This window comes from Myxocyprinus asiaticus, chromosome 42 (assembly GCF_019703515.2).
Source record: "Myxocyprinus asiaticus isolate MX2 ecotype Aquarium Trade chromosome 42, UBuf_Myxa_2, whole genome shotgun sequence".
Lineage (NCBI taxonomy): Eukaryota > Metazoa > Chordata > Actinopteri > Cypriniformes > Catostomidae > Myxocyprinus > Myxocyprinus asiaticus.
In genome coordinates this window covers 23,807,760-23,951,938 of record NC_059385.1, presented here as the reverse complement: position 1 = coordinate 23,951,938, position 144,179 = coordinate 23,807,760, and the positions used below count along the sequence as shown (strand labels likewise).

Sequence of the window (144,179 nt, the reverse complement as noted above, 5' to 3'; positions counted from 1 at the left end):
TACGACCACTTTGGGTGAGATAGATCAATATTTCAGTCTTTATAAAACTTTACATCTGGCATGATTGGAACACAGTGCAGGCTTCAAGTTGATTTATTTTTTTATTTTTTTACACTGCAAGCGTTTTCCAGGTACTCAATCCTCGTATCATCATTATACATCAATAAGTTGTTGCATTGTATCCCTTCAGAAGACATGTATTAAACCACTCAAGTCATATGGATTACTTTTATACTGCCTTATATGTCTTTTTTGGAGCTTGAAGATTTTGGACCCCATTGAATTATACTGTTTGGACAAAAACACATAAAACATCCTTCAAAATATCTTTGTTTGTGTTCTGAAGAAGAAGCTAAGTAATACAAGTTTGAGACGGCATTAGGGTGAGTAATTGAGAGAATAATTATTTTTGGATGAAATATCCCTTTAAAAGGGTACCGCTTCACAGGTAACTTTTTAGGAGACATGGTGACCATAGCTTTCCAAACACTCCCTCCATCTGTCATTGGTTGGACAAAAATATAGTACAGCCTAAAACTCACACAACTGGTTGAGCCAGAGTTGCTATGCCAGGCTGGTCAGGATGCTTGAACAAACATTTACACTATTACACTATTAGTTTTACATTTGGAATATTTGGGTAAGTCCTTAAAGAAATGGTTAAATATGTAATGAATCTGTACAGATATTAGTGTTTTTTAAAGGATCAACATGAGGATACTCTTGTGTACAATAAAAACAATTTCAACAAACGAATACTTAATACACATGCAGAATAAACAAATGGTTAGCACATGTGCAAGCTCATCACAAACTCATGCAATTCCAACTCATCCAATTAACTTTATGTACACACAAAGTTGAGAAAAGTCAAGCTAAACACAATCAGACATGGTCATTAGCACAGCCAGCCTCTGTTAGCCACAATATACTTCACTACAATATACTTCACATTACACAATTCTGCTTCTCACATACACACACCTTTCACACTGGACTGGACAAGCACTGAGCAGATCTTCGTTTGCATCAAAAATCTAACCTTCTCCATCATAAACCTGTCCCACCATGGGCTCCCTTGTCACCTGCATCTTCCTGCAATCATAGATTTAGGTCAGCCAAGAAGGTGATCCACTGCACAAAGCTCACACACACGTTTGTTCTCTGACACACCAGCAGAGGCAGGCAGGGTGTAAAACGGAAACAGATGCAAGCTGAATGTCCTTCCCTGAAGCAAGAGATACCACCCCTTTTACTCTCCCTTTCCCTAAGCCTCCAACCACAAAGCTAACGGATAGCAGGTGGACTGTTTATTTACTGTCATGGTGGAAATAACTGACTCAGACCAGCAGGTGCTCTGATTCTGCACATTCCAATGCAAGGCCTGTGTCCAGTTGCAACAAACCCTTTAAGTTATAAAAACCCTTGATGATAATATTCCCTGTGTAACTGTAATGACTTTCTCGGTCTTTTCAATACAATGGCAGTGGATAATGCCTCACTGTAAAGCTTACAAAAAGACCAAAAAGTATCATAATAGGTCCATGCGATTCATGTGTCATATTCCAAGTCTTCTGAAGACATACAATAGGATTTGGTGAGAAACAACACAGAATTTAAGTAATTTTGGGTGAATATCTTGACATCCGTTCCACGTTCATGAGTGCAAGAGAGAAGCTTATACACAAGGGTACACACGTTCACACGAGACTTTGAGTTCTCCCTTACAAAAATCGAGAGTTTTGGCAAACTTATCTAAAATTTTCTGCAAATTCACCACTCATTTTCACATGCAACTGCGCTTTGCGGCAAACTCTTCATTGTCGCCAAAGGTTTGCTGCAGGTTCACCGCTACTGGTGAAGAGATGCAAACGTCTGACAAACATTTGCTAATTTGCATGTGAAAATAATGAATGGGAAATTTGAGGCAAGTTTGTCAGAACTTAAGATTTTTTGTAAGGGTGTTTTTAGCATCTTGGTTGTTTTAAGTTCTAGTATAGTCACATGAGCCACTGTGAACGAGCCTCTCTCATAGTGCATATGAGGATGAGTTATTTATGGCAATGGTAATTTATGACATTTTTGGAATTCATAAGGGATGCACCGATCCAATACTGACATTTTTAGATGGATCGGGTATGTCCGACGAGCAAACTTGCCGCAAATTCACAACTGATCATTTTCACATGCAAATGAGCATTGCGGCAAACTTGTGGCAAATTGTCCATTGTTGCCAAAGGTTTGCTGCAGGTTCACCACTACAAACTTCTGGCAAATATTTGCGGTGAATCACACGTGCTATTTTGCATGTGAAAATAATGAGTGGCAAATATGCAGCAAATTTGTGACATGTTTGCAGCTAGTTTGCCGGAACTCTAGATTTTTTGAAAGGGAAGCCACTTGCAGACATGTGATAGCTCTGTGAATCGCAAAAGGCTGTGTTTAATAAGTAAATATATAGTATAGATGTGCAGCGCATTAGTGAATGGTGCTGCTCTGTTGACACACATACATAGCACACCTAGCCGCAAATTTGCTGCTTGTTATTTTCACATGCAATTGAGCTTGTGATTCGCCGCAAATGTTTGCCAGAAGTTTGCAGCTCTTCACCGGTAGTAGTGAACCTCTGGCAAACCTTTGGCAACAATGGACAGTTTCCTGTAAAGCTCATTTGCATGTGAAAATTATCTCTCAATTTGTATAAGGGTGGTTGTGCTTGCTAGTATAACAACCTCTAACAACCATTGAGCTAACATGCTAACAACCATTCGAAACAGCTCAAAAATGACATAGCCCTAGTATAACAAGCAAGGCCATTAGCAAGGCCACTAAACAACCATTTAGATCACCCAAACAACCACAGAGCAACATCCTAGCAACAGAACAGCAACATGCTAACAACCACTCAGAAACACAGCACTTTTATTTTTGTTAAAAAATGTAAAAATCTACTTCATTATTAAAGCTCCAGATGCTGTGGGCTACAATTCAATCAAAGCTTTAGTCAAACCGTCACAGTTAAGCATGCCAAAAAACAAAAACAAAAACAAAAAAAAAACTACCAGCATGTCATTTTTGCACATCCTTGCATAATACCTTGTTCTACAGTCTGACAGCATTTTGAATGCATTATGATATCTATTATTAAAAGCATGCCAAACTATGTATTGGTAAAGGATATGACTCCCTCACTATGATGTGGGCCTGACACTACATTCATAATGAAATATGTACCTTCGAGTGGAGTAGATGAGCTCTAAAGGTGATGTGTTAGAACTGAAGTGAGTGCCTGAGGGACAGCATAATAAATGGATGCTCTTTGTGACAGGCTCTGTGCTATTGGCGGTGTAACAAATGTGAAATCACGCCATGGCCTAGTTTCAGCGGAGAGATTACATTTTCCTAGACCAGTCGCACAGAGAGAGACAACATCTCCAAGATATGTCACACACAGAAATCTGCTCTTAGAAAGATTATTGCAGAAATATGTGTGGCAGGATTTGACAGGCCAAAGTCAAAGCAAAATAAGACACATATAAAAGGAAGGTATGTGGAGGTCAAGGGCTTAGCCTCAATAGAAATGGATGGGCCAAGTTTTCGCACAATAAAAAAAAAAAAAAAAAAAAAAATACATTTTATAAACTTTTCCATAACAACAGAGAAGCAGCACATTCAAACAGCCCTCACACTTTCAGAAATCAGATTTCATGCATTTTTAAAACTCATTTATAAATTATATTTTTGAAGTAAAAAAAAATCTCTAACATTCTGGGTGGTATTATGTCTAATTTGGGTGGGCCCAGGCCAGCCCTGGGCTACACCACTGGTGGAGGTTTGTGAGTTTTTTGTTTTTTTCAGTTAGGGACAGTTCACCCAACCCAGACCGAAATTTATGTCATTGTTTACTGATAATCTCCACCCCAAGTGGGCTATTCAGTCGATGATTTGAACTGTAGAACTGGATCAGTCAGATTTGAAGTGGATGTGAAATGGATTCATCGATTCATAAATTTTGATTAGTTTGTGAATCAGACATAGCTACTTCGCTCATGAACACGCTAAGGGAGCTTGGGTAGATGAAGATGCTTCATCCTAGATGAATAACAACTTAACCACGGTCTGTTCCTCAAATAAAGCTATCTTATGGTTTATTCCCCCCCCTCCCCAAACTCTTTTTATTAGTGTTTTTTTCACATTGTAAACAGAGTTTGTTAAATTGTTTCAACATCTTTTTTGAACACACATACAGAAAATACAGAAATTATATTAAAAACAAAAACAGTAGTTACATACACATACACACAAGCACACACACACACACACACACACACACACACACACACACACAAATCGTACAAACAAGAAACATAGTCTTCATGATGAATTACAAAATAAATACTATTAGAGCTACCGATTGGTATTGAATAGTCAAAGGAGCAAGATTAAACAGAAAGAATAATAAAGATGATAAAAAATAAAAATAATCAGTGGCCAGCATCACTGAGGTACACTCTGGAACTGTAACGTATTTATATGATGAAAGAGGGGTTGCCATGTTTTAAAAAAATTTACCCGTAGACCCACGCAGTGTATGCTTAATCTTTTCTAATTTACTGAAATGAAGAACATCTTTGATCCAGGCCTCATAGGATGGAGGAGATGACTTCCAACGAATTAATATCAGTCGTCTAACCAATAGGGTCAAGAAAGCCACAAGGTCTGCATTACGTATGATCAGGACCACTGTATCCGGTAACACCCCAAAGAGTGCTGTTAATGCAACTGGATCTAAGGGCATATGAAGTACCCTTGATAACGTTTCAAAGATACTGGACCAGTAGTTATGGAGAGATGGGCAAGACCAGAACACACAAACTAGAGAGGCGGAGCTAGTCAACACCTGTCACAAACAGGATTAATATCAGATATCAGATTTGGCAGTGACTTGAACCCCCAAGTACGTGAAATTGTCCCGAACTATTCTGAATGGTATTGTGTGAAGAGGGTATTTGTGAGCTGCAGCATTTAAAGGGAAGAGTTCATTCTTATTAAGATTCAGCTTGTAGCCCGAAATAAGACCAAATGATTTAAGAACAGAAAGCACAGTAGGTATTGATATTTCAGGCCTGGAGATATAGATAAGTAGAGACCATTTCTAGACGCGTAGCCAGTAGCTTAGCTAATATTTTGTAGTCAACGTTATGTCATAAAATTGGGCGGTAGGAGCCACAGGAAAGGGGGTCTTTGTTCTTTTTTAGTATTAATGAAATAGAGTCCTGAGATAAGGATTGAGGGAGAGAGGCGGTGTTCAATGAATAGGTGAACATGTTGATCAGGATCTTAACCATGAACTTCTTGTAAAACTCGTCAGGAAACCCGTCTGGTCCGGGACATTTAGAACACTGCATTGCCCCCACCACTCGTGAAATCTCCTCAACTGTTATGGGCTCCTCTAATCGGAGCTTGGAATGTGTATCAATGGTGGGGACAGCAAGAGCACTAAAAAATGAGTTGAGGATTGAAGGGTCAGTTGACTGTTCGGAAGTATAGAGAATGGCATAGAAGCCCCTAAACTGATTATTAATTAGCTGAGGATCAGTCATTACACTCGTGATGGGTCAAGGATGTCTGGTGAAGCTAGTGGGAAAGTAAGTTACTTGCCTTATCCCCATACTCATAATGAGTATATCATGAATTGAGAAGCATGTCCTCAACCTGAGCAGTTGACAAACTATCAAACTCCACCTGTATTGAGAGGCGATCCTTGTATACCATTGGGAAAGATGAAATTGCATATATATATTGTCTAGCTTTGATATCTGAATCATCAGCTAAGACAGTCTCTTTTTCCTCTGTTTCCTATCAGAACTAGTATATGACACAACTTGTTCCCTGATGTAGACCTTAAAGGTCTCCCATAGAAGAGATGGTGAGACACCAGGTGTCTCATTTGTGGCACTAAAGAAATCAATCTGAGCAGTCAGGAATGAGACAAATTTGTCATCAGACAGCAAGCGTGGATTGAAATGCTAAGGTGCGCAGGACTCAGGTCCTCCTTCTACTGCTAAGTCTAAGGTCAGAGGGACATGATCCGATATGACAATGGAGTTGTGTGAACATGAGCGAACAGAGGGTATGAGTCTGTTGTCTAAAAAAAGTGATCAGTGCTGGTGTAAGTATGATGAACAAGGGAGAAATATGAATACTCCCCACCTGTTGGATTTAAAAAAACACCAGGAGTCTCTAACAGAGAATTCCTGAAGAAAAGTTTTAAAAACTTTTGGATGGATCACTAAGTTTACCGGAGGACCGGTCTAAAGGACCCAACCAACAGTTAAAGTCTCCCCCAAGGACAAGCAGGTGTGAGGTCATATCTGGGAGCCTAGAGAAAAAAGTGCGAAAAAAGATATCGTCATCCCAGTTTGCCGCATATATGTTGGCAAGAATCAACTGTTATAGATGCTTCCAGTGATGATAATATATCTACCATTGGCATCTGAGATGACATTGGAGGGAACAAAAGGTACAGATTTGTGTATTAGAATAGCAGCGCCTCTAGCCTTACTTTGATAAGCCGAATAGTTGGCCAACCCAACTCTTCTGCAACCTATAGTGGTCTGAGAGTGAGTCTCCTGCAAGAATGCAGTCTGAGCTTCCAAATGCAGGAGATGTTGGAGCACTCTACCACGCTTAATTGGTTTGTTTAATCCTTTGTATTTCCAACTAAAAAACTTAAGTATATTCCCAGCTGGCTGCCCTTTAAGGTTAGGTTGTTGAGTAATTCTTTGAAAAAAAAATGTGACCTAGAAGACCTAGTAGCCTACTAAAGCTCCTATCAAGTTGAGGTAGCGGCAGGAATAGAATAAAAGCACAGTTTACCAGTATTAACAAAATAAATAGGAGAAGCAGAGCCATTAAACTAAGCAGCATGACCGTTTGTGCCCTACGGTGTCTTTCATAGAAATCAAGTGGATTTAAAAAAAAAGGTTTTTTAACTTTGCCTTTTAAGAACATCCACTATGCTGCTGAGAGCAGCTCAAGGTCCTTTATTTAATTTAAGCTCCTCTTTTATTAAAGTCATTTCGGAACAGAGCATTTGGAAAATTAATACATTTTTATCAAAGTCCAGTTTATCATATATGTCCCATTTCAGTCCTTCAAGTGCTTTGGTGAACGTCCCATGGTTGAGTGGCATGCCCTGGCTTTCACCATTATCCTCCCCACTTGGCGAGTCGTTTTGCGGGTTTGGTTGCTTAGGCAAGGTCGCGGCTCCAGCGAGGCCGGCCTCCATAAGGATTTTTTTAGACCGAGTCTAGGAGGTTTCTTTCTTATCACCCATTATAGCGATCTATCAGGTGGCCAAGGTTTTGTTTATGTTTCTGATAATATAGACTGATAGAAATGTTTGGTTTACAGATCAGCCATTAAAGTCTGATATATATTATATATGACAATAGCTCCGTTAGCGGTAATGTTAGCTAGCGGACAATGTTAGCCGGGGTGCCAACAAGGAGGTAGCATCCTTATTTAACATTGCAGTTTACTCACTTCTTTGTTTCGGAGGGGGATATGATACAAGCTTCCTCCATGGCCAAAAGAGATTGCAGCGTGAGAAAGAGTATGGTCACGGGGGATGATTATGTCTGAATTTCCCAACAGTGTCAGGCTGCGATAGCTGGCTCAGGAAAATCCAAGGCTTTATCTGCTGCTTGTTTTGGTAGTCATACAAAGATGGTTTACGGCCATTAATTGTCCTTCGGAAGGGCAACGGGGATCAACAAATACTAATCATATATTTTAAAGTAGCAATTTCCATAAAATAAGGTGAAACTGTGCTTTAGATTAAATAACTTTTGCTGCTACCCGGCGGAGCTTTGGGAAACGTGACCTCACTCCATCATATCCAACCGCAATCCCCCATCTTATGGTTTCAGAAGTCTTGGAATATAGAACACAAGTCATTAGGGCCATATTTATTATAATTTCGTGATGCTTTTTTGTCATTTTGGAGCTTAACAACCCGGTCCTTCACTATTATTATATGGCAAAGTGTGGTCAGGATATTCTTCAAAAAATTACCTTTTCAGTCCCATGAAACAAAGAAACTCATATGGTTTGGAACAACATGAAAGTGAGTAAACAATGACAGAATTTTCATTTTGGGGTGAACTGCACAGAAAAAATTATTTTCTTACAGACTATTTTTGTCATATTTTCTTTTAGATATATCTAAACATCCTTAAAATGAAGTAGAATGGCAGAAGATATAAAAACAAGAATAATGTATTTGCCATGGGGTCAGAAAAATAAACTTGTTTTCCATTTGAATCCATTTTTTTTCTAACCTCATTGGCAAGTAGTTTTTTCTTGTTATAAGCATGGTTACAAAGATTTATCTGAAACAAGACAAAATATCTTATGTCATTTTGCTTCTCAAGTAAATTTATGTTGTTTTAAGAATTTTAAGAATATGTTTTAAGAAATATTTTTACTGGAAAACAAGACAAAAATAATAAGTAGATTTATTTATTTATTTATTTTTTTTTTTTTTTTTGAGCATGGTTCTTTAACTGCACAGTATGCTTTAACAAATGCTTCTCGTTCAGCTAGTTCTAGCAAGCAGAGCACAGTTTCTGTATGGCCATAAATATTCAATGCTTGCATAAGCTTATTTCTGCATTTCTTCCAGTTCAGCATTACATCAGTCTATGGTGATGCTTTTAGAGCTGATATCATTTTAGATAATTAGTTCAGAGGAAATCAGGTTATTCCAGTATATTTATGATTGTTGATTATTCTGCAACATTTCATGGCTGTCGTAGCCCTTGATAGCTGGAATTGCTGAGAAACACATTGTGCACCACACTAAGCCTTGTGCAACAATTTCTGCTGTAACATGACCCTTTCTGGGTTATTCTGACTAGTGTTGGTGAGTACCTAACTAAACGTTGTGATGCTACTTTCTTATTTTTTTAAGTACCATGACAGAAATGTAGCTCAGCTTTTTTCGAAACAGAATAGCTTTTCCAGTAACTAGCAACTCTTTTCAATGAACAGTAGTATTCAGCTGGTCTTGTGATCATAACATGGCTGCCCGCATGAGGGGATCCTCTCCATGTAGAATAAAACAGCTTTTATAAAGTTACTGATTTGACTGGAGACTTTATGTCATATGAGTGCTCAATTCATTACAAGAATTTTTTTTTTTTTGCTATCAAAACTTTGATAATGAAGAAAAAATGACTGAGTGCACCTTTAATTACTTTAAATTATGTGTAGCTTGTAGCTTGACAGGCAACAGTTGCAATGTAGCTTCCACAATATCGTTTTTGTCATGGCCTAAATGACCACTGTCCTTTGTTGTATTCAACACTACAATTCATACTGTAGTCAACACTACAATTCAACAAAACAATAACCTAAGAACCAAAATATTAAGCTAACAATTTTTGGTTCTGTTTATTGTAAATGTATTGGTTTGTGTCCTTAAGTTAGAGAATGAACTGTTGCATGAGTGAATGGAGTATGACAGTAGATTCACAGTTAAACCAGACTCTTTTTCTCTCATGAGCACTGAGGTAATCTGACCCCAGCGGCTGCCTCTCGCCTCCAGAGATCAGCTGCTGTCAGCCCCACATACTTCCTGTTTTTATTGCACCTATAATTATAATGATTTTTCATAAAGTTGTACTTGGGAGGGAGTCTCAGTGTGATACTCTTATTGTGATACAGTTGTTCAATATTATTGCTTGCTGATGCTGTAAAACAGCAGAATATTAAAGGTGCACTCAGTGATTTTTTGCTAATTGCTAAACTTTTATACAGAAATAAATGAATAGCCTGGTATTTTTGAAAAAATGTACACTCACATGAGATTAAGACTCTAGTCATATAAGTCTTTGATAAAAAAAAAAAAAAAAAAGTGTATAGCACGTTTAGTGTGATAGTATTAGCATTAGCACCATGAATGTAGAATGTAAACATGACAAATTACACATTAACTTCTGTATATATTACTTGAAATCATCACAGAGTGGTTAAAACAGTTTATTTTACTGACCTTGTGTAATCTACTGTATTCAAAGAATGAGGCATGTGATTGTTAAAATATTTAAATGTCACATTGGTTAATGTTTTACATGTAGTCTGTTCACAAGACAGCATGCATCTCATATTTAAATGCTCTTCTAAACATCAGTTCCAGTGGCATGGGCGGTGTCCAAATGTCCGCAAACAGTAAATAGTTTCTCAACTCTTTAAAACTTCTTTTTATCTTTGAACAAAAAAGAAAGAAATTCACTGTGAGTGTATTGGAGCCTTAAAGCTGAAGTGTGTAGCCTAATTTATGCACCACCGAGTGTAATTGCAAAAATAAACGTTTGTTTTTTAAATACGCCCCTCCCTCCAACTGCTGTTGATCGAACAAACCGATACCCTTACAAAAATTTAGATATCATGGCAAATTTGTTGCAAACTTGCCACAAATTCACCAGTGACTATTTTCACATGCAAATGAGCATTCGGCAAACTTGCAGTAAATTGTCCTTTGTTGCCAAAGGTTTGCTGTAGGTTCACCACTAAGAGCTGCAAACATCTGCGGCGAATCACAAGCTTATTTGCCTGTGAAAATAATGAATGGCAAATCTGCAGCAAATCTGTGGCAGGTTTGCAGCTAGTTTGCCAGAACTCTAGATTTTTTGTAAGGGTAGTCCTGCCCCCAACTCACGCCAATGGTTGATTAAGTGTTGTTGTGTCAGGCTGAATGGGTTGCTCAGAGACACAGTGTTTACAGTTTTCAAGAAAATAAACCTACAAATGGCTTACTTACAGTTGTCTCTGCATAGTAAGCTGGGATAAGATAAAATATTTGAACAGAAAAAATTACACACTTTAGCTTTAACTAAGAACTTTTTCTCTTACGTTATGCTGAATCTACGTTGCTTAAATGTAGAGTTCTGGCAAACTTGCATAAAATTTGCTACTCATTATTTTCACATGCAAATGAGCTTGTGATTTGCCGCAGGTGTTTGCCAGAAGTTTGCAGCTCTTCACTGGTAGTGGTGAACCAACAGTAAACCTTTGGCGACAATGAAGAGTTTGCTGCACAACATATTTGCAGGTATAAATAATGAGTGGCAAATTTGAAGCAAGTTTGCCAGAACTCTTACAGAGTGAAAAAAGTACAGAGTGCACCTTAAACACTAAAATAACTGAAAGATTGGCAAATTGGCATATATCAGAACTGATTTTAAAGGTGGTGTGTAACATTTATGATGCCAAAATACTTTCTCCTTTCCAATATTAATATGCAGAGTCAGCTAAGTAAATCAGTTGTAGGTTTATTCCACCGAAAAGTGTTACCACTGCCGCACTACAAAAACAGCTACGATAAGATACAGTGCATTTATGTCTCAGGTGGTTGGCTGAAAAACTAATTCTGAAACTTAGTGCCCATGAAATAAAGATGCTAGCATCCAGGTCATCATGGGATGAATGGGAATGCTAACAGATAGTGCTCTCCAGGTATAGTTGGTCCAACCCATTTTTGAATGATTTTAAGCTAATATTATCAGCTAAGCTGCTTTGTTGTTGATGATGTTAGTTAAATGAATATTGATGAATGAGTACAAATCCATTGGAGGCAGTTCTGAGGTTGCTCTATCAAACATTACTGACATTGCAAGAGCTGGTTTTGACTGATGGGTTAGATACTGGGGGACTGTGACAGTGGCCAACTTAGGTCAAACCTGGCTAGCACAGGCACAGCTACAGACTGTGGTGACATTAGGACAGTTTGTAAATAGCAATGACGGGAAACTTTAGAGAGTTTAGATCAGTGGTTCTCAACCTTTTTGACCCTCAGGTCCCCCACTGTCCAAGACAATATTTGAAGGCCCCCTCACCCGAAACTAGGCGTGTCTGATTAAAATAATTAATCATGGATAATTTTTGATTCTAAAACTTTCAGAAACAGTCTGTTCATAATTTGTGGGCATACATATTAAAGTATTTTTAGCATTTTAATTAAGTTGGATTATTTTAATTATTTTAATATTTCTTATTTTAAATTAATTTTAAGTCATCTTGAGGCCCCCTTGGAAGTGTGCTGAAGCCCTCTAGTGGGTCCCGGCCCACTGATTGAGAACCACTGGTTTAGATATTGCAGGTCATAATTTACAGGGATAGTTCACCCTAAAATGAACTCCCATGTTGTCTTATGTGGAACACAAAGGGAGATGTTGGGCAGAATGTAAGCCTCAGTCACAACTCAGTCCTCAGTCACAACTTTTTCACATACAATGAAAGTGAATGGTGTTTGAGACTGTCATTCTGCTTAACATCATCTTTTTGTGTTCCACGGAAGAAAAAAAAGTCATACGGATTTGGAAGGATATATGGGTGAGCAAATGATAACAGATTTTTCATTTTGGGGTGAACTATCTCTTTACGTACCTGCAGGTGAATGTATTTTGAAAGACATTGAGGTCATATTTTCAATGAGTTGGTCACTCATGTGACCCTGGCCACTACTGAGTACTCCCCTTGACCAGAACAACCCAGCTTTGTGCAGTAAATAGATTGTTATATAACATGCAGTGGCATCTCTGCCTTATTGATGAATACTTGTGTTATATAAGGCTGCCTGCCTGTTGTAACTCTCTGGGATAAATTCTTGCCCCACCTTATTTATGTCACATACATCGTACAGAGTGGAAAACCTGTGCCTAATAAATGAGTTATCACCAATGCATTGAACGCATAGTAGGGTTATGATGGTGCACAGATTTGAAAGAGCCTCTTAGTATCCCTCTGTACTTGTTTATTAGAACTGAATATGGTTCATTATTTATGTGCATCTAATTTCCTTAACAGGATAGTTCACCCAAAAATGAAAATTCTCTCATCATTTACTCACCCTAGTGCCATCTCAGATGTGTATGACTTGCAGAACACAAATTAAGATTTTTAGAAGAATATTTCAGCTCTGTAGGTCCATACAATGCAAGTGAATGGGTGCCAAAATTTTAACGCTCCAAAATGAAATTAAGGCAGCATAAACGTAATCTATGGGACTCCAGTGTTTTAATCCATATCTTCAAAAGTGATATAATAAGTGTGGGTGAGAAACTGATCAATATTTAAGTCATTTTTTTTGCTAGAAATTCTTCTCCCTGCCCAGTAGGGGGCAATATGCATGAGGAATATGAATCACCAAAAACATTAGAGGAAGAGTGTGAAAGTGGAGATTGACTGAGCAGAGAGGAGAATTTATAGGAAAAAAGGACTTAAATATTGATCTGTTTCTCACCCACACCTATCATATCACTTCTGAAGACACTGATTTGACCACTGGAGTCATATGGATTACCTTTGCTGACTTTTTGGAGCTTCAAAATTTTGGCACCCATTCACTTGCATCGGATGGACCTACAGAGCATTCTTCTAAAAATCTTCATTTGAGTTCATCAGATGAAAGAAAGTCATACACATGTGGGATGGCATAAGGGTGAGTAAATGATGAGAGAATTTTCATTTTTGGGTGAACTATTCCTTTAACACTGTTACATTTAATCCTGAATGCAATGCAGTTATACTATTGGAGAAATTTGCACATTAAGATTTGTTTTTAATTCTTAAGCAATGCAAATTACTTTAATAAAATTTATTTAAGTATTCACACTTGCACTCTCAAATCATGATAAGGATTAATGCATGAAAACGGTCTGTTATATTTCTCCTCAAAATCTAAAGGAAAAAGAAATGAAAAGAAGCTTATTTTGCTTTATTTTATTACAATTAATAATATAAGAACTATTATTAATTTATTAATTATAATAGCTAAAAATATATATTTAATATTAATCTATTTAATTTCATATATTTATGCTGATTAACATATTATTAATTTTGAAATTATAAACTTCATTTATAAAGTACAATTGTAAGTAGGATATAAATGGTAATATTTCTTGTCCTGAATGTAATTTATGCTCATTTTAATAAAATAAAAATATTGTTCCGGAATTTACTGTAATGCAAATTTTATTGCATTACGGTAATCAGAATAGGATTTTTTTCCCCACATAGTGCAAATTTGGAAGGAAAATGTGTTTAATTTTTTTTTTTTTTTATGTCTTGGATGTTTCTTTGTAAGATTCACTCAAAAACTCCCTGTAAACCAAATATACAATATTGATACACACAAACCATCAGTATATATGAACTTTTGAACCATTTCCTTAACTGTCTAATTAAAATGACCCAGAGACTTAAGAGTTCAGTCTGCCTGCTGTTTTACGTGGGCCTTGACGTCAATCCCCCACACACCTACCCTTTAGTATTCTGGCACATTATTGAGGGAGGGTTCCTCTCAATGTCATACCGCTGTATTTCCCCCACCAACCCACCCCCTTTTGACTCATGCTCCAGTTACAGACACTAATTGATTACAGTGCAGAATAATTGAAAGCCATTAAACAGACACTATACTGTATCCCAGCTCAATCAAACAGGCTCATAAATCGTAGTTCATCTAATATCTCTGTATTATTAATGAGGCATCATAGAAATGGAAGCCGCAGTAATGTAAACCATGAATCCCGGGATTCACATGAGAGCTGAAGTGGATGAAAATTTCTTAAGGCAAATGAGTGCTGATATATAATTTGCTGTCATCAAATTTAGAAGCGGGGTCCCAAATTAACAATCACCATTCATGAAAATGTGAAATAAATTGGTGAGTAAATAAAACGTTACTCACTAGTTTGCCGGTAACTTTATTAGGAACTGCAAAATACCACATGATTTAAACTGAATTGTAAGAATGGTAATCTGACCCTTGCTGAGGTAACAGATACAAGCAATTCAAAGCAAAGACATAGGCCTACAAACTGTCAACTAAAGAAAACATCCTGGTTACTTGAGTAACCTCCATTCCCTAATGGAGGGAACGAGACGTTGTGTCGATGTAGTGACACTAGGGGTCACTCTTGGGAGCCCGAATCAATTCTGGTCTTTGATAAAAGGCCAATGAAAATTGGCGAGTGGTAATTGCATACCACTCCCCCGGATATACGGGTATAAAAGGAGCTGGTATGCAACCACTCATTCAGGTCTTGTCTGAAGTGCCGAGACAAGGTCCCGGCCATTTCAGCGGGTAGTTCATCATTGTGGCAGGAGGGACACAACGTCTCGTTCCCTCCATCAGGGAACAGAGGTTACGCAAGTAACCAGGACGTTCCCTATCTGTCACTCACTCGACGTTGTGTCGAAGTAGTGACACTAGGAAACCCTATACGAAACGCCGCAACTGGCTGAACTGTGTTACGTGAACTGGCAGTGTGTGACGGGCAGACCACTGTGTGCCCCGTAGCCAGCGCACCAGGCCATCACGTAACCTCCCCCAATGCTTTTATGAGTGTCGAACGGCCCTTTGGGGATAAGTCGACTGCCCAAAAGATAGAGACAGGCTAGCCCAGTCGTGCCCTCTTATCCTCTTTTTTTTCCTCTCCCCCAAAAAAAAGGAATTAACCGACTGGGGCCACCAGGTCTACGTCGGGGGGGTCCTCCCAAGGGGAAGACACTGCGGAGACCACACCCCGCCCAGAAAGGGGGGGGGGGGGTTATTTTGAGTGGAAATACATCACATGGTCTTGCCGAACTTTGTCGGAAGTATGCTATGTGGAGAAGTCCCATGGTAGGTTCTACCCAACGGGGGAGGAGTTTCTACAAACATGGTGACTGGGGCAGAGGGGCCTCTGCCCAAGGAAGACGCAGTTTACCAACAGGGAAATGAATTAGTGGAAGATATACGTCGCATGGGGTTACCTATGGGGAACCACCACATGCGGAGCACTTACCCCAGTACAGGGCTTAGTTAGCACATGTACTGAGCCGGCAGCGAGTTTCTCCGTGAACTTATCTGCCACAGGGCTCGGAGGAAATCATCCAGGGAACACAGTTTGTGAACACTACTGGGAGTCAACAGCGCACGTCTTCAGCTAAGGGGAGGTGAAAGGCGCTATGCGCAAGTGATACACCCGGCCAGCTGTCCCAGACTTACCTGCTTGTGCGTGCCACTACACGGGACGAAACCGGTTCCACCCGGAGATTGTAGAACCTTGCAAAGGTGTTGGGTGTTGCCCAGCCCGCTGCTCTGCAAATGTCTGTTAGAGAGGCGCCACTGGTCAAGGCCCAGGTGTTTCCGCTGTCCACCAAAGCAGACAAAGAGCTGCTCAGAGACTCTAAAGCTCTGCATGCAATCCAAATAGATGCGTAAAGCACGCACTGGACACAGCAAGGTCAGGGCTGGGTCTGCCTCCTCCTGGGGCAGCGCTTGCAGGTTCACCACCTGGTCCCTAAAAGGGGTCATGGGAACCTTGGGCACATAGCCCGGTCATGGTCTAAAGATCACGTGTGAGTAGCCCGGACTGAACTCCAGGCACATTTCGCTGACAGAGAACACTTGCAGGTCTCCTACCCTCTTGATGGAAGTGAGCGCAGTCAGGAGGGCAGTCTTCAAAGAGAGTGCCTTAAGCTCAGCTGACTGCAAGGGCTCAAAGGGGGCTCTCTGTAGACCCTGAAGAACTACAGAGAGGTCCCATGAGGGAACGAGGCATGGTCTGAAGGGATTCAACCTCCTGGCGCCTCTCAGGAACCTGATGGTCAGGTCGTGCTTCCCTAAGGACTTACCATCCACTGTGTCGTGGTGTGCCGCTACAGCGGCTACATACACCTTCAAGGTGGAGGGGGACAGCCGCCCTTCCAACCTCTCCTGCAGGAAGAAATGCACCAATACGACTGCGCATCTTTGGGGGTCTTCGCATCGGGAAGAACACCACTTAGCGAACAAATGCCACTTAAAGGCATACAGGCGCCTCATAGAGGGGGCCCTAACCTGAGTGATCGTGTCTACCACCACGGGTGGTAGGCCGCTTAAGTCTTCCACGTCCTGTCCAGGGGCCTGACATGGAGATTCCAGAGGTCTGGTCGCGGGTGCCAGATGGTGCCCCATCTTTGAGAAAGAAGGTCCTTCCTCAGGGGAATTCGCCAGGGGGGGCTATCGCGAGGAGCGTGAGGTCCGAGAACCATGTCTGGGTGGGACAGTGGGGTGCAACTGGGACGACCTGCTCCTCATCCTCCCTGACCTTGCACAGGGTCTGTGCAAGTAGGCTCACTGGGGGAAACACATATTTGCGAAGTCCAGGGGGCCAGCTGTGTGCCAGCGCGTCTATACCGAGTGGTGCCTCGGTCAGGGCGTACCAGAGCGGTCAATGGGAGGATTCTTGGGAGGCGAACAGGTCTACTTGTGCCTGCCCCAATCGAATCCAAATCAGCTGGACCACCTGAAGGTGGAGTCTCCACTCTCCCCTGAGGGAAACCTGCCGTGACAGCGCGTCCACTGCAGTGTTGAGGTCGCCCGGGATGTGAGTGGCTCGCAACGACTTGAGGTGCTGCTGACTCCAGAGGAGGAGACGGCGGGCGAGTTGTGACATAAAACAGGAATGCAAACTGCCTTGACGGTTGACATATGCTACTGTTGCTGTGTTGTCTGTCCGAACTAACACACGCTTGCCCTGGATCAACGGCCGAAACCGCCGCAGGGCGAGCAGAATTGCCAGCAACTCGGGCCCATCGATGAGCCGGTGGCTGCGTGCCCATTGCATACAGCACCCCAGCCCATTTTGGAGGTGTCTGTCGTAACCACAACGCGCCTGGAGACCTGCTCTAGGGGAATGCCTGCCCGTAGAAACATGAGGTCGGTCCAAGGGCTGAATAGGCGGTGACAGATCGGCGTGATGGCCACGCGATGTGTCCCGCAGCGCCATGCCCATCTCTGGACTCAAGTCTGAAGCCAGTGCTGAAGCGGTTTCATATGCATCAACCCGAGCGGAGTGGCCACCGCTGAGGAGGCCATATGCCCCAGGAGCCTCTGAAACAGTTTCAGTGGAACCGCTGTCTTCTATCTGAACGCCTTCAAACAGGTCAGCACTGACTGTGCGCACGTTCGTGAGGTGCGCCGTCAATGAGACTCCAACTCCAAACTCCGTCAACTCCAAGCCGAGAAAAGAAATGCTCTGAACCGGGAAGAGCTTGCTCTTTTTCCAGTTGACCCGAAGCCCTAGTCGCTGAGGTGCGAGAGCACAAGGCCCCAGGAACACATCCCGAGAATGAGCTAGGATTAGCCAATCGTCGAGATAGTTGAGGATGCGAATGCCCACTTCCCTTAGCGGGGCAAAGGCTGCCTCTGCGACCTTTGTGAAGACGCGAGGGGACAAGGACAGGCCGAAAGGGAGGACCTTGTACTGATACGCCCGACCCTCGAATGCAAACCACAGGAAGGGTCTGTGTCCAGGTAGAATCGAGATGTGGAAGTACGTGTCCTTCAGCTCTACCGCCGCGAACAAATCTTGATGCTGGACGCTCGTTAGAATGCGTTTTTGCGTCAGCATCTTGAACAGGAGTCTGTGTAAAGCCCGGTTCAGTACTCACAGGTCCAAGATTGGCCGCAACCCACCGCCTTTTCTCGGTACAATGAAGTAGGGGCTGTAAAACCCCTTTTTCATCTCGGCCGGAGGGACAGGCTTTATCGCATCCTTCCGTAGGAGGGTAGCCGAGTCGGACGGTCCGGACCAGCCATCGCGACGGGTTGGATAGCGCAAGCCATGCGTCCAAGCTCCAGGCAAGGGGGACCAAGGGGACAATCTCGTCGGACGTACTGGCGGGTGGGGCCACCCCACCATCGAGGGTAGTGAGGGTGGGGAGCTGAAAGATCGGGACCGGGCAGTAAAAGGTGCCTCCCACGACCTTGTCAGCTCCTCGTGCACTTCCGGGAAGAAAGGAACTGGGGCGTGGCTGTGAGCCCAGGAACAAATCATCGAGCCGCGAGGGTTCAGGGGAGAGCGGAGGGTTCCATTCTAGCCCGACGCTCGCGGCTGCCCGGGAAAGCATGTCCGTCATTTCCGCGTCAGCCTGTGACTGGGCGACCGTACCCAAGGGGGGGATCCCAGCTGAGGCTTCCGCATCCGACTGGACGAGCCCACTCTCCAATGCTGCACTCGAGAGCTCATCACCTTCGCGGGCTCCGAACAAGAGGTCGAACTCGCCGTGAGATGAGTCGGCGGACTCATCCGGAAGCCCAGTCGGGACAGATGAATGGGAGGTCCGTGGGGGGATACCCAGCGGAGGTGGTCCCATTGGGGTCCCCAAATCGTCCCCAGTGCTAGCCACACTGGCCTCATACCCGTAGGCAGAAGGACCGAGGCAGGGAGCCACTGGGGTGGCTTGCTTTCTTATGAAGGCAAGCCGCGACCTCAACATTGCCACGGTCATGTTCTCACAATGAGTACATGATCCATCCACGAATGCTGTCTCCGCGTGGGTCACACCAGACACGAAAGACAGTGATCATGACCATCAGAAGTTGAGAGATAATGAACGCAACCAGGAATAACACACAAACGGAAAGGCATTTTTAAAAAGACGCATCTTTAAAAAGACGTTCCGTGTGTGCCGCTCTTTTAGAGAAATATACTCTTTTATTTCTGCCGAAGCGCCCAGGGGCGTTCTCTGCAGTGCACCAGTGCAGAGGAGGGAGAAGCCGCTGAAATGCACCATCAGATCCAGCAGAGGTGAATGAACATCGACCGTTCGGCTCCGATTACTCTGAATGAGTGGTTGCATACCAGCTCCTTTTATACCCGTATGTCCGGGAGAGTGGTATGCAAATACCACTCACCAATTTTCATTGGCCTTTTATCAAAGACCAGAGGTGTTTCGGGCTCCCAAGAGTGACCCCTAGTGTCTCTACATCGACACAACGTCGAGTGAGTGACAGATAGGGAACATCTGTCACAACTCGCACGTCTTTTACCTTAAAGGAATATTCCAGGTTCAATACAAGTTAAGCTCAGTCGACAGCATTTGTGGCATAATGTTGATTATCACAAAAATTTATTTCGACTCGTTCCTTCTTTTCTTTAAAAAAAGCAAAAATTCTGGGTTACAGTGAGGAACTTACAATGAAAGTGGATGTGTCCAACTTTTGGAGGGCTTAAACAGAAATGTGAAGCTTATAATTTTATAAAAGCACTTACATTAAATTTGCTGTTAAAACTAGTGTATTATTTGAGCTGTAATGTTGTTTAAATTGTTATTTTTACTGTTGTTTTAGGGTTTGTTGACATTATATTGTGATGGTAAAATTGGCTATAACTTTACACAGAAAACGTTAGTAGTGATTTTATCACAATAAAATCATGTTAACACACATATCCTTTATGTCTTGTGGCTGTACTTCTGAAACATTTAACGTTTAAAAATTCCCTCCATTCACTTCCATTGTAAGTGCCTCACTGTGACCTTGATTTTAGATTTTTTTCAAGAGGGATGAGTCATCTTTTTCTTTTCTTTTTTTTTGTTGTAATCAACATTATGCCATATATGCTGTCGATTGAGCTTAATTGTATTGAACCCGGAATATTCCTTTAATTTTAATTTAATATCAGAATTTTAACCAGGATGCCTAGATACTTTTTCTTTTTCTCATAAGTTTTCTAACTCCACGTGGTGATAATTTTGGACTATTCATCACATTAGGCCATCAAAACTAAAATAGTTGGAAATTGAAAATTGTTTTTGCACCACTTCACACACAACTCTACTGCAAGAGAAAGTGATACTGGTTTGGAACAACATGAGTGTGAATAAATTATGACAGAATTTTCATTTTTGGCTGAGCTATTGCTTTAATCCACTATGTTTTAAGCAAGTTCCCAAATCAAGTATCAAAGGGTGTATTTTTGTCTGTTGATCTGCAGTGGGCTTATGAGAAGAGCCCTTGGTTACTGTGTCAGTAGGCAGTTGAGACCACATACCAACCAGAACAGACACGGTCTTTGATCATACTGACGACAGTGAACAATCATACAATTCACAGAATGATGTTACAATCAGATATCATTTCCCTTAATTTGCCTTGGTTTCAACTATTCTTCACAGAAACAATCATTGTTTCAGGAGATATGTATCAGAGGGGAATTTGCAATGCTTCAAAACCACTGTAACGATCGGTTCCAAGTGCCGCTGGGGAGAATTTCCTGTTTTATTGCTACAGTGTAATTATTTGTTTCTTGACTTTTTCGTTTGAGTATTGAAGACATGGGGTTTCAATTTGGCTGGCGGAAAGCTACGTCCCCTAGAGTTGCATTGTGACGTCAGAGAGTTTGATGGAACACGCATGACTCAAATCAGCCATTTAATTGTTCTTGTGAATTCCAGCACAAAGTGTCCAGAGTCCACTAGGCAGAAAGGACATGGGAAAGCAGATAGAGAGGAGTTTGAAGAAACACATGCTTATATTACATCTGATCCTTTCTCAAAATTAATGTATAAAGTAGGCTTTTCGCCAGATTTCTACTAGCACTAGCTCTGTAACCAGTGGAATCTCAAACTCAAAATGTTTACAGCAGAATGCTACCATAGAGGACTTACAGGTTCCTGTCTGGTCCCTCACCACAGATAATCAACACAAAAGTGCATATTCATGTCTGGAGCACAAACGGTGCAGGCCTGCAGGGCAAGTTATGTGCAAAATGTATTACTTTGGGTTAGGGGTCTGAAAAACTTAAATTGCAAACAATTACGTCAATGTCAAGGACAGCTCATAATTTTGAACAAATAAACAGTCACAATATGAACTCAGCACACAGAGTACAGGAAACTGAACGCCCCAGAAAAGGCACACACCCAGCAAGTGTTGTCAGCGTTTAAAGATTTCCACAGTTACGACAACAAATACAGCTACAGAAACAATTCTTATGCAACAGATGCAGCCCTGTACTAGTGCCAGCAATTTGAATTAATAATGGAAAATAATAGCTTTTATTAATAATGTGTAGATAATACACCAATAAATCAATTAGATTAACAACTAGGTAGGTCATATTTGTTTGAAGCCACAAATGCAATCATGGAACTCCACTACATTTTTGCTACATTATCATCCACACTGGAACAGCGTTTTCCTCTACTGAAGATTTTTGAAAAGGCTCTTTAGTATCATATACAGTACTTTTACAACAATGGCATTAGAAAATGGAAAACAGAGTTTTAAACCAAACATATTAGTGAGGCCTACATGTGGAACTTGCATCAAGCCCAATGTCTTTTTTCCAATAATGGATGAGTATTAAATGTTGCTTCATTAAAGCCTATAAAAAGACTGTTGATAAATAGGTTAACGGTGTGTTTTCTTTATTTGTTAAACTGAGTTCAGCATGCCACATGCTGCAAAAAAAAAGGTTCAGTGCCAAAACTCTACTTGCACCTATGCTCCTGCTACGCAGCACAACACTGCTGACATGTGCAGTATGAATACCGTAAGCTATTAATATGGGAAATAAATTCACACTGCTTATGTCTGCGATGTTAAACAGGTTATACACTGCATATTGACTCATTAATACCATTATGGTCAATAAATCACAATGTATGGTTGTACCAGAGACATTATAGGACGAAATGGGTCACTAGTATACTATTATATAATTAGTGATGGGTCATTCATGAATGATTCTTTCATTTTGAACAAATCTTTTATATGACTCGAAAGAACGAGCAGACTCAGAGAGTGATTCATTCATTTTGTCGTGGCCGCGTATGTGCAAAATCTGTGCACATGTTTTGTTCATTTGATGTGGGACAGACTCATAGGCTCTGTACAGGAAACAGAAATTATTAGTTCACCTTACGAGTCTTCGGGTATGAGTCTTTTGTTCATTTGACACGTGACGGCCGCATAGGTACCCATAAGATTGGTACAGGAAACAGAAATGATTACAGTAGTTAACCTCCAGATTCGGTCTTCGAATCTGAGTCTTTCCTTCATTTAACATGTGGCAGCTGCATAGACTCTATTGGAAACAGAAATTAGTTTATACTCCCAACCTTCTTTAAATACAAGTGGTTAGTTTGATTGATTTTTGCCTTTACAGTTTTACGAAGTGTTTCTAGTCTCAAATTTTGGCTTCTTTATTACTTGCAAGGGATAACTTTGTGAATGTTTCTGTCATGATGGTTCTTTTCCATAACATTGAATCTGGTAATAAAGTGTTAGTTGAAGCTTTAAACTTTATGAATGATGGGGAAATAACATTTATAAAGCAAGATACCTTAAATTCAAGCCCAGTTCCAAACTTTACAACTTTTATCTTTTCTTCATAAAATATTATAGACTATAAAGCTATTAAAAACCCCATATTATTGGGGTACTGAATTGATTTTGAATAAATTGTCATTTATTTTTCCCTCATGATGCATCCTCTTGTTGTATTATTGATGTCCTTATTGTGAACTGTAGACCCAAATCAAGTATGCCTTAAAGAATTTCCCTTTGATTTTACTGATAGTCATCTAAGGCCATTTTACTTTAATTTTATACTTGGCAGAAAATATCTTGTAAATACTTCCTGCATTAAATACATGAGAATAGCTCATCATGGCAATTCTTATGATTTTAAAATGTATTTTATGGTCACACTACATGTATTTATCTCGATCAGTGTTGGATAAGTTACTTTTTTTAAAGTAATCCACTACTGATTACTTCTCTAAAATTGATATAGGATTACTTGATGGGGAAAGTAATCAGATTACTATTACTTTACTACCAATCAAACCTGCAAAAAATACAAACATGACACTAATAGCTCTTTTAGTACTTTAATACTGACTGAAAAAAATGTCAAGTTGCTGTAATTTTGTTAAAGAAAGAAACTTGGCTAAAGAGATCCAATGCATTTCTAAAAATGCAAATTAACTTTCTTATCTCAAAAATGCTGTAGTAGTATCTTCAAGTGTGTGTGTGGGTGTGTGTGTGTGTGTCCGCTATCTACAACCTTTTTAGCTGTGTGTGGCATGTATGTGTACATTACGCTTGTTTACCTGTGTTTGTGTTGGTATGAAAGACAGAAAAAGAATACTAATGAACTGAAAACATTTCTGAGAACACATTTGCAAACAGCTTTGCATGTTATCATATGATGATAGTAAAACCATTTTGTATTTGAATGCTTGTTTCTTTTCGATGTGAATTTACAGGTTTGCTTGTGTGTTGCATCATGCATGTGTATGTGTACAGGGCCATTTCAGACCATTCTGGCGCCCTTGGCGAGATCCCTATTGGCACCACCATTGGGGGGTGGTATGGCAGAGGCCTCCTTTTTGGCACCCTCTCAGCAGGTGGCACCCTAGGCGACCACCTTGTTCGCCTGTGCCTAGAAATGGCCCTGTATGTGTGCATGTACAGTAGGGCTGTGTCTCATTTCGAAGGCTGCATGCTAGGTAGGACGTGTCCTTTGAAGGCTGCAGGATACCGAGTGTCCTCCTTTAAACAAATCTCATTTAAACGAGACGGCCTTCGTAGGACAAATGGAAACGGAACGTAACATGGTTGCTGTGACAGCATGCCACTCTTTAACAAGCACGAGGGATTCGAGTGAGAAGGGAACAAAAAGATCCTTTAGTAGGGAATGTGTGAGGTAAATTTAGGAGAGTTATAAAGATGTAAAGAGAAAAGAAAATAGATTTTACAGGTGTACTTTTAGTCTAATACTTTATTTTAATTATATATTAATATAATTATACATATTATATACTCTGCACCCATCTACTGTGGTACTTCAACGTGGGAATTAACATTACTTGCGTCTGAACATCATATTTACGGGCAAATTGGCGTTATTTGTTTTTAGACATTTCCACTGAAGCAAAGAATTGTGGGTTGTGAGTGCCCACAAAGGATACACCTCATGCATCCTCCGAATTCCCATGAAAGAAGGTCACATTCAAAGTGTCCTACTCTCTTTTCTGAAACGAGACAGCCTCGATGATGTATGCGGCCGAGAAATGCGACCTCCAGAGGATGCAGCCTTCCAAACGAGACACAGCCAATGTCTGTTTGTGTGTGTACATGTGCAGCATGTGTATGTTTACACAACTTTACAGCTAGTTGTTTATTTCTACCTCCCTACTTGTGCTCGGACGAATTGATTATCCTTTATCACTTGTGCATCTGTAACGCTATTGCATTGTGTACAGTACATAAAGAAGCTGATCCCCTCTCCAGCTGCAGAGGGACACACGAGGGAGGCGCGCGAGGATGGGGTAGAGCGCGAAGATTTGAGGAGGATTTGTTGGTGGCCCAGCCTTGCGTGCCTCTCTCCTCCAGCCAGGGCTGGGAGTATGCTGACAAAGCGTTCACTGAGATTGATTTTGAGCACATGAAAACTTTAAATGCTTTACTTTCGTTTTCAATGTGAACAAAAAACTACACTCCGCTGCGTCCATAGTAATGGCGCTCACTCGTCTGCCGTTGCCTCGATACATGTCCTCTATGCCACGGTAGTTTGTTAGAGCACATGCTCATTAGCTAACATAGCAACACACATAAAAGTGCTAACACAGGAACGTAATACCTTTTAAAATGCATTCTACTTAATTAATATTATTGCCTTAGCAATAAATGTGTAATCCAAGTAACTTAATTTTATTCATGTCTGTAACTGTAATCAGATTATATAATTTTAAAAGTAACGCATTACCTTGTTAATGCGAAATGTAATTACATTAGCGTTACACCCAACACTGATCTCAATACAAACAACTGCAACACAATGAACTGTTAAGAGAAAAAATTAACATTGTTTGTCTTCTACGCGGAGCCTAGTAGCGGTCACGTGAAAAATTAACGAAAGACTCGGATCCGAAGACCGAGTCAGGAGGTGAACTAATCAGTTCTGTTTTCTGTAGAACCTATGTGGCTCTCATGTGACTAATGAACGAAATGATTTTAATAAAGATTTGTTAATTTTGCTAAAAGAGATTCAAAGATCCAAGTCAGTAAAATGATCCGATCTTCCCATCACTAATAAAAATGAATGTGAAAAATCATGACACTAAATATGGCGGTTGTAGAACTAAAATTCCCACAGTTAAAAGAGCCAATCACCTTTTTACTAGTGACATCATTTGTCTGTTTATTCGAGAATGCACATGTGCATTAGCTGGAGCAGCCTGAAAAATAGTGCTTCTTTGCATGATTTGAGCTAACTAAGCATAATTTATGAAACCATTGCCATATTTTTGAAATATGTTATTTAATTGTAATCTTGACCAACTGTTTTTGGAGATTTCAGTCTTTCCCCATACAAGTAGATACAGTAGAAGCTGTACTTGAGTGACAAGAAAATAGCTGCCAAGAGGCATTGGCTGTCAAGCATGGCTGGATAAAAGAGGGGGCAAGGGTGGGCATTGCCCCCCTAGATTTTCTGTGTGCCCCTCGGAAAATTCTGATGTCCACAAACCACGGTCAGATGGTGAATCGATCAGGCCCCTCCTTCCCTGGTCGGCTGGCAAAATGAGGGAAACTGTTGCCCACCCTTAAGGTCAAAATGCCCCTACAAAGATCTCATCTTAGTACCGGCCTTGTGAATCTCATCCTAGTACTGGCTGCCAAGTGACCTGACCTGCCTTACCAGTACTTTGGTTGTACCTACTCAGATATAACTGCTTGATAACGTGCCGGTCTGATAAATCTCAGAATGGTTCAGATCCTCACAGTATTCCTGGAAAGTTATCCTTGGTCTCATCTCTGGTGACTTTTTATTTGCAGTACTGACAATTGTCTCATTTGCTTCCTGTATGCTAATAATCTCTGTTTTGAATACCTCGGAAACTGTTAACTGTGCATTTATACTAGAGATATCAATGGCCGAAAAAGGATGATAAATTCAACCTGCAGCAAAGACTTTGCACAGAAACTCACATGACAAAAAATTTCAACAACAAAAACTGGAAGTGACACATAACGGTCTTTGGGTTTTTCTGAGAACTTTTTCTGAGATTTGAGACACCGATTGTGGGAACATTTTCATATCATCTCAAGACTTCAAACTAAAAACACACTCATTGAGCAACCACCCTAAACCTTGCCTTAGTAAACACAAAAATTACAGACAGGATGAAGTGAAGGCACAGCGATACATCAGCATTCTCTTTCTGGTCTTCTGACTCATTGGTGGTGTACCAGAACCTACCTACTTCAGAAAAAAGTCAGATGTATGTCGCAGACTGAGAGATATCCAGCACTCTGCATGTAAACCTTTACATTATGCAAGACATCCGACGTGACAAAGAGAGCATCATTTAAATATGTTAAAGGAATAGTTCACCAAAAACTAACAATTATGTCATCATTTAATCACCCTCATGTTATTCCAAATGTTTATGACTTACTTTTTTTTCATTGAACACAAAAGGTGAATTTGTAAGAATGCTCAAAGTCTAGTGTGACTACTCCTTAATTCATAAAATTACACTTAAAGATAAAACATTTGGAAAAAAGCTTATTGGTTATTATCTGACTTCAAAAGACTTAGAATATAGCGACTACTTTTATGATGCCTTATGGTGCTTTTGCATGGATTTTTTAAGCTTAAAAGCCTCAGTGTCCATTCATTGTAATTGCATGGGGGGGACGGGGGGGACGACCAGTAAGATTTATCAAAATTTCTCATTTTGTGTTCCACAGAAGTAAGAAGCGGTCATACTGCGAGAGACATAAGACTGAGTAAATGATGGCAGATTTTCAGTTTTGGGGTGAACTGAAGTCCTGGCCTGCTGGGTGACCAGTACAATCTTTTATTAAGATTCTTTTTAGATTTTCTATTATATGCGTCTACTTAATTACCTTTCTTTTTTCACTGTGACAAGATATTAGGCATACCAAGCGCAATGTGTCTAGGCCTGGATGAGAGGCCTGGATTAAGAGGCAGAGAGACAGATGAGATATTGAGACCCTTTACTTTAAGTAATAGTGGTTAAAAGATTTTAATCTGTAGAGATTTCCAAAGAGCATAAGGCAAGGAACTAAGGACATTAAAAATGAATGGATGGGAAGAGAGAGCATCAGCTTATCAGGATGAATTCATTTGGCATTGTGACTAATTGCCCCCCTAGATTTGCCTTTGAACCCTTTGAACTTCTGATAACCCCGCCCTAATTGACAGTGAAACAATCAAGGGGCACTCCACTCCCCTGTCTGACGGCGAAAAGGTCAACATTGCTGCCCCCCGGGGGCCTGGGTAGCTCAGTGGTAAAATACGCTGGCTACCACCCCTGGAGTTCGCTAGCTTGCTAGTTCGAATCCCAGGGCGGGCTGAGTGACTCCAGCCAGTTCTCCTAAGCAACCAAATTGGCCCGGATGCTAGGGAGGGTAGAGTCACATGGGGTAAACTCCTCTTGGTCACTATAATGTGATTCGTTCTCGGTGGGGCACGTGGTGAGTTGTGTGTGGATGCTGTGGTGGATGGCGTGAAGCCTCCACACGCGCTATGTCTCCGTGGCAACGCGCTCAACAAGCCACGTGGTAAGATGCGCGGGTTGACGGTCTCAGACGCGGAGGCAACTGGGATTCGTCCTCCGCCACCCGGACTGAGGCAAATCACTACGTGACACGAGGACTTAAAAGCACATTGGGAATTGGGCATTCCAAATTAGGAGAAAAGAAAAAAAAAAAAAAACCTTGCTGCCCCCCCAAACATACAAGTGCCCTACCAAAGATCACATCCTTGTCCCAGCCCTGATAGAAAGTAACTTCCCTGTTGAAAAGACAAGCTTATGCTTAACTAGCAAGACATCATTGGTAAACTAGCTTCACTCAAAAGACAGTGCAGGTTAACCAGCATTTTTTTTTTTTTTTTTTGCTGGTGAAAAGCATGGCTATGCTGGTCTAAGTTGGCCATTTCAGCAGAGTTGTGCCAAAATATGTTGGAAGCAGCAATGTGAAGATATTAATGAAGTTCAGAGTGTTCCAGGCTTATGCATGTCATCACATCCAGATGAAGGGATTGTACATATTGGAAATGAGTGTCAGGGCATCACATGATGAGCTTCAAACAATCACATTTGTCCAAGGTTTTGTACGCTCATGGCCCAAAACCGACCCTACATGTCTCACTCAAAGGACACTGCTTTGTTACACCATGGTCCTAACATCAGGCGAAACAATGAGTGGCAGTGTTTCGTTCGGCATCAGCTCCAAAACAGAGGACTTTTGAGTTGGTTAGGGCTGCCATAGATGGTGGGCAACTGCAAAGTAGATCTGTTTTTGTCATAAAGGGTCCCATGAGAGGGGCATGGCCTGCACCCCATTAAATGTGTCATTTTCAGTCACATGGTCTGCTTGTCCTGACAATGGCATGTCTATGTGCACTCGTGTGCATGAATGTTTCCAGATATATGTTAGAGGAAAGATGCTAATGGGTGAGTAAAAACACTAAAGTGGGTGAATGTTATTGGCTGTGTGAGTGGGGTTGGGAATCAACATCGGCTGATGTGCAGAGCAGGTTCCGTTGTTTAAAAAATAATTGAAATCGTAATTTGAACCAAAATCATTAAATTCCTTAAATCGATTGCCATTCCTATTATTTGTGAGTACTGTATGTGAGTACTATTGGCCGGTCTGAGCTACATCTAGTCCATAAGCTCTTAACTGCTGTCGCTGTCAAATAAAAGAATACAAAAGAGGTCTGATCAAGCTTAAATGCGACGTGTTGCTAATCTGTGTAGCACTGCTACGGTTGTGTGTAATGTTCAAATTCACTCTGATAAGATATGAGCCGTTTTGGGCCTCAGCAGGTTTGTGAAGGGAGGGGCCAGTTTATCTCTGCGCTAAGGCTAGCTGCTGCACTTAGCTGGGGTGTGATTTCACTATTCATGGGGGAGTATCAGTGCAAAACTGGCCAGTATAGATGCTTATGAGGGGTAGTCAGACAAGAAAGTAATGTTAAAGGAATGTTTCGGATTCAATACAAGTAAAGCTGTATCACCAGTATTTGTGGCATAATGTTGATAACAGACCCAGATAGCACACATACATCTCAGAGATGTCTATTTAAAAGCGATTAATCTGGAAAGCATCACATGCTAATTAATGTTGTTACCAAATTAATTATTTGAGCCTCATAAAAATAAATTTAGTTTTTATAAAAAAAATAAAAATAAATAATGGTTACAGTAAGGCACTCTTAATGAAACCCATTTCGAAATGTAAAGATATGTGAAGCTTGTATTTTTTTAAACCTCTTACATTAATAGTTTGTCAAAAACAATTGTAATTTGAGGTAATTTTTGTGGTAGGGCTACTATTGTAGGCTTATAAACTCACGGTGCAAATTACGGGGACCCCCATAAGGAACCGGAGACCCCCTGTACAGCTATTTTGCAAATAACTTGATTGGAATCTTTGTCGATGCAGATCTGAACAGATCCCATCCTGTTCGCAGTAACTCTGCTCGGCGCGCACTTCAAGCACCATAACTTCACCCTTCAAGCCCTCATAAAACCGCATTAGTGTCATCAAATCCAATTGCTAAGAAGGTAGTTGCATGCCAAAATTGCACACTTCTGCACTATTCTACACAATCCCTTACAAAAAATATAAAGTTGCCGTAAAATTGCTGCAAATTCGCTACTCATTATTTTGACATGCAAATGAGCTTGTATTTTGCCGCAAATGTTTGCCAGAAGTTTGAACTACCGAAACTTTTGTGAAGACAGCACCTTACAAATGAATGCTTTACCATCACGCCACACTGTGTAAATATGTACATTATTTGAGATAAAATTGTTGGACTGAGGTTGGCTAATGCACTAAAGTTAGCAGAAACACACTGAAACGTCACTTCCTTCAGTGGAAAAATGACGAATGCTTCTGTGCTGTTAAAAAAATGTTTAAATTATTTGCAGTGGTAATCAACATTATGCTACAAATGCTGTCAATAGAGCTTAACTTGTATTGAATTTCTATAGCGACCATATGACTGAGGGAGAACTCATGGGGTGGTGGAACCCCTCCACATCCTCTCAGTCATATGACCACTGTTATGGGCATACTGTTGAAAACAATGATGCTCTGTGCGTAATGAGAACAGAAAAGAGGAACCTCTTAGCTCATCCATGCTCGGTCATGCACACAAACACACATCCACAAATACTGTGGCATGGTTACTGTAGCAGTTCCAGAAGAAAATTGAATTGCTCAAAGGTCACTCTAATTGTATGGGAGACTTAATGGAGATCTCAATTACTGTGTGATTAATTTAAGTGTCAATTTTGTCTCTGATTTTTCTCCTTAGGCAAAATAAAAACATACACAAATGAGACAATTCTTTACCTACTGTCAGAATATAGAGCTATAACATTAGATTTGGTAGCATAATCAAGGTGTTAAGGAGCATAGCTTTGTTTTTGCATCCGTCTCTGCTGTTTTTGAGAAGTAATAATAATAGTATGAGATGGCTTGTACAAAAACATATGACTTTTACTTCCATAAAGAAAAATAAATTGACGAACAAACAAAGATATTGAGATTTTTCCTAAGTAACCCCTAAACCAAACCTTAAACTCACTATAAAGTATATGAAAGGAATATCACTGTTGTGCACCTCGGAAGAAAGAAAACATTGGGGTTTGGAACAAGACAAGGGAAGTGTGTTCCAGGTTATTGAAATACATTCGTAATTTGTATTGCATAAATAAATATTAACAGTTTCCTATCTTAAAACAAAGTGTTGGAGCTCAAATTTGATGCCTGTCTTGTATTGATTTGCAATTCTGTTTGTTAATTGGTTGGTATTTATGGGATTAGAAATTGTAAATATCTTACAATTTCACCATCTTGTCCAAATTATTACAAGTTGTCATGAGACTGTGTGGTTTTCAGTTGATTTTTTTTTTAAACATGCACTAGGCAGACATCTTTAATCGTCGCGCCACCTCTAGTTGCCGCATTGATTAGATGGTGTCAAGTTCAAAAGAACTTAAACTTTTAAAAAGCATCTTGAGACAACTGCGTAGCTCGCAACATGTTTTTGGAACCCCTCAGTGGAGCTCGCATGCTCATACACCCAACAGCACTTACTGCTTTGGCCACTGGGGGCAGTTTTTCGAATTTCGGTAAGCACAGACTGATTTTATGTAAAGAAAATCAACCTACTGTTTGAAAATTCATTGTGATATCAGTCTGGACCCCTAACAATGAAAAAAAAAAATTAAATAAAATCAACTGGTTTCAAGGTTCCAACCTGTAGTGTTAAGTTGATTGGACTATTTTTTAATACTGATGGAGTTTGAGTTGAAACTCTGAAAACTCATAAAACTGACAAAATTGTAACATGTTAAATGGATGGAAACAAAGATGTTTTTGGAACATAATGAAAGATTAGAAGAAGAATAAAAAAAATAAAAAAATTCATATTGAGTTAATCAAACATCAGATGTTTGATTTCAGACTTTGATGTCTTGGCAGATCTGAGCACAGTTTCAAATTGTTGAGACCACTTCTGAAACTCTAGAGGAGACTCATGTGAGATTACTGGGGTCTTTTCTTTGGGAAGCAAAGACTTAAGCAAACGCCTCCATTGGATCTCCATTTAATCACATTGCTGTCTAGGGGAAACAACTGAGATATTAAAGAGATCTCATTTATCTTTCTTGCCTATGAGGTTTCACATAGATTGGTGTAATGGCAATATTTTCGAAAATATTGCCATAATCCCAAACTGTATAATCTGTATGAAAATACCTCTCTGCTCATCAAACTCTGTCTGATACATCTAAATCTGCTTTATGTCATTATTAAAGTTGGTTGTGTTTTAATGCCAGCGGAATATGATTAAATGAATACATGCCTATAACGTCAGCTAAATAAAAATAGGGAATGAGCTATTTGATATGCTGGATGATGCATTACATTATTATGTGATGAAACCATTATGATTTTTTTTTCCAGGTATTGTAAAAGCTCCTAAATCCACTTCCCCTGGTGGTGCATGTACACCACTCCCATACCTGCTGACCTAGATAAAACACTCTTTCTCCCTTCTTGGCAAGCACCATTTGTGAGTGATAGAGGCAGACGTCGCACACAGCCATGCTTGACCAATGAATGCGATGAATGCCAACTTGTTCACCTTTACATCTTTAGTTAAACACATGATGCATGCAGTTTATATTTTAACTAAAGTACATGTAATTCCCACTAAATTATATGGGTAGTTGACAATAACAGGAATTTTGTTGCTGTCACTAATTGAAATTTCATGTCAACTACCCATATTAATTGAAAATAAAATACCTGCATATCCTCTATCAGTGCTGGAACAAAGTTTACGTTGTTCCCCACAGAAAAAAAAAAAAAAAAAAAAAAAGCCAAAATAGAACCTCTAATGTCAGTTCTCAAAGCTTAAACCTGCCTCCTTGATCTGTGTACCTCAACACAATATTAGACCATTCTCTTTCATATGCAAAGCTTCACATTGCAAAAACTCTGCTGATAACAATGACTGTACACAAAGGCTGATGTTGAGCTGGCCCAACAGGAGAAATGTGATCCAGACTACTGTTTTAACAGTCAGATCCTTTTCATCCTACTGATGTCACGACAACAGTGCTTTTATGCCGAATCACTTTGCTTTGTAAATGGACATACGTACTGTAAATGTGTAGTAAACAAAACTGTATAGGTGAAATAGACACAAACTTGGCATGATAAGTAGAGACTGATGCCATTTAAATGTTCAGTTAATATAGTTCTGTTAAGACCAAGATGTTGGTTTGTAGGTAGTGTGAATCCAACCTCAGAGGCCGTTCAATAAAAATGAGTTCTTAAGCTAAAACAAGCTAGATGCTAGTGAAGTCAGTCGCTATTGAATTAGATTTTTTAGTTGGTCAAAGAATTGTTTCTCAAATAATTCCTTGAGTCTTTAGCTTATATCCTCTCTGGATGTCAGATGGAAATACTATTGTAATACCAATGGTCAGACATAGTATTGTCTCTAAGTAAAGGCCTGTTTGTTTGTTTTTAGCTCACAGTAACAAAAGTCAACCCTACTCACTGTATGGCAACGCTATAGGCAAAATTTAGCAGCATGTTTTTTTACTAAACATCTCCATCCTCAACTTTTGAATGGGGGCCAATTGTTGCACGTTAAAATAATCACTTTTTCAAAAGTATAGCCACAAGACATAAACAATATGTGTGTAAACATGATTTTAATGTGATAAAATCTCTTTCTAGCCTTTTCTGTGAAAATTATGGCCAATTTTACAACTTCATTACCATGACGATGTAATGTCAACAAACCCTGAAACCCTAAAATGACCATAAAAACAATTTAAACAACTTTACAGCTTAAAAAATACATGAGTTTTAACAGAGGAATTAATGTGCTTTTATAAAATTATAAGCATCACATTTCTGCCCTTTAAACCCTCCAAAAATTGGCCACATTCACTTATTGTATATGTCTCACTGTAACCTCGATTTTAGCTTTTTTTAAAAGAGAAAGTGGGATGATTCAAAATACATTTTTGTTGTAATCATTTATTGAGCTTAACTTGTATTGAACCCAGAATATTCCTTTAATATAAACTAACCACTTGGTTATATAGCTAATGATTTGTTTCAACTCAACAAAGGGCTTCCCTCACATGTGTTTCCACAAAAACTCATGACCCTCATGACCCCAAACTTGTCAGGATTTTCCATGCGTTTGCTCAGAAAAAGCTCTTTTCAGTTGACTTCACCCAGTACTCTAATTTCAGCCATTCTATATCAGGAAAGTCTTGCACAGTACGCATGCTGCATTTTTTCATTATGACATCACTTAAAGGGAAACTCCAGCTTAAACTAGTGATTATTAATCATCATTTTGGGGATTCCAGAAATCAGTCAGATTTCCTTGTTATTCAATGTAATTTTCAACATAATTGTCCAGTAATCTGAATGTGTCATACAAGAATTTCACTCTACATTTGAATCATCTAAAGGTACTAATGTTGTTAATTCTCCTTGTTTCTAGGGTGGGCAGACATGGTAGAAGTAGGAACAAGATTGTTTATTGTTCTATGTAAAATTCCATGTCCAGTTATGGGTGTTTCTTCAATACAGCCACTATTATGTTGCAGAGATTGATTTTTATTAAAGCTAACATATTTATTTTCTTTATTCAAACTAACAGAACTTTCTTCTTTTTGTTATATGAAAGTCACATTAAAGGGATAGTTCACCCAACAATGAAAAATTACATACTGACGATAATTGCAAAAAGGCCGCAACAGTCCTTGATTTAATGACTTTCTAAACAGGGTTTTAATAAAAAAATGTATAACACGTAGAAAGTTTGTTACTTGAGCTGTAGAAAGTTTTCCTTATTAGCAATATTAAGAGATATGACTGGTGCATAAACCTTTATAAAGTACCATACTGGTTCCTTCAAAATAGTCAGGAACCATAAACAATATGCATATAATCAAATTAATTTCTGTTTTAATACTATTACCTTGTCACTATACAATTGAATGTAGAAACTGTATTCTCACTGGCAGATGTGTGATTTATCATGTGCATTAAGGAACAGCTGGCTATCAGTGCATGTAAGTTCACCAGCTAGATGTTTTGCCAAACCATTCTGTGCGAAATACAAAAAACAAAAAAGCAGATCAGATTGTTATTATTATTCAAGTATTCACTCTGAAAGTTGCATGTGTAGGCTATGTTTTGTCATTTCATTTTTAAGAATGTTCTTATCTGTGTTAAACAGTGTCTAAAATTTCACTCCCTAAATTATTTTCTGGTATAAAAATGTGTTTGGTTTTTAACAAGGTGTCCGAAATTTTACGCATACTCTCGATAACATAAATAGAAATACTTTGTCAAGCCTCCCATAACAGCCATCATATCAGACGACAGCACAGGATGCACAAATATTAACTGGTACTCAGCTGATGTTGCACAACCATCCTGCAGTTTGGTCAGTTTGTGGCTGTGGGGGGAGGGGAGCGCTGGCGTCTTCACATATTCTGTTTTACTGTCTTTGTGAGTACAACAGCATCTTTACTGTATTAGTGCTCTATTGAGTATTACTATGGGCCTCTGTTTCAAAAGAAGTTTGCAAGCATAACTATTCATAAGCCTGACAACTTTGCCAATCCTCCCCAGAGAAAATCATATTGCTCAATGGTTGCTCTTTTATAGCTTGTTTAAGTATCTTTGTAGTAAATATCATTTAAATAACTTTGTCTCATATATTTCTCTTAACATTCTATAGGAGAAATAAAAATAAACAAAAATGAGACCATTGTTGACATACAGTATGAGTATAGAGCTATAAAATGAATGTGGATGCACTATTCAAAGTGGATACGTGTTGTTGTTACCTTAAACTTGAGTTATTTCTATTTATTCTAATGCTTAAAAATTACTTATGTTGGTGTAACCTAATGAATTTAAGTTGATTCAGTCATAATAAATTATATATATATATATATATATATATATATATATATATATATATATATATATATATATATATTAACTTCAAAACCAGTTAATTTAGATGTTTTCACATGAAAGAAAAAAGAAAAAAGAAAAAAAACATTTTTCAGTGAGGTATAGCTCAGATTATTTGGTCTTGGAAGGATTTAATTGGAAGTGTTTGAGTTGAAATCTCAGACTTTTAATTGCAGACTTTGAAAATTCTGCAAATCTAAGAACAGTTTGAGACATGGCTGAGATCTCTTCTAAAATTAGAGGACATACATGTAAGATTACTAGAGTCTTTTCTCATATCTAAGAAGCAAAAATCTCCATTTGTTTCCATTGCCATTGCTGTCTAGGAGAAACAATTTGTGATTGTTCTTCCCTATGGGTGCGCAGGACTGCATCCATTCTCTTGATTATGGCAAGTTCTTACAAAGCCCTCTTTGGATGTATTTCATCTTTCTCTCCTTTTTTCATTCTTTGTAACGTTTCAACCTCCGCCCCTCTGCCCTACTATCTCTCCACCATTATACCCCCCACCCCAGCCACCTATCCCCTCCCTGTGCAGGTTTCCTCTCACACATGGACACGCAAACCTGTCACCAGGCTACACCGTCTTCTGCTGCCATTTCAACAATCCCAAGGAATTTTATTTGCAAAAATGTCTTCATAAACATTTTCAGCAAAAATGGGGAGGGGGAGCATAGCACAATCCACAAATCCGTGCACGCCACTCACACACATACACTCGGGTCGACGGAGATCGATGGAGAGTGAACGTGTCATTGGTTAATGTGGAGCGGTGGGAGTCAAAGCTCAGCAGGTGTAGGGCCTTAGGGAGAATATTGATGTGGGGCGTTTGGTACACCACATGCAGAAACAGCAGCAGGGTGTGCACCTCATTCAGATCCTTCCATATTCACCAGCCAGTAGAGCGTGGCGTGTACACACTACACCTAGTACACTACTCCAGATGACATTTAATAATGTGTGTTCGTTAAGTGTTGCAAAAGCCACCATATCTTGAGATGTGGTAAGTGGGCAAGAAATGTAATATGTTCAGTCCTCAAACATACAGTCGCTATCCACTTCAGGGCTTAAGAGAACCGGTTTAGCATCATCCCTCAATATCGCCTAACCGAGATGGAGGAAAATGCCATTCTGCTACTCCAAGATGCTGAATGGCATTGAACAAATGCTTTGGTTCACCTATCTCAACAAAAAACAAACCCAAGGGCACTAACAGGCAAGCTAGCCTTGGTGTGAAAGCCAGAATAAGGTGTGTGTGCAAAGAGGATTGCAAAAAATGAGAAAGGGCTGCCTCACCGTTTCACTGTTTACCGTCCATTGACAAGCAATGCTGCAGACAAACATTCGCTTGGGATGCAGAGGCAGCGCACAATCCGTCCCTTTAGTCCTGAATCACCACCTTCCTTGGATCTGCCCGAATCTTCTAAAATACATGCACTCATTCACTCGTTTTGTCGCTCTCTCTCCTCTAATAATTGTCGGTGTGCTATTTCCCCTCTTGTTAGCTCCAAGGCAGTTCTGAGACACTGCAGCGATGGGGGAGGAGGGCGTGTGAGTGTGTGTGTGCGTATGTTCTATGTGTGCTTGTATTCGAGTGTGTCCGTCCGTGAGTGAGGGAGCATGAGAGAAACAGAGGGAGGAGTCTGTGGGGATACAGCAGAGGAGAGAGGAAAACAGCTAGGATTAAATGCTGAAGAAAAAGAGAAAGCAGAAAGGGTTGTAGAAAGGCTCTGAGGGAAACATACACAAGCTGTACAGGAAAGAAAAGAAATAGGAATTAAGAATACAGAGGGTTATCTGTGTCAATAAGAGATATGACAATGTAAACAGATGTTCTGCAGCCCTGCTGTTGCAATCGCCCAGCTGCAAGAGTTGGTCTACAGCAGGGTTGGTTGCAATTTCACTGATGGCTGAAAGAGCTTGCAGGAAAGCGATATAGAGGGAAAGCAAAAAGAGGGAACAGATGACGGCAAGCGACCGTGAGGGGGTTGGATAATGCTGTAATATGTTGCTTCTGTGCCAACAGTTTCTGTGACAGAAAAGCCCCTTCCTCTGCAGCCATTGGTCCCCTTCTTGTACAGATGGATGTGCGGACAAATAAAATATCCTGCAATAGCTTGTGGGTGATTGGAGCATGCATCCCCCAGCCCAACCCACCTCTCACCTCCTGCCCCCCTTTTGAGGCAATGAGATGCTGCCTCACCCAAGGCAGCTAAGGACAACATCCAGTGCATTTGTGCCTAGCATCCCAAACATTACTTAACACTAAAGGTGCATCCCAAAGAGCACACTTCTGCACTTTTCTACAGAATTTTGTATTGTAGTGTTAGTGCGAATAGTATGTTTACACTGAAAATGCAACAAAAAGAAGTATACTACGAGTACCCAGATGATGCACTTTTTCAACCATCAAAATGGAGTATACTCAATGTTAACGGCTTGCCGTACAAAGTGGAAGGGGCGGAGTTACCACATTGATGCTAGTTCAGCAAAACAATTGTAAAAAATGGAGAATATGGCAACTAGCAAAACTTCGGTGAAGACAGCACCTTACAAAAGTGAGTTAAATACTCTACCATCATACTATACTGTGTGACTATGTATATTATTGAGCTAACATTGTTGAACTGAGGGTGGCTAGAGAGCTAAAACTAGCGGGAACACAATGCTTGCATTTGAAACATCACTTCCGTCAGCTATCTAATGGCAAGCGCTTCCGTGTACTAAAACACAGTTAAGTGTTCCATTTGGGACGATACTACACTTCATACACTACATGGCTGAGTGCGTAGTATATTTTGTAAGTGCATAGTTTATAGTGTGTTGTTTGGGACACAGCTTCACAAACACCTGCACTTTTAGGTGTGTAGACCAGGTCTATTCCATTCCATTCCAGGAGGGCCACCATCCTGCAGAATTCAGCTTCAACCCTAATCAAAAACACCTGAACCAGTTATTTAAGGTCCTCAGGATTACTTGAAAATTACAGGCAGGATTGGAAGTTAATTTTGCAGGATGTGGCCCTCCAGTGGATTTCCAAAATGTAGGATGTTAGGGAAAGAGTGATTCATAAATATGAGCAAAGCACTACCTGATTGGTTAGGGTTAGGTTTAGGGGTAAGTTTAGGATCGGGTTATAGGTTTTCTGACCAATCAGGTAGTTCTTTCCTGAGGAATATTATTGAATTGTTCAATCAGTTATGCCTTTCCTCATGAAAATAAATGCCTATTCCCCTCCCATCCTACATTTCAGAAATTCACAGCCTTGCACAAATGGGTGTTTAAAAAAAGCTATTTAAAATCCACTTCTAGTGAGCAACCATCCAAAATCCAGAATAAGCTCCAACCTTAATCCAATACACCTGGGACATCTGATCAGGAAGTTAACTTTGCATAATGTGACCATCCAGCAGAGTCATTTATATTGTACCAAACACACCTGAGCCATCTAATCAGGGTATTCAGGATTACTTGAAAATTATAGACAGGTGTAAGAGCATGGTTGGAATTTAAAGGAGACCGATTTAAGACCGAAGTAAGCGATTTTTTTTCATGGAAAACTATGCAAAAAAAATTTCTACTCCCTTAAAGATATTCATGAAATAAGTGTCCTGAGATATCTCACCGGTCTCTGTGACAGTTGTAGACTTAGTAAACAGCAACAAAATGTGTCCGTGAACTGCAGACATTGACGCTTTTCTCCTGTCCATCATTTTGCTCATTCTCATGGTGTTGTCTTTGAAGCGGATCATTGAAGCTATGATTCATAATATTTGTCAGTTGAGGGCGCTACTGTGCCACTGTTGAATTTGACAGCCACAGGAACAAACAGTGCTGCTCTTTTGCTTGGTTTTGGTCTCAAAATTATCTTTAGAAGGTGGGGTTTTGGAATGAGGAGGCGTGGCTAATTCAATGGCTCAGTCACGTGAAAGCTTCAGAACACTAAAATCGTTTACAACACCTTTAACTTTACAGGACATGACACTCCACAAATGGAATTAAATAGCTACGCACTATACCATAGTTCTTTAAATCCACTCCTGGAGGGCCACCATCCTGCAGAATTTGGTTCCAGTCTGCTCTTACACACCGGCCGGTGGTAATTTTCAAGGAATCCTGAAGACCGAGGAGTCATGTTGTGCCATGCAAGGGTCGGACGTGTGAACAGCGAGCTCTGCGCACTTTGCTAGTTTTAATAATTTTTATGTCATAAACTGGTGAGATTCGATACACTCATATTCTTGACTGTACTAGGGAGACAATATGTCAAAGAATTCAAAATTCTCAGGCTCTGGAGACATTAAAAGACACTAACATGCTCAAGCTGAAGCCCCTGAGGAGGCCATAAGCCCGGGACTCAATTTGGACAGTGCGGTAAAAAAGATTCAGGGTCAACTGTTGAACATGTTGGCAATGATGGCGAAGGTTGTTGCTGACTTGGAGGATCTTGCTCTAATATGTCGATCGATCACTGCCATCGAGACGAAATTCACTGAGATGGTTACAAGAGTGTCTGATGTTGAGAATCTGGAGTCATCGGAGAGGGAATTAGCTGCTAATCTGCTAGTGACCAAGATAGACTTGGAGCGTAGGAAACGTTGGAAGACTTAGAGAATTGTAGCTGGTGAAACAACGTCCAAACTGTTGGAATTCCTGAAGATGAAGAAGATCGAGATATGGCGAAAGTTCTGGATGGGCTCTTCCCAAGTCTGCTTGACATAACAGGCCATAAGCTGGAAATCGAGCGAGCTCACAGAGTTCTGGCTCGGAGATCCGCTGAGGGAGACAGGCCCCAATCAATTCTGGCCACATTTCTGAGATCATCCGATAAAGATCTCATGTTACGCGAGGCAAGGAGTAAAGAAAGGCTTTCTTGGAAGAACCACAACATTTTCTTTTTCCCAGACATTGCGAACTCGACGAGAGAAAAGTGATCGATTCAAGGAATGCAAGAAACTCTTACATCAACGGTAGGTCGCTTTTGCACTGATGTTCCCGGCCAAATTGAGAATAGATACTAAGGATGGCCGCAAAATATTTACATGCCCACAGCAAGCAATGTCGTTCATAAAGCCAAAGGAGTGAGTAGGTCATTGTGTGATACTTTCTTTGCAGCCGAGTAGGCCTGATGGTTCCGCCTAGCGGCTGGGTTTGTTCTGTGGAGGAACACACCTTCGGAGCAGCTATGTGGATGAATCTTCACATTCTTTGTGTTTCTGCTTCCTATTGGCTGGAGTTTGTTTTATAGATTATTTTCTGTTGTGTAATTCTGTCTCACAAAATTTGTATAGAAGCACCAGACTTGAGCAATCCAACGGCAAAGTTGTCGCAGTGGCTCTTGTAGGCCTACATGGATTATTTGAGTTTAGAGGGATGGACGCCGGTTGGCACTGTCGTGCGCGGGGTTAATGCGCACATTTTTCTTTTTTCTGTGTTTTTTGTTCGGGGGGAAGATCGGGGTTTGATTATTGCACTAATGTTGGAATGTTGTCGTTATCATTTTATTTTTGACACACAATCTATTTTTTATAATATGTCAAAATGTCAAATGTTAATATGAGTGGATTGTCTCTTTCCATGAGGTTGGGGCACCCCATAAAAAGAAGGAAGGTTATTTCTTTTCTTAAACGTAAGAAATATGATATAGTGTTTCTTCAAGAAACGCATTTTCTCCGCAGGAAGCAGAAAACTTTGGGAAGATATGGGGTGGACATGTTTTCTTAAGTGGTGGCTCATGTATGAGCAAGTGAGTCATTACACTGATAAGTAAACATCTACAATTAAAATGTCTCAAACAGATTAAAGAAAAATTAGGAAGAGTCATTATTGTTTTAGCAGAAATTCAGGGGCAAAGGTTGATTTTGGCTAATATTTACGCACATAACGCTGATGATCAGGGATTTTTTTATAGATCTTGAAGGGATGTTGCAAGCCGCCGGCACCCCTCATGATATAATATTGGGAGGAGACTTTAATCTTTTGATGGACCTTGATCATAGTGAAGCAAAAGTGTGTAAACTCCCTAGAGCAACACTGACGCTTCATAGGATGTGTAAAAATCTTGGTCTTACAGATATTTGGAGACTTTTGAACCCATCTGGTAGGGACTATGCATTTTTTTTCATCAGTCCTTAAGATTTATTCTAGAATAGATTTTTGTTTTTATATCCAAATCCCTAATTTCATCTGTTGTTGATTGCTCAATTGGAAACATTTTAGTCTCAGATCATGCCCTGGTGAGTTTAGAGGTGTTGCCACATATAGAGAAAAAGAAATCATATAGTTGGCGCCTTAATATGTCCCTTTTGCAAAATCCTGATTTCCAGCAAATGTTAAAGACTGAAATCAGTGTTTATATGGAGACCAACTGGTCCTCTGTATCCTCTGTGGGCGTGGCTTTGGAGACACTTAAGGTGGTTCTTAGGGGTCGGATCATACAGTATGCCTCATTCATCAAAAAAATCCAAAGCACGAGAACTCGTAGAATTGGAAGGAAATATTAAAAGTGCAGAGGCAGAGCTGAAGCACCGTATGTTATCTGATGGCCTCAGAGAATTGACCCGATTGAAATATAGATATAATACTATTTTGTCACAGAAAGTGGAGTTTTGGTTATACAGGGCAAGACAGTCATACTTTGAGTCGGGGGACAAAGCAGGGAAGCTTTTGGCTAGATATATAAAGTAGAGAGAGTCTCTTTCTATCATTCCGTCAGTGAAATCTGCTGGTGGTGAAATTTTTACCTCAGCCACTGATATTAATAATGCCTTTAAAGAATTATATCTTGATCTCTATAGTTCCACGTCTTCGTCTACTGATGAAGATATTAGAAACTTTGTGGAACCATTAGATCTTCCTAAACTGAAGACTGAGCAAAAAAACTATCTTGATTTTGAGATAACCTTGGAGGAGCTTGACGAGGTAATTAAGTCCCTACCTACTGGCAAGACTCCGGGGCCACACGGTTTTGCCGCAGAATTTTTTAGATCCTATGCTACAGAACTGGCTCCAATTTTGTTAGAAGTTTATACTGAATCATTAAAGAATGGAAAGCTTCCTCCAACCATGACACAAGCCCGGATCAGTCTGATTCTTAAAAAGGACAAAGATCCAAGCGAGTGTAAAAGTTACCATCCAATCTCCCTAATCCAACTAGATGTAAAAATGTTGTCAAAAATTTTGGCTAACTGATTAAGTAAGGTTATGACATCTCTTATACATATAGATCAGGTGGGGTTTATTCAGGGCCACAGCTCTTCTGATAACATCAGATGTCTCATCAATATCATGTGGTCAGTAGCGAATGATCAGTCTCCGCTCGCTGCCATCTCAATAGACGCCGAAAAGGTGTTTGATATGGTAGAATGGGATTATCTTTTTAAGATTTTGCAAATGTATGGGTTCGGGAGTACATTTATTGGTTGGATTAAGCTACTTTATAGACACCCTGTAGCAGTGGTACAAACAAATGGATTAATTTCAGATTATTTTATTCTGGATAGGGGCACTCGGCAGGGTGGCCCTCTTTCCACATTATTGTTCTGTCTTGCCCTGGAACCATTAGCAGCTGCGATAAGAAAGGAGGATGATTTCCCAGGGGTGGTGACAGGAGGTGTGGTGTATAAGCTTCTGCTTTATGCAGAATATATTTTATTATTTGTCTATGAACCTACTAGATCTATGCCTTGCCTCCACAAAATTATTAATTCCTTTTCCAAGTTCTCGGGATATAAAGTCAATTGGTCTAAATCCGAAGCTTTGGCACTGACAGCGTATTGCTCAGTAACAGCTTTTCAGCCGGGCGCTTTCCAGTGGCCCAAACAGGGCATTAAGTATTTGGGGATATTATTCCCAGCAAATTTGTCTGATTTGGTTAGTGCTAATTTTGACCCTTTAATAAATAGGTTTTCAAGCGATGTGGGCAGGTGGGCTTCATTACATTTATCGATTATTGGGAAGGTTAATGTTATTAAAATGAATTGTATTCCAAAATTTAACTACCTGCTACAATCTCTCCCTGTAGATGTCCACCTCTCTTATTTCAAGCAATTTAATAGTATAGCGAAGTCCTTCATTTGGAATGGTAAACGTCCTAGATTGCATTTTAAAAAGTTACATAGGCCGACAGACAAAGGTGAGCTAGGCCTACCCAAGATTTTGTTTTATTAATATGTGTTCGGTCTCAGACATTTGGCTCATTGGTAACTTCCACCTGAGAGAGCCCCTCCCTGGTTTGTTATTGAACAAGCAGTTCTTGCCCCTATTTCGCCATTACAAAGCATCTCTATCAAACTAATCGGAAAAGTTAAGTTACACCCTGTTATTTCGCATTTACACTCGGTATGGACGAAAGTGTCCAGATTGTTTAAATTGGACACTTATTTAAATGTTGCCTCGAGCATATGGCAGAATCCAAGATTGTGTATTGGCAAGTCCCCTTTCTGCTGGCCAAAGTGGATTGTGAGGGGGTTGCTACACTCGGTGACCTATATGAAAGTGGAGTGTTGAGATCGTTTGAAAACTTGGTTCAACATTTTGGGATCCCCAGACCTCAGTTTTATAGCTATTTACAACTGCGCCACCTGCTTTGTACTATAATTGGGAGTAGCACACACACCCCAAGGAGGCAGATGCTTTGGGAGAGGTGATTGCGGTTTTTGGAAAAGATCATGAGGCATCAGTGTATTACTCCCTGCTAATTCAGAGTATGGGGTACGGAGCCTTAACTTCTCTCAAGAGAGTATGGGAGAAAGATTTCAACTTGGCATTGGAGGAAGGAGTGTGGGCTAAGGTTCTTAAAAACGTTAAGTCTGCATCTAGAGATGCAAGGTTGCGACTTATACAATTCAAAATTTTGCATAGATTTTATTGGACTGTATAGGCTTGGTCTTAAAGACACACCCACCTGCTGGAGATGCCAGTCAGAGGATGGAGATATGGCCCATGTTTTTTGGTGGTGTGTTGAGATCCAGAAATTCTGGTCAAAGGTTCAGAATTTTGTGTGCGACGTGGTGGGCACTCGGATTTCGTTTTGCGATGGGGCGGTCATCGATTTGGGGGATGGCCATTTTGAGAACTGGGTTCTGACCTGTGTGATGATCGCCAGGCAGGTTATTTTAAGGGGTTGGAGGTCAGCTGGTGCGCCCCCATATCCGGAGTGGTGCATGGAGATGGGGAGGGTAGTGGCTTATGAGGAGGTGTCATTGGGAAGACAGGGAGATTTAGATTTGTTTGTCCGGAAATGGGGCAGGTATTTGGAATTGTTGGGGGGCTCTCGGGTGGGGTGTGGAGAGAGTATTGTAGTATAGTTTTTAAGTGAGTATGATTATTATGTGTGTATATATATATATTTACTTATGTGTGACCACAGGATTGTTTTTTGGTGAGGTGGGGTTGGGGGGGGTGGGGGGAGGTTGTGGGGTTTAAATGTTGTGTATGTGTGTGTGTGTGTATATATATATATACAGGTGCATCTCAATAAATTAGAATGTTGTGGAAAAGTTCATTTATTTCAGTAATTCAACTCAAATTGTGAAACTTGTGTATTAAATAAATTCAATGCACACAGACTGAAGTAGTTTAAGTCTTTGGTTCTTTTAATTGTGATGATTTTAGCTCACATTTAACAAAAACACACCAATTCACTATCTCAAAAAATTAGAATATGGTGACATGCCAATCAGCTAATCAACTCAAAACACCTGCAAAGGTTTCCTGCGCCTTCAGAATGGTCTCTCAGTTTGGTTCACTAGGCTACACAATCATGGGGAAGACTGCTGATCTGACAGTTGTCCAGAAGACAATCATTGACACCCTTCACAAGGAGGGTAAGCCACAAACATTCATTGCCAAAGAAGCTGGCTGTTCACAGAGTGCTGTATCCAAGCATGTTAACAGAAAGTTGAGTGGAAGGAAAAAGTGTGGAAGAAAAAGATGCACAACCAACCAAGAGAACCGCAGCCTTATGATTGTCAAGCAAAATCGATTCAAGAATTTGGGTGAACTTCACAAGGAATGGACTGAGGCTGGGGTCAAGGCATCAAGAGCCACCACACACAGACATGACAAGGAATTTGGCTACAGTTGTCGTATTCCTCTTGTTAAGCCACTCCTGAACCACAGACAACGTCAAAGGCATCTTACCTGGGCTAAGGAGAAGAAGAACTGGACTGTTGCCCAGTGTTCCAAAGTTCTCTTTTCAGATGAGAGCAAGTTTTGTATTTCATTTGGAAACCAAGGTCCTAGAGTCTGGAGGAAGGGTGGAGAAGCTAATAGCCCAAGTTGCTTGGTGTCCAGTGTTAAGTTTCCACAGTCTGTGATGATTTGGGGTGCAATGTCATCTGCTGGTGTAGGTCCATTGTGTTTTTTGAAAACCAAAGTCACTGCACCCGTTTACCAAGACATTTTGGAGCACTTCATGCTTCCTTCTGCTGACCAGCTTTTTAAAGATGCTGATTTCATTTTCCAGCAGGAATTGGCACCTGCCCACACTGCCAAAAGCACCAAAAGTTGGTTAAATGACCATGGTGTTGGTGTGCTTGACTGGCCAGTAAACTCACCAGACCTGAACCCCATAGAGAATCTATGGGGTATTGTCAAGAGGAAAATGAGAAACAAGAGACCAAAAAATGCAGATGAGCTGAAGGCCACTGTCAAAGAAACCTGGGCTTCCATACCACCTCAGCAGTGCCACAAACTGATCACCTCCATGCCACGCCAAATTGAGGCAGTAATTAAAGCAAAAGGAGCCCCTACCAAGTATTGAGTACATATACAGTAAATGAACATACTTTCCAGAAGGCCAACAATTCACTAAAAATGTTTTTTTTATTGGTCTTATGATGTATTCTAATTTTTTGAGATAGTGAATTGGTGGGTTTTTGTTAAATGTGAGCCAAAATCATCACAATGAAAAGAACCAAAGACTTAAACTACTAAAGTCTGTGTGCATTCAATTTATTTAATACACGAGTTTCACAATTTGAGTTGAATTACTGAAATAAATGAACTTTTCCACGACATTCTAATTTATTGAGATGCACCTGTATATATCTATATCTATATCTATATATATATATATATATATATATATATATATATATATATATATATATATATATATGTGTGTGTGTGTGTGTGTGTGTGTGTGTGTGTGTGTGTGTGTGTTTCTTGTTATTATAAGATTTAATAAAAAATGTTAATTACAAAATACAGCACGGCGTTTGATCTCACAAGAGCATACATATTCATGTGGGCCATGCAATGAGAATCAGACAAGATGCTAACCCTTTTCTTGTTTTTTGTGCTTTCTTCAATCACAATTAAAGAGAAACTGCATGCATAATCTGCTTGTGCATGCTGTGATGCATTTCAGAAAAATGGTGAATGTGAATCTGGTTCAATTCCAGTTTATTCAGAATTTTAATTCATTAGAGCCATTCAAGGCCCATGTGTTCAGTTGCTTGCACCATGTTTAATAGATTCTTACAAGATTTCAATGCATTATGACCACATAACTTCAAAAGACCTGTGGTAGTGATGAATACAGGACCACGGTGCTGCATGGGTTTCAGGGGAAATAGATGTCACAGATGCAAGATGTGACCACAGGCTGTGTGTCTTATCAGATCCAGCAGAGTGAAGACCGAAATTGAGAAATCTGTAGTATAGTTCCCCAACATCTCATTATGAAGTATTTGTATAATGATTGTGAAGTTCTTCCGGCTGAAAACAGATGCTGTATTGAGTAACAGAGAAAAATGCCTACTGTGGCAATACTTTCAAGAGGTCCATGGCTTCCTGATTGCGCCATCCGTTATAAAGTTTTTAGAACACAGGATGTTTCTAACAGTGTATTAAGTTACAGTTGTTAGGGTTTAAAGGTGAAGTGTGTCATTTCTGCACCAATCGTGGCACCAATAACTAAATTGCGAAAATAATGACTTTTTGTTTTCAAACAGGTTTCTTGAACATTCCCCATGTATGCCATTGGTTGTAAAAAAACAGATAGCTCCACCCCAAACTCATGCCATTGGTTGAGCCAGTTTTGGGCTGGAAGGGGTGCACAAAACTACATATTTTCCAAATTGACTAGTTGGTTGGTTGTCTGAATGATTAGTTTTCTAATCGGTCTTAAGAAATCTTGTATAAATATGTTGGTTTTGATCGCTTGTTTGATGACTACTTGACCAGTCAACCATCCCTAAAATGGATCAATGTTTTGAAAGCACCACAGAGCAACAGTGTTTTCACTTTTCGGGATAATCAATTTACGAATGGCTTACTTATAGTTGTCTATCCATATTAAGAACATTGATAAAATGTGTAAAATTTCACCATCATTTTATACGTTATTTCTGCATTCAGCATTTAATTCCACATAACTATAGCTTCCTCTAAACGCTCCGTTTGTCTGTCTCTCTCTCATTCTGCATCTTCCCCCTCTCCACGCCTTTCTCGCTGCTTCCTGTCTCCCTAATCCGTAATCCTGTGAAAATCGGGCAGGCGAAACAGGGCGGCTTTGATCAGGCTCTTATATCAACGGTGGATTTGGTGTCAGCTCACCCGGATTCCACAGAACCCTGGAGCCCCGCACATGAGCTCCTGACAGCAGTTCACCAACATTGAGACAGCATGATCCTAATGACCTGTGATGCCTTATAACGCATACCGATTACTGAATTTGTGGAATTTGCTAGTTGACTTCTCATTTTTATGCAGACTAATGTAAGTGCTACTGTTATTGTTTTAAGCTAATGTGTGTAATTTCACCACTTGTGGCGGCAAATGAAATAGCAAAAAAAAAAAAAAAAATACTGTTTTCAAACAGGTTTCATGAACACTTCACCTTTTCCATAAAAAAAATAAAATAAATTACATAGCTGCAAATGTAAACCGCATGCAGCTCCGATTTCACTGACATCTTTACTTTTCACTGCATGTCTTCAAGTTATCAGAAATAAAGGATTTCATAATAATAGCACTGTACTATTTAACAGCTACAATGAAGAAGCACAACAAAGAAAACTAATGATTCAAGAAAATATCATCCATGGCATTTTATACAGCAATGTCTTTGATAAAAACCAGCTACGTTTTAATTTGTAACCCTTCTAATCATGTTGAAGGCAACTGAAAATTTAGTGGATCAAGAAATCAAATCAAATCAAATCACTTTTATTGTCACACAGCCATATACACAAGTGCAATGGTGTGTGAAATTCTTGGGTGCAGTTCCGATCAACATAGCAGTCATGACAGTGATGAGACATATACCAATTTACAATAAACATCAGATTTACACAACACAATTTAAAGTCTAATATACACATAATTACACACAACACAATATACAAATAATAACATACACTGTACAGTACAATACACAATATAGATACACATTATTCAATAAAAAAAGTATATATAGTATATATAGAATGTACAGTAGGTTGTATTGTACTGTATTGACATTCAGGCTGTCGGTTGATAGTAAGTTGTTAAGAGAGAATATATATATAATAATAATATAATTTATGACAGTCCGGTGTGAGATATAAGAGTAAGAGTAATAAAGTGCAGTGCTGATGTATTTTGATTGCGGGAAATCAAGAGTTCAAAAGTCTGATTGCTTGGGGGAAGAAGCTATCATGAAGTCGGCTGGTGCAGGTCCTGATGCTGCGATACCGCTTGCCTGATGGTAGCAGTGAGAACAGCCCATGGCTCGGGTGGCTGGAGTCTCTGATGATATTCCGAGCTTTTTTCACACACCGCCTGGTATATATGTCCTGGAGGGAGGGAAGCTCACCTCCGATGATGTGTCTGGCAGTTCGCACCACCCTTTACAGGGCTTTGCAGTTGTGGGCGGTGCTATTGCCGTACCAGGCAGTAATGCAGCCAGTCAGGATGCTCTCTACAGTGCAGGTGTAGAACTGTGTGAGGATGTGGCAGTTCATTCCAAACTTCCTCAGCCATCTCAGGAAGAAGAGGCGCTGATGAGCCCTCTTCACAACGACTTCAGTGTGGATGGACCATGTGAGTTCCTCAGTGATGTGGACACCCAGGAACTTGAAGCTGCTGACTCTCTCCACCGGTGCTCCATTGATGGTGATGGGACTGTGTTCTCTGTCTTTTCTTCTGAAGTCCACCACAAGCTCCTTTTTCTTACTGATGTTGAAGGAGAGGTTGTGCTCCTGACACCAGTGTGTCAGAGTGTGCACCTCCTCTCTGTAGGCTGTTTCATCATTGTCAGCGATCAGACCTACCACCGTCGTGTCATCAGCAAACTTAATGATGGCATTGGAGCTATGTGTTGCCGCACAGTCATGTGTGTACAAGGAATACAGGAGTGGGCTGAGAACACAGCCCTGTGGGGCTCCAGTGTTGAGGGTCAGTAATGAGGAGATGTTGCTGCCTATTCTAACCACCTGGTGTCTGCTTGACAGGAAGTCCAGGATCCAGCTGCACAGCAAGCTGTTTAAGCCCAGAGCCCGGAGTTTCTCATCAAGCTTGGAGGGCACTATGGTGTTGAATGCTGAGCTGTAGTCTACAAACAACATTCTCACATAAGTGTTCTTTTTTTCCAGGTGGGAGAGAGCAGTGTGTATTGTAGATGCAATGGCATCATCAGTGGAGCGGTTGTTGCGGTAAGCAAACTGCAGTGGGTCTAGAGAGAGAGGCAGCACAGAACAGAAGTAATCTCTGATTAGTCTCTCAAAGCATTTGCTGATGATGGGGGTCAGAGCAACAGGACGCCAGTCATTTAAGCAAGTGATTTTTGATTGCTTTGGAACAGGCACAATGGTGGATGTTTTAAAGCATGTGGGGACTACAGACAAAGAGAGGGAAAGGTTGAAAATGCCCGTAAAAACACCAGCCAGCTGGTTCGCGCACACTCTGATGACGCGGCCCGGAATGCCGTCTGGGCCCGCGGCTTTGCAGATATTCACCCGTCGGAAGGATCGGGTTACATCCGCTACAGAGACAGAGAATGAACTAACCTCTGTAGTATCGGCTGCGAGAGCTCTCTCCGCGAGGGCGGTGTTATTTCTCTCAAAACGAGCATAAAAAGTATTTAGCTCATCCGGGAGAGAGGCAGCGGTGTTCATGGCGGAGTTTTTATTCCCTTTAAAGTCAGATGATGTTAATTTCCTGCCACATGCTTCTAGATTTGGTGGTGTTAAACTGTCCTTCAATCTTGTTCCTGTACTGGCGTTTTGCTGTTCTGATAGTTTTTGTAGGGCATAACTGACTTGTTTATGCTCCTCCGCGTTCCCGGAATTAAAAGCGGAGGTCCGCACATTAAGTGCCGCGCGAACATCGCTATTAATCCATGGCTTCTGGTTCGGATAGATCCATGTTGTTCTGGTTGGAACGACGTCTTCTATGCACTTTCTGATGAAACACATTACGCTATCAGCGTAAAGCTCGATGTCGTCATCAGAGGCGGACCGGAACATCTCCCAGTCCGTGTGATCAAAACAGTCCTGTAGCATAGAGTCTGATTGGTCCGACCAGCACTGGATCGTTCTGAGGGTGGGTGCTTCCTGTTTCAGTTTCTGTCTGTAAGCGGGCAGAAGCAGAATGGAAGAGTGGTCCAATTTGCCAAATGGTGGGCGGGGGAGGGATTTGTAGCCATCCCGGAAGGGAGAGTGGCAATGGTCCAAAACCCGGTCCCCTCGTGTGTTGAAACTAATGTGTTGGTGGTATTTTGGTGCGACTGATTTGAAACTGGCTTTATTAAAGTCCCCGGTCACAATGAACGCGGCCTCAGGGTGCACGGTTTCCTGCTCACTTATACTCCCATACAGTTCCTTGAGTGCCCGGTCTGTGTCGGCTTGTGGCGGGATGTACACAGCAGTGATAATGACCGCTGTGAATTCCCTCAGTAGCCAGAATGGTCGACACAGAAACATGAGAAATTCCAGATCAGAAGAGCAGAAAGACTTGATAGAATGTACGTTCCTCTGATCACACCAGGATTTGTTGATCATAAAACATATACCACCACCTCTGCTTTTACCTGAGAGGTCTTTCGCTCTGTCTGCTCGGTGCACTGAGAACCCCCCGGGTTCAATGGCTGAGTCTGGAATCTCTTCAGATATCCAAGTTTCCGTAAGGCAGAGAATGCAGCAGTTCCTCGTCTCTCGTTGGAAATAGATCCGCGCTTTCGGCTCACAGAGCTTGTTATCCAGAGACTGAGCATTTGCCAGTAGAATAGTGGGTAGCGGGGGTCGATTTGCGCGGCGTCTTACTCTGATGAGAACGCTGGCTCTGTTTCCCCTGTTCCTTTTGCGTTTCCGCGGCCGTGCAACACAGACAAAGGGGTCCGCTTGCGTGTTTGTTAACAGCGGGTCGGCATTGAGGAATTTGAAGTCCGGTTTACAGTGTGTAATTGCTGAACCAATGTCTGAAAGTGTTTGTCTGTCGTAGACAATAAGGCAGACAACATCCAAGACAAAAAACATAAGAACTGTAAACAAAACAAACAAAACGCTACCATGTTGTGTCGGGGCTCGCAACGCAGCAGCCATACTCGGCACCATCTTGAGTCCACCCTTGCTAGTGCCCTAAATAGGTAGTGGAATGAGACACGCACCCGTTTTAGGTTTGGCTACTACAAGGGATATGGATTTAGTTTAATATTGTTAAGGAACATATGCTACATCTGGTGGATATGACTTACTATGTGTTTACACTATGCATCTGTTTGAGTTGACAGGTGCTGTGTTTTTGTGTTTTTGTTTTGTTTTGGTATCAAATCCTCTGTGTGTCTGGTGTTGTGTAGCTTTGCTCACCCAGGGGATGTAAACTTTCCACTTCCTGTACAGTGATATCACATACCCCGACTGGTAACCAGGGTGCCCATTTTGACTTGGACAGGAACTTTAAACTCAAGGGAAGTGAAGTTATCTCAAGCCAGACATCTTATCTTTTAGTTAAGCACAGTGTTAAAGCCAGTTATGTGTTTAACAGGAACCTGTTTTATATCAATAGTCCCTGGAAAGGTTTTCATTAAAGAAATAGTTCCTGTTATTGATCTGTTTCTCACTCACACCTATCTGATCACTTCAGAATATATGGATTTAACCACCAGAGTCGTCTGGAGTACTTTTATTTTGCCCTTATGTGGATTTTGGAGCTTCAATATTTTGGCACCCATTCACTTGCATTGTATGGACCTACAGAGCTGAAATATTCTTCTAAAAATCTTTGTTTGTATTCAGCAGATGAAAGTAAGTCATACACATCTGGGATGGCATGAGGGTGAGTAAATCATGAGAGAATTTTCATTTTTGGGTGAACTAACACTTTAAGGGTTTTTTCCCCCCCTTGTTTTAACCAACCTTAATTATGATAAACACTGCAGCATAAGTATAGCTGTTAGTACATATAATATTGCCATAGATGACAGTTAACAAACATCATGTTTTTCCCTTAACCTGAAAATGTTAATGAAACTAAGGAAGTGTTTACTTCCATGTTTTTCCTAACTTGCTAAATCTAGTTTCAAATGCTTCAAACATGCATTTAAACATACAGTGGACACTTCAAAATGTATGATTGTTATGGAGCCCCTAAGAGGACAGCACAGGAATTTTTTTCCTGAAATATTTTTGCGTGTCCTCGCAATAAGATTTGCACCCTTGCAACAGTTTTGCATTCCCTCACAATAAATTAACCATGGTTTTACTAAAGTAACCATATTTTAACCTTGATATTCTTAGTAAAATCAGTAATAATACAGAAAAATTAAAACTATGGTAATAGAAATCATAATTTTCTGGTTATTATGGTTTTACTACAAATACAATGGTATTTAAACAAACAAAAAAATTGTATGAAACAATTAAGAGAATAAATACAATTGCAGTGTTTAGAAAGTATGAAAGGAAAGGTTGATAGGAACATTGCATTATGCATATATGGATATTTATTTGTATAAATGTATGTGTCATGTAGAAATTAAGTAGTTAAAGCAAACAAAATTTTGTTAAGTTTGATTCAAATGATTTATGTGTTAGGGTGAAGATAAATTTATAATGTTATATAGCCATTTTGCTCTTATTTTTTCTTGATATTTTCTTTGTTTTTTTCTTATGAGTTGTGAATAGGACTGTAAATGGAAATATTTAAAGAGAGAACTAAAACTAGAGGGGTAAAAAGGGTAGGCATAATAAGGTTTGGCTTCAGCCTATTCCTTTTTGGACATTAAAAAAAGATGATGTTATATTAATAAATAAATGAAAATGAAATAATACAGTTTACTGTATTAAAACCATGGTTTTCACCAAAAAACATGGTTGTTTAACTTATTTTTCATAGTTTCTACAATATTACTATAGAAAAATTATTTCCACCAAAAACTATGGTTACAGTCTACACTGTTACTATAGTAAACCATAGTTAAATTACAGTATTTGTATAGTAAAACCATAAGAACCACAATAATATGTTTTTTATTACCCCGGTTTTCATTTTGTTGTATTATTACTATGGTTTTACTACGAATATCAAGGTTAAAATATGGTTACTGTAGTAAAACCATGGTCAATTTATTGAGAGGGCATGCAAAACTTATTGCGAGGGAATACAAAACTATTTCAGAAAAACAAAAATCCTCGCCCTGTCCTCTTAGGGGCTCCATAGATTGTTACTGCATTAGAAAGCAAAATATCAAACCAGGTGTTATCTGCAAATAAAAGATGCTAGATCTTTTTATTTTATTTGTTTTATTTATTTATTTATTTTTTGTATAAAGTCAGTTCCCCTTAAGATCACACATGGTACATGGTTTGACATTTTATTGTATTATCCAAAGGCATTCATACATTTTTCATTGTAGCTTATGTGTCCAAATACAGCACTGTAAATGAAAGGTCAAAACATGAGTTTCATGTAACTAAAAAAAACAGGAAGAGAAAATGTCGATGGAATAATGTATCGGTTTCACTGATCAATTCAGCCATTATAATCAGTTCAAATTGATGTCTGTTACAGTAATAGCAATGAAACATTACATTTCTCATGCACCTATGTTATCAGGTGCTTTGTATCAGCAAGTGTGCATGAGTATTAGTGCCAGAGTTGCTTACAGGAAGTATAGCTAATCAACCAAGATTTATTGGACCGGATCTCTTCTATCGCTCTCTCATTTCTGGTATTTCAGCAGTTCCTGTCAACACAATTTTTCAGTAAAAAAAGGCTGTTAAGGGATAATTCACCTCCAAAAAATGAAAATTATTTCAACATTTGCTCACCCTCATGTTGTTCCAAACCCATGTGTCTTTATTTCTTCCATGGAACACATAAGGATTAAAGGTTACATGAGTTTGGAACAACATGATGGTAAGTAAATGAGGACAGGGTATCTAACTATATATCAGCTGTCCTTTTAAACTTGACTGACAGCTGTGCAAGGATGCTGTTGAGATGTCCCCCTCCAATGCCCATTGATTTAGCAGAAGTTCATTAGTGCTCTTATTGACAGATGGCTATAAAGAATGTATTGCAATATAGGCCTTGATGAGGAGGTGCAACCCATCACCCACCCCTCTTATGACCTAGATAGTGTTCCACATCTAACACATTAACCTCCTTTCTTCTCACCCACTTCACGTCTTGTGTTTGCTGCTATAACACATCTGAAGCCTGACAGTCTGCATTTATTTGATGGTAAATATTAATATAGGCATTCAACTGGGTAAACATTGTAAATATCTGGAAGTAATTTTGATTCAGTCATTAAAATGATGCACTGGATATGTTACATGTACATTTCAGACAATACTGAATATAGTGGTCATCCACAATTGTGAGTCCATATTCAATGGATGTTGACGGGCTGTCGAAAGTCCTCTTTGTTTTGTTAGTGAAGCATAATTTTCTCTTTCACTGGTATGCCATCTAGTGGTTAGAAATTATATTATGCGTCAGCATGAAAGGAAGTTGTCATGTGTCTTCTGATACTCAATAAATGTCTCAAAGGAAATTAAAGATGTGTGTAAGAGAGCTGCATTCATGTGATTTTATTCATGTTACTTCTAGATTGCATTACTTCGTGTTTCAGTTGTAAAATATGTGGTTAGTGGTGCTTACAAAGGAAAGCATCATTACTATTTAGTGCTTACATCATTACATCTTTACTTTTCCCTGATAGCACAAGTACATCACAGAGACGTCTATTTCATGTGTGTTTACATCTGGGAGACAACATTTTTAGGTTGTTTTCTTATCGCCAATACGTCTATAAGACATTTCCTTGCAGATGTTAAAAAAAAAAAAAGAAAAACATTCTACAGATTTCTTTGAGATGTTTAGAATGTATGTAAATCTGATCTTTTTAAGATGCTTATCAGATGTTAATTAGAACGTGATGCTTTCCTGATGAAATGCTCTTAAACAGACATCTCAGAGATGTACATGTGAACCCCATACTTAGGACTGGGCATTTGAACAAACCCCAAAACTATGGAGCCAAATTACTCAAAATTAAATCATGAAATAAATATTTTAATTCATCAATAAATGTGTAATGAAAAACTAAAACTACAAACAAATAAATATATAAAAATGAAATAAATTAATCATTAAATCCCTTGTATTTCATTTTTGCGGCCACTTTAATTTTAGCATTATCTTTGGGTTGATTTTTCATTTAAGCATGGGCTTCGTGTCTTCTCATTTTCATTTTCAGGGCTGTGGCTATCTGCATGTCACTCTGTTAAGTGATTGTAAGTTTTGTAGATGGCAGCTTCATCTGCAATAGTTAACAAGAAGTCTCTTAATCTACCAAGCTCAAACACATCTAAACTCACTAAACAAAAAGTCCAAAGAAATACATTTTGATGCCCATTGTCACTGAGTGATGTGCCAGTAACGTAACCCTGAAAATATAAAAGTTACGAAACGAAAATGCTTAGCTTAAAAAGTGCAAGCTTCATGTCTTTTAATTTTTAAGGTTACCAAAGAAATGGCTAAAATTAAAATGGATGCAAACTAGTGCTAACATGAAATACAATGGGCATTGATTAATTTATTAAGTGATTTATTTATACTTTTTTTTTTTAACAATTTCATTTTATATTTAATGATTTATGTAATTTTTTTTTATTATTTAATTTTGAGTAACTGGCCCTCCATATAGAACCAGTATTAAAACTAAGAAGTGCTATTACTATAATAAAGTATTATAACTGCTACTAGAGTGACTTGAGCATCTGCATTACAATGCACTAAAAAAACACTCAGAACACTTTAGCAACCACATAGGAACGCCCTGGCAACCACTCACAACACCCTAGCAACTGCATAACTGCGCTAAAAACCACTCAGATCACCTTAGCAACAAGAGAGCAACAACCTGGCAACCACCCACAACATCCTTGCATCTGCAATGCATTAAAAACAAGTCAGAACACCTTAGAAAACGCATAGTAATGCCTTTCAATCACCCACAACACCCTAGCAGCTGCATAACAATATGCTAAAAACCTCTCAGTACACCTCAACAACCACATAGCAATGCCGTAGAAAGCAACCACACACAACACCCTAGCAACTGTATAACATTGCACTAAAACCATTCAAAACACCTTTGCAGCCACATAGCAACACCCTGGCAACCACCAACAACACCCTAGCAACTGCATATCAATGCACTAGAACCTGCTCAAACACCTTAGCAAACACATAGCACTGTACTAAAAACCACCCAGAATACCTTAACAATCACATAGTAATGCTTTGGGAACCACCCACAACACCCCAGCAGCTGCAAAACACTCAGAACTAGGGTTGCCACTTTTGGAATAAAGGACACTCTCTCTAAAGTTGTTTGGCAGGGCGGGCGTGATTGGTTGCGATGGCAGTTGTTGCTAGTGTGGACTTTTCAGATGGTCCCTTATCACACCTGCCACAGTATTAGGACATTTTAGCACAGTTTGTGGATTTATTTATCATATTAGGCAACATTTACAACCAATATCAAGGTTAAATTATTAATCTTGAACGATTTCACCGTGATGCCATCTGACCAGCTTAAAATACGGGACAATTCAAGTCCCGTAATGATTCGATACAGGATGTGACTTTTCATCTTTAATGTATGATGATGAATTTTCAAGGTTGGAAGAGGAAAGAGACATAACCTTTAGTTATTTCCTTTGTGTGAAGAAATCTTTTTTAATTTCACAATGAAACTTTGCTTGTCGTAATTACTTCCCCACATTCTCAATCATCTTCATCATCTGTAATTTTCAGTAAGCAATTGTGAACTTGCACTTTCTTAAAATCGTGTCATATAAACTTACAATTAGTTTGGCATACACACTCCTCGTGATTGAGTGCTCTTTGAGCAAGAGAAACAGTCTGACACTCTGACTTTCAGAAAAAAGGCTCTTCCCTCCAGGCAGAATTGACCAAACCTGACAAAACTTCCCTTTAGGGAAATCCAGTAATGTCGTCAATTGGAAAAATGAATAATAAATAGAAAATCTTTCTTTTTCTCTCTTTCTTTCTTTCTGCTTTCTTTATAGAAATCTGATTCTGACCTAGCGGCATGCCTGCAGCATTATTCAAAACCAATAGTTTTCATTTACTGATGCCATTGCAGAAATTCAATATTCATACTCAGCAAGGATTAAATTAATTGAATTGTCCAATAACAGGGCAGTTACTGAGATTAAGCCAGTAGTATTTAGCTGGTCATGTGATCCTAACATGGCCGCCCCCATGAGGGGACCCTCTTCATGCAAAATAAAACAGCTTTTAAATGGAGTCTTCAGGGCCTGGGTAGCTCAGCAAGTAAAGACGCTGACTACCACACCTGGAGTTATGAGTTCAAATCCAGGGTGTGCTGAGTGACTCCAGCCAGGTCTCCTAAGCAACCAAATTGGCCCGGTTGCTAGGGAGGGTAGAGTCACATGGGGTAACCTCCTCATGGTCGCTATAATATGGTTCTCGCTCTCATTTGAGTGTGTTGTGAGTTGTACATGGATGCCACGGAGAATAGCGTGAAGTCTCCACACCCCCTACGTATCCGCGGTAACACGCTCAACAGGCCACTGATAAGATGCGCAGATTGACTGTCTCAGACGTGGAGGCAACTGGGATTCGTCCTCCACCACCCAGATTGAGGCAAGTCACTACGCCACCACAAGGACTTAGAGCGCATTGGGAATTGGGCATTCCAAAATGGAGAGGGGAAAACATTTTTCTTGATCTCACGTAGGTTTTCATGATTATGACATGTCTTTCAAAAGTACTTATTTCTTAAGGAGTAAAACTTTTTTATTGAGGAATAACTGAGTGCACCTTTAATGATCAGATTATTGTCAAGTGTAAAATGAAAAAAACATGTCTTTTTATATAATGTAGTAAAATTAAAGTACAGAAACTATACAAAAAATAAAATAAACATTAATGCTCTAGGCTATATGATGGGCTAAAAAATTACAATATATGTAGTCTTTAGGTATTGTATTATTTCCTGAAGCATTTAATGGCTAGTCCACTTAATACAGAGGAAATTAGAAAATTAAATGAGGATGGCACTGGCATTTAATCATAAGAGTCTTTAAAATTGGCCCAAGGTTGACATCCCCCCGCAATATATCTGTATCACATGTATTAGTTTCAAATGTATTACATGATTTCTCCAGCTCCCACGGCCAACTATTGGTTCTGAGTAGCATGTCACCTAGTGGCAGAGACTGTCCCTTCAATCTTATCATTGTGGGCAAAGCCGTGCACGCGCATTTCTTTGGCAGGAGCAACATTCACGCGCACTGTATGTTCGCCATAGAAAACAAAGCTATCTGTGAGCTTCCAATACTGCTAACAGGGTAAACACAGTACAGCTCTCTCTCTCTATATGCAGGTACACCCAAGATGGGGGTGCAGCTCGTCTGAGGGCCTTTGATCGCGGGCCTGTTTTGACTGTCAGCTGAAGTCGTATTTTTCCCGGACCGCTTTTGTTTCTTAGCCACAGCTAGCAGCAAAGCCACAGTCATTGTCGTTTCTGCTGCGAGCTGCCGAGCGAAAACACATCGCCATGTTGTTATCGGAGTGGGCTCATTAAAGAAGGCGAAACCGTGTGCGCGTAGAGGAGATAATCTCGTCGTTAGAGCCGAACCTGAGTCCTCAACGCCGCCTGCCTGCCTACCTCACTGACTGACTGACTGACATGGCGGAGCAGAGCTACTCCTGGTGAGTGCCAACAAACATCACCATTCACACAAAAAAACCGACATTTAACATGCTTTTGTACACGTATAACGACTGTCAGCATCTAAAAATGATTATTTCACTACCGTGATATTTTTGCTCCTGTCTAAGCTCGAGGCGAATTTTGCTTCTAATTTAGCCCATTAGCTCTCATTTATACGGGGTTAGTGCTTTAATCCAAACCACTGCTGAACAGAACATTCATTTGAGCTATTTCACCTCATAAATAGTTTATTTCCAATTGCAAGGCTGTTAATGTCAATTTCCTGTCGATTGTGTGTGTTTATGTGTAGTGTGTCTCAATAGTGACAAAGAGAAATGCATTGCGCTAGCGTGCTAGCACGACCATCATACGATTATTTCAGCATGATCTTGTTGATTTATCTTCATTTCATGGTTTCTGATCCGAATCTGTGCTTTTTGTGGGCAATCGTAGATGTGGTCGTGGTGGCCGTGGTTTAACTTATTAGCTGCTCTAATCCTCTCTTTAAGGCAGAGAGCTGTGTATATATATATATATATATATATATATATATATATATATGCAAGACATGGGCTGTCTCTCAACCTAGTGTGCTGCCTGCCTGGACAGCATTTTTGGGCACCACAGTCGCTCTCGGAACGTTCGAAAATGCGGATATGATGCTCTAAAATGATATCCAGGTGGGCAGCTTACTAGGTTTTGAGAGACAGGCATGATGTGTAAACTAAGTTTAAAGATCAGGGTGATTTCCTCTTTTATTAGGCTCACTCTGGCCATTTCTAGGCTGATATGAATGGCCTCGTGTCTTAATTTTCACCCTTTGCAAGCCTCTTGGTCAGGGAAGAAGTGTCCTGGTGGTCATTATTAGATGTCTTGAGAACTAAAGCTCCAAGTATATGGGTTTTGGGCCTATGTTGAGATTTAAGTGGGAAATGGCCAACAGCAGATATCATTCACTAATTTGAAGTGTAAACCTTTGCTGTACCCTTGCGGTTTACACTGTTTTATTTATTTGTATTTTTTTTTAGGTTTGAATATTAGTGATAGACCCATATATCAGCCAGGCCTATTAACAGGCCAATTACAGTATCTGGCCATTTTGCGATTATCTGCATTAGCCGATGTTCGCTTGGCCGATTAACAGAAGCGTTAACTTTCCCTTGTGTCAGTTCCAAAATCTACCTATAGCAGCTAAAGTTTGACCGATAACTAAGTTGGGCTGTACCTGCCGATAACCAATTAATCAACCGATAGTTTTTAAAATTTATACTGAATGAAAAAATAACACAAAGTAAAATAGTGCTGAACTTTATTACAAAAATAAACAGTTCTGACTGAACCAAGAAAATGTATTGTACATTTTAAAATGAAATAAATATTAATATATATGAACTAATATTCAAATTTTAAAGTCAGCTGATTTTTAAATTGATGTTGTTTCCGTAGTCCACAAGAGGGCACAATAAATACATAAACCATTCAGCACCGTTATATTATTGCATAGAACATTCCTATTCTGGCTGTTAAAAAAACAGCATTTCATTTTCAACTAATGTGCATAAAATAAGTTTTAGTTGGTCCATATTCTCAATCGTTAAGTCAGAAGTAAAATGAGGGGGGAAACTCTTTAATAGACAGTTCACATGGTGTTACACTTGCACTGATTCCTACTACTCCAGACTCAAGCCTCATAATAACAGCGAAATTCCACATTGTTTTTTATTGTTGTATGTAGAGTAGCAATATTCACAGATAGCAGTGGTATTCGGCTGAACTCTGTGGTGAAGCGGCTCAGACTATGAGCCCAGGCCAGGGGCTGTTCAAACAGACGGTACACAACAGAATGGAACCGAACACGAAGATCTCCAGACACACGTTTCCAAGTTGAACATCTTTCCTGACAAAGCATTTAAACTAGGGATGGGCATTTTGGTCATTTTGTCTGCTCGAGTACTTGGACTAATTACCCGTCGTGTACTCGGGGCAATGACACGTACGTAACTGTATGTATAATAACATGTCTGACAAACGTCTATGGCTGCTACATTGTGCCTTGTTCCAGTGTATCATCTATTCATTATTATAGGCTGTTACAAAATGTACAAAAGATTGCATAATCAAAATATAATGCATCCTATTTTGTCATTATGTAAAGATTCGCTGCCCAACTCTCACGCGTCTGTCTGTTCTTCCTTCAGGTTACTGTAGTAATCTTAGTAAGCGTGCACCAGTTTTTTTAGTGACTGTCTGAACTGTCTATTTTCAAATAACAGGAGACGCCATAACCATCTTGTTTTAAATATGCGTGTTAAGATGAAGTTCCATTTAGCTGCGCTCTGTCTTGCTGTTTGAAACACTCGCCTGCTGTATATGTGCTGCTTCAGCGCGTTTAGTCCACTGCCACACGCGCCTGGTGTGTTTGTGCACCTGGTGTGTTCACTCTAGTGAGGAAAGCCGCAATGTTCTGCATTGTTGTTTCTGTGATTCATGAAGCGTTCCATTCAACTCGGAGATTCTGAATTTCCACCTTTCAATTGGGGAAAGTGCAATTGAATGACACTTTATATCGGACAGCTAACTTGGAAATCTTAATTCATCTCGTCGTGATGCAGGTGTGTGTTACATCACTCTTTTGATTATCATAACGGTAGCATTGCTGCATCGTATATCAGTTTGGTTGCTATGAGACGTCTCTGACAATCAGTGTACCCCTCAAAATCACAACGTAATCAGTCTCAAAATTAAAAATAAGCTCCCTCTTTGGCACGTTTGTGTTTAGTTGTCTGGTAATTGTCACTGGATTTCGAATTAATTGAGAAGTCACATCATGCATGATCACTATCGATCATCATTTTCATGATCGATCATTGCTGCCACATCCAAATACTTGAGTACACGTGCCCATCCCTAATAAAAACTAATGCAAATAGATGGTAACAATCGTGACATTTAAACATTTGGGTAGGACTTGCGTGTATTTCTGTCACATTGTTCTAACTGTTTGAGGTTAGCTTTAATATTAGCATCCTCTCAGCCTTGTCGGCAAACATGCTGCTGTTCTCTACTAATGCAGCATCTAGTCAACAAATTAATTCCTTTATAATGATATGAAAACGTGTACTATAGTGTACCGTATACAAACCTTTTCGTTGTTGATGTTTTAAATCAACATCTGAAGTGTTCCGCTCCATACAGAGTGTAGTCTCACATGTCAAAACAAACACAACAAGTGAAGTGATAGTTTTTATTTTGCCTCTAGAGGCTGCTCTCATATCTCTCAGACGCAACGGGGAAAAACTATCGGTGTGGATTTTTGCCGATAACCGATAGTTCCAGAAATCTGTTATCGGTGCCGATTAATCGGCAAAACCGATATATTGGTCGACCTCTAATAGTAGCGTTCTTCAACTACTTTCTTGTGAGGGCCAGATTATCCAGATGAAAACTTGGCAGGGGCCAAACATTTTTCCGGATTCATCTTAGCTAGCACTTTCCTCACAAATAACATGTTACTTAAAAAAACAACTCCCTTAACACTGTGCTTTTATTATATTAAAATTGTCACAGGGTATTCTGTATATTGAGTTATCATGTTTCAAGGTCTGTTAATAAATTCCTTCATTAGAACTGGCTGTTAACTAACAAATAACTTTTGATCAACTTTACTTTGGAAAAAACAAACAAAACAATAATAATTTCAACATTTTAGGTCTATAGTTTACAGATTATGAAAACTAAGGAGGAACATTTAGATCTGCTAAAACCCTCTCACAGTATCAACCCGCATTTGAAAACAATGGCCATATAGAAATGTCATGTTTACTTAAGAATATATTTAAAATTTTCTTTTCTTTTTGAAAAAATAGAGAAAATGCCTATTCTTCCATTTTCTCTATAAAGTATCATCCTAATCAGTGGGGGTTCCACATTATCACTTTTTACGAGACCATAAACAGATGAGACATACCCATTTAACACTTCAAGAATAGTGAATAAAAGCAACATTTTCAACACATTTTCTTTGAACGTTCGGTTTTCATCGTCTATTTATCTTATGTTGCCTGAGATGTGCGTATGGGCTGACAACATTTCTGTAATAACGGCGATGATAATTTTATCAATACATTTGATTGAAAAAGACGCGATCGAATGCTCACCTAAACGGTGCGATCCATTTTTAGCAAAGCAGTTTAACTAAACTATCACCAGAAAAGCTTAAACACTTGCTCTGGTCCGGACAACTGATGATGGCTTAATGATGTTGCATGCGCCATTGAGCGTTGTTAAACTCACCACTGATTGCTGAGGCTCAAGCCTATGAACCATAGAGCACTCTGGTATTTCGGACGGCGAGGCTATTTTATCATAAATAAATTGGAGGGCCAGAAAATATGGTTGGCGGGCCGGATTTGGCCCGCGGGTCGCCAGTTGACTAGCCCTAAAGTATACATTTGTCATTGGATAGTCAACACTTTCTGTTTTCAAGGTTTCAGCTTACGTTTATGCAAATTTAAGAAAAATGCATAAAACAAGTGTTTGTTTCACTGTAGAAATGTGATTTCTGTGAAATCTGATTTGTTGTTGTTAAATTGGATTGTTTATCCACATTTGTATCGGCCATCCTTATAGATATCGGTATCGGCCATTGATAAACCCATATCGTTCAAACACTAATAAAAAATATAGGAAGTTAGCCGTATACAACAACTAATAACATTATACATTTTGCACACAAAGCCTTTGTAGAAAAACATACAAGGCATGCATGACTTTTTTGTTTGACAGCAATCACGATATTGATAGCATGTTGATGGTGAGAAACTGCTATGAAGACTTGTCTGTTAATTTGGCTGATTGTGTATTTGATTGTGTATTTTGCACATCTTAGGCTAGTTGAAGTGGTGTGACATGACTATGCACCACATCTAAACTGTTTAAATTTAACTCACGTTTGTTATTAAAAATGTAATATGAAAAGACTAATTTTAACCCATTCGCACGTGTAATAAGAGTAAAGGGGAGTGGTCTGTTTTTGACATGAACACGGTTGACATTGATTGGTATAGTGCAACAGACAGATGTTTATTAGCAGAATTCCTTTTGAAGAACTACACTACGCAGGATCCTGAGGGAGAAAATCCACCAATCACTGTATCATGGCAAACCGGGATGGGATGATATATCGAATTTCGATATATCGTGTATCAAAAAAATTGAATCAGACTAAGGCAAAACTGACCCGTCAAACTTCACATCTCTCTTGATTTTACCCCATTGCGCTTTTTTCCTACACTTCCTACTGTTTACAGGGTTCACACAAGGTCCTTAAACCCTTTAAAGCCTGAGCCCAAAATTCCGAAAATTCCATTCTGTGCCAGAATATGATATTCATATCCATTTTCATATTACATATTCATAACATCACACACCTGAACTGTATATACCATATTGAAGAGAAGAACTAGGGCTTTCAAATGATATGTATGATTATTTAAGGCTAATCATCCTTAAGATTTCACAGCAATTTTTACAAAAATCTTCTCCGGCCACCATACTTCAGACAACTGCATTTTCAACCATTTTAATTACAAGCTAGAGGGAAACTTAGAGTGTATGAAATACACATAATTTTGTAGGCAATGTAGAATAGCAGACATATTAGAAATATAATCTGTTGTTTAAAAGTTATGACCGTTCTAGTGATTAGTGGGAAAACGGAATAAAACAAACATTTAGAATGTTAAGATTTCACATGACCACTCCTCTAATACTCCTTTTGAGCACCTGTAATAATAAATTGAGATTGCATCTGAAATTGAAGGACACAAACACTGAAATATACATTTTATGTGTTCAATAAAACACACACTTTATTTAATTTGAACATTAGAATTACACATGAATTACACATCAAAACATACAAAATCAAACTTTCGAACTATCTACAGTAAATAAATTTTTAATAGAGTGCAGGAACAGAATATATATAAATTCATAAATACTCAACAACTGCAATACCTGTGGAGAGAAGAGAGGGAGAAAAGAGGGGAGGAGGAGGACGACAACACCAGTAAACACAGCCCAACCTAGGCCTCTTCGCGAAACTTTCAGTGCCAAGACTGAAAAGAGTTCCTATCGTGAACCAAGCAAAGTCTTTTGCCATTACATTCCGGTCCGCAACAAGATACTTTAGTTTTATTTTCAGTCCTGCTTTTCCGAGAGCATAGCCAACATCTCTTAGAGGACTCTTCAAATTTAGGGACATGGGCTGTGTGGAGTGATGACGAAGGAGGGACTACAGGCTTTAGTGTATGCAAAGGGAAACTTGCGTGAATATCGATACCTCCCAGCTGACGAGCCAGGTTTTCTCTGAAATCTATCTGGGTTAAGTTCACCGGTCTATGCTCATCCCCTGGTGCCACATGAATGTGTTGCCATTCCTTAAACAATATGAAACTATTGATGACGGCAATGTCTATGAACTGGAAAAAAAAAGAGTCTTCCACCACTTCTGAGTTTTTTGAAGGACGTCGTTCGATTTTATCATTTGGTCTAACCTATCAACACCGCCCATGTTTTTGTTATAAATCGCTGATGACAGTGGGCTGGAGGGCTACTTGTCCAGTCGCCATCATTTTTTACAAACCTAGTAATTTCGGTTGAGCCATTCGCATTGTGGAAATTGGAGAGGCATGTAAATGCAAGTATACAAGTATATTCCCCTCAATCCTACACCACCTCATATCCCCACGAGCTGTCTTGCGTTCCCATCTTTTGATGTCTTTAAATTCTGCAGGAAACAGTTTACGATTCACCCCGCATGTCCCACAGGCATTAGTTCCCATTTCTAACAACTTAACCATAAGAGCTGGAGACGTGTAAAAGTTGTCAAACCAAACATCGTGGCCCTGGTCTTTGAATGGCTGCAGTAACGATTCAACTACTTTGGTGGCCAAGTCAGTGACACGCCCATCATGACTACCTGTGTAAACATTAAAGTCGAGAGTATACCCTGAGTCTGATGTTGCAATTACTCATAATTTAAAACCCCACCGAGTAGGCTTGCTCTTTATGTATTGTTTAAATCCTGACCGAGCTTTAGACTTGACCATACGTTCATCTATTGTGAGATTTTGGTTAGGCTGAAAGAGCTGCTGGCATTTTTGTTTGATGTGGTCCATAAGATAATACAACTTCCTAAAGCGATCCTGATTATCCTCTGTGTTAGGGTCTACAACATCTAGAGCTGCTAAAAGAGCCTTGTAGCGGTCATGTGACATAAATCCCCTCGCCCACGAGCCCTGAAGTGACCTGATTCCCCAATGATAATGGGAATCAGGGAGAATTGAAAACCCCATGTAACCCAGGAAATTTTTAAAATTCATCGGGGGTCACCTCCATCCAAGCTCCTTGGTAGCTGGAATATGACGGACAATTTAGGACGAGCTCCCACCCCTGACGGTTTGTAAAGTTGCATATCTCAGATAGAGCCTGAGTAAAAAACAGCATGAAAAAGTCAGTTTCTCGCAACACCATATCACAGCCTGATGCACGCTACCTAAGTCAATACCGAATGGACGGCTAGTCTTAAATGGGAGAGGTTTTGGTGCCTGTGAATCGATATCAGAGTACGAGGGATAAGAAACAGTGTCAGGGAAGCATTTATGCTTTCTAGCTGACTTGGGATCTGTGCGAGAATGGCTAGCCATACCCAAAATAATAAGAGTAACAGTGTTAGTGTTACTGTGAGTATCAGTCATATGAGAAATAGAAACAAACAATACATACACATTCATACATACCCAGTTGATGGTCTTGGCTGGGGATCAGGTTCCATTTCATCCTCCATCTCCTCGTTGTCCGGGTCTTCCTGCAGTAGTTCCTGGTCCAGCAGATCTTCCTCCTGTGTGCTTATGCCCTCAAAAGCAGGGAGCCATTGTCTTTACATCTCTACAACAGAAAAAAAGTACACAATTGGTAGCCAGCAGTATGTTCTTCACAAATCCATACACTGAATAGTCACCAAATGCTTGCAGACTAATCAGAATTTCCAACTGCAGACAGCCCTCTCAGATTTTCCTTGTTAACAGGAAGCTACACACAATCTAAATCATGTCTGTGTGATGGATTGGTAAGGCTATCTGCTAAATTATAGAAAGATATCTACCATTTTTTTTATTACATGGGAAAATCAACAAGCAAGATAACTTATCTAACTAGCAGGCCAGTTTCCAGGCAGGTCTGAACAGCGTCTGCTCTCTGCCTCACATTACTTAAGGCGGATTTTTCACAAGCAACAAAATTGGCCAAAAAAGTGATTGATATTTAGCTAAACATTTACATAGTATTGCTAGCTAATGTTTATTTAGCAAGTCTCACAGAAATTTGCTTAAAAATAGAGGCTAGCTGCCTGTCCGATGAACGCCAATGGTCATGTCATTTTTTCCAGAAATAACTAGCGTTACTCCTACAAATAAATGCTTCGTAACTAAAATGATTTGACTTTAAATAGACAATATTGACAACACATGTTAAATAACTTGTCTTACCTCGAAAGATCACCTCAGTTTTCAATTTGAAGCAGTATGTCCAACACTCGAGGTAATCTCCCGGGATATCCTCTCTGGTTCCGCTCGGGCAAATGGAGGATGCCTATGATGACGATACATTTATTATTCACGCCCAGTAAATTGTTATCATTTAAACTTTGAGCTTTTATGTTGTGTATTAAAAATGAGAAATTATAATGTGCATTTTGCACAAACATAAAAAAATAAACACAATTTTCTGCCATACTTTGCCATTTAAGTGTTATTATATCGTATCGAGATATTGAATCGTGAACCTCATATTGTACATCGATTCGAATCATGAGAATTAGATCTTGGGGATCGACGATGGTCAGAGTGATCGCCAATAGCTGATGCATTTGACTATGTCAAGACAATATTTGGCTCATTTTCCCATTAATCTATTAAATTATTATTATTAGGCTGTTATTATTATCAAATTAATATTACAAATAATTTGCCCTGTGGCACACAGACACGCACTTGAAGAAACACAATTTATTATATTATTAAGAACAGATGACAGAAAAGCCGTCTTTGCACATGTATGACACACTATTTGTACGGAGGCGTGCAGTCTCGTGGAACACGCGCATGTAAAAGGTTCTCACTCTTTCTTTGTTTCTGTCTTCTGAATTTTTTTTTGCAAGAACAGTATCATCTATGAGGGCTGCAAATGACCTCAGACATCTCCGCTCAGGAGGTGCTTGAGTTCATTTCAGCTTTATTTCCACAGAGCATTTGTGACCACAACTCTGCAGCCTATATATCTGTGATTAAAACATAAATAATACAAAAACACATTCACCTTGAACCGTGATTTATATTTCAGTGATTATTATCGTCATTATAATTATTTTTACATTTAAAATTGTTTTTATGTCTTCATTTGTGTAAGTAATTTTCCGCCTGCATGTTTATACGCATGCTTGCCTGACGGTAAAATAAAAGTTCTGCCAAAGTAAAAGCTCAGTTTAAATGGATGCGTGAAAGTAAAGACATTATGACAGAAAACTTTTATACACTGTAGGAAAATTGTATATTCAAGATAATAGCATTAATACTACTAATAACATTAATGTTAAATGGATTAATTATTTTTATCATTATTATTTTTAATAATAATAATCATTATTATTACATGCAAGCAGTATCACAAAAGCAAGTGTAGGCCTACTGAATATCAACACACTGTGATTCAGCCATAGCAGCCTTGTGCCAGAGGCTTTTTTATTAATGTTTTCATTTTGTCAAGCTCTGTTGTACAGCACTTTATTTGAAAATGTAAAATGTAAATTTGTTCTACTGAAAATAATTTTTTATTTGTTTAAAGCTTTGTATTCATTTGATTAACCCTTGTGCGTCAATAATAATAAGTTACTCCGAGGTCCTTATGAAAAAATTAATTATTTTCCATATACTAAATGCTAAGGGGATTTTCTTTTTTTTTTTTTGTTGGGATTATCACAGTCTGGGATATGTCAGTGATTAGCAACAACATTGATTTTGATGCATTCTCTTTTGTGCAGTGTCAGATTTAAAAAAAAAAAAAAAAAAAAAAAAAATACTCAGGACCTTAGAGGACAAAAATGTCCGTGTCAAAACACTGCCATAAAAATATGATATATTCATATTATTTTCCACTTTCACTGACTTAGATTTTGTTTTTAACCAACATCAGTCCTGATCATAACTACCAAATATTCATTAATTTTCAGGATTTTAACCCTTTAATTGCCAGTTTGTTTACATAATGCCACTGTTTTTTATACACACACATTTCTCAATACACACATAAAAAACACACTCTGACATCCATACCAACACACCCACACAATTTTAGCTGCATCATTTATTCAACTGGCCTGCAGTGCTCTATAACACAGCAAAGAAGAATAGGAAAAAAGCATGTATTTGCTCCATAGGCAAAACATGAGAGAAATGGCGCCATCTGGTGGAAAATATAAAACAATAAAAAAAAAAAATGTATTCCCCCAAATATACACCCACCTTTGGCAAAATTTATGCCGTTGACATTAACACAATGATTGAAAAAGACAAAAATGTCCTTAAGGTCGCACAATGATTAAACAATGTTTTGATGATCACATTTAATTAAAACATAAAACATGGAATCCAGAAAATGTAAATGTAAAATGCAGAATTGAAACTGCAAGACTTTATGCAGTTCTTTTAATCAAGTCTATTACTGTGTGATTTCATCTGTAATCCGAGGCTATTTATTTGTTGCTGATGTATCGATTTAGTATCGAGGTTCCAGGGCTGGTTTCGTACCAAATCCAAAATTTTGGTATCCGTACCGTAAATAATAAAAGTAAGTAAAAATAATAGGCTAATACAAAATTAAGAACGAGCGCTTTTGGCTGCAAATTACATTTTAATTTGTGCTAATGAATTTTGTAGACCACTAGCACCAGTTCTAACACCTTAAACATAAGCGTACAGCCCTGGACAATTATCTGTCACACTGATTTACACCTGCTACTGTAGTTAATGTGTGTGACAGCCAATATTTAAGTGACCACACGACACAACTAGAATATTCATCATTAGACTAAGCTGAGAAATTTGTATTGAGTCATGTGCCAACATATGTGAACAATTTATTCTTTGATTGTAATCTATTTGAAAGAATAATGAAAGGCAAATAAGCTGTAATAGTCTTTTGCTTTAATAGGCAATTGTCTTCTTTCTACCAAAACATAAAAGCTTGTGAGAAGTAAAAATTAATATTCAAAATGCATCAACTGAACATATGTGAAATGATGAGCATGTCAAAGATCTACCAAATTACATGTCATATGCTAATCCTTTTAATCCTGTTGTTGTGCATAACCAAAACTTTCTTCTGTCTATTGTGCCACTGTAAACCTTAGCTTAACTAATGTCCTCGACTGTCCTATTCACATATGTCTTGTACTCCCCCAAGAACACAGCCACAAGTGTGTCACCAATTACTTTATTGTGATTTGGTAATTGAGTTTCACCTAAAATTGAATTCATTACTTCATGTCAAGGTAAACAAATGAAATGTTGACCTTTTTAGGCTATAAAATAAATTTTGTTCTCTAGTTAATCCTGTAGATTATGATCCATCATTTGGTTAACACACTTTAGTCATGCTTATCTGGAAGGAAATGGTGGGTGTGTAATTCAACACCATCTCTCATCTTGTATGACTTTGGTTAGATGTTAGCACTGGCTAAATGTTAACCAGAGTTGTGTTCATAGGCTAAATCATAAAATGAGATGTCTCGTTAAATGTATTTTTATTCCTTTGCAAGTCCAACTATAGCTTTCTGAAAGTTTGAACAATAAAAGTTAAATTTAGTTAAATCGTTACAGTGGTAGACAGGTGTCAACCGGTAGAAATTTTAGGATCGTTTCTTTTGCGGTTACTCAAAATCCTGCCACATGGTAGGGTAGGTGCACTTTTATTTGTCATTAGTTAGTTTTGTGTTAAATTTTTTTTTTTGCATTAAAAGGTGTCTTTACTTTCCGAGAAAAAATGAGGAAGAGCTTGTAAATAAAAATAAAAAAATACTACGTCCTTTGTTGTGTGGAACTGACCATACGCTAAGCCACTCTCTCCTTACTTTAGCAGACGCCTTCAAGATTTCTACCTGTGCATGTTCAGCTGCATAAATTATAGAGAGAAACAATCGCATTTCGATTAAATTACCTCAGGAAATTATTAAATTACACCTTTTGTCATCTGTGCCTTCATATCTAATATAAGGGTGCACCGATACCAGTTTTTCCTCTACTGATCCGATTCCGATACCGAAAATCTCAGTATTGGCCGATACCAATCTGATACCAACTTTTTTTTCTTTTATCAGTGTAGAATATCTTTAACTCACTGTGTGGAACTGATTGGGGGTTCTCTTTTATATGAAAAACACAAACATTTAACCACACATTATTTCAATATAAATGTGTAGCCCATTAAGAAAAACTTGTACTCGTGGTTTGTGTGAAAGTGAATAAAACTCACAGTTGTTGTAGCGCTTCTAGTGTTCATGATACAAGGAAACTGCAGCGAAATGTAAAACTTTGCCTGTAAAAGTCAGTTTTCCAAAATGTTATTGTTACATTCATTGTATGAGACAAGGTTGGAGGATGTATGTATGTTAGCTGCTGTTAGTAAACTGTAAATCAGATAAAAATAGTCAATGAATTATGCACCTGAGCAGTTCCATGAAAATGTCAAGACAGTTCCTTAATCTGTTGGAGGATTGGTTTAAAAATAGGCACTGGATGGGTGGTAGGCAGAGGTTCATAGCTTGTGTGTTTTTGTTTTACAGAGAAGAGGCTTTGGACATAGGGTAGGTCTGCTCATGGGGGGGGTGGTGTATTGAACCCTGGTTGTATGATATGTCTCAACGAGAAAGGAGGAATGCCTTGATGGGAAAGCAAGAACGAAAGGCAATTGAAAGGATCCAGTGTCCAGCTGCGAGGGAGTGGCAGGGAGATGTCCCTGACTGCCGCCCCTCCACCAGGAGATGTTCCGGGATTAATGGGGCGAAACATCCGTGATAGGTGGCTCCCAGCTGATGACCCCGTAGCTGGACAACTGAAGGCACCAGCGGAGGTGTGGCAGGCAGTAATGCCCAGCAGGTTTAGACATCTACCTGTACATCTGAATAAGAGCCACATTTCTGATGTTGTTGTGTTTCAGCGCTCTAACGTTTTAGAGGTTAAGTTTATATCACTAAAACAATATTTATTCACATTTATATACAAAGCTATCTTATGTTGATGTTAAGTATGATGGACAAATGGTCTCCCTTCTTTACTATAAACACCCATAAAAATGTGTTACGGACATGACCGCTACGAATGCTTCATATCAAATTATATTTATGTCAATGAGAAAATCACAAACAACCACTTGTGCCACCAAACGGATTTGCAAAAATATGTTTTCAAAACTGCTTTCTGAATACGCCCCTCATCTGCTGTTCTTTGAACCTTCAGATAGTCCCGCCCCAAACTCAAGTTATTGGTTGAGTACACATGAATTTTATAGTGCCACAGAGACAAAGCGTTTACAGTTTTTGAGAAAATGAACCACTGAGTACAAGGAAGTATTTTATCACTGAAAAAGTTACATACTTCAGCTTTAAAACTGTTAAAAAGGAAAACATTTCTCAAAATTGCGTCATTTAAGAAATTTCTACTTTGCACCGTTTTCCCGTAATGGATGGCTATTAACAGGAAATGTTCACCTTATTGTGCTGTCCATTTCAATAGACAGTGTCATAATTTGATTGAATTGTTCATAGGGTTGTCAGGATTATGTAAGTATTAGGTACTGCTGAAAACAGCAGTGTAATAAATGATCATATTCCATTACATTTGGCCCATACTCGGTTGTTGTTTCTTTAAACATGATTTAGCTATTCAGGAAGTACCATATCTACACATCACATTTAACAGCAAGCTAAAACAATGTTAAAGCCTATACACAGAACAACACAATAGGTTTTGCCACCACTTTTCTGCCATATCCTGTTAGGTGGTTGCCATTACTAGCAGTTTTGCTGACACCATTGTCAACAAGAATGACACCATTTTCATGAATTGGCTAAAAGCACCTCAAGGGAAAACTTTGAGGAACAAACCTGTTTTAAATAGCTGGCTGATATCCACAATCTAATGGCTTGTTTTTCAAGATGTGAGATCCATAGTTTTTTTGTATGCATGCTTTGCTAGTGAACATCACATTTTAATCAGTTCAACTGATCATTTAGGTTAAGAATAATAAGTTAAAGGGGTCTGGGTAGCTCAGTGATAAAAGACGCTGGCTACCACCCCTGGAGTTCGATAGTTCGAATCCCAGGGCATGCTGAGTGACTCCAGCCAGGTCTCCTAAGCAACCAAATTGGTCTGGTTGCTAGGGAGGGTAGAGTCACATGGGGTAACTTCCTTGAGGTCGCTATAGTGTGATTCATTCTCAGTGGGGCGCATGGTGAGTTGAGCGTGGATGCCGCGGTGGATGGCGTGAAGCCTCCACACACGCTATGTCTCTGTGGTTTTTGGGTGAAAAAGGGGAAAAATCCCAAATAAATTACAAAATAATAAAAGAATAATATGTTAAGAAATGTAGTTGACTTGTAGTTTTTGCTGTTATATGCCTCATTTGTTTTATTGAAGGTGTGACATTTAATATTATATCTGATTAACCGATTAAATTGACTAGTAGAATCTACTGGGTTGTCTTTGACAAGCATGCACTATATCACAGAAGCCCGTCGCTCTGCGCACATTTAAAGACTCACCGTTTCTTATTGATGATATGGTGCACACTTCACACAGCAAATCACAGACTAGGTGCATGAGTTTCAAGACCATCCTCCTCCCCGACTGTAGCTAAAATTTCAAGAGAACAAGTTTCGTTCTCTTGCACGTAGAAACAAACATCATCTCAAACTTAAAATGTGAAAAGTGTGCGCTAGGATTTAGTGCAATTTGTCCCAAACCAATTCTTACGGTGCGGAAATTCCAGTGTTAAGGATGTGACATTTGCAGTTAAAACTTAAAATTTAACATCACGTATAAAGTGCTCATGACCAGTATATCGAAACATTTCAATGAATAATCATAGACACCTGCAGATTGACATTTTTAACATCAGAAAATTTTCAGTCTAAACAAGTTTTATTCTACTTTAATTTGGCACATGAACTTGTATTATGTACGTGAAGATTTGGGAGACCAAACACTTTGTAAAAACTCTGTGAAATGAAATGCACATCCTGAAGTAATACTAGCCACATAATGTAGGAGGGTTGGCAGTCCTAAGAACATGTAATGATGAATTTTTATTAATTGATGTTTTCACATAAATAGGGAAAAACAGTCGCTATGGACGTGAGGACTGTTCCCTCTAAGCTGTACGTGTGCTAACAATATTTCTCCCACCCAGACAGAAAAAACATCCGCGCACTGCTTGCAGGCTCAAAGGAGTCAATAATGTTCTTTTTTTTTCCAGTGTAGAGCTGAAGCTTTGAGTGAAATCTTGTGTGAAAACAAGGTGGAATTATGCATTATCATTCGTGAAACAACGCATATATTTAACCAATTTTCAGTGAGCGCTATTGGTCAATGCGGCCGCGTGCCTAAATGGTTAAATGTTCTTCATGGTCAATGCCCGTCCCATGACTGATGCATATGTGTTACATGAATGCAAACAGGTGCAACAATCAGGTGTGTGTAGAAATATAGGATCTGTGCATAAGATGTTGCAGTGTAAATGCATTAATGCAGCCTAATAGATCTGTTGCTGTCTCTATTTTGTAGTTAATATTAACCAAACAACAAAATTGTAAAGAAAGCCACTGACTGCTCTTCATTTATTTGTTTTTTATTTAGCCTACTTTATAGGGCTGCCCCCTAATAGTCGACCAAACGTTAGTCGATGAGAAGAGTCTTGGTCGACCAAGTTTTTATTGGTCGGTTGGTCACAGAAAATTAAAAACTCCACAGGAAAACGACGAATGTATTACTGCTGGTTGGACACTAGGTGGTACTATGGGGTAATTTTCGTTAAGCAGTGTTAGGGTTAAGCCTACACAATAAAGCAATTTTTATTTATTTTAACCAAAAATTCAAATGAAACTCGAAAAAAATTAAGTGCAATTAAAATGTGTGTTGTTCAACTTTTTGAAAGATGGCTTTACAACAGTTGTGAAGGGCAACATCTCTTTGGAGACTAACCTACTTCATCTGTACATTCTCTACCGGTCGTGTATTTAGTTGTCTGGGAAAATGCATCGTGTGTGAATAAATTTTTTTTTTCCCTCCTTCACAATATAATCTCGCAATATCCAATTACATCGACAACCCCCAGGCTGAAGGATCGGTGAATATTCTTGCTTTTAGTGATTTTGCATAAAAAAAAATAATAGAAAAAAACATAAATCAAATACATTTCTAAATTCAAATTGCAATCCAATCAAAATGAAAAAGCAATTAAAATAATGAAGTGATCGCAAAAATTATATATAAGTAACCACCTTTCCATTTACCGTCAGGCAAGCATCCGTCTAAACATGCAGGCGGAAAATTACTTAAATGAAGAAATAAAAACAATTATAAATGTAAAAATAATTATGATGATAATCACTGAAATATAAATCATGGTTCAAGGTGAACATGTTTTTGTATTATTTTATGCTTTAATCACAGATGTATAGGCTGCAGAGTTGTGGTCACAATGAACTGCTCTGTGGAAATAAAGTGAACTGAACTCAAAGCACCTCCTGAGGGGAGATGTCTGAGGTCATTTGTAGCATTCTCATAGACCAGGGGTGTCAAACTCGGTTCCTGGAGGGCCACAGTCCAGCAAAGTTTAGCTCCAGCCCTAATTAAACACACCAGAAGCAGCTAATCAAGGTCTTCAGGAGTGCTTGAAGATTTACAGGGAGGCATTTTGGAGCAGGGCTGGAACTGAACTCTGCAGGGCTGCGGCCCTCCAGGAACTGAGTTTGACACCCCAGTCATAGGCAATACTGTTCTTGCAAATAAAATTCAGAAGACAGAATCAAAGAGAGAGTGAGAACCTGTTATACATGCGCATAGATGGCTTTTCTGTCATCTGTTCTTATTAATATAATAAAGTGTTACTTCAAGCGCATGTCTGTGTGTCTACACGCAAATTATTTGTAATATTAATTTGATAATAATAACAGCCTAATAATAATAATTTAATACAGTTGTGCTCAAAAGTTTGCATACCCTGGCAGAAATTGTGAAATTTAAGGATAGTGATCATATGAAGCCATTTATTATTACATAGTTGTTTGGCTCCTTTTTAAATCCATAATGTTAACAGAAATCACCCAAATGGCCCTGATCAAAAGTTTACATACCCTTGAATGTTTGGCCTTGTTACAGACACACAAGGTGACACACACAGGTTTAAATGGCAATTAAAGTTTAATTTCCCACACCTGTAGCTTTTTAAATTGCAATTAGTGTCTGTGTATAAATAGTCAATGAGTTTGTTAGCTCTCACGTGGATGCACTGAGCAGGCTAGATACTGAGCCATGGGGAGCAGAAAAGAACGGTCAAAAGACCTGCGTAACAAGGTAAAGGAACTTTATAAAGATGGAAAAGATATAAAAAGATATCCAAAGCCTTGAAAATGCCAGTCAGTGCTGTCAATCATTTATTAAGAAGTGGAAAATTTGGGGATCTCTTGATACCAAGCCAAGGTCAGGTAGACCAAGAAAGATTTCAGCCACAACTGCCAGAAGAATTATTCGGGATACAAATAAAAACCCACAGGTAACCTCAGGAGAAATACAGGCTGCTCTGGAAAAAGACGGTGTGGTTGTTTCAAGGAGCATAATACTTGTTGACCCCTCTCCAAACATAGCGCTTATGGTTGTGAACATAAAGCTCTATTTTGGTCTCGTCACTCCAAATTACAGTGTGCCAGAAGCTGTGAGGCGTGTCAAGGTGTTGTCGGGCATATTGTAACCGGCTTATTTGTGGCATTGGCGCAGTAAAGGCTTCTTTCTGGCAGCTCGACTATGCAGCTCATTTTTGTTCAAGTATCGTCGTATTGTGCTCCTTGAAACAACCACACCGTCTTTTTCCAGAGCAGCCTGTATTTCTCCTGAGGTTACCATTAATTGCCATTTAAACCTGTGTGTGTCACCTTGTATGTCTGTAACAAGGTCAAACATTCAAGGGTATGTAAACTTTTGATCAGGGCCATTTGGGTGATTTCTGTTATCATTATGATATAAAAAGGTGCCAAACAACTATGTGATGATAAATGGCTTCATATGATCACTATCCTTAAATAAAAGATATTCATATTTTCAAAATCAATGCCAAAATTTCACAATTTCTGCCAGGGTATGCAAACTTTTGAGCACAACTGTTCATTAATGGGAAAACGAGCCAAATATCATCTTATCATCAGATATTGTCAAAGGCATCAGCTATTGGCGATCACTCTGACCATCGTCGATCCCAGAGATTATTGTCTGTCGGCACAACCCTAATGTGCATTTCTCTCCATAAATTAACAAAATGTCCTTGCTGTTTCTTCCGACACATTCAGAATCATTGTCGCTTTTGTGCTGCTGCTCGCTTCATGCGTGTGCTTGTAAAATGTATATTTATTACGGTTTAGTATTTCTCTGTATGTAGAACAGTGTTAGCAATGTTACTTATAACATTCTTTCTCAGCCCTGGAACTCAAACCATTTTCTGATGCCCCCCAATATATATATATATATATATTTAAGTAATTCAATTAATATCATAAACGTGTAACAACTAGTCGACTAATGGCTTAAACTAGGGTTGCATAGAGAATTGTGAGGCGGCCACCTCCGTCAAATTTCGTGCCACCTCTGACTGTCGACGAAACTCAAGCAGGCAGTCACGTGCACAGATAGACCCCAAGTGGTGCTCAATCACCCGCCCTCTTTCACTAGATAAGTGCCCTTTTTGCAAGTCATTTCTTATTTTTTAATTTATATTTTAGTTTTTATTTAAATTTGACCCGTGGCATCAATTCTCAATTAAACATGTGCCCAACATGCCAGATGGGCTGGTTTGAGTATTTCTGTAACTGCTGATCTCCTGGGATTTTCACAGTCAACAGTCTCTAGAATTTACTCAGAAAAACAAAAAACATCCAGTGAGCGCTATTCCGAGATGCGGGTTGGCGCTGTTTTGGCGGCACGAGGGGGACCTACACAATATTAGGCAGGTGGTTTTAATGTTGTGGCTGATCGGTGTAAATGACTAGTTTCAAGCTACTGCACAGATCAAAGCAATAGTCAGTGATCTATCAGAATAATCATGGTAAAGAATGAGCAGTGGTGGTTTGTGATTCATTGACATTAATGTGAATGGAAGTGAATAGAGCCCGACCGATATGGGATTTTTGAGACCGATACCGATTTTGGGGGGGGATTCACAGATTACCGTGGCCGATATAGTTAATTTTTCTATGTGGATTGTTCACCGATTTTGCACCGATATGACTATGTAAAGGTACTCAGAAGGCTGCTTTCTTAAATATTTTTATCAAAGAATATTTGACATTATTATTATACATCGTCAACAAATTCTAGAAATAAACACTGAGAAAATAAAGAATACATAAAAATACAATAAATAGCTAAATAAACATCAGTACTATATGTTCAGTACAAGTCAATTGCTGACCATTTAAATAAAGAATAAATAAAAATACAATAAACATCTAACATCAGTACTGTATGTTTGGTATAAGTCAATTGCTGACCATTAAAATAATCAATAAAAATAAAATAAATAGCTGCATGCGTCAACAGGGCTTCGGGGACCTGTGGAGTGGTTCATATGCGCGGTTAAATCGGGCTTCCCTCAGTATGGTGCCACATGTGACACATTTGAATTCTACATGAGAATTTTTGCTTTTAAAGCACTTTGGAGCAATTCAACCATGTCAAACGTCTAGAGAGCCCCGATATTCTGAACGGCGCTGATGAGGGAAAGAGAAAATGCCTGCCCTGCTGCACCAACATCAATTACAAGAATTTTCACATCTTCACATCAACACCCTTACTAACATTTATCACAGTAAACTGTAACAGAATTTTTCAGTACAACCGGGGAAGATGTAGCCAAGAAAAAAACACTGATAGCACATACTCTCCTGTCGTGGATATGCAAATATTTTGTGTTGAAAGACTTGCTTGACTGTTGTAGAGATGACATTGTCATTGTAGTGTTTACCTAATTCTAACCCACAAAGCAATGAGCTGTTATCAAATTACCGATCATCACTTGTATGTGATTGTCTGACTATTTTATATATATATATATATATATATATATATATATATATATATATATATATATATATATACTGTATATTTGTCGTGGATGTCCCAATGCGGGTGCTGGATTTGCACTTTTCAAAGAGCTCAATAAAATATTCAAATTCGCAGGCGCCTTAATCGAATCGAAATTGTATCATGGCAGACTTTGAGGTATCGGCAAACATTGGATTAATACAATGTCGTATCATGATGAAACTGGCGATTTACACCTCTAATAAGAGTGTCTGTTTCAATATGAGTTTAATGTGATGTGCAGTTCTGTGACGTTTTCTTAGCGGCACATTTTACAATGCGTTACGATAGCTCGATTCACTCGTCAGGGGAGAGTCAGCGTCATGCACAACCTTAATAGTAGCTTTTTTTTTTTTTTTCCTTTTTTCTCCCAATTTGGAATGCCCAATTCCCAATGCGCTCTAAGTCCTCGTGGTCGCCTCAGTCCGGGTGACGGAGGACGAATCCCAGTTGCCTCCGCGTCTGAGACAGTTAACCCGCGCATCTTATCACGTGGCTTGTTGAGCGCGTTGCCACAGAGACATAGCGCGTGTGGAGGCTTCACGCCATCCACCGCGGCAACCACGCTCATTTCACCATGCGCCCCACCGAGAACAAACCACATTATAGCGACCACGAGGAGGTTACCCCATGTGACTCTACCCTCCCTAGCAACTAGGCCAATTTTTGGTTGCTTAGGAGACCTGGCTGGAGTCACTCAGCACGCCCTGGGATTCGAACTAGCGAACTAGCGAACTCCAGGGGTGGTAGCCAGTGTATTTTACCACTGAGCTACCCAGGCCCCCCTTAATAGTAGCTTTAAAAAAAATGGATTGGTGGAATTTATAATTAAAACTACATCTGTATGGTTTTTGAAGAAAATGTGAGTGCTAATTGCCCTTTTAGAATTTGCTGCAGCAATGCTGGGGTGTTGTGATTGGTTGCCCAGGTATTGCTTTGTGGTTTCTCAGGTGTTCTAAATGGTTCTTAGTAGGGCTGTGTAGATACAATCAAATATTGATGTATTGCGATACTTTTCTCAATATTGTATCCACACCTCGGGTCCATGTATCGATATTTATGTTCAGCTATATGTGTATTTATGTCATGTACAGCATTTCAATAAAGACAAAGCAGGTCATCTAAATAAGTGCAAACTCATAGCACCGTTCCTCAGTGCAGTCAGAGATGCTTTTATGAGGCGCAAGAGAGACTGAAACTGAGCCTGATTCTCTCGTGGACATGCTGGGACTCACATGTTTGGCACGAGGGCCAGGAAAACATATTGATTTTCCAATTAATATAAATTTTGATGTCGATTCTTGTACTATGTACAACCCCCTACAATGCACATAAATTACTTGCATATGCGACTCAAAATGTCTGTGATTAGCCACTGGCTGGTCATTTTTCAGATTTCACTCACCGGTGGCTTTTTTACAGCACAGATGCTGTGAAGCCATTCGATCAAAATACTTCTGTCAAAGCCTGTTTTAGCCTCTTTCTTCAAAAGCTTGTTATTTACAAACGGGAAATTCAGGTCTTGCTACAGTGGGTGGGAATGCCATAAAACAAGACGTTTGTCATACATAGTTCCTCAATAACAGGACTAGGCCAAGCTTTGATTTCACTTTTCACCTGCACACTGGGGTCAATAGCTGTGAGCTAAACATTGAGGTCAAAAGAGATTCCATTCAGAGTACATTCAAGTTCAGGGTTTGAACCAGGACAGGCTGTAGACTGACATTTGTTGTGACCATTGTATGACCTTTGTGGTGTGTTTCCTATTAATTGGAAATTTCCTTTCTCTTTTTCTCTACAGGGCATACTCCCTGGTGGACTCCAGCCAGGTGTCAACCTTCCTCATCTCCATTCTTCTTATCGTTTATGGGAGCTTCAGGTGAGCTCTCACTGCCTGGGTTCATATCTTTTAGATTTGGACCTTCACACAGGGGACGAATCAGTATGAAGTGCATTCCAAAGTTTATCATACTTTACCAGAAAGTCAATCATTTTGAAACATTGAAAATTTGAAATGCGTCATTCCAAAAATTTGCGTTGGACAAAAAATTCTCAAAAGCATGTGTTGAGAAATATAGATGTCAGCGGACCAAGGACCAATTTTCCATCCTTGCTGTGCGTGTACAGTTGAAGTCAGAAGTTTACATACACTTAGGTTGAAGTCATTTAGACTAATTTTTTAACCACTCCACAGATTTCATATTAGCAAACTATAGTTTTGGCTAGTCATTTAGGACATCTACTTTGAGCATGACATTGTTTACAGACAGATTGTTTCACTTTTAATTGATTATATCACAATTCCAGTGGATCAGAAGTGTAGATACACTAAGTTAACTGTGCTTTTAAGCAGCTTGTAAAATTCCAGAAAAGGATCTCAAGCATTTAGGCAATTAGCCAATTAGCTTCTTAATTGGCTGATTGGAGTCAATTGGAGGTGTGCCTGTGGATGTATTTTAAGGCCTACCTTCACTCAGTGCCTCTTTGCTTGACATCATGGTAAAATAAAAAGAAATCAGCCAAGACCTCAGGAACAAAATTGTGGACCTCCACAAGTCTGGTTCATCCTTGGGAGCAATTTTCAAATGCCTGAAGGTACCACGTTCATCAACACCATGGGACCATGCAGCTATCATACAGCTCAGGAAGGAGACGCATTCCGTCTCCTAGAGATGAACTTTTTGGTGCGAAAAGTGCAAATCAATCCCAGAAAAACAGCAAAGGACCTTGTGACGATGCTGGAGGAAACAGGTAGACAAGTATCTATATTCATAGTAAAACGAGTCCTATATCGACATAACCTGAAAGGCTTATGCAAGGAAGCAAGAAGCCACTGCTCCAAAACTACCATAAAAAAGCAAGACTACAGTTTGCAAGTGCACATAGGGACAAAGATCTTACTATTTGGAGAGATGTCCTCTGGTCTGATGAAACAATATTGAACTGTTTGGCCATAATGACCATCGTTATGTTTGGAGGAAAAAAGGTGAGTCTTGCAAGCCGAAGAACACCATCCCAACCATGAATCATGGAGGTGGCAGCATCATGTTGTGGATATACACAGCATCTCAAGACATCAGCCAGGAAGTTAAAGCTCGGTCACAAATGGGTCTTCCAAATGGACAATGACCCCGAGCATACCTCCAAAGTTGTGGCAAAATGGCTTAAGGACAACAAAGTCAAGGTACTGGAGTGGCCATCACAAAGTCCTGACCTCAATCCGATATAAAATTTGTGGACAGAACTGAAAAAGCGTGTGCGAGCAAGGAGGCCTACAAACCTGACTCATTTACACCAGTTCTGTCTGGAGGAATGGGACAAAATTCCAGCAACTTATTGTGAGAAGCTTGTGGAAGGCTACCCAAAAAGCTTGACCCAAGTTAAACAATTTAAAGGCAATGCTACCAAATACTAACAAAGTGCATGTAAACTTCTGACCCACTGGGAATGTGATGAAAGAAATAAAAGCTGAAATAAATAATTCTCTCTACTATTATTCTGACATTTCACATTCTTAAAATAAAGTAGTCATCTTAACTGACCTAAGACAGGGAATGTTTTCTACGATTAAATGTCAGGAATTGTGAAGAACTGAGTTTAAATGTATCTGGCTAAGGTGTATGTAAGCTTCTGACTTCAACTGTATGTGGACGTGAACTTCTTGTAGCGCTCCCACATAGGAGGCAAAAAAAAACAAAAAAACATTTGTGGAAAAATAAAGCTGGAGATTTCTTGAATAGGAGCTAAATGAATAGGCTTTGTTTCAAGTAGGGCTAAATTATTTGGACAGAAAAATCAAATTGTGATATTATTGATTACTGAAAATATTGTGATTGCGATTTGAACTGCGATAGGATAAACATTAAAATAAATAAGTGATTATTTTTTACCAAAATCAAACCATGTTTTGCCCATGCTCTTCTGCCGACTGGAAATACTGTTCTAGAAAAGGTGTTCACATTTGAGTTCTCCTTAAAAGAACAAAACTAACTTAATAAATGAAACAGTGAAACACAGCTGGAAAAAACATCACAATCACATTTAGGGCAGTCACGATTATGAAATTTGTCTGACTATTAATTCAAACAAATAATTGCGATTATGACGATTAATTGTCTGTTTTAAGGCTATGATGATTTTTAGGGCTTTCAAGATTAATTGTCATATAAATGTTCAACTTCAAAGATATAAATCAAATAATAAAATAGGGATATATGATTTCCTTTTAAGGCTATAAAAACTTATGCATGACATGAAAAATTATGTTTTAAATATCAAATACATAAAATATGTCTCTCGTTTTGGTCAACTTTGGTTTTGGTACTCCTGTGTTTTATATTATAGACTTTTTTTTTTTCTTATAAAAAATAAAATGTATATTTTGTTTTTATATTTATATTATATTTTTGCAAAAGTAAAATATTGCTGTCCTACTTTTTTCACTTTCACACATTATTTTATGGTCTTTAAGTTAAAGTTAAACCCACGAGCCCTCATTTCTCATGATGCAAAACCTTGAGATTTCGTTTCATTATTTGATCACTCCACAGAAACAGAGTTAGCGTGCTTCTCCTCTGTCACTGCATCATTAGCACTGCTTATATGAACTCTCAATGACTAGAAACATTTGCCATTACCTGATCGTTTAAAGCCGGAGCACTTTCGCGGGAGCTGGCGCGAGCCTCTGCTGATGGCGCACGTATCAGAGTGCTTGAGAAGTGGTTAACGTGCTTTTCTGGACAGGAGCTGCTGGTTGACATCCGCGGTGCGTCTCGGTGACGCTCTGAGATCAACTGAATGACATACAAATTCACCTTTGATGACATTGGCCTATATATACTGAACAAAAATATAAATGCAACATGCAACAATTTCAAAGATTTTACTGAGTTACAGTTCATTTAAGGAAATCAGTCAATTGAAATAAATTCATTAGGCCCTAATCTAATCTAATCAATGCGTATGGAAAATTTCTGGGATCTTTTATTTCAGCTCATGAAACATGGGACCAACACTTTACATGTTGCGTTTATATTTTTGTTCAGTGTATATATGCTTAAAATTCCCTTATTTGGGCATTAGATGTGATTGGAATTTGTAAGTGCTGTAGGGCTTTACTGGTTGTTTAGATCCGTGTTACTATCAGAAATAATTGATAATTATTTCTTTAGTTATTAATTAATATTTAAATTAATTAATTGAATCTAACTCATTAAAACCTCATATGGGGCTCCAGTAAATGTAGTGCGCTATGTTTAGGAGCGGATTTGGTTATTAGCAATAATTAATAATTATCAAAGATAATTATTAATTATTAAAATCAATAGAACATTGATGAGAATCAATGTTAGCTTTTTTTAATCCTTTAAATCAACAATTATCAAAGATAATCACTAATCATTAACATCGATGAAACGTTAATTAAAATGAACACTAGCTTATTGATCATTCAAATTCAGCAATCATCAAAGATGATTATCAATTATCAAAAATCAATAGAATATTAATAAGGATTAATATTGACGGGGCACCACCCTGGAATCAGGGACTAATAACCAGATAGTAAAACAGTCTCAATATTAGATGTTTTCTTAGGAAAATCGACATCCGAAGAATATCGATTTTCGGAAAAAAAACAATGAATGAAGGCTTGAATCCGAGCACTGACATCCCGTCAGCATGTGACACAGGTGTATGCAAAACAAACCAAAACACTTCTCTTTGAAATATAACAACGTTTATTTATGCAGTAATATCAATTTAATAATTAGTACAATGCAGTCAATAAACTTCCGACTTACAACTACAAACTAAACAGTGATATGATTAGATATGGAAATCAAAATAATCCTATAACACATGAGGGTGTGTGTGAGAGCGAGCGAGCGAGTGTGTGTGTGTGTGTGTGTGTGTGTGTAAGGAGGGACGTGCACAAAATGGCGGACATGACTCTCGTGGAGAGTATATTACACGAGACTTCCGGCCAGAGAATATGGCCGCGAATGTGGGCGGAGAGAAACCTGTCAATGGCGTCTACCAGTTACCGCGTGTATTCGCTTGTACGATAGCTTAGGGACAAAGCTGAGCTTTATCACGAAGCTATCTACTAGCCAAAAATGTGTGCGAGGATGTTTGTGAGGGATCGTGTGTGTGTGTGTGGTTGGTATGAGAGAGAGAATTAAGTGACTGCCCCAAAGCCGGTTTTGCGATCGTGGGAGAGAAAGCAGCTGTTAGTTTATCACTCAGAGAAGCGGTGGACGGCTCGTAAACCGTCCCGCGGTCTTTTATTCTTTAATGGGTAAACTCAGTGTGCCGGTCTCACCCGCGATGGCGGAAATGCACAACAGTCCAATATGGTTGGCCTACAATACAGCAAATCTCATTCGTGATAATACCCTGAGTATTAGCTGCAATGAGCGGACTCGGTGGTCCGTAAACTGTACAAGCAAAAACCTTGATACACAAGAATAACACACTATAATATTCTACCTCTGCCCAGACGTAAACCTCTTACTTGAATCGTATGAGGATGTAGAATGTGTGTTCATCCGTCCTTTAACTCCGACTCGGTTCCTTGAGGCTCAGGTGATGACGGAAAGCCGTTTCCTCGCTCTGTCGGCGGGCGGTACGGCTGCTGATACTCGGCGGGCTGGCGGAGAAATCAGCGATGTCGACTTGACTGAAGATGGAAGAGAAATCTCTTGCAGAAGTGTAATCTCTTCACTTCCGCAGGCAAACGGATGAAGATGCGGATTGCTCAGCGGTCTCCTTCGGATCCGTTAGAGTGTTCGGTGGAACACAGAGTAATCTCAACTCGTCCAGTGAGATGGAGATTGTATGGCCACAGTTTCAAGTTGGATGTTACTTCCTTGTGCCACGAGGTTACACCTGAGAGAAGGGATGAGCTGCGTCTACGCACGGCGAGCAAAGTTGCTGGAAGCAAATCCCGGAAGCATTTCAGAGGCATTTCTACTCCTGATAATGTCATAGTTGAGGTGCGTTCTGTCGTGTGCCTCATCCAATAGGAGTTGTGAGTTCGATCCTTTAGTGAGCAAGGCTTCATGGGATTTGTAGTCTGTTTTGGACTCCCTTTGTTTGATTTTGGCACGATTTTTATCAGTAAGATTTATGACTTGGTATGTGGGCTTGAGTTAGGTTTTACGACTGTGTTAGGCCTGCCTTTGTCTTCTATCTGAATACATGAGGCCCAACACCCCCCCCCTTTGGTCTGAAGAGTTGTTTGTTGTCCAGCATCTTTAGAGCAACTGAAGGGCCGAACAGTTCTTGTCGGTTCACAGTAACCTGTGGGTTACGCCATCCATGTATTCCTGATAGGAAAGAAAATGGTTGCACAGTCCATACAGTTCATTAGAGTTCACAGAGGATTTATCGTCTGGACAGAGATTGAGGCACATCTGGGCATAGAACTTCTAGCTAAATCTAAACTACATTCATCACACACAAACATTTCAAGTTAGTGGAAGGCACAGCATTAACCGTAACACAATCCTTTGTTGTTCTTTGGTCATAACACAAAATCAAAGTAGAACCTGACATTGGTTACTAGGAACAAAATGTTAGAGGAAAGGAGGGTTAAAGGTTAAAAGGCTTATCCTTGGAAATGATTGGGGTTAACCTGTGGGATGGGCTCAGACTGGTGTGTAAAATGGGGCTGTACGAGGAGGGAGTCCAGTCTGGCCTGTAGGTGTTGAATGTACCTGTACGTGGCGTGTGCAATAATTGCGATGAGCCAACCACTAAGGAGGAGCCAGAGGCCAACCAAAATGATAGGGTGTTCTCAGTAATATGACGATCTGCTTATGTGACTAGGAAATATAGTGGTCAAGACAGTCGGTTTGAGACTGAACTTCACCAATTTTGTCCCTTCAGCCTGAAGCTGCTGTTGAAGGGTGTCATCAACAGGGAGGCTGTGACCTCTAAATGCATCCATGATCTCAATTTCTGCATCATGTTTGTCGACGTTGAGATGATGGAGGACAATATCGTCAATGTGCACGGTGGCTCCTTGGGGAACCGTTAAGAACACAGTTTGGTTTGGTAGTGTTAGTTTTAATGGCTCTATCATGGCGGTTGTATGACATTGGAACTTTGGTGGCTGGTGTGTTAACGAGCCAGCAATTGCCTGCTCACTCTACCTTTGTCTCTGTTCCTTCATCTTTAATGGACATGCTACGTTGACACGTGTTCAGGGAATTCGGCACTTAGGCCGCAGAGGTAGTTAGTCACCTCTCTAACAAAGGGGTTGCATTTGGACAAACCCAATGAATGTCCTTTGTCTTGGTACACATGTTTAGGTTAGGGATAAGGTAGAGCGAGGGGTCCTCATCATTGTAGCCGAGTGTTGGTGGTGTTTTGAGGTGAATGTGTGCATTACCTCTCTGAAAACCAACATTAAATACAGACTTTAGTCTGTATATATTCTGCCTATGATGGTAGATTGAGGATAAATCCTATTTTGAGGTTCTGAGGATTTACATGGATTGGAATTGCGATGTCAAAACTATATGCCAGGTGTATCTGTGAAGGTTGCACAATGGAGATAGTAGCAGATCTAAGGATTTGTTCGACAAGGTCTAGGGAGACCAGGTAAGCTGGAATCCTTCCACCACTCAGACTGTTGACTGAGGAGCTAATTTCCCTGTGGAGGTCCTGCATTAGATCTCTAACTATATGCACATAAGTTGTCTTATCTGACAAAGTCCCTAAAGCTTGCAAAGTGTTATTGATAAGAACAGATTGCAAATTTACAGTGACTTTAGTACCCTGTAGGGTTTTACCCAGGCCCTGTAATTGTTCTTGTTGGATTTTTGGATGATGGTGACTTGTCCATCTGAAGCTTGCGAACTGTTTTCTTGACCAAGTGGTCTCGGTATGTCAACCTGAGCCCACGTGTCCATGACGGCAGTCAATGACTGGAGCCAGTCGGTTCAGTAGGTCAGTAGGCGCGATTTTTATCAGCAAGATTTATGACTTGGTATGTGGGCTTGAGTTAGGTTTTACGACTGTGTTAGGCCTGCCTTTGTCTTCTATCTGAATACATGAGGCTCAACAGCGCACAATAATTGTGGTTATCTCCGCGATCAGACGATTATTTAATAATCGTGACAGGCCTAATCACATTGCATCTGTCCACTGCAGGATTATTTTTTTATTTTTTTTTATTTATTTATTTTTTGGTGAAAGGGTCAGCTCACTCTTCATTATTATTATTTTTTGAAACTCAGTCTACTTTAATTTTATTTTTGTGACATTATAATGTTAAGAAATTATTTCTGTTGAGTTTCTGTTGTAGTTGAGTTTACAGCACCCTTTTAATGGAGTGAAATGCTCTCATCACTCTTTTTGTCTACAAGGGCTCCAGACTACAAAAATGACTAAGCAGCCATTGGCTTATAAACTGAAATTTACAGAGCCAAATGGCTGTTTTCACAGAATTGCTCGATTTAGATTTCTGTTCAGAAACAAGATAGAAAGCAGAAGAAAAGGAAGACCAGTTGATAACCCATTAATCTGAGGTTTAAAGGTACTATTTACTGTACTAAATCATAAAATGACCATAATGTGTCTTTAGAGAATTAGGAAACATGCTAAGTTGAAATACTGGCTTCTCTGATAACAATGCTACAGCTAGTATATTCTACTTTGAAGTTTCCATTCCAGCCGGAATTTCTGTTTATGTTTTGGCCTGTGTGAACCCGCCCACTCACCAATAGTATTTCGACACCGCTGGGTTGCCAGATTTGAACAAGTTTGCAGGCAAACAACACTGCGTGCTGTAGCCATGGAAGTCAGCAAGCGAACTGGATCAGAGATAACAGATTCCACCCGACCTAAAGAGCCTCGCCATCCGTCTAAAAACCACCATGACCAGAGGCGTAGTAAGACATGGAAACAAATAGAATATTAGCATAGATGTCATTCAAGGTTTTGCAGAGTTAAGATCATGATCAATGTTTCAGGTTCTGGCACACCTAACTAAAGCAGCCTAATTGTGTTTGAAGAATATATTAGGTGTATGCCTGGCTAAATAGATGAGTCTTTAGTCTAGACTTAAACTCAGTGAGTGTGTCTGCGTCCCGAACAGTGTTAGGGAGACTATTCCATAGTTTAGGAGCCAATTAGGAAAAGGATCTACCTCCTTTTGTGGAGTTTTGCGATCTCAATGAACTTGATGGAATATAGGGTGGTAGAAGGTCACTTAAGAACTGTGGAGCTAGACCATTCGAGGCTTTGTATGTAGTTAACATTTTTTAATACGAAATTTAACAAGTAGCCATTGTAACGACAATAAAATGGGACTAATATGATCATATTTTTTGGTTCTAGCCAGCACTCTGGCCGCTGAATTTTGAACCAATTGAAGTTTATTGATTGAACTTGCTGGACATCCTCCTAGTAATGCATTACAATAATCTAGTCTTGAGGTCATGAACGCATGAATTAGTTTTACAGCATCAGCAACAGTGATCATGTGTTGTAACTTAGCAATATTTCTTAGGTGGAAGAATGTTGTTCTACAGACATTGGAAATTCGATTTTCAAATGACATATTGGTATCAAATATAACACAAGTTCTTTGCTGTTGAAGATGATGTAACAGTACATCCATCGAGAGTCAAATTATATTTTAGTGGCTTATTTTTTGGTCCATTAATTCGTACCTCTTGTCGTAATTGAGTAAAAGGACATTTCTGGCCATCCAATCTTTGATTTCATTGATAAACTCTGCTAATTTGGAGAATTGTGAAATTTCGTCGGGTTTCAAAGAAATATAAAGTTGGGTATTGTCGGCATAACAGTGGAAACTTATTCCATGATTCCTGATAATATCTCCCAGGGGAAGCATGTATAAGGAGAAAAGCAGAGGCCCTAAAACTGATCCCTGTGGCACTCCATACTTTTGATTTGACAATTCCTCGTTTACACAGACAAAATGGTAAAAGGCTGCTAAATAGGACCTAAACCATGCTAATGCTTGTCCACAAATGCCAACATAACTCTCTAGCCTGTTCAAGAGAATATCGTGATCTGTCGTGTCGAAGGCAGGACTAAGATCTAAAAGCACTATAAGAGAAATGCAGCCACGATCAGATGATAAGAGCAAGTCATTAGTAACTCTGATAAGTGCAGTCTCTGTACTGTGGTGTGGCCTAAATCCTGACTGAAATTGTTCATATATATCTACTATTTCTCTGTAGAAATGAACATAATTGGGAGGCCACAACCTTTTCTAGTATTTTCGACATAAACAGGAGATTTGAAATCGGTCTATAACTAGCCAGTTATCCAGGATCAAGTTGTGGCTTCTTAATAAGCGGTTTGATAACTGCCATTTTAAAGTTTCTTGGGACATGTACTAAGGATAGCGTGGAGTTGTTAATATTAAGAAGTGGTTCAGAGATTACAGGGAATACCTCTTAAGAGCTTAGTTGGTATTGGATCTAACATCCATGTTGTGGCTTTTGATGTTTTGATAAGTTTTGTTAGCTCTTCATGACCTATGACAGCGAAGGATTGAAGTTGCACGTGAAGAAAATTATGAGACACTGTTTTCTGAGGTACTGTGACAGATGATTGCATAATTCCAATTATATTTCTGATTATTTCGATTTTATCAGTAAAGGAATTCATGAAGTACTATTGTGCTGCGACGGAATATCTGGTTCAGTTGAGGCTTTATCCCTAACAGATTTTGCCACTGTACTGAATAAACACCTAGGATTGTTGTGGTTATTTTCTATGAGTTTGCTAAAATATGCTAACTTGGCAGCTTTTAGTGCCTCTCTGTAGCTACAGACACTATCCTTTCATGCACTACGGAATACCTCTAATTTTGTATTCTTCCACTTGCGCTCCATTTTCCGAGCTGCTCTCTTGAGAGCATGAGTGTGATCATTGTACCATGGTGCAGGGCTTTTTTTCTTAAATTTTCTTTAATCGAAGGGGGGTGACACTATCAAGAGTGAGAGAGATGACTATATTTATATTTTCTGTTTAAGTTCTTCTAGGCTTTGGGGTTTACTGAGTGTATCTGGAAGATTATTAGTGAAGCTATCTTTATTGGTTGAAAGAATAGTTCTAACTGAATGATAGCATGTTGTAGATTGAGTAATATTAGCTTATCGCAGCATACAAGAGATGAGGTAATGATCTGAGATGTCATCGCTCTGCAGTAGAATTTCTACAATATCAACATCTACTCCATATGACAGAATTAAATCTAGCATATGATTATGGCGATGCGTTGGTCCTCTCACATTTTGTCTGACTCCAAGCGAGTTGAGAATATCGATAAATGCTAATCCCAATGTATCATTTTCAATATCTATGTGAATGTTGAACTCACCAACAATTAAAGCTCTATCTATATTAACTACTAGATCTGATAGAAAATGAGCAAATTCACCAAGGAAATCAGAATAAGGCCCGGGTGATCTATATACTGTAGCAAGGGCAAAAAATGACAGAGATTTTTTATTTATAGCTGATGCGTGACATTAAACATTATTAGTTTAAAAGACTTATATCCTGTCCTATGAGTAACACCAAAAACTTCACTGTAAATTGTAGCAACACCTCCTCCTCGACCCCTTCAGATGAGGCTTTATAACAGTAACCTGAGGGAGTAGATTCATTTAAACTAATATATTCATCTGGTTTAAGCCAGGTTTCAGTCAAACAGAGCAGATCCAAATTATGATCTGTAATAATTTCATTTACAATTAGTGCTTTGGTTGAAAGAGATCTGATGTTTAGTAGCCCTATCTTTATATGATGTTTATCTTCAAGTTTTTTGTTTATTTTTACCTTAATCAGATGTTTTCTAAATGATTTAGTGAGAGTTTTGTGTTTGGTAGTTCAGGGAACAGACACAGTCTCTTTATGATATCTAAGTGATACAGTCGCTATGTGTTGTAGTTTATGTGACCTGTGTGATGTCTCAAGGCAGCTAGCAGACATTCGGATTAGCCAGTTTGTCTGCTTCCTGACCTGGGCCCCAGTTAGTCAAATACTATCACTATTATGACTGAGCCAAATTACTAGAGAGGAGAGCGGCACCTTCCCTGGAGGGATGGAGTCCGTCTCTCTTTAGCAGGTCTGGTCTACCCCAAAACCTCTTCCAATTGTCTGTAAATCCTATGCTATTCTCTGGACACCACTCGGACATCCAGCCATTCAGTGACACTAATCTACTATAAACCTCATCACCACAATGAGCAGGGAGGGGGCCAGAGCATATTACAGTGTCCGACATCGTTTTTGCAAGTTCACACACCTCTTTAACATTATCTCGAGTGATCTCCGACTGGCGAAGCCAGACATCGTTAGTGCCGACATGAATAACAATTTTAGAAAATGTACATTTAGCATTAGCCAGCACTTGTAATTTTGATCTGATGTCAGACGCTCTGGCACCCGAAATGCATTTTAACAATAGTGGCTGGAGTCTCTATTTCCACATTCCTTACAATAGAATCACCTATGACAAGGCTCTTTCAACATGATTCTCAGTGGGTGCATCACTGTGTGGGGAGAATCGATTGGAAATCCTAACAGGAACGGGAGAGTGGTGTCGCTTTGCTGAGCGAGTATGCCGCCGAGACGTCACCCAAACGCCCTGCTGCGGGGGCTCTTCAGCCGGAACCAAAGTGTGTGTGTTGCTCGCTGTACTACCCGCATCCGAAACAGTATCTACCGGCTTCTCTTTCTCACTAACCTCCACTAGCATTCGGATGCGTGTCTTTAACCCATTAATCTTCTCCGTCAGCCTGACTAATTCTTTACATTTATCACATGTGAATCCCTCATTGCTGATGGAAGAAGCTATTGTAAACATGTGGCATGTAATGCAGGAATCAATAATATGAGTGGATGCCATGACTTACCGCAATTGTTTGTTGTTGTTGGTTGTTCCCGAGTGGCGAGAGTTTGAGATCGATGTGAATCCCTCACGCAATTGTTTGTTGTTATGGTTGTTCTTGATAAGCGGTGCTTTGAGATCGATGCAATAATCCGTGTAACAGAGGAGAAAACGGGTGTGTACTGTAAAATGCAAGCAGTTTAAATGCGATAAAAATAGAAAGTGGGTGCATGCTGTAAAATGCACACAGTTGAATTGTGGCAAAAGTGGCAGATATTAAAGATTAAAAGCTGAAAACAGATAGATAAGAGATGCTTAAAAAGCTAGCAGGCTTCAAACACAGACTCGAGCTAGGCGCCAGGAGCAACAGAAAGTCATACCACTTGGTTTGATATTTTGTCAAACTTGCTCACAGGCTTGTTTTGAATGCGTGCTCTGTTACTCCTTTTATGCTGAAGTGGACAATTAATCAAATTTAAATCGTGACGTCCTAATGTGATTTATTAAACCACTGAAGGCTGCTATCTTAGCGTGATGAGCTGCGTACTTTAAATCTGATCGCGCATACTCTGGAAACTCTTCAGACATTGAGAATCATTCTTGTTGTTTGAGATGACAAAGCAGAACACTAATCTACTGTGAACAGTGCAGCACATATAAACTACTTATATAATTAAATCACAGCATTTACACTTTAATCTCAACTTTATTTATATAGCATTTAAAATAACAGAATTGACCAAAGTGCTTCCCAGTAATACAATTTAAAATGTAACATTTCAAAATTGCCATATACACAGTAATTACCAGTAATCTAAAATACAAACACTCCAAAACTGTGTCCTGCATTTAATTTGTCAGACTCAAAGGCCAGTGTAAAGAGATGAGATTTCAGACATGACTTGAAAGTCTTCAATGATCACACTGGGCCAGTTTACGAACTGTTTATCTGGAAAAGTGAAGCTTCTGGCAAAAAACACTCATCATAAAGCATGATTCAAAATAAAAGCTAGATGTTTGAAATTGAAGACATTTTTTTTTTTTTTAATAAAAATATTACAACTGTGTAGTAAAATGTAATATTCTCTTTAATAATAATAATAATAGCAATAATCGATTTATCACAAGCAAGACAGCTGTTGAATAAATGTTTGTCAAAAAAAATGCAATGACATGTTAAAGTTATATTTTCACTTACTAAAAGTTTTAAGAAGTAATTGATTAGACACCATTTTGATGATTAAATGAAACTTTAAAACATTCAAATAATTATTAAATTATTAAAAATAACTAAACTTATGTTCAGTAGCACATTATCATATTAGCATATTTTTGCTGTGGTATCGTAATTGGTATCTAGAACCTTGAAATTTCACTGGTATCGGTATCGACTACTGACATCTTGGTACTGTGACAACTACCTCTAGTAGATATTTTATGATATTACACTTTCATACAATCATTTTGACTCAGTTAACCTAAATATTTGGGGGGCAGTGGTAGCTCAGCGGTTAAGGCTCTGGGTTACTGATCAGAAGGTCAGGGGTTCAAGCTCCAGCACCGCCAAGATGCCACTGTTGGGCCCTTGAGCAAGGCCCTTGACCCTATCTGCTCCAGGGGTGCTGTATCATGGCTGACCCTGCACTCTGACCCCAGCCTAGCTGGGATATGTGAAAAAGAAGAATTTCACTGTATATGTGCAAATGTATAATGTGTGATAAATAAAGAAAATTATAATGAAAATTATAAAATTATAATATTTGCTATTTATGTATAGGTGACCGAAAGGTCCACCCAGTTGTAATAGGTTTTGCTCAGCAAGAACAGGCATAAATTCTGGTAAATTATGTGTCCACCCAGGTCATTAAACATGGACTGTGAGAACCAGGAGAAGGACAAGGATGGAAACCCCACCACCAATGGCTCATTTAACAATGGCAACTCCAACAACAGTGAGTTCTGACACAATTACACCAAAAATACTGAGGCTATGTTCAGGATGGAATAATGGCTTACTGCTTAATGTATATTGCATGCTACCTACTTTTTTTTTTTTATTTAATGTTGTGTAAAAATATCTGATATAATGAGTGAAAAAAGCCAAATAATCAGCCAAAAAAGAAATGAAATGAAATTCATGGCTGTAATTACTTTCAATTTATTTTTCACACTGAAAATGGAAGGTCAAATCAAGCACATTGTGGAATAGCATTCCTCATAGTGTGTTCTCATACTGCACATTTTGGCAAATGGAGTAGTTCTTTTGGTATTCTGTGCATATTGAAAATTTGCATTTTATGAACCGTATGGAAGTAGTATGCTATTCTGAACATAACCATCTTTTTAATCAGAACAAAGAGAAAGCCCAAGTTCTGTTTCCTTAAACATACATGTGCCTTTACAGGTATTCAGACCATAGACTCAACACAGGCACTGTTCCTGCCCATCGGGGCCTCTGTGTCTCTGCTCGTCATGTTTTTCTTCTTCGACTCAGTTCAGGTGGTGTTCACCATATGCACTGCAGGTACACACAGCACACTGACCTTTTACCAGTCCTTCCCCACACACTGACCTAATTCATATGCTGCACTGTGTCACTGTGCAATAGCATGCTTGAGTAACATTTACATAAGTCTTTCTCTTTGTCCTCTCTTTCCCTCTATGCCTCCCTCGTTATCCCTCCACAGTTTTAGCGACCATTGCGTTTGCGTTCCTTCTGCTGCCGATGTGCCAGTATCTGACCAGACCCTGCTCTCCACAGAACAAGTAAGATCCATCAGTGATTGCTGATCCATCACAGGGGTTTACAGTTAACTGTGATCACCTCTGTAGACATGCGCTTATGTCAACAAATCACTAATTATTGGGATACTGAACATTTGAATCGAAGTCTTATGGGCAGTTCACATCGAACATTCATTCTGAGTCCATCTGTACTGTTTTTCCTTGCAAACATGCGCTAAACGGACATCTTTGACTCTTGTGCCATGTCTCGCTGCTTTTTCATGTTTTAAACACCGTGGCAAGTTAAAAAAACTTCAACTTTTAAAAACGCTGTGGTGCAAAGTTGCGTCTAGCTTTTTTAATGCAGTTGCCTTTTATGTCTCATTAATGTGAAAATTATGACTAAAGTCTACCTGAAATTTTTTTATTTTTTATATATATATATACATACATACACATACATTTGTGCTCAAAAGTTTGCATACCCTGGCAGAAATTGTGAAATTTTGGCATTGATTTTGAAAATATGACTGAGCATGCAAAAAAACTGTTTTATTTAAGGATAGTGATCATATGAAGCCATTTATCATTACATAGTTGTTTGGCTCCTTTTTAAATCATAATGATAACAGAAATCACCTAAATGGCGCACAATACGATGATACTTGAACAAAAATGAGCTGCATGGTCGAGTTGCCAGAAAGTAGCAAATGCCTCACAAAAGCCTGGTTACAATATGCCCGACAACACCTTGACACGCCTCACAGCTTCTGGCACACTGTAATTTGGAGTGACGAGACCAAAATAGAGCTTTATGGTCACAACCATAAGCGTTATGTTTGGAGAGGGGTCAACAAGTATTGTGCTCCTTGAAACAACCACACCGTCTTTTTCCAGAGCAGCCTGTATTTCTCCTGAGGTTACCTGTGGGTTTTTCTTTGTATCCCGAACAATTATTCTGGCAGTTTTAGCTGAAATCTTTCTTGGTCTACCTGACCTTGGCTTGGTATCAAGAGATCCCCAAATTTTCCACTTCTTAATAAATGATTGACAGCACTGACTGGCATTTTCAAGGCTTTGGATATCTTTTTATATCCTTTTCCATCTTTATAAAGTCCCATTACCTTGTTACGCAGGTCTTTTGACCGTTCTTTTCTGCTCCCCATGGCTCAGTATCTAGCCTGCTCAGTACATCCACGTGAGAGCTAACAAACTCATTGACTATTTATACACAGACACTAATTGCAATTTAAAAATTTAATTTAATTTAACTTTAATTGCCATTTAAACCGGTGTGTGTCACCTTGTGTGTCTGTAACAAGGCCAAACATTCAAGGGTATGTAAACTTTTGATCAGGGCCATTTGGGTGATTTCTGTTATCATTATGATTTAAAAAGGAGCCAAACAACTATGTGATAATAAATGGCTTCATATGATCACTATCTTTTAAATAAAAGACAGTTTTTTTTTTTTTGCATGATCAGTCATATTTTCAAAATCAATGCCAAAATTTCACAATTTTTGCCAGGGTATGCAAACTTTTGAGCACAACTGTATTTAAAAAAGCAAAAAAGAAACGTCCCTTTTTCAGGACACTGTATTTTAAAGATAATTTTGTAAAAATCCAAATAACTTTACAGATCTTTATTGTAAAGGGTTTAACCCTCTGGGGTCTGAGGGTGTTTTGGCCGCTGGAGAAGTTTTGACATGCCTTGACATTTGTGCTTTTTTCAGTTGCTTAAAAACATATTAATGGCTAAAGTCTGATAACACTGTATTCAGCACAAACTGGGCTACAATAATATGTGAACAACATGTATGTACATGTTTGTATTTTTGAGAAAATAATGTTTATGCATGGTTTTTGAAAAAACAAAAATTTTATGTCACTGAAATAAGGTCATATATCACATACTAAACATTAGTTCACAAGACTTTTGAGAACTGGATCTTGTAGCCTAGAGTTTTTGCTACAAAAATGATGTGAAAACCATCCTGATCACTCATTCATACAAAGCAATATAGTCATTTAACTTTTGTAAGACACTTTTAGTGTTAGAAAGGTCATATGCGAGGAGGTGTGAATGATCATGAATATTGATGTGATTCACACCTTAGGAGACAAAGACCCCTCCCCTGAGAGAGAATGAATGTGAGGAGACTTAATGATTGAATGTATTGTTTGTAGTGTAAATTAAAAGAAGTAATCTGACTATGGATTTTCTTTACATAAAGACTTAAAAATTTAGACCTACACTACTTTAAGATCTGTAAGTTTAAGATCTGTAAGATTTTTTAATGTTTTTAAAAGAAGTCTCTTCTGCTCACCAAGGCTACATTTTATTTTATTCAAAATACAGCAAAAAGTGATCTTGTGAAATTTTTTAGAATTTAAAATAACTTTTTCTATTTGAATATATTGTAAAATGCAATTTATTCCTGTGATCAAAGCTGAATTTTCAGCATCATTACTGCAGTCTTCAGTGTCACATGATCCTTCAGAAATCATTCTATTATGCTGATTTTCTAATATTGGCATATTTACAGCACATTTTACACCTTTACACCCGAACAGATATTTGCAAGCACAAGCTTTGTTTTTTTTTTTATTTTTTATTTTTTTTTATTTATTTTTTTTGGGGGGATTTTTCCCCTTTTTCTCCCAATTTGGAATGCCCAATTCCCAATGCGCTCTAAGTCCTCGTGGTCACATAGTGATTCGGCAGAGGACGAATCCCAGTTGCCTCCACGTCTGAGACAGTCAACCCACGCATCTTATCACGTGGCTTGTCGAGCGTGTTGCCACGGAGACATAGCACGTGTGGAGGCTTCACGCCATCCACCGCGGCAACCACGCTCAGTGGTTTCACCATGCGCCCCACCGAGAACAAACCACATTATAGCGACCACGAGGAGGTTACCCCATGTGTCTCTACCCTCCCTAGCAACCGGGCCAATTTGGTTGCTTACGAGACCTGGCTGGAGTCACTCAGCACGCCCTGGGATTCGAACTAGCGAACTCCAGGGGTGGTAGCCAGCGTATTTTACCACATTCATATTAGTGGAGTGGTGGTGTAGTGGACTAAAGCAATGAACTGGTAAGCGGAAGGTTGTTGGTTCAATCCCCACAGCCACCACCATTGTGTCCTTGAGCAAGGCACTTAACTCCAGGTTACTCCTGGGGGATTGTCCCTGTAATCAGGGCACTGTAAGTCGCTTTGGATAAAAGCGTCTGCCAAATACGTAAATGTAAATGTAAATATCATATTTATATCATACAGCATACAATTTAAATACCTGCTTTAGCTGAAACAACATTTAAATGTAATTAAAACTTGCCTATTAGGACATATTTCAAATTTCAATACTCTAAATACTGGCTGGCAAGCCTGGAAATAGTTCAACTAGTAAAATATTTACATGTTTATTTAAAATAGCATGTCAACTAATATGTAAGGAAACTAAATGACTTAATCATCCGAAATTGTATCCTCTGCTGGATCAAGTCGCTCTTCAAAAAGGCAAATGTTCCTCGTCGGATTCCCACTCTTCTTCTGAGGAAAATGTGAACTCTTCATCACTGTCTAGGACCATCTGTAGAGCTTCCTCACCTGTGTAGCATGCCATCTTCCAAACACGCAGAAAAGTGAATGAACTTTGTTTTTTAAGGCATTGTTGGGGGCGTTTACCATTTGCATTGATCGCCTCAGCACATTACTGTATGAATAGCGCGCTCTGCTGGTGGGTGTGGTCACATTAGGGATAATTAGCTGAGAAAGGAGAAACTGTACAGATTACATTGCAGGAGAATATTTGTTTTAAATTTGAATTATTTTATTTAAAAGTAGACATTTTAAGCTTTCTTTAGACATATGTTTCATGTTTGTGTGATAAATATTCACTGAGTTTCATGTAATTGTTTGACGTGTTTCAGAAAGATGCTCGCAGAAACCGAGACGGATGAAAGCACACGCTATTTATATATTTTACAAAAGCACAAGGTTTTGTTGTTGTTGTGAGTGTACACAAATAAAAGTAGACCCTTTATAGTCTGTAATGATGTCTTACACTTATCTGTATGCCCAAAAATGGAGTATTTTAAGTTGTTTGTTTCCGCTGTTATGAGGAAAAAATCCAGCAGGACGCGCCGGCGCGTCCATCGACCCCAGAAGGTTAAACAATGTTTTCCATGCTTGTTCAATGAACCATAAACAATTAATGAATATGCACCTGTGGAACGGTCGTTAAGACACTAACAGCTTACAAAGGGTAGGCAATTAAAGTCACAGTTATAAAAACTTCCGACACTAAAGAGACCTTTCTACTGACTCTGAAAAACACAGAAAGAAAGACACCAAGGGTCCCTGCTCATCTGCGTGAAAATGCCTTAGGCATGCTGCATGGAGGCATGAGGACTGCAGATGTAGCCAGGGCAATAAATTGCAATGTCCGTACTGTGAGACGCCTTAGACAGCACTACAGGGAGACAGGAAGGACAGCTGATCGTCCTCGCAGTGGCAGACCACGTGTAACAACACCTGCACAGGATCGGTACGTCCGAATATCATACCTGCGGGACAGGTACAGGATGGCAATAACAACTGCCTGAGTTACACCAGGAATGCACAATCCCTCCATCAGTGCTCAGACTGTCCGCAATAGGCTGAGAGAGGCTGGACTGAGGGCTCGTTGGCCTGTTGTAAGGCAGGTCCTTACCAGACATCACTGGCAACAACGTCGCCTATGGGCACAAACCCACCTTCGCTGGACCAGACAGGACTGGCTAAAAGTGCTCTTCACTGACGAGTCGTGGTTTTGTCTCGCCAGGGGTGATGGTCGGACTCGCGTTTATCATTGAAGGAAGGAGCATTACACCGAGGCCTGTACTCTGGAGTGGGATCGATTTGAAGGTGGAGGGTCTGTCATGGTCTGGGGTGGTGTGTCGCAGCATCATCGGACTGAGCTTGTTGTCATTGCAGGCAATCTCAACACTGTGCGTTACAGGGAAGACATCCTCCCTCATGTGGTGCCCTTCCTGCAGGCTCATCCTGACATGACCCTCCAGCATGACAATGCCACCAGCCATACTGCTCATTCTGTACATGATTTCCTGCAAGACAGGAATGTCAGTGTTCCGGCATGGCCAGCAAAGAGCCCAGATCTCAATCCCATTGAACACGTCTGGGACCTGTTGGATCGGAGGGTGAGGGCTAGGACCATTCTCCCCCAAAAATGTCCAGGAACTTGCAAGTGCCTTGGTGGAAGAGTGGGGTAACATCTCACAGCAAGAACTGGCAAATCTGGTGCAGTCCATGAGGAGGAGATGCACTGCAGTACTTAATGCAGCTGGTGGCCACACCAGATACTGACTGTTACTTTTGATTTTGACCCCCCCTTTGTTCAGGGACACATTATTCCATTTCTGTTAGTCACATGTCTGTGAAACTTGTTCAGTTTATGTCTTAGTTGTTGAATCTTTTTATGTTCATACAAATATTTATATATGTTAAGTTGAAAATAAAAGCAGTTGAAAGTGAGAGGATGTTTCTTTTTTCCTGAGTTTATACACACACACACACACACACACACACACATCTGTACATTATGGCCAAAAGTTTGGGATAATGTACAGATTTTTCTCTTATGGAAAGAAATTGTTACTTTAATTCACCGAAGTGGCATTCCACTGATCACAATGTATAGTCAGGACATTACTGACGTAAAAAATTACTATTACAATTTGAAAAACTACTTGAAAGAGTTCTCATCAAAAAATGAGATGCAATGACAGCTTTGCAGATCTTTGGCATTCTAGCTGTCAGTTTGTCCAGATACTCAGGTGATATTTCACCCCATGTTTCCTGTAGCACTTGCCATAGATGTGGCTGTCTTGTCGGGCACTTCTCACGCACCTTACAGTCTAGCTGATCCCACAAAAGCTCAATGAGGTTAAGATCTATAACACTCTTTTCCAATTATCTGTTGTCCAGTGTCTGTTTCTTTGCCCACTCTAACCTTTTCTTTTTGTTTTTCTGTTTCAAAAGTGGCTTTTTCTTTGCAATTCTTCCCATAAGGCCTGCACCCCTGAGTCTTCTCTTTACTGTTGTACATGAAACTGGTGTTGAGCGGGTAGAATTCAATGAAGCTGTCAGCTGAGGACATGCGAGGCGTCTATTTCTCAAACTAGAGACTCTGATGTATTTATCCTCTTGTTTAGTTGTACATCTGGCCTTCCACATCTCTTTCTGTCTTTGTTAGAGCCAGTTGTCCTTTGTCTTTGAAGACTGTAGTGTACACCTTTGTATGAAATGTTTAGTTTTTTTTTTTTTTTTTTTTTTTTGGCAATTTCAAGCATTGTATTCTAGAGAAAGCTGTTTCTTTTTTGCCATTTGTGACCTAATATTGTCCTTAAGACATGCCAGTCTATTGCATACTGTGGCAACTCAAAAACAAACACAAAGACAATGTTAAGCTTCATTTAACGAACCAAATAGCTTTCAGTGTTTCTGTGTTTGATATAATGGCAAGTGATTTTCTAGAGCCAAATTAGCAATTTAGCACGATTACTCAAGGATAAGGTGCTGGAGTGATGGCTGCTGGAAATGGGGCCTGTCTAGATTTGATCAAAAATGACTTTTTTCAAATAATGATGGTGCTGTTTTTTACATCAGTAATGTCCTGACTATACTTTGTGATCAGTTGGATGCCACTTTGGTGAATTAAAGTACCAATTTCCTTCCGAAACAGCAAAATCTGTACATTATTCCAAACTTTTGGCCGCCAGTGTATATGTATCAGCAGTGCTGATTTAGGGCCATAAGCATGATTGTGAGTGTGATATTGCTTATATACAGCAGTTCAGTGAACAAGGAACTACTATCTTACACAACTGATCAGAATCTGCTGTTGATGGTTCAAACCAAATGATGCATCCAAGCCTCTTTAAAAACATCACTTCAGAACTACTTGTATCACAGCTTGGGCTGTTTCTAACATGTTGTTGGAGAAACAAGGATGTGTGTGTGAAAGAGAGTGAGAGAAAGAGAGAGAGATGTGGGGCATGTGCGATCAACTGTTGATGATGCTGTAGTCTGTTAGTCAGCTTTCTGAAGATAATGTCATTTTGGTGAAATGCATCCTATATTCTTAGTGGAAAAATAGCCATCCAAGCGGGGATATTCCTCCCTATTTCACTGGTACGCAATAGTCATTCCCTACTATAGAAACTGCAATCTCCTCCACCATTTTGTCCTCTCCAATGGGGAAAGTCCGGTAAGAGGTAAGCACCTTGATTTTGTGTATTTAATCAGTCTGTTGTGTCTCTCAGCTGTGATGAGCCTTAATGCTGAAGTTGTTAAAGCCGTTTAAACCTATTTCCTAGCTTTAGTAGTGTAGTCCTAATACGAGCGATTACAGGGTGTTGTTGAATATAAACACTGAGTGACGCAGACTCATTCAGTCACCAACTGGTTCATATTACACACAAAAATGGTCTTTTGCCTCCACCTGCTGGCAAAAATATGTAATGTCACAAAATGAAATGTAAAGGGACAGATATACAGTAGCTCTTAACACATCTGCACTGCTCTTACACTTTAGTTTAGAACGGCACGAGCACAAGCGGAGTGATGCACACAGTGAAGCATCCAAGTGCTGATGGTGTGAGACCATCAGTACTCATGGAACGTCTCTTGTCTCTTGTGTGTGTGTATGCATGTGTGTGTGTGTGTGTGTGTGTGTGTGTGTGTATAATTCTCTTTCTTCAGTAGGGTTCTTGTTCTAGCCTGTCCCCAGCCCTGAATTTCATGTGAATATCTACTTTGTGTTAAATGAGATGATTTACGTAAGAATGTTTTACAAAAGATTTCCACAGAAATGTGTTCTGCTTGTGTTTTAAGAACGAGGCCAAAAGACTCTTTATTTCTTATAGAATGTTTGAAATCTTACATAATTTTACTTTTAAAAATAAACATTTCAAAATTCAGAAGTCACCTCTTTCCTAGAATGACACCCTTCCTAACAGGATTTAATTGAGTGTCAGAAATTGATCAGGACTTGGGCAAAAATGTCACAGGAAGTGACAGATATTTTATATGGTGCCAAAAATGCCACTATAGTGTATTCTTTTTTTTTTTTTTTCTAACTCGTTATTTAACATTTCAGTGCACGCTATTCTAGGCTTATCTAGTTATGGGTTTAGTGCCTCTGCAGATATAACAGTTTGCTGTAGCTGTCATATATCTGTACTCTCAGACAGTGTGTTGTAAATATGATGTGGGTTTGATTTTATAGGTAACAGCCGAAACTGTTTCGAAATATTTTTTTTTATAACCTCATAATAGTTCAAAATGCCCCTATGCACCTTAATAATGTTAATTTCTGATCTAAGTTCATCAGAACATTTTCCTTTTGTTAGTAGGGATCAGATTTACAACATGGCAAATGCCTTCTCTCTATCTCTCGTTGCAGTCTTGAACCTTTTTTGTTTGCTTTTGGCGGAAAAATACTCTTGTGTTTTAATGGACAACACTGTTAGATATTAGTTGCTGGGGTGTGAAAGAGAGCCGCATGTCCCTGCTGGGCTACAGTCACAATGATGTGGTGTTAATAGTGTTTTCAGTGGGTCTCTTTTGTCTCCAGGATCTCGTTCGGCTGCTGTGGCCGCTTCACATTGGCGGAGCTGCTCTCCTTCTCTCTCTCTGTCATGCTGGTTCTCATCTGGGTGCTGACGGGGCACTGGCTGCTCATGGACGGTGCGTCAGCATGCTCTTACACCGTTTATGTGTGTGTGTGTGTGTTCTGAGAGTGTGTGAGAAACTATATTTAAATATGTTCCCTTGTTTACCTCTTTATCTGTGTGGTGTAGTGTAGTTTTATTTGGGTCTCAATGTTGTGTTCCTGTGTCCTGCAGCTCTTGCCATGGGTCTCTGTGTGGCCATGATTGCCTTTGTGCGACTGCCTAGTCTCAAGGTTTCTTGTCTGCTGCTGTCAGGCCTGCTCATCTATGACGTGTTCTGGGTAAGCAATTAATAAATCAAGACACACTGGTACCTAGGTTGGGTGGTATGACTTTGTATACCTTACATGAGAGTGAGTCATTTTAAATATCAGTACTGGTGGACAGTATATTAAATAATTATGTAAACCTGTTGTAATGCCTATTTTGTTGGATAATCCAGTGACTTTAGTTAAACATATCTCAAAACAGTAATATTTACAGTTAATATATGCACATCTGTGGCTGCACATTAGTTCTGTATTAAGAGAATAGTTCACTTAAAACACAACCTCATGTTGTTTCCGACACCGTAGTATTTTATTTCTTCCATGAATCACAAATTAGATGTTAGGCAGAATGGCCCATCTGCTCTTTTCCGTATATACCTAAATGTATGACGTTTCACTGATTATCTACCCCTTAGCCAGAGCTCTCAAATCTCATTTGCGCTTGCACTTATTCAAAAATGGTGCTTTAATATGCATCAGGGCAGGTTTTCTTATTGGTTGTCATCAGGGATGCACCGATGCAATACCTGATTGTTATCAGATCTGATACTGATGTTTTTAACCCAGTCGGGTATCGGTCCGCTCCAAATCCGATACTGTGTGTTTGTCATTAATGTCAAGCCCTAAAAATGCCATAAAAGAACCATATATACACCAGCAATCCATATGACTTTTGCATTATATGTGAAGCCTCTTGAAGACATAAGATAACTTTGTGAATCTCAAAAGGAATGCACCGATCCGATACCTAGATCGGCATTGGCTCCGATACTGAAGCTTTTAGATGGATCGGGTATCGGTCCGACGAGCCCGATCCAAATCCGATACTGTGTGTTAGTCATGTTCGTTACTGTCAAGCTCCAAAAATGACATAAAAGAACCATAAAAACACCAATAAAGCAGTTCGTATGACTGTTGCACTAAACTGATTATGCAAAAAAACAACACTGGTATCGGCCAATACTGAGATTTCCGATATCGGATCGGAAGAGAAAAAGTGGTATCGGTGCATCCCTAATCTGCATGCACAGCACGCTTCAGTAAATGAGCAGTGCTCACACATGCACGGGCTTATGACGTGCACCTGTTTTCAGCTCTCAGAGTGGCTCGCAATATGTGAGCGCTTCACACAAAGTACATTGCAGATGTAGATGCTCCAAAGTTCGGTTCGCTTATAACTTGTATTGAGAATGGAACTGCAGGAGAAATTCACCAGATCTTGAATGAACAGTACATAAAACTACTGTGAACCAGCCCATAAACAGACACTCTAGGTCACCGTATTCCATGTTCCATCAAAATAAAAGAAATTACAACTAAAATATATTACTATTGTATAATCATTCAAATATGTATTATTGTTATTAATAAAATATTTGTTATTATTATTATTATTATTTTATATATAAAAATACAATGATTTTTAACTTGACTGGGTTCCAAAAAAGAACTGTGACTGAAAAGTTGAGTGATATATACTGTTACAACTGAAGTGAAAAAGAAAAGAGGTCTGAGTCCAAATACAACTTAAAAAATGTTTAAAGAGAACTGGCTTCTTTTCTGTTGTAGACTTTTATTGGAATTACAGTTAATTTTGCTGCTGCATTATCCAGTAGACACTTTAAAAATAAAGTTTTTATTAAAAGGCTACACATTTTATGTAATCATTTTTTTCCCTCCATTTTATAATGAAACAATGTGTAGTTAGATGTTTTTGTTCTTTTAAATATAAAAGTGTACCCCCAATTAGTTCCGCACAGTGAGGTATAGATATTCTAAGCTAATTAAGAAAAAAACAACACTATATCGGATGGGTATCTGCCGATACTGAGAGTTCAGGTATCGTATAGGGAGTGAAAAAATGGTATCAATGTATCCTTAGTTCTATATTGTCATATTACTCTGTGTTTCTCCTTTGCTCTTATCACGTGTAAATGAGGTGAAGCAGTCCTGGCCACTAATAGCCATGCAGATATATCTTATGCGAAAAAAGGGTATTGCAAAACCCCTGCTGGTTGATGCGTTTCTACCATCACACAGTGTATACCATCATACCACCCAGCCTTAATGCCACCTTAAAACCTATAATGGCTGCTTTTGAGATTGTTACAAAAATATCCAAGGAATCCTGTAAACACTACATATTCATTTTTACTTGGAGCTACTACTAGGAGTTAAAGGGATAGTTCACCCAAAAAAATAATGAAAGGGAATAGTGACTGAGACTGTGAGTCCCTTTTATGCTAAGATCTCCTTTTGTGTTCCACAGAATAACGAAAGTCATACGAGTTTGGAACACATGAGGGCGAGTAAATTACAGTGTATCCGGAAAGCGCTTCACTTTTTCCACATTTTGTTATGTTACAGCCTTATTCCAAAATGGATTAATTTCATTATTTTCCTCAAAATTCTACAAACAAAACCCCATAATGACAACGTGAAAGAAGTTTGTTTGAAATCTTTGCAAATTTATTAAAAATAAAAAACGGAAAAAAATTCACAGCCTTTGCTCAATACTTTGTTGAAGCACCTTTGGCACCAATTACAGCCTCAAGTCTTTTTGAGTATGATGCTACAAGCTTGGCACACCTATTTTTGGGCAGTTTCTCCCATTCTTCTTTGCAGGACCACTCAAGCTCCATCAGGTTGGATGGGGAGCGTCGGTGCACAGCCATTTTCAGATCTCTCCAGAGATGTTCAATCGGGTTCAAGTCTGGGCTCTGGCTGGGCCACTCAAGGACATTCACAGAGTTGTCCCGTAGCCACTCCTTTGTTATCTTGGCTGTGTGCTTAGGGTCCTTGTCCTGTTGGAAGATGAACCTTTGCCCCAGTCTGAGGTCCAGAGCGCTCTGGAGCAGGTTTTCATCAAGGATGTCTCTGTACATTGCTGGATTCATCTTTCCCTCGATCCTGACTAGTCTCCCAGTTCCTGCCGCTGAAAAACATCCCCACAGCATGATGCTGCCACCACCATGCTTCACTGTAGGGATGGTATTGGCCAGGTGATGAGCGGTGCCTGGTTTCCTCCAGGCATGACGCTTGCCATTCAGGCCAAAGAGTTCAATCTTTGTTTCTCATGGTCTGAGAGTCCTTCAGGTGCCTTTTGGCAAACTCCAGGCGGGCTGTCATATGCCTTTTACTGAGGAGTGGCTTCCGTCTGGCCACTCTACCATACAGGCCTGATTGGTGGAGTGCTGCAGAGATGGTTGTTCTTCTGCTATCTCCACAGAGAAATGCTGGAGCTCTGTCAGAGTGACCATCGGGTTCTTGGTCACCTCCCTGACAAAGGCCCTTCTCCCCCGATCGCTCAGTTTGGCCGGGCGGCCAGCTCTAGGAAGAGTCCTGGTGGTTCCAAACTTCTTCCATTTATGGATGATGGAGGCCACTGTGCTCATTGGGACCTTCAATGCTGCAGACATTTTTCTGTACCCTTCCCCAGATCTGTGCCTTGATACAATCCTGTCTCGGAGGTCTACAGACAATTCCTTGGACTTCATGGCTTGGTTTGTGCTCTGACATGCACTGTTAACTGTGGGACCTTATATAGACAGGTGTGTGCCTTTCCAAATCATGTCCAATCAACTAAATTTACCACAGGTGGACTCCAATCAAGTTGTAGAAACATCTCAAGGATGATCAGTGGAAACAGGATGCACCTGAGCTCAATTTTGAGTGTCATGGCAAAGGCTGTGAATACTTATGTACATGTAATTCTTTTTTTTTTTTTTTTTTTTTTTTTGTATAAATTTGCAAAGATTTCAAACAAACTTCTTTCACGTTGTCATTATGGGGTTTTGTTTGTAGAATTTTGAGGAAAATAATGAATTTAATCCATTTTGGAATAAGGCTGTAACATAACAAAATGTGGAAAAAGTGAAGCGCTGTGAATACTTTCCAGATGCACTGTATGACAACATTTTAAAATAATTGCAACCACAAAAACATTTAACATTTTGACCAATCTTCTTTGATTTGCAATCCTCATCCCACCCGAGTGCTGACTGTCAAGACCTATTCGTCAGTGTCAAAAATCAATCCAAACATGCTTACTCAAGCTTGACCACTCCATCTCAGCACCTTAAAACAGCAGGGCAAGCCTGACTCATCTCCCTCCCTCTCCTGTAGGTCTTCTTCTCCGCCTACATCTTTAACAGCAACGTGATGGTGAAGGTGGCTACGCAGCCTGCTGACAACCCCCTGGACGTTCTCTCACGCAAACTGCATCTTGGCTCCGGCATGGGGCGGGACGTCCCACGGCTCTCTCTGCCCGGCAAGCTGGTGTTCCCAAGCTCCACCGGCAGCCACTTCTCCATGCTGGGCATCGGCGACATCGTCATGCCGGGACTGTTGCTGTGTTTCGTGCTCCGATATGACAACTATAAGAAACAGGCTACAGGAGAGGTGCCCGGCCCTGCCAATATGTCGGGTCGCATGCAGCGGGTTTCCTACTTCCACTGCACCCTCATTGGTTACTTTGTTGGTACGTGTCAAGGCATATCTGAACACACCCTCCCTTTCAGTTGTTGATTTGGATTGTGACTAATAGTTTGGATTGAACTTGTTCTTGCAATTAAGCACGACACTGTTGCGCTCCAAACAGGCACCTGCTGGTTCAATCCCCTCTCATAGTCTGCTGTAAATATATTTAAAAAAATGCTGTCTTTGCATTTTTCCACAGTCTTAATCTCAACAAATTCAATTAAGGTGCAGCACTGCCACTGAATAGCAAAATAGCAGGAAACACTGACATGACACTTCTGCTTTTGAGATTGACAATGTTACTAATTTCCTGTAACATGCTCAGTCATCTTCAGGGTTTTATTTGTTCTCTCTTTCTGTCTCAGGACTGCTGACTGCGACAGTGGCCTCTCGGATTCACCGTGCAGCTCAGCCTGCCCTCCTGTACCTGGTGCCCTTCACCCTGTTGCCTCTGCTCACCATGGCCTACCTGAAGGTACGTCTGTTTGTAGCACCAACCCCAGAAAGTCTGAACCCAGAGGGGTGCGAAATGTCCCATTTCTAAGAAAGGTCAATGCAGTGTCAACTTCATTTCCAAGAATTGGGATTTGTGTGCTTGTTCAGAAACAATGCAAAAGTCTACATTAGGTCATGGCTCGGTTATATGAGCAAGGTGTGTGCCATATCTATAACACTTTGCTGTATTATTTATTAACCCAGCACTCTAACACACACAAACACACCTGTGTATGTATCTGTGGGTACTTCACATTGCTTTTATTGAAGCATCAATTGTATGCTGGTTTCTTTTCACTGTGGCAGATGTTCTGTTCTGTATATTTCGTAATATAATCGGAAAAATTCTGTGTAGTGAAGTCACCGTGGCAACAACCTCTCCTGTCCATGGAAACGTTGAAGCAAAATGCAGTTGTGTGAACACTCTCACATTTAAGTCATCTAGCTGAAATGGAAACTTGAAAGAGTGGCTTTAATGTCAGTTGAGTGCTTACAAGTAAATACATGGTCTTCCTGTTTTTGACATCATGTGATCAAACAAATGCTCATTAAACAATATCCAAATAAAATTATGGTTAAAAAAGTATAAATGTGTATACATAAATAAATATATATATATATATATATATATATATATATATATATATATATATATATATATATATATATATATATATACTGAATATATTTAAATATCTATACAGTATATACTGTATGTATGTCTATGTATGTGTGTATATATGTGTGTGTGTGTGTGTTTGTGTGTGTGTGTAGTTGAAGTCAGAAGTTTACATACACTTAGGTTGAAGTCATTAAAACTCCTTTTTTTTAACCACTCCACAGATTTCAAATCAGCAAACTATAGTTTTGGCAAGTCGTTTAGGACATCTACTTTGTGCATGACATGAGTAATTTTTCAACCAATTGTTTACAGATGGATTGTTTCTCTTTTAATTGACTATATCACAATTCCAGTGGAGTTACATACATATGTAAATTCAGAAGTTTACATACACTAAGTTAACTGTGCCTTTAAGCAATTTTGAAAATTCCAGAAAATTATGTCAAGCCTTTAGGCAATTAGCCAATTAGCTTCTGATAGGCTAGTTGGAGTCAATTGGAGGTGTACCTGTGGATGTATTTTAAGGCCTACCTTCAAACTCAGTGCCTCTTTGCTTGACATCATGGGAAAATCAAAAGAAATCAGCCAAGACCTCAGAAAAAATTGTGGTCCTCCACAAGTCTGGTTCATCCTTGTGAGGGATCCTCAGGAAGGAGAAGCATTCTGTCTCCTAGAGATGAACGTAGTTTGGTGCAGAAAGTGCAGATCAATCCCAGAACAACAGCAAAGGACCTTGTGACAATGCTGGAGGAAACAGGTAGACAAGTATCTATATCCACAGTAAAACGAGTCCTATATCGACATAACCTGAAAGGCTGCTCAGCCAGGAAGAAGCCAATGCTCCAAAACCGCCATAAAAAAGCAAGACTACAGTTTGCAAGTGCACATGGGGACAAAGATCTTACCAAAGTCCAATTGAAAATTTGTGGGCAGAACTGAAAAAGTGTTTGCAAGCATGGAGGCCTACAAACCTGACTCAGTTACAGCAGTTCTGTCTGGAGGAATGGGCCAAAATTCCAGCAACTTATTGTGAGAAGCTTGTGGAAGGCTACCCAAAAAGTTTGACCCAAGTTAAACAATTTAAAGGCAATGCTACCAAATACTAACAAAGTGCATGTAAACTTCTGACCCCCTGAGAATGTGATGAAAGAAATAAAAGCTGAAATAAATAATTCTCTCTACTATTATTCTGACATTTCACATTCTTAAAATAGTGATCCTAACTGACCTAAGACAGGGAATGTTTTCTACAATTAAATGTCAGGAATTGTGAAAAACGGAGTTTAAATGTATTTGGCTAAGGTGTATGTAAACTTCTGACTTCAACTGTGTGTGTGTGTGTGTGTGTGTGTGTGTGTGTGTGTGTATATGTGTATATATATATATATATATATATATATATATATATATATATATATATATATATTGTAATTATATAATTTATTTTAATATAATTGTACATAACTATGAATAAAGTGTGTTATTTGTATCAGCTGATTTTGTGTCAGGTATGTAGTTGTACTTGTCAGACATGTAATGTGCAAACACGCTTTGAGATAGAAATGTTGTCTTCTGGGGTGTAGAGAAGCAGGTATGTGTGCCTAAAAATAGAAATGGACTGAGCAAATTATGATTAGAGCAAATTCATCGTTCTGTCAATGTGTTTTTCCTTGTGGGTGTACTGTATGTGCATTTTTAATTATTTGTGTGTTGAGACAGTGCTGTATGACCTCTATTGTGATTAGTGTGTTTTTGATATGACAATGTATATTGTCCAAAGATTAATAAGGTCTGTTGTTTTTGGTAAAGGACTCTGTGGCATGTGTGTGTTTGTGCATGTCTTTGTTCATGTGTGCGTATGTGGATGGGTGTGACCTTCGTGCCTGAAAAGAGGGCTAATTATGGAAAGATTGCACAGGTTTGGGCTGATTTGATAAGTACAGGTGCATCTCAATAAATTAGAATGTCGTGGAAAAGTTCATTTATTTCAGTAATTCAACTCAAATTGTGAAACTCGTGTATTAAATAAATTCAATGCACACAGACTGAAGTAGTTTAAGTCTTTGGTTCTTTTAATTGTGATGATTTTGGCTCACATTTAACAAAAACCCACCAATTCACTATCTCAAAAAATTAGAATACATCATAAGACCAATAAAAAAAAGGCAAATATCAATAAAACTTGCATTATATACCGTTTACAAATATGCAGATGTCTCGTTTAAATAGATGTCATTCACGAACCTCACGAAAATCCAGCGTTTCTTCCCGTCGAGCGCTCATCTAATATCTTCCTCTGAAATGCGTATTCTATCAGCCAGAATCAAAAACTTCAGGACCAAAAGTTCCTCTCATTCACAAATCATGACAGTCACTCCATAGCAATCCAAGCAGGCGATCCAGGCTGTTTAAACTATCAGGAGATTGAGACTCGCACTGGATCCACACGTGTGAGTGCAACTTCAAGGTTGCATCCGAAACCAGGAAAATGCTGCTTCCGGTGGCTGTATACAGAGGTACGCTGTAAATAAGTTGCTTTTCAAACTGTTCGGAGACCAGTTTACTTAAAGAGTCCCTATTATCCTGTAATATAGCTGTTTGTGCATGCAAAAGGTCTGCAAAGTTACAAAGCACAAAGTCCATGCAAAAGGGAGTTACTCCCACAGAAAACACTGCTCCTGAACTGCCTGAAACGCCTGGTTTGCAGTCCAGCCATTACTTCCGTGACATAGCTACGTCACTATGTAACACATTTGCATAATGCCCACCCTCAAACAAAGGTATTTATAGCCGAGGCCAGGATGAGTTGAGTTAGTGTTGTCTCCATGTCAAGAAGATGCTGTTTTCTTCACTGCAAAAGCAAAACCCCTTTGTATGGACTTCCAAAGGCAGATGAATTGAAGAATCAGTGGTTAAAATTCATTTTTACCACTTCCTCAGCAGTACAACCACAACCATAAAAACATTGTCGATCTCAAGAGTCTTTTTCAGTGGTAAAGTGAGGAGGTTTACTTAGAATTACAAGCTGTAATGTTACGGTCGCTATACATGGTAGTCCACGGCTAACGGGTAGTCCCCCGATAATGTCCAACCGGGAGTAAGCCTCTGTTTTCTGTTCATAGCTCTGGCGACAAAAGTTCAGCTACACCCATTCCAGCAAAAGATGACTAACTTGGATGCACTACGTGTCTTTTACTTGAAGCTTTGTTAGGTTCACAATAATCAACAGTGTACTTGGTCCCGAAATACACTACCATTGTTACCGTGATGTAGAGAAATTACACAGTTATAACATCACATCTGAAATGTAAGAGAGCTACAAAATAAAAACTTACCACTGTGAAACGTCCTGCTCAAGTCCTGCTTGCAAAGGTGGTGTGGGTCAATCAGCTTGTTCTTCCAAACTTTCATTATAGGACTCAGGCTCGAACTGGTACGGCAAAACCGACGCCATTGTTACCGTAGTTTCAATAGTGTTTACAGCTGCTCAGGAAGCCTCGGGAGTTGAAACTCTGTTATGGTAAGGGGCGTTACATTTCTGATACACGATCTAAATGGTTGACCAATCATAACAGACTGGGCCACCTGACCAATCAGAGCAAACTGGGCTTTTCGGAAAGGGGGGCTTTAAAGAGACAGGAGCTTAAACAGTGCATTTCAGACAGAGGGTGAAAAGAGGTGCTGCAGCAATATACAGTATGAGAAAAATTTGTTTTTTGAACTTTAAAGCATGTAAGGCTATTCTAGTAGATCCCCAATATAAAATTATGAACCTGTAAATGAGCATAATATGGGCTCTTTAAGAGTTCCATTCATTCAAAACAGCTGTCAGTTAAGCCATTAACTGATTAGGCAGCAAGGAAGCAAGTCAGCTGCCTATGTTTTCGGATGCAGCCCTAGGTAAAAGTGCTTCACATGTGCTGTAGGTAAATGTCTTATTCACTATGCACAATTGTACAATTGGTTTGATTCTGTATTTTTTTTTAGAAAATGGGATTGCTAACTTGGACATGCCATCCATGGTTGCTGAACTACTGTCTGTACTGTTATTTCCTCCTTTGTTATATATTCACAATTTCTTCAAGTGCAAATAAATAACTAAAATTTGATCACTAAACAGAAATCTGAAGAAACTGCTATCTACCATTTAAAATACAATATAATATTTTAGTTTTGTGTGAAATTGAGTAAATATAGTGCTAAATAAGAGTTTATTATTTTTTTTAGTAATTTTGTTATTTACTATATTACATTGTGTGATTATATCGGCATTGTATCAGCCCATCAGCCACCCTGCTCTCTGGATATCGGCATCGGCCATTTAAAAACCCCATATCGGTCAACCACTAGTACTAAGATTGTTGACAGGGCTGAGAAACTAAATCCAGATTTTTCACTTAAAGGGATAGCTCACCCAAAAATGAAAGTTTACTCACCCTCATAATATCCCAGGTGTGTATGACTTTCTTTCTCCAGAACACATTTGAAGAAAAATAGAAAAATATCTTTGCTCATTAGGTACTTAAAATGCAAGTGAATGGAGATTTATCTTTTGAAGCTCAAAAAAACCAGACTGTATAAACTTCATCGATACAACTCCAGCGGTTAATGTCCTCTAAAGCGATGTTGGAGTTCAAGCGGTCAAGCGGTAAATAATGTGAGAATTTTCATTTTTGGGTGAAGTATTCCTTTAAATAATTTCAAGACATCAGTGATCACCAGATTTGTAAATCAATGTCTCTTAAGTCCACAAGAGGGTGCAGTTAATAAATATAGAAAGAAATATAGCTGCAAGCAGCAATTATCGGGGCCAAGCACAGGAATGGCAAAAATGAGTGATAATAGCATTTTTGTGAAGATTTTTGACAAACTGCTCAAAGCAATGAATAGTTCAATGAATGAACTTGTAATGTACATTTTTTTTTTTGTTTCTTTTTTTTTTTTTTTTTGTGGGGGTGGGGGGGATTTTTCCCCTTTTTCTCCCAATTTGGAATGCCCAATTCCCAAGGTGCCTTTTTTTTTGTTTTTTTTTTTTAAGTCCTCGTGGTCGCGTAGTGATTCGCCTCAGTCCGGGTGGCGGAGGACAAATCCCAGTTGCCTCCGCGTCTGAGACCATCAACCCATGCATCTTATCACTTGGCTTGTTGAGTGTGTTACCACGGAGACATAGCGCGTGTGGAGGCTTCACGCCATCCACCGCAGCAACCACGCCCACCTCACCGCGCGCCCCACCAAGAACGAACCACATTATAGCGACCACGAGGAGTTTACCCCATGTGACTCTACCTTCCGTGGCAACCGGGCCAATTTGGTTGCTTAGGAGACCTGGCTGGAGTCACTCAGCACACCCTGATATATACATTGTTCTTGGCATCAGCCAAGGAGTCTATCAATGACAATAGACTAAAATTATCAAAAGTTATTAGCATTTTTAGAAACATAATTATGATTTGATAACAAAATAAGTCTTGATGCAGCATGATGCATCTTATCGTATTTCAATTATTTTTATCAAAATACACACTCAGATAGATGTGAACTTTTTTTTTTTCCATTTCATAATAAAATTGATAAAACATTTAAAAACGATAAATTAAAATTTAAATAAATTCCTTACAAAATGTTGCAAATGTTTTCTTCTTTAGTTGTCATATGAACAATCAGACAGTAAGTATACTGAAGAGCCTGTTAACTGGCACTGTCCCATATATGGGACGTTTTTCTGCTTTTTTAGCATTTTTTAATGTTTATTGAACTCTATTTCCTTCATATGCGACTTAAATCTTGACAAACCTTATATCGTTTAAAAGCTACAAGTCTCTAGCTTCGAAATATGCCCACTGTTTTGTGATCTGAATAACGTCATTACAATAATGCATTAAAATACTGAAAGAGAGGATTTTAAAACATGCAACATGTGAGCGGTATTTTATATCTCCTGGTCATGATCCGTTCAGATGAGGGCAGGAAATTCAAGCATACAATCCATGGTAAATGTCCACTATTGAAATTAGACTTGACCATTTTATCAGTTTCATTTTATTATTTAACAGTGAAAATTGAGGAAAAAATGATCATCCTTTGCTTGCATCATCACGTAAATTAAAATGTCTTATCAATAAAATATTGATTATAAAATGTATTTGATCAATCAGCATCGAGGTCTTAAGGTCTCCGCTATTCTGGTGAAACTTCCACGTTGTTTGAGCCCAGCCACGAGTCTCTCTGTGATTCACAGGCGGAGCTGTCAAACCAGATCAAAGGCTCCATGGCCTCTCCAAAATGCGCATTGGCTGTTTCAGTGAATAGATCCAGCCAATGGATCGTTAGTCAAGATTTGATTGACAGGTTATGTAGCCATTGGTATGACGTTTCTATGGTTACAGGGGTTAGCTTTGCTCATTCCAGAACAGTGAGCCAATGGATCGTTAGTCAAGATTTGATTGACAGGTTATGTAGCCATTGGTATGACGTTTCTATGGTTACAGGGGTTAGCTTTGCTCATTCCAGAACAGTGACGTCATCCCAGTGTTTGAATAGAGAACCTAAGGCCACCATTACGCTCTGAGCTTCCTTCCATTTCTGATGACCGATCTAACATTTTAGCTGCTTCTTTCAATGGATCTATGCAACAAAACTACAATCTAGCTAGATTTGAGTACTTTGGAATATGTTCCATGCAGTTTTGAAGAGGAATAAATGCCAAACCGGCAGAAGCGCATATTCGATGTTTGGACTCAGCAGCTATAGGGCTAAAGCTAAATGCACAGGTACTGATCAGCGTAAATGAATGGGCTCTTTGGATCATTTATTATTTTATTTAGTGGGGTAAACAAACTATTATATAATTTATGGCAAGAAAATATATGTTTGTTAGAAATGTGAATTACTGGCTTCCACTGCCAACAATACTTACACTGTAACCATGCATTATAAATATAATTATGAATTTTATATAATGTTTTGCAGTAAAATAGTGTGCAAACATATGTTGTTTGAGTGGTGTTTCTGAAATTAGTTTTATTCACTCTTGCACCAATGGAGTACTGATTTCATCCTGTGGCCACTTTTGGTACTGCACCTAGTAAATATTTGATAAATATGGTATTTTATAATTTATTTACTTGAAATAAACAATGTATATTTCCAAATTGCTGGAAAACAGGTGTAATCACCCCAGTTTTCAAGGAAGGTGAACCAACCAGTGTTTTCAATCTGTAGTTTCCAAGATAGTAGAAAGGACAGTAACAGAGCAACTTACTAATTTTCTTAATATACAAACCAATTCATTGTTTCCCATGCAATTCGGTTTTCGCAAACATCATTCAACGGAATCTGCTGTTTGTTATTTTATTGAGCAAGTAAGGTTAAAATTAGACAGGGGTTGAGTTGTAGGTGCCGTGTTCCTTGATCTACGTAAGGCATTTGACACGCTGAACCATAATATGGTTCAGCGTGTCAAATGGTCTTACTTTAAATGTTCAGAAAACAGCATGTATGTTTTTTACTAAGAAAAAGAAGTCCAACCCGATATTTTAGTTAACTGTGAAAAATTACAAATTGTGCAAGATTTTAAATACCTTGGAATTATGTTAGACTCATATTTGACATTTGAAAAGCATATTAAAAAGTAGTTTGTGCAGTTACAATTAACATACATTTTAAATTTATATGGAATCAACTTTCAATAGATGCTGCTGAAGTATTTTTACATTCGATGATTTTTTCTCATTTCTCTTACTGTATCACATCATGGTCACAAGCAGGAAAAACTACCCTTAGACCTTTACACAGTTTATACAAACGGGTATTAAAAATATTTGATAAACCAAACACATATCATCATTGTCATATAATTATGAAGTATAATTTTTTAATTTTGTTAATTTTAATATTTGTTGCCTAATAACATTGCTCCACCACCTTTGAAAGAATTTGTGTCATTGCGCTTGGAAAACACAAGACAAACTAGAGCCTCTTTAAGAGGAGATTGTGAAGTGCAATATAGAGCCTCAGACTTTGGTCGTAGCTTTCTCAATAAGAGCGGTCAATATTTGGAATACGTTACTCACAATTTAAGTTACATCTGAAAATATGGTTAAAGACAAGCCAAATTTGCGAACATTGAATAATTTGTAATCCGGTAATTTGAAATCATAATTTTGAGCAGTTTTTAATTTAGTAGCTCATCAATCATGTAGTGCTATTTATTATTGTTATTAGTACTGTATTTTTACTTTGGGTGTTATGTTTTTGTCTTCTGTCTATTGTCTAATGTTTTAACGATGCTTTTGTAATATATTTCTTCTGCCCAGGGACAACAGATTAAATTTAGCTCTAGCTAATTCTGGGGCAGTCATCGACTGTCCATTGTCCCTGTCAAATAAACTTCTAAATAAAAAAAACATTTGGGACACAAATTGGTTTGATGTTTAGCTTTAATTTTCTGTAATTTGTTTGGGTGCCACATGTAATTTCTATATATTTTTAATAAGTGAAATAAAAGTCTAGTGCATTGCATTTTCATTTCAATAAACTTAAACTTCCATAACTTTTTTAAAATTAACTTAACTGATTTCACTTGCACAGTAATCTCCCAAGTGTCTTCTTTATAAAGAGTCCATAATTAGGTCTGTAGACCCAGGCATTTCAGAATGACAGGCATTTAAATTTGAGTATGTCAGTCTTGGAACAATGGAGCTTTGTCATCTTGTGGCCACATTTGGTACTGCATCTACAATAATTCTTATAATTCTTTTTGGGCACCATATATATATATATATATATATATATATATATATATATATATATATATATATATATATATATATATATAAATGAAATACAATTTTAGTGCATTGCATTTTCATTTCAATCAACTTAAACTTCTATAACTTAAACTTAAAAATTAACTTAACTGATTTCAATTGCACAATAATATCCCAAGTGTCTTCTTTAAAAATAGACCAAAATTCTCTAGTCCTAAGCATTCAAGAGGAACAACCATTTAAAGTTGAAAATGTAATTTTCTGGTAAATGCTAAAAAAAAAAGGGGAGTGCCAGTTAAGGGGATAGTATACCGAACATTTGTTAGTTTGAAGTCAGAGATGACTGAGAGTGAAGAAATGCAGTGCAGTGAGATAGATGTTAATTTATTAACTGTTCTGGGCTGTGTTTCCCAAAAGCATCGTTAGTGTAAGTTGATCGTAGATACCATAGGCACCAATGGTCTTTACGAGTAACTTGGGCTAACAATGCTTTTGGTTAACACAGCCCTGAGTGATTCCATTCATTCAGTTGAACGATTTATTGGACTTAAAGAGCACCTTTTATGGTTTTTCAAATATTACCTTTCATGTAGTGTGTTATATTGCTGTTTGTGAATGTAAAAAAGTCTGCAAAGTTTCAAAAATCAAAGTGCACGACAAATGGAGTTATTGACTCCCAAAAGAACGAACCGATTCTGAACACCTGAAACGAGTCGTTAGTAATTCCAGACTTACTTCCTGTACTAACCTACGTAATTTGGTAACAAAAAACCTGTCTCTGGTCTTCATTGGCTGCTCGTGAACAGCTTTGACCCGCTCTCAAACACTACACTAAGCTTCACTAGACCAATCGCAACAGACTGGGACATCTGACCAATCAGAGCAGAGTAGGCTCTCTGAAAGGAGGAGTTTAGAATGAATCCTTTAGAACGGATCATTGAACGAGTCATTTTTGACACTGGGGAAAAAAGGTAATGCTTCAATTTAAATTGAGGAAATTAAAGTGTTTTTTGACCTTGGATTTTTGTAAATCTATTGTATGAGACCTTTAAAACAAAATTAGGCACGTTTAAAAACCATAATAGGTGCTCTTTAATCAACATGCAAGTTTGTAAGAGTGAAATATTTAAAGAGATGATGCTAGAGAGTAATCTTTTAATTTAAGTAAATTTAGTAGAATGAGTGAAAATGACAGTGTTTTTTATATATTATTTGGTGGTACATGTTTTTTTTTTTTTTTTGTTACATTCAGTTTAGACTGCAAGCTCACAAAAACTTTTGATTAGCATGGTCTGAAGATGATCTGCATTTGATAGCGTCTTTATCAATCAAATATTTATTTAAAATTGCTTAGTTGTGTGCTTAGAGTGGTCAAATCTACACAAAAAATCATCAACGCAGTTTTGACAATGTTGTCAGCACATACTGTATGCGCATTAGGCAACAAAAGCAATCGATTATGAAAACTGAACATTCAAAGAAAATGCGCTGAAAAGCTTTTTCACTATTCTTGAAGTGTCAAACTGGCGCGTCTCATCTGTTCAGGGTCTGTAGGGCTTGTAAAAAAGTGATGATGTGAAACTGAACCTGCAAATATCCTGATTATATTTGGTTCTATACAGTTGTGAGTTAGTCCTCAATCATGAACAGCATCAACTCAGTTTGTTATTCTTTTGCCAATGATTATCTACACAAAAATCTGGCTCCTGCACTGGCTATTGTGTGCAAATTCACAATATTTGCAGGACTCATTTTTTTCTTATTGAATAGGATGATGCTTTATAGAGAAAATGGAAGAATAGACATTTTATCCCTTTTTTACAAAAAAGAAAATTAAATTTAAATGCATTCTTAAGTAAACATGACATTTTGATTTGATCATTGTTTTCATATGTGGGTTGATGTTGTGAAAGGGCTTTAGCAGGTCAGAATGTTTCTCCTCATTTTTAAAAATGTTTAAACAATAGCCCTAAAATGTTAAAACAAATATATATATATATATATATATATATATATATATATATATATATATATATATATATATATATATTTTTTTTTTTTTTTTTTTTTTGGTTTTTCAAAATAAAGTTCCTCAAAAATGATTTGTTTGTTAAGAGTATAAGTCATATTTGTTCTTCAGCCAGATCTTATGAAGGAATTTATGGCCAGACCTCTGTGTTTCATAGTATATGTTGACTCATGTTAAACAACAAAATTTTGATGAATTGCATGTTATATGATCCAGTGGGTCCATTTCAATCGAATGTGAAGTAACAATTTGCAGTTCAAAACTTTTTCCACAAGCACTTCTTTTTAGACAAATATGTATTTCTATAATAAACATACGTTTATGTGCAACGTTTTTATAGAATTGAACCTACAACCATGTAAACACTTTAACAAAGATATTATCAGCTCAACTGGGTACACAGCTTTTGTGTATATTGGTAACATATGAAACTGCTTACGTACTGGTGTGCATAAAACACCAAATATATAGTCTGAACAGGACCGATTCCGATTAAAATCAAATTTTTCTTAATGCGTCTCAGTCTGAATGGTCAGATCGGATCATTAGCTGTGCATAATTAATGCCTTCACAGGGCACTTCGAATTTAATACATTAATGTTGGCCACGCAGTAGGATCGTTACCAACAGAATTTTCAATAAAAATTACTTAAAGTGAGTTCAGCCTGTTTTATTACACATTTCAGTCCTAAAAAAACTCACAGTGGAAGGTAAACAGGGCTTAGAGATCATCACTTCTAAATAAAACACCCATAGGTCATTTATATGTTACAGGGCATGCAAAGCACTACAAACCTCTTATAATAGTACAGACCTTGGTTTAACTTACCCAAAGAGATGCACAAAAGTGCAGTAACCCATACCAGCTGCCAGAAACCATAACGCGATAAAGTATCGAATGTCACGTGAATATGGGATGCTTGAGCATTTTGAGCGTTTCATCACAGGACGCAGGTCCTCGTCTCACCATCCAGCCTTTTTATGCTTTAATACGGGACCCAAAGCCTTCAATTCGGGATGTTTTGCTCTCTGAAAAAATACAGGACCCCAAGATAAAAGGCGTCCCGTATGGGACATCGTAATTTCTGCCAAAATACAGAACATCCCCGCTAAAACGGGCAGCAACAAACATTGCATATGCCACCTCTCCCATTTTAAACTGTTGTCTGTGAAGAAAGTTCATATTTGGATACTGCCCTCATGAAAAGCATAATCAATGGTAAAACATCCATTGCTAAAATCTCATGCATGGTGAATATACGCAAGTTTGCTGCGTTACCATGACAATTAATGTGGACGTGATAACATAAGCGACTGTAGTCTGATAACATAAGCGATCTGATCTGACGACATATAACTTGCAGTTTGAGCAATCACTCAAAAAAAATTGGATTTGAGGAATAATCGAATATTTACTGCAGTGTGAACAAAGCCATATAGTTTCACTACCTACATCTTACATGGCACTGACTGCTGAACTAACTTGCTTTGCATCGAGCCGTGCGCTACTCCTCTCGAAACGTGAGTCCCGCCTTCTTTGATTTGATTGGTCATCTAAAACGACATTGACGAGCGGTGTTAAATCACTAACATTTCTACTGAAAACCTATTTACAACTTGAAACTTACTGTGATTTAAAACTGTTATGATTATTATTAAATGCATGTTTTTTATAGTTAGATCTGTGAAAACGTGTAAATGGCGTAAATTTGTTTATGTATGTAGATAGATATTTCTGTTCATAGCTTTCTCTTCCTCTTCTCCCTGGGGTTGTTTAATAACACTTAACATTATAAAACTATATTTGATTTAGATTTTGATCTTCAACAAATCAACATTCTGTGGTAAAGTGTTCTTATTTAAAATAATAAAATTATTATGTTCTTCGAGTGCCGCCTTGTGGTGGAATAATGCAAGGACACTACATACTGTGTCATTGTGTTTGTGTTTGAAGAATGAGTTCAACCAGTTAAATAATGTGAAAAAAGAGGAAGAAAAAAACTAGCACTCAGAGCAAGATCTTCCGCACCTATATCTGTGGTCACGAGCCACAATACATCAGTCATTATGTTACTGTGTTACTGCAGGATTAACGTGTTGCTTAAAGTGCAAGCAAAAACAGTATAATAACAAAATTAAAGCGTGGAAAAAAACGGTGCATTACTGCGCTCGCCTTTCAGCAAGCTGCACAGTAATTTTTTTTTTTTTTTTTTTTTTACATATTCTGTTCTGATAAATAGTCGTGCTTGATGAAAAATCAAAGCGCTCAAATAAATAAGGGTAATAGATTTGCATATCATATAAAGTTAATATTTATTGCACAAATAATTAGATGAAATGTCATGTGCAGGCAAATAAGGTCCATGTTTAAATCGAGCAGGGTCATAGATCGAAAAACAATCTAGTAGCATGTAAATGGGATGGGATTTAGTATAGTCATGCTCGTTCACGATAATTTTATTGTATCTATAGCATTTTTGAACTTATTTTGGCCACATGGATCCAAACAGTTTTGAATAATGACGCAGAGAGCCCAACTCAGAATCTTACGTAGGTTTGTGGAGTGAACGCAGCATAAAGCGTGTCTTACATATTCTGGCATCTTGTTAACCAGCATCGCTGGAAAGTGCTGATTTACAGGCTTTTTACCAACTTGTCAATTCACAGGCTATTAATATCACCAAGGCCTATTATTACAGGGCGTTTTATATAAATGTTTTTTTTTTTTTTTTTTACCAGTGCGGGAACGTACACACCGTAAAAGTCTAAACAAAATTACTGACATGATGAGGAATTAAAATTACTGAAGCTCTAGTAATTATTAAATTCCCCCACATCCACATATAAAACTAATCCTGTCCAAATAGGGTTTAAATCTATCCCTCAGCCTTTGTTTTCATTTCCAAAAAAAAGATCAAGATCAGTGGCATATATATGCTTATTACCTTTCTTCACTAAGCAGATGCTTTTATCCAAAGCGACTGACAGATAAGAACAACAGAAGCTATTCTTCCTAAGGAGAAATTAAGAAGAAAAAAGCTGTTAATTTAATAATTTATTTGTCTGATTTACAAGGAGTGGCTGAATGGCAAATATAACTGTTGATATTCTTTGAAGACATTTCTTGTTGTGTGACTCCCTCTGGTGGAAAAAAGTAAAACAGCCTTGTTATGTACAGTATCAATTATAGCATAAATTACAGTTGTAAAAATAGCTATTTCTTACATTATAGCTCTGCCAAATTGATGAACTTTAACATGTTACTTTAGAATGTTCTTTTGTGCATCTATACTAAGTTTTGTTAAGGTTTAAAATTGTTCTCACAAGATACAGGCTAATTAGTCATTATAGGCCACGGCCAAAATACATTTTCTTATATCTCAGGGCTCCAGACTGGGCCTAAAACGGTCGCATTTGTGACCAAAAATATTAATTTGCGAGTTATATTTTTGCTGAGATCGCCAGTGCGACAATATAAATTGACATGTAATGTCTTTTTACTTGCATGTTCTGTGAGGTGTAGCCTATCACATCATTTGTTGTTGACGTAATAAAATGAGACTTTTACAATTACATTTATGCATTTGGCAGACGCTTTTATCCAAAGCGACTTACAGTGCACTTATTACAGGGACAATTCCCCTGGAGCAACCTGGAGTTAAGTGCCTTGCTCAAGGGCACAATGGTGGTGGCTGTGGGGATCGATTACCAGTTATGTGCTTTAGCCCACTACCCCACCACCACTCCGAGACGCTGCGCATGAAAGTTTCAGTGAAAAAAAAAAAAAAGTTTCACTGAGTTCAAATTCATCCAGAGCACCAAAATATGCACCAGGAAAGCGAGGATCAGCTTTCCGCATCAGAAAAACATGTCAAAACGAAAAATATTGGACTTTTTCAAACAATCCTCATCTCTGTCGAGCACCAACTCTGACGGCACACCTGCTAATAAAAAGCAGGCTCCAGTTGTGCCAGCAAGAGAGAGAGAAAACAACAGAGACACAGAGGATCATCTTTCCGTGTCAGACAATGAACACCAAAGTAAAAGTGCAGAAAGGTATTTTAAAACTTCTTGGATTCAAGAGTTTGCATGGCTCAGGTATGATTATCGTAGGCAGAAAATTTTTTGTGACTTGTTCCAAAGTGGGCAGAGAAATAGCAGGGAAAACGGATTTCATTACCGGAATGAGCCATTTCAAGAAAGAAAACACGGCGATAGTCAAAAGCATAAAAATGCTTGTGACCATGTAATCGCAAAGAGTGCTCCACAAAGAACACCGTTAGCACGTGCAGTGCCTCGTGCATGCGAACTACATGACGAGAAAGAATGGAAGGAGCTAAAAATAAAATTCAACACTGCCTATATGATTGCATGTGAAGAGCTGCCTTTCACCAAATTTACCTCTCAGATATTACTAATGAAGAAAAATGGACTGGATGTGTGCAAGACGTATGACAACGACACAGCATGTGCTGAGTTTATAGGATGCATTGCAGATGAGATCAATGAACAAGCACTGACAGACGCTCAGACAGCTAATTATGTCTCTATTATCACTGACTGTGGCACAGACGTTTCTGGGAAGGACAATGTTATTGCATACTGCAGGCACATTTCTGCAGATGTAGCAGTGAACCGGGTTATTGGTTTAGCTGAGCTTGAACACTGCCATGCACATGGAGTATTAGATCAAATAAAATGCTTGTTTGGTGCTGCTAAACAAACTGATCATGATTGGTGGCAGGAGAAAATTACAGCCTTTGGAGCATATGGGACCAGCGTTAACATGGGTGCTTCAGGTGGAGTATGTGCACTCCTAAGAGGAGAAATAGGAGAACACATTCTTTCCTTTCACTGTATGCCACACAGACTGGAATTAGCCATGTTGGGTGTCCAGAAGTCTCTTCCAATGTTTGAAAATGTCTATGAATTGCTACAGCTGGTATGGAAAACATACCATTTTAGCCCCAAAAGCAAGCATGAGTTGAAAGCCATCGGGATGAAGTTAGGCTGCGCCATACGAACACCGTTTGCAGTGAAGACCCAGTGCTAGTTGCCTCACATTTAATGGGCCCTTTCTGTTTTTCTTGCTTCTGATCACACAGGTCAGGGTCAATATACTGAAAAGCTGTGTACCTCCACATGCAGCACCTTGCTGCTGCATCATCCAAAAACACTGAAATAAGAGGAAGCGCAAAACTCACAGCAAATGGAAAAGTTGTTTTTGTGGCGTTTTGTCACTTTCTCCATGACCTGTTTGGAGAAATTTCAAAGTTGAGTCTTGTGCTTCAGAAGAACTCATGTATTCTTCCTCAGGCTGTAGCAGCTATTTGATACCTGTGTTTGTACAATCAAGGGAATGAAGGACAAACCATTGAGGAATGGAAAGTTGGAGGAAATTCTCCATCACACAAACTTAGATTCAGTTTCTCACCATGAGAATGTGGTGCAGCAGTACAAAGCTCAAAGAGAAAACAGACTAGACAACATGGACAACAGCTGGATTGCAGTCCAGCCATTTCTTCCGTAAAGTATCTACATCACTATGTAACACATTTGCATAATGCCTGCCTAAGGGCTACTTTGGCCAGCCCTCAAACAAACGTAGTTATAGCTGAGGCCAGGATGAGTTGGGTTAGTGTTGTCACCATGTCGAGAAGACGCTGTTTTCACTGCGAAAGCAAAACCTCTTTGTTTGGACTTCCAAAGGCAGACAAATTGAGTGTCGGTGGTTAATTTATTTTTAGCACTGTTCCTCAGCAGCACAACCACAACCAATGCCGGATTCAAAGTCAGTTACTCCTGAAAGATGGTGCAGTTCCCACTTTGTTGGGACAATCTGGCGCTTCAGGATCACAACCTGTAAGTATGCTCGATTATTTTTGGATTTAACTGCTACCGAGAGTTCAAATGCAGAGTTTTGTGTTGTAACAACGGTGTGCTAACCTGATAGCTAATGTTATTGTGTTGAAATAGTTTTGCTAATCAGCTGCGGGCCCACTTTTACCAACAATTGTGTAGAATTCTGCAGATTGTTTGTCGTTCTTACTATCATGAATAGTGATCAAGTGTGGAGATGGATTTATTTTTACAAACAGTTATTTTACATCTGCCATCCACGGTAGTGCTCGGCTAACTTGCTATGTAATGTTATTGTTTTGGTAAGGGGTTACTTTTCAGCTGTGAGCCAGCTTTTACCTAAAACTGTGTAACAAAATGGTCGATCTCAAGAGTCTTAGGGTGTGTTAACACTTGTAGTTCGGTTCTCTTGGTCCTCTTGGTCCGGACCAAAAAAGAAAATGATACATTTAGTCCTGGTTCGCTTAGCGTTCACACTGGCATTTTTAACACCGAACCTAACGTTATAAAACCAAAGGCATCAGGAAAAGTCACAACCTGATTGGACAGCTTTTATGATGTGCATTTTTTGACGGAACTTGCCAAACATCCAAAACAATGCTGGCTGCTGGGCGAAATGTGCTCGTTATATTTATATATGTACAGTTGTGCTCAAAAGTTTGCATACCCTGGCAGAAATTGTGACATTTTGGCATTGATTTTGAAAATATGACTGAACATGCAAAAAAAAAAAGTCTTTTATTTAAGGATAGTGATCATATGAAGCCATTTATCATCACATAGTTGTTTGGCTCCTTTTTAAATCATAATGATAACAGAAATCACCCAAATGGCCCTGATCAAAAGTTTACATACCCTCGAATGTTTGGCCTTGTTACAGACACACAAGGTGACACACACAGGTTTAAATGGCAATTAAAGGTTAATTTCCCACACCTGTGGCTTTTTAAATTGCAATTAGAGTCTGTGTATAAATAGTGAATGAGTTTGTTAGCTCTCACATGGATGCACTGAGCAGGCTAGATATTGAGCCATGGGGAGCAGAAAAGAACTGTCAAAAGACCTGCGTAACAAGGTAATGGAAATTTATAAAGATGGATAAGGATATAAAAAGATATCCAAAGCCTTGAAATTGCCAATCAGTACTGTTCAATCACTTAACTGCAGTAACGGGAATATTAAATAATGATAGCTTGGCCCTAATATAAATGCCAGACATAAATTATCTTGATATGTAAAAATTAACAATCTTCAAACAGTTTCTTTTGGATAAATTAACACTAACTGTAGTCAAAATTTAAATTTCCTTCTCTGTAAATTACAAATAGAATTGGGCTGTCACTGAAAAATAAACTAGCTTTAGTATGAAATTAGAATTACAAAATTTGCACCTTAAACTTCTTAATAGAACTACTAAAGTAACAATTAATCTAAACATTATACGGTAAGCAAACAAATAGTCTTGAAACAAATTAGGTGGAATCCGTCATTGCTGACCACAGAAAATGGCCACGTCATTTGCCATAAAAACGCCTATGCATCTGGTTATTTCTTGCGCTCTTGCACATGAAGGGGCAACGGGGCTGTAAAACTACTTTTACAAATATGTCTGGCCTTTGATCACTCACTTTGTCATATGCTGCTCACAGAGTTTATCGTTGTGGTGACGTTGCACATGCTGCATCATATTGGGCGTATTGGAAGATGTGTACTTCATAGTTCTTTTAAAGTATTTACATACCGTTCTTGTTTTATCTGTAATCTTTTGGTCGAGCAGTCGTGTAACAGGAAAACCAAAATGTTCCCATACATCCGATTTCCACATCAGTTTCAGCCGCACTCATTATTCAACACCTTTGTGGCAGCAGCTGCTAGTATGCTATGAAGCGACTCTGTTCACGTCACCGCTTGACGTAGGCGTAGGAAGTTGCACGTCATGCGAACAAGAGAGAAGAGACAAAAAACCGTCCAGACTCCACGACACACATAGTCATTTTTTGAACCGCAATACATTGCGATACACAATATATTGTTACACCCTTAATATGTATATATATATATATATATATATATATATATATATATATAGATATATATATATATATAGATATATGTATAGATATATGTATATATATATATATATATATATATATATATATATATATATATATATACACACTACCGGTCAAAAGTTTTGAAACACTTGACTGAAATGTTTCTCATGATCTTAAAAATCTTTTGATCTGAAGGCGTATGCTTAAATGTTTGAAATTAGGTTTGTAGACAAAAATAAAATTGTGCCACCATATTAATTTATTTCATTATAAAACTAAAATGTAATAAAAATTTAAAAAAAAGTTTTTGAAATTGATGACTTGGACCATATAATAAAGATAAGCAGCCAATAAGTGCCCAACACATAGATGGGAACTCCTTCAATACTGTTTAAAAAGCATCCCAGGATGATACCTCAAAAAGTTGGTTGAGAAAATGTCTGCAAATTCTAGGCAAAGGGTGACAACTTTGAAGATGCTAAAATATAACATAGTTTTGATTTATTTTAGATTTTTAGTCACAACATAATTCCCATAGTTCCATTTATGTTATTCCATAGTTTTGATGACTTTACTATTATTCTAAAATGTGAAAAAATATTATAATAAAGAATGAGTAAGTGTTTCAAAACTTTTGACCGGGTGTGTGTGTGTGTGTGTGTGTGTGTGTGTGTGTGTGTATATACATATATATACATATATACAGTTGAAGTCAGAAATTTACATACACCTTAGCCAAATACATTTAAACTCAGTTTTTCACAATTCCTGACATTTAATTGTAGAAAACATTCCCTGTCTTGGGTCAGTTAAGATGACTATTTTAAGAATGTGAAATGTCAGAATAATAGTAGAGAGAATGATTTATTTTGGCTTTTATTTCTTTCATCACATTCCCAGTGGGTCAGAAGTTTACATACACTTTGTTAGTATTTGGTAGCATTGCCTTTTAATTGTTTAACTTGGGTCAAACATTTTGGGTAGCCTTCCACAAGCTTCTCACAATAAGTTGCTGGAATTTGTTTCACCATGTTGAGCAAACTCCTGCAGAGCTGCACACTCAGTCAACCAATATGCTTGAATGTTACTACGGACACTGCTGTATAACATCAATTACCGAGGTGGCTGGCACAACGAACACAAAGATAGGTATGTAGCCAATGTACTAGAAACTACAAGACAGTTTCGCACGGCACGGGACCTGACAACTGGTAAAATCACACATGGTGTTTGTGCAGCCAAGACGGTGCTCGCATCGCGGTTTCGTCATGGTTAAAAACTTCATTAAGTCAAGTCACCCACATCATGTCTCTCACAGTGTACTAAAACAACATATAAAAATTCTGAAAAGTATTATTAATACTAGGCGTGATGTAGGCATCTGTATTCTCTTGTGGTCCACGCAGTGTTGTCAACTTAAACTGGTCCTTGATGAATTAACTGTAACTTTTAAAATAGTTGGGGGAAAAATTTTGTTATTGCTAAAGCAGACTGCAACTCTGAAAAACAGATAAACAGCACCTATAGTTTTTCTATTTTAAAAGCATTGACAAGCTGCTTAAAATTTTCTTTTACAGTTTTTTCCACAAACTGCACAATGAAATATTTTGGGCAGTGAAATGTTTTGTTTATAATTTAATTATAGATTGGGTGACCAGACGTCCCGGTTGTTTACACGGGACAGTCACGGTTTTTGGTAGGGTCACTGATTTTTTTTCATAAATTAAATCTCCTCATTGTCCTTCTCACTATTGTCTCCGGTATCGTTTGCAAAGAAGAAAATCAATTTTGTTGCGTCGCATGTTGACATTCATTCTAGTCTTCAGCAAATCAGCTGAATTCTATCTGGTTACCATGGCAATGACGTCATGCGCTTAGCGCTTGCACTCTATGACGTCCTGTCAGTCATGTAACTTCTTAGTGAGTCCTAATTACTACTGTGTTGACTCATCATTTTCCCAAACCAGTCGGCAGATAGAGACAAAAAATAAATCTCAGTATATATAATTTTAGATAGGGATAATTTTAGATTAGAACTAAACTAAATTGAAAGGAATTGAAAGATTTTGCTCTTATGGAAAGAAATTGGTACTTTAATTCACCAAAGTGGCATTCAACTGATCACAATGTATAGTCAGGACATTAATAACGTGAAAAATTTGAAATTTGAAAATAAATTTCAGAACTTCTTATACTCAGAGTTTTCATCAAAAAATCCTCCACGTGCAGCAATAACTTTGCAGATCCTTGACATTCTAGCTGTCAGTTTGTCCAGATACTCAGGTGACATTTCACACTTCCTGTTGCACTTGCCATAGATGTGGCTGTCTTGTCGGGCACTTCTCACGCACCTTACAGTCTAGCTGATCCCACAAAAGCTCAATGAGGTTCAGATCTATAACACTCTTTTCCAATTATCTGTTGTCCAATGTCTGTTTCTTTGCCCACTCTAACCTTTTCTTTTTGTTTTTCTGTTTCAAAAGTGGCTTTTTCTTTGCAGTTCTTCCCATAAGGCCTGCACCCCTGAGTCTTCTCTTTACTGTTGTACATGAAACTGGTGTTGAGCGGGTAGAATTCAATGAAGCTGTCAGCTGAAGACATGTGAGGTGTCTATTTCTCAAACTAGAGACTCTGATGTACTTATCCTCTTGTTTAGTTGTACATCTGGCCTTCCACAACTCTTTCTGTCCTTGTTAGAGCCAGTTGTCCTTTGTCTTTGAAGACTGTAGTGTACACCTTTGTATGAAATCTTCAGTTTTTTGGCAATTTCAAGCATTGTATCGCCTTTATTCCTCAAATCAATTATTGACTGACGAGTTTCTAGAGAAAGCTGTTTCGTTTTTGCCATTTCTGACCTAATATTGACCTTAAGACATGCCAGTCTATTGCATACTGTGGCAACTCAAAAACAAACGCAAAGACAATGTTAAGCTTCATTTAACGAGCCAAATAGCTTTCAACAGTGTTTGATATAATGGCAAGTGATTTTCTAGTACCAAATTAGCAATTTAGCATGATTACTCAAGGATAAGGTGTTGGAGTGATGGCTGCTGGAAATGGGGCCTGTCTTGATTTGATCAAAAATTACATTTTTCAAATAGTGATGGAGCAGTTTTTTTTTTTTTTTTACATCAGTAATGTCCTGACTATACTTTGATCAATTGAATGCCACTTTGGTGAATTAAAGTATCAATTTCCTTCTGAAACTGCAAAATCTGGACATTATTCCAAACTTTTGGCTGCCAGTGTATATTTCTTTTTAAAGGAAAGTTACATTTTTATTTAATTTGTTAGTTCATTTTTTTTTCTTCTTTCAGTTTTTGTTTTATTTAAACATTAAATCTAAATATTTATATATTTATTTGTTTTAATTTGTTTTATTTATTTATATATTTATTTTTTGAAGCAGTAAATTTTTTTTTCCATGTATTTTATTTATTTCCATTTGTTTTACTTCAATGTTTTTGCCATTGCGCTTCAGATTTGCAAACTTTTTAAAGACTCAAGAAAATATTCCACTCGGTATATAGTATTGAGATCAATTTTCACCTGCAATTTTTCTCTGCAATTGGTGTCACCCTGTCACATTGCTCTTGTTTTGATGTGATCTTAACCCTGTCTCTCTTTCTGTGTGTCTCCACAGGGCGACCTACGGCGCATGTGGTCCGAGCCCTTCCATGCCAAAGCCAGCAGCTCACGTTTCCTGGAGGTATGATGCTGCTTTGACCAGCACAGATTCCCCACCCTACCCACCCACCAGAGAGAGAGAGAGAGAGAGACAGAGTTTGGAAGAGAGGAACTTAAATCGTCTTCTCATTGTCCCTCATTCCTGTTGTCATCCTCCAGCCAGCAGATGAACAGGCGTACGCAGACTTCACTGGCAGATGGATTCAAGCGTTCCACACGTCTCCATATTCCTCATTCCTTACATTCTATCCATTCTTTGTCCGGATCCACTACTGTCCATTCAAATCCTGTCTTTTTCCTCTACCTTTTTTTCTTTCTCAGCTCCATTCAATCTTGAAGCTTGTCACTACATCTTTCTTAAAAGGATAGTTCACCCCCCAAAAACAAATTCTGTCATCTGTCAACCTGTATTAGGTTTGAACAACATGAGGTTGAGGAAATGATGGCAGAATAAAAAATGTTGGGTGAACTATACCTTTAAACTCTCTCTCTCTCTCTCTCTCTCTCTCTCTCTCCCTCTTTCCTTCCTTGCCCATCACTGCTTCTGTTTTCTGAACTGAACCACACTTTAACGGTTTCTGTGTTCTCTGGACGTAACCGGAGCCTCTTTGTGCTCCAAATGCATTTCCATTTTTACCATTCGGCACCATTATGGATTTACAGACTGGGATGTTTTTTTATTTTATTTACTTCTATAAACGAACCGTGGACAAGGAACGTCGATTCCACCACCATCATTGGATGACGATGACCCTATAAGGGACCAGCACACAGGACAGCGATATATTTTCCCCTTTACTTCGTTCTCTCTTTCTCTTTCTCCTTCTGATAAATCCCCCACCCCACATCCATCCCGCCCCCTTTGCAGATACATGTATTTTATTTAGAAAGATTTTATTCTTGACATATACAGAAATGATGCATTATAAATTGTGGGGGCATACAGCTCTATGTATATATGTGTACACATGTATTAAGGGTTATCATGTTGAGGTGCAAGTGTGTGTGAGTGTGTGTACGTGTGAATGAGGGCAAAAATTTGTTTAAAGAGGAACTATGTCATTTTTCTGTGCTTTTAGAGCTCGATGGAGCCATAGCCAAATGAAATGACAAAGGCAAATGAGGGGAAATGTTTTTGTTTGGTTCTTTAAATCCACATAGGTCACTTTTTTGCCTACACATCCTTGTCCATATGACACAGTGGGAGGGCTGGTTGCATGGTTCGAACGGGCCAATCTGAGCACAGCTTGACCATTTAAGAGCAGTGTATGTGTGTTTGTTTGAGGTTGTGTAGATGTATGAATGTATGGCGTTACCTCTATAGGGGTCTGGGTGGGCTATTAATGGAACAGTTGAAAACTCTGTCAACATTTGTTTATCATATTGTTCCAAACCTATATTATTATTATTATTATTATTATTATTATTATTATTATTATTTTTTTAACTTCTGTGGAACACAAAAGGAGATGTTTAACTAAATGTTAGTATCGGTCACATTCTCTTATTTAATTTTTTTTTTTTCATACAGTGAAAGTGAATGAATAGTGACTGAGACTAACATTCTCTTGTTTTCCACAGAAGTCATACAGGTCTGGAACGACAGGAGGGTGAGAAAGAAAATTCTCACCAAATCTGTCAAGAAAATGTCCTGATTGAATATGACCAAGATTTTTTCTTGAGAATCATCCAGTTAATGATGACAGAATTTTTTTGGTGATCTATCTCTTTAAATAGGAGCTCAATCACCCCCCTTGAGGTAAATCTTATAGGACTGTACTAAAATCATTGGACCCTAGTTATTTAATCAAGCCCATGGGTTTTTTTTTTTTTTCACTAGTATTTTGTTATTTCAATCATATATATATATAATTTTTGTTGTTGTTGTTGTCATTCCTCCCACACAATTGGATCCATAATAGAATAAAACTGAAACTGAGGGTGTGTGTTCAGTGGGGTTGAATGAGTGCGTGTGTGTGCAATGTTGTAGAAATAATGCATTTTGCTGGCTTCGTCTGTTGAGTTTTGCTTTTTTTTTTTACCTGTTGTTACCTGTTTTTTAATCTGTTAGTCGTCTGGCCTTGCATGTCAATTGTACAGCGTGTCATTCTTCAAAGCTGCGTTTCCAGGGCAACGGCGGTAGTGCGACACTCTGAAACTCTGAGACGCAGACACAGGGTCGTAAACGAAGAGTCGCACAAGAGAATTAATAAAACAGAGAGAGAGGCCGAGGGGCAGCAAGACTGAACCACTTTGCCCCGCTTTTGGACATAAACATTGGCAATGCGTTGCCTAAATATTCAGTATGAACGTTTGCCTGATGGCAGTGGGACATGGTTAAACTGAGCATCATGGACATAAATCCAACACACTGTCCCTCTGCCACCCTTATAGACATTACAACAAAAAAAGAGAACAATATAAATGACGATCATGATGATTGCATTGAAATAAACACAAAAGTTAGTTTTTTTAATGGAAGATTGCTTTTTCTGTTTTTTGTTTCAAACCATTATCTGTCATTTTCCCCCACTTTTCCCTTAATGCTGTTGATTTTCATTTTGTACTTATTTTTTTCATTGTCCTCCCTGCCTGCAGAGGGCGCTAAGCTCTGTTCGGCTCTCAACATTAACAGCCAAAAGGATTCTGTATACAAATTTGAATAAAGTGTAGTGAAACGTGGATCCAAATGAGTTGTACTGAACACATTTCAGCTCTCCTAACCTTCCCTTCTCCTTTAGTCAGGATTCTGCTGTAAATAAAACATGACTAACTGTATGTCCAAGTGTTCTCATTACTCTCGCTTTTAATTAGTGGTGTTTGCTGTGATACACTGTTTGTGCAACCGCTGTAAATTATGCCTCAAATCATGCAGGTGTGCCATTATTTTTCTATGCTGTCAGACGACAATCAAGAGGTTTACAAAAAATTAGTCTGTTTTAATTGTCATGAAATGAGTAGAAGCACAGCAATATGTCCACATGTTGCACAGTTACACTTTTTGTGTTGTGGGTTGGAATTTAACATTTTCAGATCTTTGTTCACAATGATGGTTTTGCTATACAGATTCACTGGCCCATTTTACCTACACTTACGGAGTACTTTATTAGGAACACTATACTAATAATGGGTAGGTCTCCCTTTTCTTTCAAAACAGCCTCAATTCTTCGTGGCATGGACTCCACAAGATGTTGGAAACATTCCTTTGAGATTCTGGTCCATGTTGACATGATTGCATCACTCAATTTCTGCAGATTTGTCAGCTGCACATTTGTGCTGCGAATCTCCCGTTCTACCACATCCTAAATGTCTTCTACTGGATTCAGATCCCGTGACTGGAAAGGCCACTGAAGAACAGTGAACTCATTGTCATGTTCATGAAACCAGTTTGAGACAACTTTTGGTTTTGACATGGTGCATTATCATGCTGAAATTAGCCATTAGAAGATGGGTAAATTGTGGACATGAAGGGATGCACATGGTCAGCAACAATACTCAAATAGTCTGTAGATTCAAGCGATGGTTGATTGGTATTAACGGGCCCAAAGTATGCCAAGAAAACATTCCCCACACCATTACACCACCGCCACCAGTCTGGACTGTTGACGCAAGGCAGGTTGGGTCCATGGATTCATGCTGTTGGTACCAAATTCTGACCCTACCATCTGTGCCTCAGCGGACATCGAGATTCATCAGACCAGACTGTTTTTCCAGTCTTCAACTGTTCAGTTTTGGTGGGCATGTGCCCCACTGCAATCTCAGTTTTCTGTTCTTGGTTGACAAGTGGAACCCAACGTGGTCTTCTGCTATTGTAGCCCATTTGGCTCATGGTTCAATGTGTTGTCTATTCTGAGATGCTATTCTGCTCACTACGATTGTATAAGAATGGTTATCTGAGTTACCGTAGCATTTCTGTCAGTTTGAACTAGTCTGGCCATTCTCCGTAGACCTCTCATCAACAGCTGGATTTTTTTTGTTTGTTTGTTTGTTTGTTTGTTTTTTTGTTTTTGCACCATTCTCTTTACACTCTAGAGATTGTTGTGTGTGAAAATCCCAGGAGATCAGCAGTTACAGAAATACTCAAACCAGCCCATCTGGCACCAACAATCATGCCACGGTCCAAATCACTGAGATCACATTGTTTTCATTGTTACATAAAATGATAGAAGAGACCTGAATTAACAAACAAAGAGCAGGGTTGAAATGTGCTTACACGTTTGAGTGCTGTTCTAGATGATTTACCAAAAGTGGCCCAATTTAGCTGTCTTCACCCTATATTTTGTAATTGTATCGTCAGTGTGTTGGTCTGCTTCTGTTTCTGCATTGAGCTCCTTTAATATGTTAAATAATACTTTATAACATATGTTTACAACTTATATATCTATGGAGTAGAAATATCAACTGAGAACATCTCAAGTTGACTGTGTAGAGTAAATAAATATATGCAGTCAACAGGCCTATATTTTAATGGCTAAATTCAAATATTTGAAATAAGTGTGCAAGGATTGAATTCTATAAAGTTGGTGATGAATGAGTAGTGAACCATCATTGGCCTTGCACATGGAGAATGACAGTTTGTGTTTGTATCACAATTGTATTCACGTGAACCATTGTACTCCAACAATGTACATGTATGTGCTTTAGCCCAGATTGCTCCTCATGGTGTGTTTGCATCTTACATTGAAAATGTATTCAGTATAATTGCCCATTCATGAATATATTACATTAAATATACATTGCTAGTAGTACTAATCGTCAGTGAGGTCTGGAAATGGCAGACAACTGTGAATATTTAAAATAATACATACATTAGAGGAATATTCTGGGTTCAATACAAGTTAAGCTCAGTTGACAGTATTTGTTCATACTGCATGATGTTTAACACAAAAATTCATTTCGACTCGTCCCTCTTTTTCTTCAGAAAAGCAAAAATCTGGGTTATCGTCAGGCATATACAATGGAAGTGAATGGGGCTAATCCGTAAATGTTAAAATACTCAGTTTCAAAATTAGGCCTTTAGCTACAAGATGTAAACAATATGAGTGTTAACATGATTTTAGCGTGATTAATTAAGGCTTAATATCCTTTTCTGTGTGAAGTAATATCCAATTTTACAACTTTGTTGCTAGGCATGAAGATATAACATCGTAAACACTATAACGACCGTAAAATTATGATTTAAACAACTTTTCAGCTCAAGTGAAACAAACGTTTTAACAGAAGAATTGATGCAAGTACTTTTATAAAATGATAAGTTTTATGTCTGACTGTAACCGCGATATTTTTTTTTTTTTTTTTTTTTTTTATTATTATTATTTTTAAAGGAGGCTGACCATTGAACTAGGCAGCCTCATTCACTTTGCAATTTTAAAACTAACCACAAGGTGGCAGTGTTAACACATCCTGTATCTAAAGCTGCAGCCGTGGAGCATATTCTGTGATACTGCAACATTCTGTTTTTTTATATTATTCCTCTTTCCCAAAATAAATAATTAAACAATAAAATTATTAATTATATAAAGTAGTATTGCTAGAATCAAATGTAAATGTGAAAAAGATTTAAAGGAATATTTCACACAACAATCAGTACACTCTCATCATTCACCCACCCTCATGCCATCCCAGATGTGACTTTTTTCTTCTGCTGAATTTTTAGATTTTTTTTTAAAGATTTTTAGAAGAATATTTCAACTCTGCTGGTCCTTACAATGCAAGTGAATGGTGGCTAGATCTCTGAAGGTCCAAATATCACATAACGGCATCATAAAAGTATTCCATATGACTCCATGTCTTCAGAAGCGATCCAACTGGTTTTGGGTGAGAACAGACCAAAACATAACTCCAGAAGAAAGAAAGTCATACACATCTGGGATGGCATGAGGGTGAGTAAATGATGAAAGCATTTTCATTTTAGATGTACAGTTGCATAATTCGATTGAGAATAACTGTGCTATTTAGTCAAAATAGTTTCAAAATGTCCTCAGTAGATTTCTGACTGAACAATTCTTCATTTTAATGGTCCAATTTAGTGTCGCGTGACCGCACGTTTGTGACGTCACTTCTCATGCAAAGATGTGCTCAGAAAATGGCAGCTCGTGCATGTGATGTTTGCTGAGTCAGCTAGTCTTAACACAACAAGAGCAGAGAGAGGGGTTACTGAGTACTGACATGAATAAACATTTTTACCATGCAGGAGAGTGGCGTGAGAAAGCACGAGTGACTGTTAGTTATAATCCGGTGTTAGAGGTATCTTAACCTGGACAAGTTTAATCATGGTGAAAGTGATTGACCATTGATTTCCCCCAAGAGAAGCCATTTTCCTACTGAAGATCATGTTTCTACAGGGGAAAATAACATCTCAACAGACAGAATATTACAGGGTTGTTTCTGTTATGCTACTCTAACTTCTGTTGTAATTTAAGGAAAAGTTTAAGCGCTCAGGCTCTTAAACATTATTCATTGATTATTATTCATTGATTATTTACTCAAAGGCAGTAAAGTTAACCATATCCAACCTAAAACACTGGAAATAAAGTTAAAGTTAGCAATTGTTCAGTGAGGGTTTCAAGTAAAGTGTGATAATTTTTAACCATCTTTTTATATTAAACAGATTTCTGTGATTTTTTTATTTTATTTATTTATTATAAAACGTGATGGAATGTTTTAGATTGAGAAATAACAACTTATACCACAAAATTATGTCACTTCCTGGGGAATTAGGAACTAGTTGTTTACCAAAGTTGATTACCAATTAAACAAATTATTTCAAGAAAACATATTTTGTTGCAAAATCGCCAGTTCCCTTACGACTTGACATTGCATCACTAAGATGAAGCATATGGGGAGTGTCCTTCTATACGACCTAGTTGAAACCTTTCTACAATAACGGCAATTCTAAAATTGGCTGTGGTGTTTAAGCCCCGCCCTTTTAGGCACGAAGCTGTCCGGTATAAAAACGGGCACGCAAACACCATTCCTGAGAATTTTCTTCCTTCAAGACAGCAATTCATCTTTCGTTTAGAAGCCTTCTACTACTTCGCCGTCGATATGCACGATTCAACGGGCGGGATCTTCATGGCAATGAGAAGACTCTCCGCTCCCCTTTGGGAGAGCCACTAACGTGTTCACATCTTTTTAAAGATGTCGTTCCGTAAGTGTTCATTATGTGAGGGACACATCCCACCGTCAGATCAGCATGAGAGCTGCATTCACTGTCTGGGCCACGCCCACGCAGAGACAGCTCTAATAGAGACAGACTGCCCTCACTGTGAGGGCATGAGTAAAAAGACGCTTCGCTCATGAATCGCCCTCGTTCTGAGGGACGATTCACCTCCCACGCCCTCCCACCCGCCTCTTCTGTGACTCCCGAGGGATCTCACGCTGAGGCACGGCGGGGCCACGAGATCATTCATCAAAGATGAATTTGAAGTTGATCTCGTGCCGGCACACGCCCCGCGAGCCCCACAATCTCCATATACTGTGTCTATGCCGATACAGTATGTGCGTGACGAGCTTTGGCCCTCTGCAGGAATGCATGGCCTCATTATGTTCGGCAGTTCTGACGCTGGGGTGATGTTATTTCTCTCACTGCATCTGGCGAGTGGTCAATGAATGACGTTGCCACCGCTTCCCCCAGCGAGGGCGAGGAGCGCGCATGCACCACTGACAAGGTAATGCTTCTCGTCCTATCAAGAGCGGTCGAAGAGCTCGGTCTCGAATGGTCTCCTCCAGAGGAACCTGAAAAATCTCGTCTTGATGAATGGTTCTTGCAGTCCGGACACCGTCAAGCGACCGCATTCTGCAGATCTGCTTCGTTCTTCCCTGAAGTTCATAACGAACTGACAAAATTCTGGCACGCGCCCTGCTCAGCTCACTCACACAGCGATTCCACTCTCATCACTAAAGTGGACCACGGGGAAGACAATGGTTATGCCCAACTACCCCTGTGGAAGAGGCGGTAGTGGCACATCTCTTCCAGTGGAAATCACGGCCCGTTCATCCTTCCAAGCAGTGCTGATTGACATCCGCACTGGCTGGGATAACATACTCAGCTGGGTGCCAAGCTGGTTCAGCACTCCACACGATGGCGGTGCTCCAAGTTTTCCAAGCTAAGCTCCTCAAGCAAATGGACAAGCAAGGCTACGATCCAGAGATGTTCAAAGAGTTCCACTATGGACTTAGTGCTGTGAACCATGAAAGGCCATTGGCAAGTCAATGAGCAACATGGTGGTTTTGGATCGTCACATCTGGCTGACCCTCACGGAAATGTGTGACATGGAAAAAGCTGCTCTATTCAATGTTCCGGTGCCTCCAGCCGGCTTTTTTTGCGGCTCTGTGGATAGATTTTCTGAGCGCTACGTCACAACACAGCAACACTCACAGGCTATAAGACATTTTATGCCAAAACGGAGCAGTACTTCATCACAACCGGCCAGCCCCCTTCTAAAAACCCCACGCCTGCTGCCTTAGTGTCGCCAAATGTCACCGCCAAGCTGCCGGTAAAGCCATGCAAGCCTTGGCCCAAATGATGTCAGCCGCCTCAGCCCAAGCCCCATGCCGAGGGGAAAAACCCCCCATGCAGCAAAAGTGCTCCTGACACACAATGCTGTTCCCCTCTTCCCAACTACTGTTTGTCGGGAAAGGAATATTGTTGTTCAAAATGTTGTTCAATATGTTGTTTCTGTATCTCACATTCAATCACATTCAATAAAGAATGCAAAAAGAGTACAGCCAGTTGCAACGAGACGCTCACTCTTTTTCAATGAAGAGCTCTTCCACTTCAAAGCCCACACATTATGCACAACCGCTTCCCAATGGTGAGCGGCGCATTATATCATATATCATGCAATGAACAAACCAAACTGTTAGAGAAATTGTGATAAAAGCCTATAAACAAAAGATTTTTAAAAATTGTTAATTCAGTATTTTAAGAGATATATGATAGGGACATGAAAATGTACTGCATAGGACACACAATTATTGTGCAAAAATAAAACAACAACTGTGGACAAGACAACAGAGGATTGCCTATTACCACATGCATCCTTAATGCTTAAAGTATTGATTTTAATCTATTTGCCAGTGATAAATCAGTCAGGACATCAGGGCTGTGGGGTTGGGTGGGGGGAGTGGAGATATTTGAGGGTTGTTAAGGTCAAGCAAGTGTTACAGAGACGCTGGGACTGTGGAATTTCTAGCATCCACCCGTTCATGTATTCGCCAGAGCACCCGAAGGCTCTTTACCACTGAAGTTTGGTTGGCCATATGGGATTCCACTGGGAGCATGTGGATTGTGACATGTTATCTGTAGGGAAAAGGCAGTTGAGCTGTAATATAAAGTTTACTGGACAGTTTACTGGACAGTGAGTGTGTTTCATGGTGTTGTATGAAAAGGTCATGTACACACACATTTTTGGCATGTCAATACAGTGGCAAAAAATAATGCCCACCCTGAGGTGTGCCATAACAGTAAACAGCTTGAAGAGCTGAACTTT

The 144,179-nt window shown here is 39.0% G+C and overlaps 2 protein-coding genes across 4 annotated transcripts in view; one reads left to right on the top strand and one right to left on the bottom strand.

Annotated features, from left to right (window-relative positions):
* The window catches only part of LOC127432767 (guanine nucleotide-binding protein G(z) subunit alpha-like), a 65,631-nt gene extending 27,481 nt beyond the window's left edge, over nucleotides 1-38,150 (bottom strand). Inside the window, exons 1-2 of one of the 3 annotated variants that reach the window (XM_051684178.1) lie at nucleotides 37,709-38,150; nucleotides 35,403-35,531 (exon numbers count right to left, since the gene is read on the bottom strand). The gene's annotated coding sequence lies outside the window, so the exon portion shown is untranslated. Of the gene's footprint in view, nucleotides 1-1,042; nucleotides 1,153-35,402; nucleotides 35,532-37,708 lie in introns of those variants that run through there. The other 2 variants (XM_051684177.1, XM_051684179.1) reach the window with 2 other exon arrangements.
* A 21,983-nt stretch (nucleotides 38,151-60,133) lies between these two features.
* Nucleotides 60,134-137,463, top strand: LOC127432763 (signal peptide peptidase-like 3). The gene is made up of 10 exons (XM_051684172.1): nucleotides 60,134-60,616; nucleotides 82,881-82,958; nucleotides 96,822-96,913; nucleotides 97,366-97,485; nucleotides 97,649-97,727; nucleotides 106,327-106,439; nucleotides 106,598-106,704; nucleotides 110,818-111,172; nucleotides 111,537-111,646; nucleotides 134,642-137,463. Exons 1-10 carry the CDS (start codon nucleotides 60,594-60,596, stop codon nucleotides 134,711-134,713), a joined length of 1,149 nt encoding a protein of 382 aa, XP_051540132.1. The 5' UTR covers nucleotides 60,134-60,593; the 3' UTR covers nucleotides 134,714-137,463.
* Nucleotides 137,464-144,179: the final 6,716 nt, after the last annotated feature.

Bases quoted from the DNA above. Each gene is read 5' to 3' on its own strand.
- LOC127432763 (XM_051684172.1), top strand. From the start codon at position 60,594: ATGGCGGAGCAGAGCTACTCCTG. The intron at 97,486-97,648 runs GTACACACAGCA...ATCCCTCCACAG, and splicing joins GTTCACCATATGCACTGCAG to TTTTAGCGACCATTGCGTTT. The intron at 106,705-110,817 runs GTAAGCAATTAA...CCTCTCCTGTAG, and splicing joins TCATCTATGACGTGTTCTGG to GTCTTCTTCTCCGCCTACAT.